The sequence below is a fragment of the Suillus clintonianus genome, assembly GCF_016758775.1.
Source record: "Suillus clintonianus strain FC179 chromosome Unknown DEU56scaffold_7, whole genome shotgun sequence".
NCBI classification, from domain to species: Eukaryota; Fungi; Basidiomycota; class Agaricomycetes; order Boletales; family Suillaceae; genus Suillus; species Suillus clintonianus.
This window is the reverse complement of record NW_024539231.1, coordinates 1-118,016: the sequence shown is the minus strand read 5'-3', so window position 1 is coordinate 118,016 and position 118,016 is coordinate 1. Positions and strand designations below refer to the sequence as shown.

General features: G+C 48.6%; 36 protein-coding genes across 36 annotated transcripts; 21 read left to right on the top strand and 15 right to left on the bottom strand.

Annotated features, from left to right (window-relative positions):
* The first annotated feature begins 1,646 nt into the window (after positions 1 to 1,646).
* DEU56DRAFT_512743 (uncharacterized protein) lies at positions 1,647 to 2,751 on the top strand. The gene is made up of 4 exons (XM_041346584.1): positions 1,647 to 1,851; positions 1,903 to 1,972; positions 2,023 to 2,216; positions 2,267 to 2,751. The coding sequence occupies exons 1-4, from the start codon at positions 1,838 to 1,840 to the stop codon at positions 2,658 to 2,660; spliced, it is 672 nt and encodes a 223-aa protein (XP_041213358.1). The 5' UTR covers positions 1,647 to 1,837; the 3' UTR covers positions 2,661 to 2,751.
* A 1,661-nt stretch (positions 2,752 to 4,412) lies between these two features.
* DEU56DRAFT_775615 (uncharacterized protein) lies at positions 4,413 to 5,962 on the bottom strand. The gene is made up of 3 exons (XM_041351661.1): positions 5,540 to 5,962; positions 5,287 to 5,489; positions 4,413 to 5,226 (listed from the first exon to the last, which is right to left on the bottom strand). Exons 1-3 carry the CDS (start codon positions 5,672 to 5,674, stop codon positions 4,761 to 4,763), a joined length of 804 nt encoding a protein of 267 aa, XP_041213357.1. The 5' UTR covers positions 5,675 to 5,962; the 3' UTR covers positions 4,413 to 4,760.
* Positions 5,963 to 9,738: 3,776 nt separating this feature from the next.
* Positions 9,739 to 10,594, top strand: DEU56DRAFT_512496 (uncharacterized protein). Its single transcript, XM_041346583.1, has 3 exons — positions 9,739 to 9,782; positions 9,837 to 9,909; positions 9,967 to 10,594. The coding sequence occupies exons 1-3, from the start codon at positions 9,766 to 9,768 to the stop codon at positions 10,330 to 10,332; spliced, it is 456 nt and encodes a 151-aa protein (XP_041213356.1). The 5' UTR covers positions 9,739 to 9,765; the 3' UTR covers positions 10,333 to 10,594.
* Positions 10,595 to 12,879: 2,285 nt separating this feature from the next.
* Positions 12,880 to 14,685, top strand: DEU56DRAFT_512477 (mo25 protein). Its single transcript, XM_041346582.1, has 7 exons — positions 12,880 to 13,399; positions 13,466 to 13,528; positions 13,579 to 13,892; positions 13,941 to 14,073; positions 14,128 to 14,337; positions 14,398 to 14,517; positions 14,580 to 14,685. The coding sequence occupies exons 1-7, from the start codon at positions 13,289 to 13,291 to the stop codon at positions 14,619 to 14,621; spliced, it is 993 nt and encodes a 330-aa protein (XP_041213355.1). The 5' UTR covers positions 12,880 to 13,288; the 3' UTR covers positions 14,622 to 14,685.
* A 900-nt stretch (positions 14,686 to 15,585) lies between these two features.
* DEU56DRAFT_775580 (uncharacterized protein) lies at positions 15,586 to 16,691 on the top strand. The gene is made up of 3 exons (XM_041351660.1): positions 15,586 to 15,886; positions 15,941 to 16,510; positions 16,562 to 16,691. The coding sequence occupies exons 2-3, from the start codon at positions 15,986 to 15,988 to the stop codon at positions 16,682 to 16,684; spliced, it is 648 nt and encodes a 215-aa protein (XP_041213354.1). The 5' UTR covers positions 15,586 to 15,886; positions 15,941 to 15,985; the 3' UTR covers positions 16,685 to 16,691.
* A 342-nt stretch (positions 16,692 to 17,033) lies between these two features.
* Positions 17,034 to 21,377, bottom strand: DEU56DRAFT_977121 (Pkinase-domain-containing protein). The gene is made up of 4 exons (XM_041359636.1): positions 21,053 to 21,377; positions 20,514 to 21,002; positions 20,317 to 20,454; positions 17,034 to 20,264 (listed from the first exon to the last, which is right to left on the bottom strand). The coding sequence occupies exons 1-4, from the start codon at positions 21,201 to 21,203 to the stop codon at positions 17,359 to 17,361; spliced, it is 3,684 nt and encodes a 1,227-aa protein (XP_041213353.1). The 5' UTR covers positions 21,204 to 21,377; the 3' UTR covers positions 17,034 to 17,358.
* An 869-nt stretch (positions 21,378 to 22,246) lies between these two features.
* Positions 22,247 to 23,043, bottom strand: DEU56DRAFT_775571 (uncharacterized protein). Its single transcript, XM_041351659.1, has 6 exons — positions 22,978 to 23,043; positions 22,765 to 22,926; positions 22,628 to 22,711; positions 22,500 to 22,570; positions 22,386 to 22,443; positions 22,247 to 22,334 (listed from the first exon to the last, which is right to left on the bottom strand). Exons 1-6 carry the CDS (start codon positions 22,978 to 22,980, stop codon positions 22,257 to 22,259), a joined length of 456 nt encoding a protein of 151 aa, XP_041213352.1. The 5' UTR covers positions 22,981 to 23,043; the 3' UTR covers positions 22,247 to 22,256.
* A 128-nt stretch (positions 23,044 to 23,171) lies between these two features.
* DEU56DRAFT_512383 (uncharacterized protein) lies at positions 23,172 to 24,295 on the top strand. The gene is made up of 2 exons (XM_041346581.1): positions 23,172 to 23,743; positions 23,968 to 24,295. Exons 1-2 carry the CDS (start codon positions 23,362 to 23,364, stop codon positions 24,051 to 24,053), a joined length of 468 nt encoding a protein of 155 aa, XP_041213351.1. The 5' UTR covers positions 23,172 to 23,361; the 3' UTR covers positions 24,054 to 24,295.
* A 2,225-nt stretch (positions 24,296 to 26,520) lies between these two features.
* On the bottom strand, positions 26,521 to 27,265 carry DEU56DRAFT_727632 (uncharacterized protein; the record flags this gene model as incomplete). Its single annotated transcript, XM_041347999.1, has 4 exons — positions 26,521 to 26,653; positions 26,728 to 26,909; positions 26,969 to 27,006; positions 27,067 to 27,265. 4 exons carry the CDS (start codon positions 27,263 to 27,265, stop codon positions 26,521 to 26,523), a joined length of 552 nt encoding a protein of 183 aa, XP_041213350.1.
* Positions 27,266 to 30,426: 3,161 nt separating this feature from the next.
* Positions 30,427 to 32,325, bottom strand: DEU56DRAFT_898329 (uncharacterized protein; the record flags this gene model as incomplete). The annotated part of the gene is made up of 9 exons (XM_041356461.1): positions 30,427 to 30,656; positions 30,717 to 30,777; positions 30,837 to 30,907; positions 30,961 to 31,047; positions 31,101 to 31,260; positions 31,368 to 31,401; positions 31,729 to 32,074; positions 32,117 to 32,175; positions 32,217 to 32,325. 9 exons carry the CDS (start codon positions 32,323 to 32,325, stop codon positions 30,507 to 30,509), a joined length of 1,077 nt encoding a protein of 358 aa, XP_041213349.1. The 3' UTR covers positions 30,427 to 30,506.
* Positions 32,326 to 32,392: 67 nt separating this feature from the next.
* On the top strand, positions 32,393 to 33,226 carry DEU56DRAFT_775540 (uncharacterized protein; the record flags this gene model as incomplete). Its single annotated transcript, XM_041351658.1, has 6 exons — positions 32,393 to 32,395; positions 32,546 to 32,707; positions 32,761 to 32,844; positions 32,902 to 32,972; positions 33,029 to 33,086; positions 33,139 to 33,226. 6 exons carry the CDS (start codon positions 32,393 to 32,395, stop codon positions 33,214 to 33,216), a joined length of 456 nt encoding a protein of 151 aa, XP_041213348.1. The 3' UTR covers positions 33,217 to 33,226.
* A 1,544-nt stretch (positions 33,227 to 34,770) lies between these two features.
* Positions 34,771 to 35,872, top strand: DEU56DRAFT_752026 (uncharacterized protein; the record flags this gene model as incomplete). The annotated part of the gene is made up of 6 exons (XM_041349601.1): positions 34,771 to 34,979; positions 35,230 to 35,359; positions 35,410 to 35,496; positions 35,551 to 35,621; positions 35,678 to 35,741; positions 35,792 to 35,872. 6 exons carry the CDS (start codon positions 34,771 to 34,773, stop codon positions 35,870 to 35,872), a joined length of 642 nt encoding a protein of 213 aa, XP_041213347.1.
* Positions 35,873 to 36,791: 919 nt separating this feature from the next.
* On the top strand, positions 36,792 to 37,982 carry DEU56DRAFT_775527 (uncharacterized protein). The gene is made up of 2 exons (XM_041351657.1): positions 36,792 to 37,581; positions 37,635 to 37,982. Exons 1-2 carry the CDS (start codon positions 36,970 to 36,972, stop codon positions 37,902 to 37,904), a joined length of 882 nt encoding a protein of 293 aa, XP_041213346.1. The 5' UTR covers positions 36,792 to 36,969; the 3' UTR covers positions 37,905 to 37,982.
* A 585-nt stretch (positions 37,983 to 38,567) lies between these two features.
* On the bottom strand, positions 38,568 to 40,209 carry DEU56DRAFT_898325 (uncharacterized protein; the record flags this gene model as incomplete). The annotated part of the gene is made up of 2 exons (XM_041356460.1): positions 39,691 to 40,209; positions 38,568 to 39,611 (listed from the first exon to the last, which is right to left on the bottom strand). The coding sequence occupies exons 1-2, from the start codon at positions 40,120 to 40,122 to the stop codon at positions 38,568 to 38,570; spliced, it is 1,476 nt and encodes a 491-aa protein (XP_041213345.1). The 5' UTR covers positions 40,123 to 40,209.
* A 1,424-nt stretch (positions 40,210 to 41,633) lies between these two features.
* DEU56DRAFT_691997 (uncharacterized protein) lies at positions 41,634 to 42,755 on the bottom strand (the record flags this gene model as incomplete). Its single annotated transcript, XM_041347147.1, has 1 exon — positions 41,634 to 42,755. A coding segment is annotated over one exon (1,122 nt), but the record flags the coding sequence as incomplete, so codon positions are not given.
* Positions 42,756 to 43,221: 466 nt separating this feature from the next.
* Positions 43,222 to 43,845, bottom strand: DEU56DRAFT_907884 (uncharacterized protein; the record flags this gene model as incomplete). The annotated part of the gene is made up of 4 exons (XM_041356940.1): positions 43,222 to 43,416; positions 43,469 to 43,519; positions 43,573 to 43,648; positions 43,700 to 43,845. 4 exons carry the CDS (start codon positions 43,843 to 43,845, stop codon positions 43,222 to 43,224), a joined length of 468 nt encoding a protein of 155 aa, XP_041213343.1.
* Positions 43,846 to 45,091: 1,246 nt separating this feature from the next.
* DEU56DRAFT_720875 (uncharacterized protein) lies at positions 45,092 to 45,244 on the top strand (the record flags this gene model as incomplete). The annotated part of the gene is made up of 1 exon (XM_041347685.1): positions 45,092 to 45,244. A coding segment is annotated over one exon (153 nt), but the record flags the coding sequence as incomplete, so codon positions are not given.
* Positions 45,245 to 46,845: 1,601 nt separating this feature from the next.
* Positions 46,846 to 47,635, top strand: DEU56DRAFT_775500 (uncharacterized protein). Its single transcript, XM_041351656.1, has 6 exons — positions 46,846 to 46,926; positions 46,978 to 47,118; positions 47,172 to 47,255; positions 47,313 to 47,383; positions 47,440 to 47,497; positions 47,548 to 47,635. The coding sequence occupies exons 1-6, from the start codon at positions 46,903 to 46,905 to the stop codon at positions 47,623 to 47,625; spliced, it is 456 nt and encodes a 151-aa protein (XP_041213341.1). The 5' UTR covers positions 46,846 to 46,902; the 3' UTR covers positions 47,626 to 47,635.
* Positions 47,636 to 56,443: 8,808 nt separating this feature from the next.
* Positions 56,444 to 57,204, bottom strand: DEU56DRAFT_752021 (uncharacterized protein; the record flags this gene model as incomplete). The annotated part of the gene is made up of 2 exons (XM_041349600.1): positions 56,444 to 56,992; positions 57,079 to 57,204. The coding sequence occupies 2 exons, from the start codon at positions 57,202 to 57,204 to the stop codon at positions 56,444 to 56,446; spliced, it is 675 nt and encodes a 224-aa protein (XP_041213340.1).
* A 3,257-nt stretch (positions 57,205 to 60,461) lies between these two features.
* Positions 60,462 to 61,622, top strand: DEU56DRAFT_720102 (uncharacterized protein; the record flags this gene model as incomplete). Its single annotated transcript, XM_041347673.1, has 1 exon — positions 60,462 to 61,622. A coding segment is annotated over one exon (1,161 nt), but the record flags the coding sequence as incomplete, so codon positions are not given.
* Positions 61,623 to 63,666: 2,044 nt separating this feature from the next.
* Positions 63,667 to 65,300, top strand: DEU56DRAFT_907878 (uncharacterized protein; the record flags this gene model as incomplete). Its single annotated transcript, XM_041356939.1, has 8 exons — positions 63,667 to 63,887; positions 63,947 to 64,080; positions 64,130 to 64,242; positions 64,290 to 64,480; positions 64,529 to 64,667; positions 64,722 to 64,898; positions 64,966 to 65,092; positions 65,179 to 65,300. The coding sequence occupies 8 exons, from the start codon at positions 63,667 to 63,669 to the stop codon at positions 65,298 to 65,300; spliced, it is 1,224 nt and encodes a 407-aa protein (XP_041213338.1).
* A 10,075-nt stretch (positions 65,301 to 75,375) lies between these two features.
* On the top strand, positions 75,376 to 77,990 carry DEU56DRAFT_727249 (P-loop containing nucleoside triphosphate hydrolase protein; the record flags this gene model as incomplete). The annotated part of the gene is made up of 3 exons (XM_041347971.1): positions 75,376 to 75,696; positions 75,759 to 76,217; positions 77,277 to 77,990. 3 exons carry the CDS (start codon positions 75,376 to 75,378, stop codon positions 77,988 to 77,990), a joined length of 1,494 nt encoding a protein of 497 aa, XP_041213337.1.
* Positions 77,991 to 79,489: 1,499 nt separating this feature from the next.
* DEU56DRAFT_752017 (uncharacterized protein) lies at positions 79,490 to 80,990 on the top strand (the record flags this gene model as incomplete). The annotated part of the gene is made up of 5 exons (XM_041349599.1): positions 79,490 to 79,727; positions 79,782 to 80,077; positions 80,103 to 80,210; positions 80,272 to 80,457; positions 80,511 to 80,990. The coding sequence occupies 5 exons, from the start codon at positions 79,490 to 79,492 to the stop codon at positions 80,988 to 80,990; spliced, it is 1,308 nt and encodes a 435-aa protein (XP_041213336.1).
* Positions 80,991 to 81,537: 547 nt separating this feature from the next.
* On the bottom strand, positions 81,538 to 81,765 carry DEU56DRAFT_692444 (uncharacterized protein; the record flags this gene model as incomplete). The annotated part of the gene is made up of 1 exon (XM_041347160.1): positions 81,538 to 81,765. A coding segment is annotated over one exon (228 nt), but the record flags the coding sequence as incomplete, so codon positions are not given.
* Positions 81,766 to 81,819: 54 nt separating this feature from the next.
* DEU56DRAFT_720131 (uncharacterized protein) lies at positions 81,820 to 82,218 on the bottom strand (the record flags this gene model as incomplete). Its single annotated transcript, XM_041347674.1, has 1 exon — positions 81,820 to 82,218. A coding segment is annotated over one exon (399 nt), but the record flags the coding sequence as incomplete, so codon positions are not given.
* A 1,583-nt stretch (positions 82,219 to 83,801) lies between these two features.
* DEU56DRAFT_727492 (uncharacterized protein) lies at positions 83,802 to 84,965 on the top strand (the record flags this gene model as incomplete). Its single annotated transcript, XM_041347987.1, has 4 exons — positions 83,802 to 84,123; positions 84,180 to 84,341; positions 84,396 to 84,561; positions 84,614 to 84,965. The coding sequence occupies 4 exons, from the start codon at positions 83,802 to 83,804 to the stop codon at positions 84,963 to 84,965; spliced, it is 1,002 nt and encodes a 333-aa protein (XP_041213333.1).
* Positions 84,966 to 87,470: 2,505 nt separating this feature from the next.
* Positions 87,471 to 88,200, bottom strand: DEU56DRAFT_849582 (uncharacterized protein; the record flags this gene model as incomplete). Its single annotated transcript, XM_041355167.1, has 2 exons — positions 87,882 to 88,200; positions 87,471 to 87,830 (listed from the first exon to the last, which is right to left on the bottom strand). Coding segments are annotated over exons 1-2 (492 nt in total), but the record flags the coding sequence as incomplete, so codon positions are not given.
* A 2,187-nt stretch (positions 88,201 to 90,387) lies between these two features.
* Positions 90,388 to 91,184, top strand: DEU56DRAFT_775484 (uncharacterized protein). Its single transcript, XM_041351655.1, has 6 exons — positions 90,388 to 90,468; positions 90,520 to 90,660; positions 90,714 to 90,797; positions 90,855 to 90,925; positions 90,982 to 91,039; positions 91,092 to 91,184. The coding sequence occupies exons 1-6, from the start codon at positions 90,445 to 90,447 to the stop codon at positions 91,167 to 91,169; spliced, it is 456 nt and encodes a 151-aa protein (XP_041213331.1). The 5' UTR covers positions 90,388 to 90,444; the 3' UTR covers positions 91,170 to 91,184.
* Positions 91,185 to 93,799: 2,615 nt separating this feature from the next.
* Positions 93,800 to 95,250, top strand: DEU56DRAFT_511669 (uncharacterized protein). Its single transcript, XM_041346580.1, has 6 exons — positions 93,800 to 93,966; positions 94,022 to 94,059; positions 94,120 to 94,295; positions 94,371 to 94,585; positions 94,646 to 94,683; positions 94,743 to 95,250. Exons 1-6 carry the CDS (start codon positions 93,876 to 93,878, stop codon positions 94,965 to 94,967), a joined length of 783 nt encoding a protein of 260 aa, XP_041213330.1. The 5' UTR covers positions 93,800 to 93,875; the 3' UTR covers positions 94,968 to 95,250.
* A 1,607-nt stretch (positions 95,251 to 96,857) lies between these two features.
* DEU56DRAFT_775462 (uncharacterized protein) lies at positions 96,858 to 98,502 on the top strand. The gene is made up of 9 exons (XM_041351654.1): positions 96,858 to 96,968; positions 97,024 to 97,068; positions 97,118 to 97,385; positions 97,445 to 97,655; positions 97,717 to 97,834; positions 97,897 to 97,980; positions 98,038 to 98,108; positions 98,169 to 98,226; positions 98,279 to 98,502. The coding sequence occupies exons 3-9, from the start codon at positions 97,352 to 97,354 to the stop codon at positions 98,354 to 98,356; spliced, it is 654 nt and encodes a 217-aa protein (XP_041213329.1). The 5' UTR covers positions 96,858 to 96,968; positions 97,024 to 97,068; positions 97,118 to 97,351; the 3' UTR covers positions 98,357 to 98,502.
* A 404-nt stretch (positions 98,503 to 98,906) lies between these two features.
* On the bottom strand, positions 98,907 to 99,469 carry DEU56DRAFT_907864 (uncharacterized protein; the record flags this gene model as incomplete). Its single annotated transcript, XM_041356938.1, has 5 exons — positions 98,907 to 98,966; positions 99,021 to 99,081; positions 99,141 to 99,195; positions 99,253 to 99,352; positions 99,413 to 99,469. The coding sequence occupies 5 exons, from the start codon at positions 99,467 to 99,469 to the stop codon at positions 98,907 to 98,909; spliced, it is 333 nt and encodes a 110-aa protein (XP_041213328.1).
* A 1,175-nt stretch (positions 99,470 to 100,644) lies between these two features.
* DEU56DRAFT_775449 (uncharacterized protein) lies at positions 100,645 to 101,441 on the top strand. The gene is made up of 6 exons (XM_041351653.1): positions 100,645 to 100,725; positions 100,777 to 100,917; positions 100,971 to 101,054; positions 101,112 to 101,182; positions 101,239 to 101,296; positions 101,349 to 101,441. The coding sequence occupies exons 1-6, from the start codon at positions 100,702 to 100,704 to the stop codon at positions 101,424 to 101,426; spliced, it is 456 nt and encodes a 151-aa protein (XP_041213327.1). The 5' UTR covers positions 100,645 to 100,701; the 3' UTR covers positions 101,427 to 101,441.
* A 3,072-nt stretch (positions 101,442 to 104,513) lies between these two features.
* On the bottom strand, positions 104,514 to 108,214 carry DEU56DRAFT_957669 (uncharacterized protein; the record flags this gene model as incomplete). Its single annotated transcript, XM_041359269.1, has 11 exons — positions 104,514 to 105,338; positions 105,488 to 105,597; positions 105,652 to 106,114; positions 106,172 to 106,268; positions 106,328 to 106,503; positions 106,557 to 106,689; positions 106,740 to 106,968; positions 107,018 to 107,219; positions 107,271 to 107,804; positions 107,899 to 107,991; positions 108,032 to 108,214. 11 exons carry the CDS (start codon positions 108,212 to 108,214, stop codon positions 104,718 to 104,720), a joined length of 2,841 nt encoding a protein of 946 aa, XP_041213326.1. The 3' UTR covers positions 104,514 to 104,717.
* A 2,565-nt stretch (positions 108,215 to 110,779) lies between these two features.
* DEU56DRAFT_727716 (uncharacterized protein) lies at positions 110,780 to 111,728 on the top strand (the record flags this gene model as incomplete). Its single annotated transcript, XM_041348004.1, has 3 exons — positions 110,780 to 110,983; positions 111,030 to 111,344; positions 111,393 to 111,728. Coding segments are annotated over 3 exons (855 nt in total), but the record flags the coding sequence as incomplete, so codon positions are not given.
* Positions 111,729 to 112,399: 671 nt separating this feature from the next.
* DEU56DRAFT_727440 (uncharacterized protein) lies at positions 112,400 to 113,348 on the bottom strand (the record flags this gene model as incomplete). The annotated part of the gene is made up of 3 exons (XM_041347984.1): positions 112,400 to 112,735; positions 112,784 to 113,098; positions 113,145 to 113,348. Coding segments are annotated over 3 exons (855 nt in total), but the record flags the coding sequence as incomplete, so codon positions are not given.
* Positions 113,349 to 116,227: 2,879 nt separating this feature from the next.
* DEU56DRAFT_727606 (uncharacterized protein) lies at positions 116,228 to 117,995 on the top strand (the record flags this gene model as incomplete). The annotated part of the gene is made up of 6 exons (XM_041347998.1): positions 116,228 to 116,857; positions 116,909 to 117,110; positions 117,160 to 117,388; positions 117,439 to 117,571; positions 117,625 to 117,800; positions 117,860 to 117,995. 6 exons carry the CDS (start codon positions 116,228 to 116,230, stop codon positions 117,993 to 117,995), a joined length of 1,506 nt encoding a protein of 501 aa, XP_041213323.1.
* Between the last annotated feature and the right edge of the window lie 21 nt (positions 117,996 to 118,016).

Here is a 118,016-nt window from a genome sequence, read left to right as displayed (position 1 = left end):
GCTGCATTGATAATTTAACGTTGTAGAAGATGTACATCATCCTGGAGTATGAGCATGAAATCAGTGCTTTGTGCTGAATCTCTGACCTCCGATACTATCACTAAGGTAGTCCTTAGTGTGTTGCTTCAGCATCGTGTTATTTCTGGCTTACGTTCTCCCTTTTGACGGGTGGTCAGAACGGCCTGCGTGTCAGGGGGCCCACAGTACTGCCATTCAACTTGAAGTTGTAAATAATTATTCTTCGTACCGGCCGGTCACCTGCAAAGTCACATCACGTGATCAAGCAAACGTTTTGAACCTATCTTAGGAAGCCGCGGCGTTCGCGCTTGGTTCGCGCCGTTCTTTCCTCCACTTCCCATCGTTCTGTGAGTAATCCGGGATTTACGTCAAGATATCTTTTTACAGTTCAGTCACCCCTCGACTTAGGCCCGCATTCGGGGCAGAGTCTAACTTCCACTTTTCTTTGGCCTTTGATCATTATAATGTCTGACCTTGGGGACCGACATAGATAGTGGTCGATGTGTTATGGACTGTCAGAATCGTGGAGCTTAAGCTCTATCCTGGAACATCCAGAGATCAGACACAAGCGGTAGGTAAATTGACTAATCGCCGCGCGTGCAAACTATATTTGTACTGTAACAGGAATGCCAAATTCACCGGGGATCCTCAGGATGCGTACAGGAAAATTTGGCAGTGCTGGGATTTCGAAAGCTTATAAGTTCGGTCAATATCACGATTCCCTACTAGTAGGCCCCCACCTTCCCACTCTTCCTGTATAAGCCGCAAAGAAAGTAACGACGTACAAACATAAAGGTGTGTTCCGTTTGTCCACCTGAATACTACGCTTTGATAACGTCGTCATCGAAGCATCGTTGAAAAAAATAACATGTCCCGATGGCCTTGCAAGGCCAAGCCACGGTAATGTCAGGAGAACACAACCCTCAGATTGGCCTTCGGTGTCTGAACACCTCTTGACTGAGGCCTGATATCCCACTATCGGATCTCGTATGATTTGTGGCTGGTTCGGCATCCTTCTTTCGGCCGCTTGCGGTTACGCCCAGAATGGTGTGTAACCCCAGCCGCTGACCCTAGTCACTGCATTTCGGGAAGGTTGCGAATGCGGACTATCTCGGCTCTACGTATTACTTGTGAAGAGCGCTCAATCAAATGATCATGTTTGTTCATTTTCCCTCATCTCTCATGGCACGTTTCATCCCCTGACATTACCATCTTTCCTTCTTCTGTCAGACATCCCACCCTGATGCCGCGCCATTCGGCATGCCCACAGCCAACCAAAATCATAATGTTTTTGTTACTGGCCAGAAGGCCATGGTCCAACTTGCCAATAGCGTGGGAGTCGAGGCCATCGGTGAAGCTAAACTTACCGTCCGACCAGCGTCTTTATTTCGCAACATCGGGGCGCATGGTGAGATGGTTTACAGGCGTCACCAATGAAAGCTGGCCTCAAGCCTCACTCGTGGGTGCAGAGTCTTCGAGTCACAGGTGCTGGTCTCAGATAGTCCAACATGACGTCGATGAAACGAATCTGATTTTGTTGACAGGGCCTGAACTGCCTGGTCGACTGCCAATCTCTAGCCTTTGGCCTTTGGCCTCTGCTTTTGCGAATCGCCTTTTCATTCAGGTGTCCCGATGGATCTCTCCGAATTATTGGTGGGATGGTTCTAACGATTGCTCTCTTTGTCCTAGCTGGCCTCTACATGCCACCAGCCTTCCTGCCTGCAAACAACCTTTGGCCTTTGGCCTTCAGGGTATTATCCCATTTTCGCCCAGTTTATAAGTGCTCTAACATTTCCCTCTCCATTCAGTGTCTTGCAGAATGCCTTACAACTGGTACGTCTGCGCTAATATCACACTTCCTCTCGGTGCTGATCCCTTGTACAGGCGCGAATCAGAGCTATACAAACATGTTGAGGCAGCACAAGCAGGGCAGGCGCAAGCGACCACCGATGATGTACGTTTTGACCGTGCTCGTAAACGGTAGCGCATTAATTTTCACTGTAGGGTCAGCCGACTTCTCAGCCTCAGCAAAACGACCTGCCTTCTGCTCTAGTGGATTCATACGATAATTCTGTATCCGCTGATACTCAGCATCAAATTACGGATTGGGGGCATTCGATCAGCAATGATCAAGCGCTTTCTTCTGCTGGTCAACGTGGTCCGGGCCTATCCCAAATTGATTTGCCCAAAGTTCATAGGTACGAGTTTCTCACAGTCCCTATTCTTCGGAAATTAACTCGTCCAATAGTGCTGTTGGACAGCCTTTGCACAACAGTTGTCCCAGCGATCCCCACCATGCTCCTTCCTACTATCCGTCTGCCAATGATGCGAGCTTTTCTGGCACAACACCACAGTCGCAATCCCGATGCTTGTGGGATCGTGGCCAGTGCAGCTTTACTGCAGATACCGTTAAAAGCGTGATAGAGCATATTGCGTCAGACCATCTCCCGAAGCATGTGCTGCCCGCCCGCAAGGTGAAATCAGACCATCCCCCGAGGCATGTGCTGCCCGTCCGCAGGGTCAAATGTCAAGTTTGCTCACCCCCAAAGACCTTCAGGAGAGACACGATCCTCAGGCACATCCGGGAAGTCCACTACGGAGATTCTCGCTGCAAACACTCTCTTGATGATTCGGCGCTCTAGGAGCCCCTCGTTAAGTGTGTAGAGCGCTCCAACCGATTTTACGCATTCATAACCGTGGTCCACTACTATACTCTCTGTCTAGTGATCACCCTCTCGTTTTCATAGCGCCTTCTATTGATGGTAGTACCTTCCTGCTAATTATGTGTTCGTGATCGGTTCACCTATTACGAAATGAATTTATCTTACAACTTTATCTGGAGCGTCGAGATAGTAAGTAGCCTAGTCACACCGAGATGTGGGTTCCAATGGCTGTAAAAGCCGGATGTTGGACGAATGCAAACATAAGACACCAAACAACATGGGCAAGCTGGTGCCAATTCCTGAAATATTCACGTTTTAGCTGGAGTACATGCGTGCGGAGTAATGGGAGACCAAAGACACCCAAGGACACTCTTAAAATAGCCGGCACGTGCACCTATATTTGGGTGGTTGAGTGCATCTGTCTCAGCCTACAATCAATTCGTCCGTCTCCTATGGAACGAAGCCATTGGACGAAGCAAAGGTCTATACTATAAGAGTGAAAGCGAAGCATAGTCACGAATTTTAAGAAACGGGCATCTGATTGTGTTGGTTTGCTGCACTATTTCTGAAGAGTGTGGTTGACCACGATAATGTAGACCGCCCTGCGTCTCCGAGTTGAGTTAGACCCTACGCAACCGCTCCCTCTCCCTGATCAATTGATTGTATATGCTCTGGACAATCAGATCAGAGACAACATTGCAAAGTGAAATTCACGGTGAGCTCTGCTTACCTTCAGCTGTATGCTTAATTGTGTAGTAGTATCCTTGTGAATCATATACCAGTCGCATACGCTAACACCTAAGCCAGGCATGCCAGGTCCTTAGAGAGTGCTCGGAAGGACACGATGTTGCATCTTCGTCCTATCGCCTTAAGGATAATGATCATCCATCAGGAAATGTGAATGAATGCGCGCTTGGATCGCCGAGTTCAAGTACATGGGCACCCTCATATAGGATCCTTTCTGAAATTTTGCTACACTCATGATCAAATTCGAGACAAAAAAATACCACCTAGCTTCGCGGGGTTAACATTCATGTTATGTGCGGCGCAGCCGGAAACGATGAGTTGAAGGGGATCAAAAGATCGAAGATCGACGGAAGCAGGATGAAGATCTATAGAGATCTAGATGATCGGAGATAGATTCTGATTTGGAGGATCGACAAGCCTGAGGACAAATGGTTATAAAGCATCGTGGTCAAGCCTGGGAGGCGCATCTCAGCAAAATATAAGCACATCTTAGTACGAGTGAGCCAAGGCATGAATGAATATGAAACGATGTTTATATTGAATACATACACGAGAGCTAGAGAAAGCCAATGCAATGACAAGTGTGTCCCCGCAACATGTACTGACTATCTTTACTTAAAGATAGCATGCAGCTGCCGAAAATCGCCCAAGGCTTTCCTGATGTCCGCATACTCGAAGGCCACTTCAATGGTTGCAAACTTGAAGACGAACTTAGAGCGTAGAGTCGTAGACATACAAAACAGAGCTTAACAGGAGAAAAAGAAGTGCGTGTGTGCGCTGGATCCCTTTGCTCGGAGTTGGGGAATGAGCACCCCTGCCCCGAGCACGCCCATGGCATATGGTGTCCAAGATTCAAGCAGATTTGTCAGTATGAGTGGTTCAGCAGAATTGAAGCTCCGCTACGGCAGACTCGGCTTGGTGACAGATTTTTGGCTGTCACACCTCAACAAATCATTTCTTGACCAATTTCAAAGATCCAACTTCGCAATAATGTATTACAAGTGTACAATGATATGTGGTCAAGCAGAATCAGAATATGATTTGAAGTAGAGTTGAGTGAGATATTGTAAAGTGTCCGAACCAGTGTTTGTCCGAAGTTGTGGTAACCGATAGTATGCAACTGGTATTCTACATGCTGGAATAAAAATGTCACGATGAAGAGTTGTATGGAATTTACGAACAAACTTCGAAGAACGGGAAATCATACCAAGACATACGTACTAACCATGAGCAGAGCGATAGCAGGAATGATATAGCGTCGGAAGGCACAATAGAGGGCTGCTTCCTACATTGCGCAACCCAAGTAATCAGTCTTTCAAGTGCAGACGGAAATCATGGTAAGTATTTGCGGCGAAATTTGTCACCGTAGTGTATTTCACGGATGTGCCTGAGAATTGTGTCTCGCCTTATGGTCCTCCGGAGCAGGCAGCCCCTACACCGACATTGCACCTGGCTGTCGTGCTCCTGATGCTCACAGAGATGGTGCGATGATATGTGCTTTAGCACGGTCGTGACCGTATCCGCAGTAAAACCGCACTGGCCTTGGGTGTCATTCCACAGGCATTGGATTTGCGGTTCCGATGCATCAAAATTGTTGGTAGGAAGTTGTTGTCCATGTGATGTATTCCCCCGACGATGATGATGTTGGACATTGTACTGCGATTCCCCATGTACATGCAAGAGCGCAGCAGGGGATTGGTCTGTCGCGTGCCGCATTGTCCTAGGCAATTGTGGTACGATTGCGTACAAATGGTTGGCCGAATCACTGGAACCATTGCACCAAGTCTGCCTAGCCGCACTGCGAAAACGTCCACTCAGTTAAGAACACGTGATCAAACATCACGTCAGGAAATCGTACCTTTGAACATCATGTTGAGCAACAGGTGTCCCAGAACTCGGTGGTGACGAGACACTGCTTGAAAACGAGTCCTTGAAACGCGGGTCACAAGAAGCCGATGCACAGTGAGTAGTCTTCGGCTGGGCACGAGACTGCGAAACACCCGATGCAGTGGCATTGTTGCTGGAATTCGCGGGTACGGGATATATGCAGTTCTGCAGCAGCTACGTGGATGTGGGCATTTCATCGCCTTGCATGCTGCAAACTAACGTACCTCGTGAGTCGTCCCTTGTGGACGTCCAGACGCCTTGACGTGTGCATATAAGTCTGAATCTAGCTTCCTGTCAAAAATATATGTACAGGAGGAGCTTAGGAGGGTGGAGGAAACCCACCAAAAATCGTAGGGCATTCTCCAGTGTTTCGGGAATCAGACAGTTCGCGGGCATCCGATCAGCCAAGAGACTGGGATTATGTAGCCTCATGTGAGACCACACAGAAGCAGGCATGAAGGCGAACGGTCAAAAATGCCCTGGAAATGAATATTGATATGCTGAAGGTAGGCGAAAAGCCATAGATATGAACGCGAATGCCCGGTTAACGTTTGAACACCGGTTGCAGTTGGTTTGCGGTAGCAGGAACCTTTTGCCAGGTCCCCCCGAAGTTAAAGTTCAAGCTACAACTAGGGTTGAGTTCAAAGTGCGCATTACATGATTTTCATTTATTCCCACGACTATGACGATTGCAGTGGGCAAGGAACTCCATCATCTGCCACATCAGGTTACAATGCCGCCGCGGGGTGGGAAGTTTGTAGCTAGGTGCTAACGTTGATCCCATGCGTTTCTGCAACGTTGACGTGTTGACGCTGAACCAATTCTCACTGTATCCTTTAGTGCCGGCGCTCCAGAAGGCTTCCAAGTCAGCGCTCAACTTGGAGATCAAACAGTTCATGTACAATAGTGGCAGTACGTTTTGCCTGTCTCGGGCCTAAGGCACTCACACTCATGCATTCCCTTCCGGCCCGTCTTCATCAAGCTCACTTAATGGCCTGAAACCACCCCAAGCGCGCCAAGATTGATCAGAGCAGGACTTCTTTGCAGCTAATCGCAATTTTGATGTTCATAATCCAGCTTACCAGCACCGCATGGGTGCGACCTCGGCTCGCGGCATTGCTAGAACCAGCTTCTCATCGATTACAGACCGCCCATACTAATGAAGTTTCAGCCTACGGTGAAAACCACTCCGCTGCGAGATTCGGCCTTTTGATCGCCTCCAGGAACATCCACGAGAGCTCGCTCCAAGCCTCGCTCGTAAATGTAAGGGCATGGGTCTCCGAGTCACTCATGTGGTCCAATTCAGATCAAGTAATATGCCGTCGATAGGAAAACTCTGGCTTCGGCGCTATCATTAATCTGACCTCAAGGGTATCCCTACGTTGTATGACGTGTGACTTTTTCCCAGATACCGCGACCTCACCGGAACCTTAGATTGATCCTGCCTTGTCTCCGGCCTATGGCTTCCTTCAATTGGTTTCCTTTACGTTCAGGTTCTCCAACCAGACTCCATATCCCTGTGTACGAGCCCCTAGCGACTGGCAATAATATTTTTAGTCTTCCCTCTTTGCCCTGGACTTAATGGTCGTACGTATCACTGGTTCTAGGGCCGCACATAAATCTTAATAATTGGCTTTCATCTTTGCTTCTGGCGCAATGTTACTCATGCACTTTCAGTTCTTGGGCTGATTAGCCCTATCAATATCCAATTTTATCGTCCCCAACGCATTGCAATATGCCGTACAATTACTGGTGCGTCTGCCCGGCACTACTAGACGTCTTCCTTGTGATTATTCTTTGTGCAAGGAGCGGGATTCTGAGCCACACAGACAAGCCGTAGCATTGCTGGGGGCTACTAGATCGTACTGGCTTAAGCTACTAGAGTTAAAGGCTAGTACAGCCCGTCTCTGAAACGACGAGCTTGGTGCTCCCAGCCAGGTCACATTGCCATTTATATCTGCCGTCCATCCCTTTAGTCCCTAGTCTCTTTGGTTATCTCCATCTCGTCCTCTATGAGGAATTTCCCTCCTCAAGACCAAATCACGAACACCTCCTGATTTTGGTGGCTTGTGAAGTGTGACACTCAAACTCGAATTCAGACCTCCATGTAATGAGACGAGGAAAAAGGTGAGCTTGATTAATGAGCCCACGATCTTCTCTGAACCCACAACTTAACAGGATTGTGGCCACCATGCGGGTGAAGGATTGGCTAGAAACCTCCAGACATTGAGGTATTTTATACAGTGACAGAGGTATGTTGTTCATGTCATACCTACTTGACAAGCTTTTACCAGAACTCATTGCACAATTTCCACAAGAGAATATCGCAAGGTCCTACGTCTTCTACGTCTTTTTCGTTTACTCGATGGTTGTTGCCCTTACGAGTGTCTCCGTATCACTGGTGCATCGTTCTGGCGATAAACTTCGGATATTGTCTTAGCTAGCCCTAGATCCCACTAGCTCTTGGCCTGCGGACAACATTTAGACAGCGACCTTCAGTTTTGCTCTTGGCACGATCCTACTTCTCTTGGATTATTCTCGGTCTCCAGCCACTGCGCCAGGACACTCGGCACTCCCGCGGAGGACCTGCACCAGACCACCCTGGTCCATTGTCTACGTGCGTGTGAACGTTATTGAAGTGCTGTATACACCAGTGGTTTCCCAGCATAAAGGTGCGTATGGTAGAGATTCGGAGACCAGTGGCCGTGCCCCTGCCAGTGTAGTAACTCCTCATGATGACTTACCTGATATAGATCTATTTCAAATTCTGTATCGCCTCCAGCTTAGCTAGGCGATAGTCAAAGGTACGAGATCCTTAAATGGCATTAGTAACCTTGATGGATTGAGCTCCTAGGGAGCCTCTAGCAGTGTCGCTGGATGGCATTTATGCAACGTTTCTTTCACCTGAAGCCCCCCATTATTAGGGCTATGTCCGACATAAAGTCCCCGACCCTGATGGACAATCAATTCTATTTTTTGGCTATCGGATGCAGTATAGTATACTTCTGCCGACACTACATGAACTTTAGCATTTCGCTATGCAGCATAGTACTCAAAGACCAACTGAACTACTTCATCAGTCATGCCTTTGGTTGGACGTTCCGATGCCCTGACGTGATCATATAGCTCGGAATCTATCTTCCTGGAAAGAAATAGTCGCATAGGGATCCAGGGCTTAAGGTAGGAGAAAACAAACAAAAACTGCAAGCGTTCTAAACTCCATCAGGGAATAAGGCGGCTCGTGGGCATCCAATCAGCCCAAAGATAACGTTAAATGTAGCCTGAAAGAACCACTGCGCATAACAAAAGCGGTGACCCGCATCAAACGAAAGTTCAAGTACAAGGACGGTACTTGAGATTGTGGCCGTGCGTGGCATGCCGCGTGGAGACACATCCTTGGTGTGGAGGTGACTTCGAAGTTCGGACACAATTATGCCATGGTTTCAGAAGCCTTCAGACAGCTTCAGACGCCACTGGCAATAAGTCCAAGGAAGATTTGTTGTCGGAGATCCGTTCATGATGCATGAGATAGGCTCGGAAACAATAACTAGTTCACCGTTGCGGTCGGGCGTTGCCGACTGGACCCGAGTCGGTGTTACACCGAGGAAATTGAAAACCAACACTCGAGACACTGCGGGCCCTGGGCATGTAAGTAGTTTTCCTAGCTCAACCCTAGCCATCATCTGAAGTTCTGTGTACCCGAAATTGAATTTATTTGTATGGTAACAATCAGCTACGAGTTGTCGCTCAAAGCATCCATCTGTCCTCATCCAATCAGTTTCCGCCCTCGGGGGCACGTTTCCATCATGCAGGATCAGGCCTGGAGTCAAAAACCCTCTGTGATAGAGAACCGATATTAATCAGAACAGTCTCTGAACTTTTCAAACCTGTAACTGGCCAGAAGGTCAATGTTCAAGGAGTCATGGGAGACAACTCAGGCCTCAACTGTCAAAAGAATTATCGGCATACTGAAAGCACCCACTATACATGTCATTTCATCTCCAAGTCACTGAGGTGATTTGATACACCGACATTCCAGCGACGAAATGAGCTAGTTTCAAAGAGGGTCAACGTGACTTCAAGGGCTCGTTAATTTGCGCGACGTGCGACTTTCTCTCTCAAATCCCGCAACCTCAACGGATTTTGAAGGTGCTTTGAGATATATTTCTGATCAGCTGCCGAGTCTGGCCTTTGGTCTGCATATTTTTGGTTTTGCCATTTGCGGTTTTTACAAAAAAACGCAACGATCGGCAGTCATTTATTTTATTATGTATTTGCCCTATTAACTAGTAGCTGGCCATACGTACTGGCGACCCCGGGCCTGGCATACGAGCTTTCATCATCAATATTCAGGTTCCCGGCATGGCGGCACATCTCTGGGCTTATATATTCTGATTTTTCCTGGGCGGATCAGCCTGACAATCTGCGCCCATGAAACCCTCATTCTAAAATGCCATACAATTACTGGTACACATATGCTTTACACTACTAGGCTTTTCCTTGCGCTTATCCCTTCTGCAGGAACCAGGATTCCGAGTTGTATAAACAAGTCGAGGGATCGCTAGCAGAGTACCTGCAAGGACCCGTCAGCGATGTACGTTTAGTCTGCCCGTGCTTGTAAACGATAGTGAAAGGCTGACTCTTGTTATAGGAAGCATTGTCGACCTCTCAACCTCAGCAAAACCACTGGTACCATGTACCAGAGAAACAGCCTGAACCGCATGCGGCTGACAGTGTGCTTATTTGCGAGTGGAATGCTTGCGGTTATGCCGTGCATGCAAGCGGGATTGCAGAGCATATGTCATCTAAACATCTTGAGGCACCCAAGCACGGTGAAACACTTTTGGCATGTCGATGGAAGGGCTGCCAACTCCAAAGGCCCATACGTAGAGACACGCTCATCCGCCATATCCGTGAGATGCACTTCGGTATGAAGTCTCGTCGCAAGCTCCGGGTGGCTTCTGGTGTTGGATCGCATAAAAACGCACAACCGACGGGGCCTTCAACTGCCATCTAGTATATGTCTCCTGCTCTAGGTTGCATCACTCATAGTGCTTTCTGTGTACCGGGCTGTGATTCATATATATATAAACTGGTATGATTTTTTGTGTGGTCATTGTTTTTTGCCCGCTGAGGCCGTGCATGATCGACATCCACGAAGGTCTACAGTCCAGCAGTTGTAAATGCAATGGAATACACTTCAGACGGGGGTACCCATACATGTGACTAGTATGCTACACACCAGGCGAGAGTACACATTTTATCATGAGAGAGAGAACTCAGAAGGACACGACGATTCTTTCAAATTGTATGGCCCGTGGAGCGGTCATGCATAACGACTGTCGGCGATGTGTGTTTTGTGTGTGGGAGCTCCTGGTTGGTGAGGAATTCAGTGAGAGGGGAGATGAGGGCTGGAGGTACATGGATGTCTGCTGCTGCTGCGCAAATATTTCCGAGGGCTGCACAGTTGAATCAACTTGAATGCAGTCCTACAGAAAACTTCGAGTCGTGTGAGAAACAGCCGCGGCCTCCGAGTCCAGAGAGAGCACTGCTACTATAATTTAAATAAACCTGTCTCTCATTGGGCGCGCTGATTTCACACGAAATGCATAACCGTTTGTACACACTCACGATCGAGGTGTGTTGCTAAGAATCCTTGTCTGACTCAGTACAAATTGTTGAGTGTTTGATAAAGTATTTTTGTGGCGGAAAAATCGCGCTCCACCATAAAATAGATTGAATAAACATACTGATACTGCTAGCTACAGATAGCTACCACTGGCTTCAATTTTCTGGCGGCGGGAACCATGTAGAAACAGCCTGGTGCCTGAACGCGAGAAGGCTGAAGATCGTAGATTACGTTTGTGACTACTGGGGGAATGAGGTATCATTGTGAGTAACCGGGGCTATATTTGGCCGCGCTCACCAATAAAATCAGCCGAGCCGAGGGAATTCATCCCCTAGGTTCGGCGTTTTCTGCAATGATTTTCGTTTCTTGAAGGGCCTCGCGAGCACCCTTTGAACTTAATGTGCATGAGTATTTCAGCCTGGATTTGGCTTATTTTGTGCTTCTGACATTCGTTTAAAATAGGACATTGTTTAAATTTCTTTGACTGAACTTTATTGAAACAGAGAAGATGAACTCTAGAGGGATGTACCTTCTCGACGTCTCTACCAGGGTCTTCGGTCAGTGGGCCGTGGCGCTACATGACTTATTTTTATTTACGATCCACAGCGAATCGGCTGGGACTTGCAATTGATATTCAAGTTTGAGCTGCACCTCCAAGGCATCGTTGCTCCTGACTATGCTAGGTGAATCCGCTGCGCCGGCGGAATGCCTTGTAAATTAACTACCCGCAATTTGCGCAATTACCTTTGGCTTGAAAGTCCGTACGCAGGTTGTGGTCAGATTTGTATCCATGGCAGTGTGTATTGGCAGTAAGAGCATATTCTTATTCAACGAAATCGGAGGCCCCCATAATAAGGAGTCGAACACGGCGGTCATCAAGAGCGTGTCATAATGAGGAATATCCCTGCAACCATTTTCAATCATCTATCGCCATCGATGAGCTCAAAAGCTTTATCAAGAAACCTCTCAATATTTGCATTTCCCTTACGGAAGCCTACGTCACCCCCGTTCTCAGCACTCGCTTCAACTTACAAGACAATTGCCAACACGTCAATAATTCTCAGATCTGGAAACAATTGTATATTGATATCATCCCACGTACGTTCACAGGCCTGTAGATCCGCCCGCTACCTGTAGTGCTTGCTGCGCTTAAACGCCAAATTCAACATATTTCTCCTCGGTTCCATGTTTTCACTGTTCAGATTCGCCATAGCACTGCGTAGATTATTTACATATTTGACTGGAAATGTTTACACTGGCTTTTTTGATCAGACAAAAGTAGTCTGATGCTCGGGGGGGAAGATAATTATTAAGTAAAGGGTAAAAAAGCGGATAAAACATGCGGTCAAGCCAAGAAAATACAGGCAGCTTGCGTACTAGTACTGATGTTGAGATGTTGAGATTGTTGTGACGTACAAGTGAACTTACCAAAAAAAAGGAAGGACATGATGCAAGGTTTTCACGGACTTGCATCAGAGGAACCCACTAGGCTGCAGATACTCAGTACATCCTGAAGCATGAACAACTTGGTGTTCCACATACATGCGCCTTTGAAGTGTGGGAGGTGACCAGAGCCATGACTTCATAGGCAAAGACATCCGACAACTAAATCTGGCCGTCTCGATCAATTCGCGCGAGACCGACAGGGATGAGACATTGGGCGAAGAAAAAGTCTGACAAAGTGGCAGCGACCTGTGGGATGCATGGTCGTTAATCACAAACGATTGTGATGGTGTGTGGTTTGCTGCACATTTTTTGAAGAGCAATTGGGAAAGACAACATCCATCAGCATGCCAGTGTGTCGCCGAGTTTTCTATTCTTGCGCCGCGGCTGATCATGGACATGAAGACATTATTTCCAGGTCATATTCAAGTAAAAATGTAATAGTCTACTTACGATGAGCTGTGACAACTGGAAGCAGGGATACTTGGGTGATCTCCATCATTGTGAATGATGAATACAAGCAATGAATGAGAGAGATCTATTTTGTTTGAACTGGCTCAAAGATACGCATTTAAAATCCAGTACCATCCTTGGACAGGCTGGCCTAGGTCATGAGCTATCCAAGATACTTGCGCCGTGGCAATGGTGTGAGTTAGAGAGAAAGCCAAATTAGGCATGTGCTGTAGAAAGCCATATGCGAAGTTGAGAAAGCACTCTCAATCGCACTGGCTTACGCTACTTTACCAAGGCTAGTACAGCCTGTCTCCGAAACGCTGAGCTCGGCGCTCCCAGCCAGGTCATCACTCATCCAGCGCCATTCATCCTGTCATCCGTCCATCTAGTCCCTCGTCTCATTCTTTATCGTCCGATATCCCAGGAGATTGTTTCAACTGGGTAGACAATGAACTTCTTCAAGACCAAACCACGAACACCTCCTGATATCGTCCGTGGCTTGCGAGATGCGATACCCAAACTCGAATCCGGGCCTCCAGGCAGTGAGACGAGAAGAAAGGTGAGCTTGACGGATGGGCTCGTGATCTTAAATGAACCCACAACTGAATGGGATCGTGGCTACCAGGCGGGTGAAGAAGTATCTAGAAATCTCCAGGCAATAAAGGGCATTCTATACGGTGATGGAGGTGTGTTGATCCTCCGCTGTTCACGTCATACATACTTGACAGCTCCATAGAGCCTTTGCCGGAACTCATTGCGCAACTCGCACAAGAAACGTATTCCACAGACCTACTACTCCTACTCGTACAGAATATTGCAAGGTTCGACTTTGAGGCTCGGAAGGATGTCGTCCAGATATTCAACAATCTCCTCCGGCGTCAAATCGGGGCACGGTTACCAACAGTGGAATATATTTGCGCCAGGCATGAAGATGTAATATTTGCAGCTCTGGAAGGATATAGTAACGAAGAGGTTGCATTGAATACGGGGATGGTTTTAAGGGAGATGTTGCGACACGAACAGTTGGCGAAGATCTTGCTCTATTCTGAACAGTGAGTGCTCTATCATGCATCCCAAACATATCATCAAATGCCGCGCAGGTTCTACATGTTTCCTCATCATATAGAGACGACGTCATTTGGAGTTTCATGTGACGCATTCGCAAATCTCAAAGAGACATTAACACGACACAAACCAATGGTCGCTGAATACCTGGACAAGAACTATGATCGTGTGGGTACCAAATACTAGTAGTTGTGTTCATTGCTTATCGAGCATCCTGTATAGTTTTTCGCCTCTTTCACAACTCTCCTACTTTCAACCAATTATGTTACCAAGCGCCAGTCTCTCAAGCTCCTCGGCGAAATCCTCCTTGATCGTGCCAATTTCAGCGTCATGACCAGATACATCGCTCAGGAATCCAACCTGAAGATGATGATGAACATGCTTCGGGACAAGAGCAAGAATATCCAGTTCGAAGCTTTCCACGTTTTTAAAGTAGGGTTCCATGAACGATTCATTCGTTGCTCATGTTTACTGATTATATCTTATTGCAAGGTATTCGTTGCCAATCCAAAGAAACCACCTCAGATTGAAACGATACTAAGGCGCAACAAAGAGAAATTATTGACTTTCCTGAGGAGCTTTCATAACGACAAGGAAGACGAACAGTTCAGCGTGAGTTTTCGTCGACTGTTTAATATACTTTTACTTCCCACTGATGTTTTCTGACTTTTCAGGACGAGAAGCAATTCCTTATCGTGCAGATACAGAACCTGTGACGCTGGACGTCTTTATAATATCTCTTTTTCCTCTCTGGAGAGCATCTCCTTGTGATGCACGTACCGTGGGTCCCTATCGTTTTAAGTCGGACACTTGTAGCACCCCGTATTTTCCTGCCCCTACAATTCACCCCCTGAGTGATGTTAACCTCTCGTGGATGTTTACGATCTCGCCGCCGACTGCTGCATTATACTGCATAAATCGCTGTTCTTGTGTACATAACTGATTATGCGTCAGTTGTACTTTACCGTCAATGTTATCTAACATGGGTTGCTGTTTGAGGTGCTCAAGACCAATGGATGGATCAGTATGCCAAGTAAGTACTGTGGCAAAGCCGATTCTGGTTCTGACAGGCTCTAACGGTGACCATCACATAGCCCACAAGCACGACAACCTGTAGACATGAGTCGACACGATTTTCTTATACCAACATTCAAGTTAATGGGCTAGAAAAAATGATTCAAGGTATGTTGCTGGTTGGTTGACTTTGAAAACACGTGACTGGCACGTCGCGACTGGGAGGACGAGTCTGAAATGGCCGGTCTGGGTGCAGGTCTGCGCAGACCTGGAGTCTGCGTCTGCGACAAAGTCTGGGTGTACACTTGGCACGGTTTGCGGAGTTTGAAGTCGCCAGCGGTTGAATACCGCCGTATCACTGCCACAACCACCTTCTGCCCGCCGCTTCCCGCCCCTGCCCACACGCTGAGCACGGACCATGGACGTCGGGTCCATCTATCTTTGTAGCCGTGCAGCGGCTAAGGGCGACATTCTACAGCCTCAGCATCACACCATATTTGTCGTGGTTGCCCCTGAAGTCCTACCCCCCTCCATAAACACATCCCACAATCAGCATTCCTTTTGATATCGTGGGCGGCGGGGAGCGGGCAGGCGGGCAACGATGAGGTGGTGGGGGTGATGAGCGCATAGGAGTTTCATAATAACTCCGCTTCGATTTGCCGACGGCACCAAGACTTGCCGAGCGTGCACCCAGACTTTGTCACAGACGCAGACTTAGAGTCTGCGCAGACCTGCACCCAGACCGGCCGTAACTTACACATTCACGCGACTGGTTCGTTCCAGGTTCGTTCATCAAGTTGACAAATATGTACGCCAAATATCCTTGGAGTATCATAGTACTAATCGCTTGTCAAACTTATCCAATATCCTTGGAGTATCATCAATATCATAGTACTACTCGCTCGTCAAACTTATCCCGGAGATATATCTTTCCAGCAAACATTAACATCTAAACTCGACACCGCCAGTATGATTCATGCCACCTTGTCCATCATGACCGCTCAAATTGTTGCCATCACAGGCTGCTTGTCTGCCGTTCTGTTCAAAGCGGACCGTCGCCCGCCATATGAATCACGTCCTATCGAGAGCGGAGATGATGGCAGGCCACCTTCAAGTGGCATCCATGCTCTGCTCATCGACGATCGTTCTCATTCGAGAGATTCTCGACTGCCTGAATAATATCACGGCTGGCGACGCCATTAGCGATATCACTGCTACGAACTACTCAGCTACAGATTACCCAGTATCTCGCCTGCACCATGAACTGTGTCACATGCCTACAAATTCGTTTCTCGATAGTCACGAAGACTCGAAGAGAGAACTCTGCCCAATCTTGCCATTGCACTTGAAGTATTTTACATCGTTTCAGCATTCCACCTCGTCGCCTGAACCAATTTTCGGCAATCCCATTAGATTTTCAACACCTCCTACCCCTTTATATTTACTCAAATTCCACTCGAAACGCTTGTCCATCAGTTCTGACGCTCACGACGACGACTCGATTCAGGTCGGAGTCAAGCACATCCTCTTCGACGATGGCTCGGATATCAAAGACGTCAAGTCGCCTGCTGGCCAACGCACTTTCTACGAGGTACGGTTCATTCTCATGTTTGCCTAATGCTTGATGTTTGTGACCCTGCAGGACGACCATCCTATTGCACTCTGGACCAGGGTGGTCTGGTGCAGGTCCTCCGCAGGAGTGCCGGGGGTCCTGGCGCAGTGGCTGGAGTCCTGGCTCGTAGGTAGTCGCTACTCCATGTTGTAGTCGGTCCTCGATAGATAGAGCCGTCGCCTCCTGCTATAGAGGTTTGGCCTTGGTTTCCCTTGCAGTCCGTACCGGTCCAACTCCTAGCCCACATCAACCCTCGCGATAAACATGAAATCGTCGTCGATGTTCTCAGGCTGTTCCCGGGCACGAACCCTGCTGTCGATGATCGTCATCCCTCTGATTCGCCAAACCTTTGACCAATCAATTCTGGTCAACAACTACCGGAAGATGTTCTGGCCTTCCTTATACTGGACCCGTGGGTTCTAACGTGTTTGCCTGACTTGTAGAATTGTGCCGCCTACTCTGTACATTTTTGCGTAGAATAACAATCTATTTTATTGACAAAGTTCTTAAGTTGGTTGCTTGCGCATTTCTTGTGTTAAATAACATGGTAGTCCACCTATGCAGACACTGGTACGAGCTCGGAGACGAAAAAAAGATACAGTTCGTAGAAGTCAGGGTATCATATAATGATAAGAGTACAAAAAGGGATCAGATTACGACTCATGTTGATGACGATGGCAATAGCGAACCTAATGACATAGAAAAAGGACGAAGCGCACGAGAGCAGTTCTATGAGAGCATCCAAGACAGAAAACCAGCAGCTGGCTTATAAATGAAACAGCATTTACCGATGCATGCAGAGCACGCCAAAGAAAAAAATCCAGGATTTATTCCTCTTCCTCCTCGTCTTCTTCTTGTATTGCATGTTTGAATGCAGGGCCTGACCGGCTTGTGGGTAGTTGACGACGCCCTGCTCTCATCTCTGAAGACTCGAACACGTTCTCCGTCGGGGCAGGTGACGACCTAGCGGGCGAGTTGCCTTGTTTCGCCCTGCTATTGCTGTTCGGAACCAGCGAAGTAGCACGACCCTTCCCCGAGCGTGAGTTATGATTCCGTGCAGGAGGCGACATAGGGATTGGCGACTCGATGGGAAAGCTCGCACTCGTAGAGCTCGACGGCATCTGACCCAACCCACCCGCAAACTCAGGCATATCATCATCCTCATCCACCCAATCGCTTTCATCACCCAAATTGAGACTCTGCCTCCCAGTAAATACATCCCGAATGCTCGCAGGACCCTCTGATCCTGGGGATATTGAAAGCACCTCGACAGGCAGATGCGTAGAACGGGACTGCCAGCCAGGAGGCTCGTGACCCCAAGCTTTTTTCCAGCTCGTTCGTCCGTTGGCTCCGGAGGGACTCATGAAAGGCGTGATCCGCTTCTGGGCCACAAATGTCGCACTGCCTGTTGTCCCACGCCGCGGCGTCTCGTCAAGCGAGCGACGAGATGGGTAGCTCTTGTACGGAGAACTCGTGCGGGTACCTTCTCCTTCCGACGCTTCATAAAACGAGGTCGGCCGGGATGACGCTAGCGAGTGGACGGACGATGTAGCAGAACTAGTTCTATGGTGTACAGGTCGGGGCCCTGCCGACTGATGACGTATGACGCGAGTTGATGAAGAAGACCCGGCTCGCCTGTGGTGATATTTATGCATAGGTGAACTAGTGCGATAGTGCGCCGACCCGTTAGACCCTGTGGATGGCGATTTGCGATGCTTGCCAAGTGTAACACTATGAATGGAGGAGGGGCGCGATGAGTATTCTCCCTTGTCAGAACCCGGTGTATGAGCACCACCATATGATCGCACGCTAGGGATTTGCTCCAATATGTGAGGTGGCTCTAGGGCTAGCAGTTGCCCGGAGTTTCCTGATGATCGATGGGAATTCACACTGCTCGAACGGCGCGACGACGTCGAATGGCGTTTTACACGCCGTCCACGAGTTCCACTGCCTCTTCTCTTGACATTTCCATGACTACCGGGCGACATTGGAGCAGTAGCGGGCATGGCGAGAGAACGGCTGTATGAAAGTCCGCGTCCACTGCCTTGCGCCTGTGCCGCCTCCTTCCGCTTTCCTTTCCTATCTTCCTGGAACCACAATCTAAACGCGGACAACAAACTGGCGCGATTCCTATTAGGTGGCGCAACCTTTCCCTCATCTGAGAAATTCGGAAGGCTCGTCAGCGTATCACCTGGCGAGTTCGCAGGTGTCGGCACGTGCGACTGTGGAGGTGATGTTCGGCCACCAGTGACCACCCACGGCGAACCAGGCAAAGGGGGTAGAACACTTGACTCTGCAGCGGATGGGGTAGTAGGGACAATCAATTGGTCCTTGGGTTTCACAGGTGGCGACTTGGTCAGCTTGGCAGAATTTCCAGAATTTCGAGGCTCGTCCCCGCCTCCACTCCGCTTCTCGTGCTCTCGGGATTTTTCCCGCTCGCGATCCTTTTCCTCCCCTTTTACCGCTTCACTTGATTTCTTCCGCACGAGACCTGCAATTTCGAGGGCATTCGTAGCGCGTTGCATAATGCTCACACTACCAGAGCGTGCCTTGCTATCCCTCCTCCCCTTGTTATCCTTATCCTTGAAGCTTCCGGTAGGCGTCGATGGATTGGACCTGCCAGAGGATTCGGCAGTAGTCGGTGACGGTGACAGAAACGGTGACTTCGCGCGTGGCGGCGTCGTCGGACGTGCGGATGATGGGACGGTAGGCGTCGGAGGCAGCACGGCAAATTCAGGGGCAGGATGTATCAGACCCAGCGATGAAGTACTTGTGGCACCGTCGGTCTGAACACCGATGCCACGCTTGGTCCGCCTCCGAGAACTGGAACGGTCCTCTTTCTCTTCATCTTTCTCTCGCTGCTTGCTATCAGCGCGCTCTGGAAACTCTAAGGGTAATGGTATCTCTCCGGCCAGAACGCGTTTTTCCCGCTTGCGCTTCAGCATCCACCATATAGCACCTGCGGCGTCGCATGCATCGGTGAGAACAGAATGCACAATCTGACCAGTGTCAAATCCGAGTAGACTGAGGCTATTGAGAAGGTCGCGTTCCGCGGGCGTGGAGAAAATGATGGGAGCTGGAGTGCTGAGCAATGATGCAAAATCTTGGGGCGGGAGAGGGGCCAGTGGCTTGTCCAGCGTTGGTGAGCCAGAATCAGAAAGGGTAGAAGACACAGAGCGACGTTTGGTACGTGCAGGTGTGCGTGTTGGATACGGGGGGGCCTTAGGGGTCTGATCGAGGTTTGTAGTCGACCCTGCAGAGGATGGTACAACGTTCTCTGATTCAGGCTCCTCTTCGATGACGGTGTCAGGTTGCCGAGTCATACTATCTTTGCTGAGATGCTGAGAACGCCGAGCAGCGCCCGTAATCGTGGTTTGGCTACCGTTTCCCTGAGTATCGAAAGGGTCCTTAGGAGTGTCATCAGGAGTTGTAGGGACCGATGGAGATAAATGAGATGATGCAGAAACAAAGGATTCAGATGTAGTCGATGTCGCCGGAGAAATAGAAAGTTCGTTCACCTGTGTTTGGGTGTTCACGACAGATTTCACAGGGAGAATAAAGGTATCGCGGGCAGGTGATGGGGATGCAGGAACATTATTGACACCAAGGAGGACTTGGTCACAGGCGGGAGCGGGAGGGGTGGATGTAAACCACGGAGAGGCCAGAATTTGTGGGATCGTCAGACGCTTGGCAGAGTCAACCTCGAGAATGCTGCGGATCAGATCACGGGCGTCTATGTCCACTGTTGGTAAATCACGTCCGAAGAGCGCAAAACTAATAGATACCTGTAGAGAGCCATTCAGGGTCTTCATATTTGCCTTGAATGACCTTGTCTTTCATGACCGCTTCGTCGTCATCATCAAACGGAAGTGTGCCAGTTAGAAGACAGTAGAGAATCACACCCATGGACCAAACGTCAACCTCTAAGATAGCATGGAAATTAAACATTTGCGATAAAAGAAAGCAAGGTAAGCGAGCTCACCTGGGCCGAGGTAACGCTTGCCTTGAAGCATCTCAGGGGCCGCATATCCGGTTGTACCGCAAAAAGTCTCCATATAGACGCCACGATCATACTCGCGAGTAAAGCCAAAGTCGCCAAGTTTGACGCGACAGCGTTCATCAAGTAAGACATTTTCAAGCTTCAGATCTCGGTGGACGATGCCCTTCTCGTGGAGATATGCGACTGCAAGCGCGAGCTGACCGAAAATGACACTGGATTCGCGTTCGGACAAGCGACCTTTCTCAGCAAGATAATCAAACAGCTCGCCACCACAACAGAGTTCTGTGACGATCCAGATGTGAGATTCGGTGGCAATGACTTCATACATCTGAGTGACATGAGGGTGGTGAAGTTGGCGGTGGTGGTGTATTTCGCGGGTGAGGGAAGCGGACATTGCCTTTGGTATTTGCTTTATGGCGACTCTGGTAGAGGTGAGACGGTGAGTGCCCAAGCGAACCTTGCCGTACGCGCCTGGTGTGTGTCAGGAAGAGGAAAACAGGAGTGAGAGCCAGAAGACATACCCTCACCGATGACCTTTCCAAGGGTGTAGTTTCCGACAACCCTGATCTTGCTCGAGGAGAGCTCCTTCCCAAGTTCGTTATAGGCATTAGCAAGTTGTGCTTTGTGGTTCTGGGTCACGGAACCCGTATGTTTGTGGCCGTGTGCAGACATGTACAAGTTGAGATTTAACGTAAAGCAGAAATGAGAGGCGCGGGCACAAAGGCCACAGATCTAGTAGTTCACAGATTGGCAAGAAATTCAGTTAAAGGAGAAGCTTGGCAGAAGCCAGCTGTTTGGTAGGACAAGTTGTTCAATCCAAACTGCTTTCCAAGTGAACCGTTAGACACAGCCAAGAGTTCCCACGCCGTTGTGCAGGCTCACTCAGTTGACTGGGTTCTTCCAACCACTGACCTGAGCCATGAGGTTCTCCTAGACAGTGTCATTGCACTCAAACTCGCAGAGGAGTGTGGTGAAGAATGTGATTGCCGAATTGCATATTCTACCTCATCTCGAACACTTACTAAATAGCTTCCTTCTCATATCACAATCAGGCGAAGAAGAGCAGAATCCGTCCTCGCCTATAATGACTGGAGGCCCGACAGGCAGCTTCCCTGTTCATATGGGTGGTCAGCGCTCAGCCCTCGCATCACTATCGACTCCGGTACTGGAAACTGCAGTCTGGGATTCACACCAGATGCCCAGGACCGTATGCCTGTAAATTTTAATTCCGCAACGTCACTTTTCACATCGCATTTCAAAGACTCAGGCAGGGGTCAACGGCGATTTTATGTTCAAAATCACAAAGCTGTTATGACCCCGAATGCTGTAAAATTTCTGCATGTTAGTCGAAGTGGCTCTTTGACCTTCCTCTATGTTTGCCAGAGTCTTTGATCCCAACAGTTTTCCGCGCCATCCATTACCTCTCTAGCGACACTCACAATCTCGCAGTCGACGGCGTTACTGATTCCGATCGGATATTCATGATCACATGTATGTCATATCGCTTAGTCGACCCATATACTAGTGCAGCATGAGCTCACAATGCACCCGATAGCCTGTTTCTGCGCGCAAAGGGAAAGCTCAATCGCGCGGCACTAGGACATAGCGAAGGGGGTCACAAATATATCTTTCAGGCATCACGACTAAAAGCTAATTTGACAAACATTCTGCGTCAGACGACTTGAATCGACAGCAACTAGGTCTCCTCGCATTCTAAACATCTCACTACTTCGACGCAACGAGCATCCAGTACTGCTTGTTGAAGTCCGCAGCGCCCGCGAGAGGAGCCGGACCATAGGTGACCTGGAGCAACATCAGTCATATGGTCAAAATTGTCACCGATGAAAAACACACCGGGCCTGAGAGTTTATCGAGGAGCAGCCTGTTAATAGTGTCGCCCGCCTTACGGATTCTGCGCATAAAGGGGATGAATGAACTATTACCACTGGAACCGAAGATTATACTCACACATAGCTTCCGTTTCCCTGCAGGTCCAACTGGAGCAGCTGTTCATTTGCGCCGCCTACGACCTGGTTTGCCTATGATTTCGCGCTGTTAGCAATCTCGCATCTGTCAACACCAGATAGACCAATCACTCCATCGATCGTAATATAACTGTTCGCCGCGGCAACATAGAGGTTCGCTGTGGCCTTGACTTTGTCCACCCAAATGATCTGGACCTATGAACATCATTGAGCATAGGAAGCGTGTCGCGATCATGATGCACGCGTACCGTCGAACCTCCGCCAATGTTATTGCCCACGACGTGGCCGGCAGCATTCATCTGGAGAAAGCTGAAGTTATGGTAAAGGTTTTGGACATTCATCTTGTGCTGGTAGTACTTGACAATGAGAGAGGGTTGTTGATGGAAAGTAATGGTAGGATATGTTGTGACCTTTATACCTGTCTGAACGCTCCATTAGGTTCCAGATGCAGAAGTCGGCACCATCCTTCAAGTCTGAGTCTCGGTCTTGAGTCACGACTCACTTGACATCGGACCCATTCTGTGCCCGATTCCACTGGTGCCTTCTTCGTTAAATTTTACCCTTGTTCAAAATTGGGATTTGAACAAGCGAGATTTGACAAGGCCTGGTTCTGTCCACATCACCCCGCCCATGTATTTTGTGTCAGCATCGGACAGGGTCGCAATCACATTTTCATTCGAGTCCGAGGGGAAGCCTCGACAGGGGCAACATCGCGGTTCGAACATTGTTCCGTCGTGGGTTTTTAGTTCTAGACCCATGGAAGCTTGTATGGAAGATGACGGCAAGGAACGACTATCTTATGTATTCCATAGGTCTGTCCGTATCTCCGCCCAGGTCAGTATTACATGTGGATTCAAGTTGAAGTTCCGAGCACTATAGACGGTACAAGAACTACTCCTTTTTTATCAAACGAAATTGGATGGCAAATACACTATGCACACGCGACCTTGTGCGTGGGACTCCGCGTGTATATGCATGTATATGCGTGTGCTAGAGTCACAATGCGAACACCCGGCCTCGGTATCAGCTGCAGCCCCTGCGAGGTACCCGTTGAAGATGGGATTCGGTATTTGGCCTTCCAAGTCGCATTTTGTAATCCCCGTGCGCGTCTCGGTGTCGCTGAGACGCGGGTCGAATCATCATTCGGTGATGGAAGACCTTACTGCACGCCTACGCTACTTAACTCGATTGTACTCAGATCAGAAGTAAGGAGCGGTGGGGAATCAGGTCAGTGACCTGAATGATCAAATCAATGTTGAAAAAACGAAGAGCCATTATAATCCCCGGGCCGCCCAGATGACAAGTCTGGTTAGAATCTAGTGCCTTCAAGGTTCAAAGGCCTTACAAGGCCTCGCGGCACGTCTCAATAATGCCTGTCGATGTCCGTTAAAAGATCGTCGTGCCTCATTTTAGTAATTCAAGCTTACTCATCTACTGACTCGCCTACATAGTGAACTTCTTTCCGACATGTCCGAGTCACCTTCAGGGGGGAGAGTCGGGACTCACGAGTTCTCTTATCAGTGACCTGAATTATTAGGTCAATAACGAATATGCTATCGGCATATGATATGCCCCGAAGCCAAGTGGGTTGCGACGCAAGGAGACCAATAGAGGTTTTCAAGGGAAATTTTCCCTGATGGATCTAAATATTTCCTCAAGTTAGACCAATTGACAACCGAGGCTCTCTGAACAATAGGCAACGAGGGCTCAGAACAGCATGGGCTTGAAGGTTGAAGGGTGAACGTCCTGGGTGGGGTCTGCAAGATCGGGAAAGCTGACCAAAAGACGAGAGCATGCACTGACTGAGAACACTGGCAGGACATTGTCATAGCACATCAACGTCGAGGGTGTTTCAATAGCCTCAGAAGATTCATGCTGAGGGATCCTATGGAAGGGCATCAGTAGAGGTCCCAGAGGCATGCAAGATCACTCGAGTATAGGCTTCAAAGTCCCACCGTCAGTCGCCGCATCTCTCAAAGTAAGATTCCTCACCAGATCTCTTCGGGCTCCGTACCACGCTCTAGATCCTCCTTGATAGCCTGTCAGTGCGTAAGGACTTTCCATAGGTTGAACTAGCCGTACAAGAGAAACACTCCCAAAACACTCCCGAACTCTTGAGTGTTGGATGAATAGCGTACATCAAATTTAAGTAAAGGCTAATACCACCAATGAGACGAGCGCATTGTCTGTATTTTCCAACCCAAGCACTCGATAGAGTGGACGCCAGGGAAAGCCACGGAACGAGCACCGTGCGGAAGATGACTTTGAACTGAGAAAAAGCACGGAGTTGGTGACTAAGTGAGGGCGGCGGGCCGCGCCGCCGGCCAATGCCACTGATGTGGCCTTGTAATTAGTCTATACCTTGGTGCTTAAAACAACAGACTATACACTTGAAATTCGCTAACGCGGGCCAGCAAAATGCAGGAAGGAATACGAGAATTTGCTCGTTTGGTTTAGATTTGGTGCTTGGTGAGTTCTAGATTCGGTTCTCGTTGCGTTGTGAATTCGTCATCCTCATTCTGTTGTGGAATTCAATCCTCGTTTGGTTTGGTTACACCGGCGAGCAAAAGAAAACTGACAAACCAGCACAACCGATGCAGGTGGGAGACTCGTGCACGCGTATAAAGATCTGCAAGAGGTTGCTGGATTGACTGGGCGGTGAGTGCTTTTTATGTTTTCTGGGAACGTTGATTCTCATTCTGGTATCTTAGATCACTCGACAAACCTTTCTACTCCAAAAGACTCTACACCCTTTCAACTCTACATCCTTTGGCTCTGTACTCAGGCCCGTACTTGCACATCCCACTGAGGGCGCACTCACGCGTGCTATAGACGACACAGACGGCCACCCAGGAGTACATCCCACAACGTCCATACCACCACACAGGGTCTTTTTGTCGCAAGTTATATATCTGCAGCCGGTATATGAGTCTAATGCGTCGTTCAAAGCGCTGGAAGAGTTAGACAGCTTGTTATGAGCGGCTCATCTTGGGAATTTGGAGGCTCGGGAGGGTGGGTGGCATATGGTTAACGAGTGGAGGGATCTATTGAGTGGGGGAGAAGCTTTCTTTCTTTGATGTTCTGCGGTTAGAGCGAAATGGAATGGTGCTGATATCCTTGTTAATAGCTAGCGATGGTCCGTCTTTTCTACCATCGTCTACAATTCGCGATTCTAGACGGTGAGTCCCAACCCATTCGTCACTTCTCAATCTCAATATGATCTGAAAAGCGACAGAATGCGCATTGGTCGCAAGATCTGACGTCGAGGGCCAGATGTACGAGCTCGCAAAGGCCTTGGGGATTACTATCTCGTTGTGGTTTTTGTGTGTCGATGTCGATGACGATGACGCACACAGGACCGTCTCTGGCAAAGTATCACGCGCATATATTGATTCTTACTGGCATCTGCTCCGCTTTTCAACCGGGTAATATACTATGAGAGGTAATGGCATGCATTGCTATATTGAGAACCTCGACAATGTCGGCGTGTATGAAGGGCAGATTACGTCGAGGTAACGTAAAACTTGCGCGTGAGTTCGACGATGGGTTGTTCCTCAAGTAAGATACATGGTACGAGGTGCTTATACGCTTGCCCACGTGGGTCGTGCGTTTTCCTTATTGGCTGTGATACTCCACGTGGTGTAAGACTGCCATTGGAGTTTAGCCAACGATGGAGAACACGAGTGTAATTGGAATGGTAGAGATATTCACGAATCAATGATATTCCGATAGGAATAGATTGATTCGAACCCAACTATTCATAAATACTGTGGGTTCAATGTAACTATAGCTAAGAAATGAGAGAACAGTGGAAGGTATTGCGCCCAAATCATTGTGTAGCGATATGACTCGACAGGCTGCTATAGCAAGCGCTCTGATTCCCCTCGTCAAAATGTTTGATTGAGTGCTGAGCTCGCAGATCAGAAAAGTGTGTTCCAGTCAGAAAAAGGGAACTTACATTTTCCTGATGGCCGGCAGCCTGAGAAAGCCTGGTAGCTTGTTGATCAGCGACGCTCAGTAAGTGCCCAAATCTGATGGGCGCTTTTCCAGCTAGAACAAAGAACAATTTGCGTGTTGTCGTATGCATTTCCATAATCAGACAGCTCTACACTGAATTTCGTGCCGTGGGCGAATATTCTGCCGGGTGATAGAAGATAACCGGCCAGAATCAGTCAACGATTATACATATACCACATGAAAGGCATGCACACCTAATGCCTAAGGCGCCTTGAACGTCAGAATCTCTGACATCCCACTTGAAAGGGGACTGATCAGCAACGACCTTCGTGCCATCTTTGGCGCTGTACAGCTCGCCTTCAATCCCAAGATATTTTCCAGTGCGGAAAGACTTAATAAACCAGGTGTTCTGGTCTCCACCGCCCTCGAAGATCCACTGTGAACCGCGCAGCTGGTCAGCATAATCCGCCCGCGACGGGATGTCAAGCGCATTACCGACTGGTTGGGGCCACTGTTGGGAGTCCATCCCGTGACTAGGTTGGCGCAATGTTAGCACTGGTCTGGGATGTCCTTGGAGCACGGATGATGCTTACCGGTGCGGTTATCGGTCTTCGAGAGGTCGATGACAGTGCCCGCCATACAGTTTTTGAGGCCGTAAATGTGCCCGCTCTCAATACAAACACGCTCGGTAACCACCCAGATCTGATGGGTTACCTTCAAGCTGGTCCCAAGCTTAACTTTCGTGCCGACTGTCGCATTTCCATAGTCAGACAGCTCTAAGCTGAGATCCATACCATGGACTGATATCCTGCCAGGTAAAAAAAATCGATGGGAATCAATCCAAGACAGGGTGGGCAATATGAAAGGTATGCACACCTAATGCCTTCGATACCTTGGAGATCAGAACCTTTGACATCCCACTTGAAAGGGGTTGAAATAGCAAAGACCTCGGTGCCATCATGGGGGTCACATTCCACGCCAAGATATGTATTAGAGCTAGAAGACTTGATGCACCAGCCGCTCTCGTCACCGTAATTCTCAAAGATCCACTGTGAACCGCGCAGCTAGTTAGCAAAAACCATCCGCGGCAAGTTAAATAAGTATATTACCTCCTGGTTGGAACCATCGTGGGGAGACCATCCGGTTACTAGGTTGGGGCAATGTTAGCGCTGACTTGGCCTGGAGCAGTTGATGATGCATACTGGAGTAGTTATCATTATTCGAGAGGTCGACAACAGTGTGTCCCTTGCTGTTTATGAGCCTGTAAGTGTGTTGGTTCTGAATATAAGCCATCGTATTGACTGCTTTGAATGCCAATCGTCGCAAGCGTTCAGGTTTTTATCCTACTTCACAGCCGCTGGGGAAGTATTAAACCAACCCTACCGCTGACATAACCGAATATTCAATGTGCCAACACTCGGAGATTAGAAATCTCCAGAATCCAATGTCCTACTTACTAGTCAATTAATCGCGATTTGACACCGGATTTCAGAAAGGGGGTTCGTTTGAAATAAACGCCCCTGGAAGTCCTAGGAAAGTATCTTCCCACTGGCAGGAGTAGGGAGTCCGTGGTTTTACGTCGCGATAATCAGCAAAACTGAGTTATTGGATCTTCAGTATCGTTACGCAATATGAGCGCCAGATTTACCAGATGACGGTCCAGACTCAAGACTCGTTAAGCAATATAAGCCCTGGATTTACTGGACGGTCCAGACCTCGCCGAACACCGAATGGTCAGTGCCTAGGAGGCAATTACGTTTAGATGGGCGCTGATAGAAGTTCGCACGGATACCGAGTTCTCCGGAGCTACATCTTCAATCGAACCTTCAACGAAGAATGAAGCTTTAGGAAGACCCCCATGGAATCCGGATATGCCCTTCGAAGCAAAGTGGGTTGTGATCGGTTGACCCAAGACCTATACTTATACCAAGGGTGATGGTGCTGACATCGGCGTCCGGAACCTATTGAAGCTTCAGACAAGTATAAAGATCGTGGTGTGTCCTACCATTGGTTCATCAACAACCTTCTCTCACTTAATACCACCTACCAGCACACCATGCACACCATGGAAGTCCGGATCGAGAACCTTCACCGTAACTTCAGCTTTATCCAGCTGAACTCTACCAACCAGGTTGTGGCCAATAACATCGGCTCAGGTGATGACGTACGCGTGAATCATTGTACTAGCAACGTGCTTTCTATGCTCATGAGTCACATCAATCCCTATAGGTCCATGTCCAATGGTTGGACCGGCAGGCGGGTCGAGCGAATCTCTGGGTTGCAACGCGGAAGAAGTTTATTACGATCAATTCTGCGAGTGGTCTATCTGGTGTTTGACAGACGTAAGGTTGCTGACAACGTGAAATGATAGGCAAACCAGGTAGTAGGCTCCCCCAATTCCCAGGCGCTCCAGTTGGACGAGCAGGACAACGGAAGCTATGTGTGAGTATGGTCTTTGGTTCCAGTGGTGTTAGGAATTCAGCCGTCCCCTTTGTGCGCAGAATCCACATGGCGGGCGATAACATCAATAGGCTAGTCCTCAACGATCTCGCAGGACCGGTTTGTTTTTCATGGGTGACCGATTTTGACTTGATGACCGACGTCGTTTCAGGTCACGAATGAGAAATCTCCTCTCCCAGGGGCTGACGACTACAACAAGCAGTTCTGGATGCTGATCCCCCCGGCAAGATAAACGGCGTCGGAACGCAAGAAGATCTACTTACTGTTGCTTTAACCTGTGCCACAGAATGTTTGTTAGTTTAGTTTTTGGTTGTGATGTATGCAAGACTTATTCTCGGCTAAATGACGAGACGCCCGGGTAGCACGAGACCACAGAACATCAGAGTCATTATCTGGAGCCGCAGACGGGCTTCGATAGCAGAGGAATTTGCGCCAAGCTGAACCTGCCGCCCTGACGAAGTTTCTGACTACGAAGTGCCTGTCGACGATAATTAGAGCATGTATGGTAGTCATCATTTCCCGGGGAGTCAAACTGTTGGACGACGGGGAAGTCGAGCTGAGAGCACGAGGTTGTCAAAACGGGAAAAGGTGCAGAAAACAGCATGCACAGAGTTTAGGTCCAACAAGAAACATCCTTCGTTATCCATAACACATCGGAAGCATTCCCTCTGCTTCGTGATGTTAGGATTAGAATCACGCCTGGAATATTTGCAAATTCAGCAATAGCTGGTTTTATTTGCCCGAGACGCTAGCATCCTCGAAGGTCTTAGCATTATCGAGGACAACAAGGGCGCTGGGGGGACGGAGAAATGTGGAGATTTGGCGCACATGCTCAGCACCAGCAAGCTCTATGCCGAGGCTCCCGCAAAATGAGTCATGAAAGCTTCGAAAGTAATGGTCCTCCGTGATAAATGGCTCGTTGGGGTGGCCTTGGCAAGAGAGCCCTTTCCTATACCTCCCGGACCGATCAACGCGATGCTCTTCGTTGACGAGATTTGTCAAGTCCGCAACAATATGATCCCAGCAATGAAACATGAAAGGCCGTGATTGAGGAACCGTTGGGCGGTACCTGATTGCATTCAATTGATACAATTTCTCAGGCGAAAAGACAACTTACTGTAGAATAATGACACCATCAGCCTTGTGCTTGAGCTCTTGGAGCTAGTTTCTTCACAATCGTCACATCAATCGCAATGCCAGCGATCGCCTCAGTTTTGAAACATCATTCAGTAGCAGACGTTGTAATGAAGTCGTAAAGGATGTCTGCCAAAAGTTTTCCTCCTTAGATCCTCGAGGCTACTTCACAGTTGTCGCGGTTCAGTAAACTGTATGATGTTGATATCACGATCAGTCACTTCAGCTAAGATGAAACTGGTTTGACTCACATAATAAGCTCAGATACAGGTCGTATTAGGGGAGCGCCTGCAATCGCCCTTTCATGGGCCCTCCTGATAGTGTCGGGCTTGTCAAGAAATCGGACTTATTCTTGATTACCAACTTTTTGCAATTAAAGTTCCGGTGTGTTCTACACAAGTGAATAAATTTGTACATAATAAGTGGAATAAAGGTGGATTTAATTTTCGAAGCAAGCGAGTGCGAAGGAATCGTTGAATTCTCTACCAGCCTGAGTAGAACTACGGGTACGGCCAGCTGCAGTAATAGTGCTCGCCTTTTCGAACTTCCAGTACTTTCTGTCCGAATCGGGAGGCGCCTCAGCAATGATCTGGAGTAACGTCGTGTTGGTCATAAATACAGTCAAAAACGGTCAGCAATGAAAACAAACCTGGCACAAATCTGAGTCGTCTTTGAGAGTCCACACCTTATTGATGTTTTGCCTATGGATCCTGTGGACCAAGGGGACTGATTAATTCTCGATACAACTGGAACCGATGACTATACTCACTCGAATTTATCGCCATCGTCACTGGACAACTGGAGCACCTGCGGTTGGGTGTAGCCTTTGACCTTGTTTGCCTATGATTGAACGCCATTATAATCTCTCATCTGTCAACACCAGGAAGACCGACCTTGCCATCGATCCCAATGTACAAATCTGTCACAGTATCATAGAGAGTCGCAAGATGTCGAACCTTGTCCTTGACTTCGACTTTGATCTATTGGCATTGATGAGCATAGGAAGTACGTTGCTGCAACGACACACACGTACGATGTCACCAACGTCATGGCCGACGAACTCCCAGTCTCCTGACTTGTCTCCTAACATACAGACATACCGTTTGTCATACAAGTCATTTTCGATCCTGTAAGTTCCATCGGTGATCATCGCTGCACTTTGAGGGTAAATATTGGACGAGTTGGCGCGTACGCTGGGAAGCGACAGTCTTTTATTAGCAGTTAAGTTTTTGAGGAAATACCTGCGATAACAACGCTGCTAGTATATTCGTCTGAGTATAGGTCTCTAGTCGCGACCCACTTGGCTTCGGGGCATATCATATGCCGGATTCCAGCTGCAAGGGCATGTTCGTTATTGACCTAATAATTCAGGTCACTGATCAGAGAACTCGTGAGTCCCGACTCTCCCCCCTGAAGGTGACTCGAACATGTCGGAAAGAAGTTCCCTACGTAACCGTGTCAGCAGATGAGTAAGCTTGAATTGCTAAAATGAGGCACGACGATCTTTTAACGACAGGCATTATTGAGACGTGCCGCGAGGCCTTGTAAGGTCTTTGAACCTTGATGGCGCTAGATTCTAACCAGACTTGTCATCTGGCGGCCCGGGGATTATAATGGCTCTTCGTTTTTTCAACATTGATTTGATCATTCAGGTCACTGACCTGATTCCCCACCGCTCCTTACTTCTGATCTGAGTACAATCGAGTTAAGTAGCGTAGGCGTGCAGTAAGGTCTTCCATCACCGAATGATGATTCGACCCGCGTCTCAGCGACACCGAGACGCGCACGGGGACTACAAAATGCGACTTGGAAGGTCAAATACCGAATCCCATCTTCAACGGGTACCTCGTAGGCTGCAGCTGATACCGAGGCCGGGTGTTCGCATTGTGACTCTAGCACACGCATATACATGCATATACACGCGGAGTCCCACGCGCAAGGTCGCGTGTGCATAGTGTATTTGCCATCCAATTTCGTTTGATAAAAAAGGAGTAGTTCTTGTACCGTCTATGGTTCCCGGAACAACTTGAAACCACATGTAATACTGACCTGGGCGGAGATACGGACAGACCTATGGAATACAGAAGATAGTCGTTCCTTGCCGTCATCTTCCATAGGAATTTCCATGGGTCTAGAGCTAAAGACTCACGACGGAACAATGCTGGAACCGCGATGTTGTCCCTGTCGCGACTCCCCTCGGACTTGGATGGAGATATGATTGCGACCCTGTCCAACTCGGTTGCTGACACAAAATACATGGGCGGGGTGATGTGGGGAAAACCAGGCCTTGTCAAATCTCGCTTGTTCACATCACAATTTCGAACAATGGTAAAATTTACCGAAGAAGGCACCAGTGGAATCGGTCATAGAATGTGCCCGATGCCAAGTGAGTCGTGACTCAAGACCGAGACTCAGACTTGAAGGGTGGTGCTGACTTCTGCATCTGGAACTTAATGGAGCGTTCAGACAGGTATAAAGGTCACAACATATCTTACCATTACTTTCCATCAACAACCCCCTCTCATTGTCAAGTACTACCAGCACAAGATGAATGTCCAAAACCTTTACCATAATTTCAGCTTTCTCCAGGTGAATGCTGCCGGCCACGTCGTGGGCAATAACATTGGCGGAGGTTCGAAGGTACGCGTGCATCATGATAGCGACGCGCTTCCTATGCTCATTGATGTTCATAGGTCCAGGTCATTTGGGTGGACGCAGTCAAGGGCACAGCGAACCTCTGGGTTGAGGCGGCGAAGAGTTATATTACGATCGATGGAGTGATTGGTCTATCTGGTGTTGACAGATGCGAGATTGCTAACAGCGCGAAATCATAGGCAAACCAGGTCATAGGCGGCGCAAATGAACAGCTGCTCCAGTTGGACCTGCAGGGAAACGGAAGCTATGTGTGAGTATAATCTTCGGTTCCAGTGGTAATAATTCATTCATCCCCTTTATGCGCAGAATCCGTAAGGCGGGCGACACTATTAACAGGCTGCTCCTCGATAAACTCTCAGGACCGGTTTGTTTTTCATCGGTGACAATTTTTGGCCATATGACTGATGTTGCTCCAGGTCACCTATGGCCCGGCTCCCCTCGCGGGCGCTGCGGACTTCAACAAGCAGTACTGGATGCTCGTTGCGGCGAAGTAGTGAGATGTTTAGAATATTGCGAGGAGACCTAGTTGCTGTCGATTCAAGTCGTCTGACGCAGAATGTTTGTCAAATTAGCTTTTAGTCGTGATGTCTGGAAGATATGTTTGTGACCCCCTTCGCTAGTCTGCAGCTGTCCTAGTACCGTGGGATTAAGTTTTATCACGTTTTCTTTTTGCCCGCTTCGGGGTGTCTCTCGCTGGCTACCTTCGTGCATAATGAGCTCATGCTGCAGGTCGATAATACATACATGCGAACATAGGTATCATTGGAATTAGCAACGCCGCCGACTGCGAGATTGTGGGTGTCGCTAGAGGCCATGTATGGCGTGGAAAGCAGTTGAGATCGAAAACTGTGGAAACGAACTTCGGTCAGGGAGTCTCATTGACTGATAAAAACATAAATTTACCCCGTTAAGGAGGTCGCAACTGTAAGGAAGCCTACAGCTTTCACGCTGGACGCTCACTAGTGAGAGGCATACGACACTTGTATACGACACGAACTTTGCATGAATGACTACCCAAAGCAGCACGACCGGCCCATCTGCCAAATTTCAAACTCCTCTGCCAAATGGCTCCGAGTCCGACCAGTCTGACTACGTCAAAAAATTCTCACCATCTCAAATTGTTGTCTTGCAGAAGACGGAAGGGAAGATGAACTTGACCCGGAACGCTTGGAACCTTCCGGGGTAGCTGGTGGCGTAGGCGGGGCGCCAGAAGAACCGGCCAGATAAAGACCAAGGTGCTCGTGCATGACTGAGAGGTAAAGTAGAATTTCAGCAAAAAACGAGAGGAATAACGAGTGAGGATGCGCGAGCTATGCCGAACTCGGTGTCGATGTCAGGTGAAAGAGACGGACGAGAGAAGGCCAATTGCACTCCCGCTCAGCGCAGGGAGAAAAACACCCTAAAAGAGATGCAGCGCGCCTTAGCACTGGCACAGATTGCGAATAGAAGAATGGGGGATACAACACCATGCGTGTTGCGCTTGGTCTTCACTTGCAGTAGTGATACGTTCTACCCACGAGCAGTCACTGGCACTCTGAGCTCTGGGGAAACACACGTCAAGTATGAGCGCACAATCCTATCATAAAACTCCAGGCCTAATGCGATCGGTATACGACTGCCAGTGACTGACCTTGTCTCCATTGAGTAGATGCGTCCCAGAACTCTTTCGTTGTTCGGTACGCTACCGTACTATTCCCTCTCCTACTATCTGGTATTCACTATTTTGTCCCAAGGTCACTCACAATATCGATATCAGCTGTGCCATCACGCAGTCTCTTTATTAGATGCAAGTAATGGACTCATGCTCACAGGTCATACTTATTACTTACCAGGTCAGGTATCCATGGCACATGCTGCATTCAGTTCATTACTCTGGTCACGTTGGATCTATTTTTCCCCTCTTTCCCCGCCAAACTCTGGATGTCTGATATGAATACCACTCCGACGCTCCGTAAGTTGCGGACCCATCTTCCAAGCTGGCTGTCACAAATCTAGGGCTCTCGATGAAAAGATTGTTTGAAGCGTAATGTTGCGTCCAACTTTGTACGATGGCGCGAGGGTTACAATTGGAACCATTTGCAAATCGCGTCACTGAACGGGGTCATGCGGCCAACGCCCCTTTTCATCTTAAACAACGGGTCATGACAGCCTCGATGGAAGATGTCATCACCTCTGATAGGCTGTCTGCGCTCATCCGCGCTCTAACCCTATGGAGATGGTGGGGACCGTGGGGTAAGAAGGGCGATCAAGAATCATGGTCCGTAGGCGACGCAATGAAAGATTAGGTTAGTGGTGAACGCGCCCTGGGGCTAATGATTTGATCAAGAAGGCCCAGAATCTGGCGGATATTCTCGAAGTCAAGTAAGTCGTCATTCAAGAGCAAGACTCGGATGAAGGGTAATGCTGACTACAGGCCCATCTAGAATATAATGGAGCTTTCAGCCAGGTAGTATAAAGGTTGCAGCGTATCTTTCGTTTATTTCAATCAACAACTATCTCCCACTCAGTACTCAACTACTAGCATATATCACAATGTTGCACTCAGGCGATTACAAGATCCAGAATTTTTTGCATAACACCAGTTTCGTCCACATGAAAGAAGACAACACGGTCGTGGGCTTCGACGAGGCTGATGTTGTACGTGTTGCATCATCGACGTGCAATCCTATGCTCATTAATGTCTGTAGGTCGAGCTCGTTGTCAAGGACGCGGTTCTAGGTCTTGCGACTCTCTTTGATAAATTGAGGGAAAAGTACATTGAGATCGATAGAAAGGTCGGTCTACCTGGTGTTGACCGATGCGAGATTACTAATGGCGTGAAATGATAGACAGGCCACGTCATGGGCAGCGTGGAGCCCCAGATACTCCAGTTCTCCACCGAGGGTGACGGAAAGTATACGTGAGTATTGTCTTTGTTGTTGGTAGCGAGAACTCATTCGTCCCTTTTATTTGCAGGATCCATAAAAAGGACATCAACGAAGTGTGGGTCCTCAATAAAGACAAAGCCCGGTGGACCCCGGTTTGTTATTTTGTGACCTTTTTGTGGCTTTATGACCGACGTCACTCCAGATCGTTACTGCTCCAGCTCCTCCCCCGAGTGTTCATGACTTCGAAAAGAAGTACTGGCTGTTTATCAGGATGTTTGAATAAGCTGTTTCGGAATGCAAGGAGACTGAATGATGTTGCTGTAACTCATCTATCGGAGAATGTTTGTACAATTAGCCATCGGTCGTGATGTATGAAAGAAAATTTCGCGACGCTTTTAGCGGGACGGTGAGGTATACGGGTAACAGGAGACCAGCAAACATTCTAATCCTATCCCGTCCGGAATTTCAGCAGTTCGGGCCCGCCTTACCCATAAATTGGACATGAGTGGTTGCTCACATGCTAGCTGCAGAGCATTTGTCTAGCAGCTTGACGAGTAAAGAATTTATTTCAGCGGCGAATAGCGGGTCTGTCCACCTGACCGTAGTATCTTTCCCCGAGGAAATAGATGACACCATGGTCAAATATGGGCAGAACCTACATGTCACCATGCCGCAAGTCGAACATGTGCATTCGACAGCCAGGCTTCTATGGCAGGGAAAATTGCACCAGCTAGAGCATTTTCCTGGCAGCTTGACGAGGAAAGCCTTGCGTGATTGATATTCCACTGGCAGCGGGTGAACATTATGGTGTGTCTGTCAAGTGTCCACGTTTGGCATGATATTCAGGTATGACGGTGTAATTATAACTTCACTTTTTTGTGTCGATTGCGCTGCGCTGTAGTGGGTTGCCTGTCAAGAGTAACAGGGAAAATGAGCCTCCGCGAAGGTTGGTAACCACCGTACTGGCAGTAAACGACAGGGTACGTCGCAGAGCATTAATCATCTGACATGTTGTGCATGTTGTGTAGCTCAGGTTCTGCCGCAAGGGCAATTGTGGTGTCCTCGGGCTTGGTGTTGACTTAAGAAATGTCAGGTGTACAGTGGTTGGTTGTAGACAACTTGTAGTAACGAAGCTAGTACTAGGTTACTGTCGTAACCTGTGACAGGGTCGATGTTCCTGTCACCTTTTACAATTCCGACGCGATTAATCGGATACCCTACATACAATGGCCCCCAGTCTGCTTTGCAATCACCATCCACACGGCTGACGACGGTCATCAACTTGGACTGAAGTGCTTTACTACTTAACAAAAAGCTAGCGAGCGCCGAGCAGGTCGTCTCCTTCATCATTTACACTTTCACACTTCGACACTTCAATCAATGGCGTCTACGCAGGTTTCCACTTCGAATTCATTATCTTCCTTCCCAGAAGAGCTTCTTGCTCGTATACTTGCGGACTGCGTGACTCCTCCCCAAGTACTCCCCATTCGTCCACCATGGCATACCCAGCCGTTCTTTCCATGTCCCTCACTCTTAGCCCGCCCACCACCCCACACCAGCACACGTGCCCGATTGTCGCCGTTACTTGTTTCGCGACAGTTCCTCCGTATCGGTGCTCCCATATATTATCAGACCCTCCACCTTCCAACGGCAACCCACGCTGCCCGCGTACTCGAGACACTCGTCGCCCAGCCAGTCCTTGCTAGTGCCGTTCGTCGTGTTGTGCTGGGCTGCGTATCGCTGGAGGGCGCCTATGTACTCCGGGCGTGTGAGAGGATCGAAGATGTGGATATCTGTATGGATGTTTATGAAGGCAATCCTCAGGGAGATGCAGCGGAAGATCTGGATGCCCAAGCTCTATGCGATGCACTCGACCGAATAGATTTGAAGCATCTTACTATTCGCAGGACCTCGAATGCATACCTCACACTTACGCGCCCAAAATACCTTTTAAGGCGCATTGCAAAGGCCGTGCCAGCTTGGCCTAACCTTGTGCGATCCCTCATTTGTAGCATTAGTCACTTACTGATATGTGATGTTCCCAGGAGTCCGTTCACTACGCACTTAAAATCAGTTCAACACCAGTCACTAGGCCTTTGGCTGAGGCTCTGCGCCATGCCCCCAAATTACGCAGTCTTAAAGCGCAACTGCCGGCGATTTGGAGCGACTTGTTCCTTACCATCTCCCAAAACCCGACTCTCGAACAAATCGCATTGTATGCAGATGGCGTAGATGGGATCTTGCATACAACTATGTACATGATGGAGGCTAAGAAGCACACGCGCTTGAGCGAACTGATTAAGGCTGGAACGTGAGTGCTCTCACACTTGCGAGTCTCGTCCTGTACCCAGTTAAAACCTTTATCTGCAGGTCCTTCATCCGAACGAGGGCTCATACAACTGCTGCTGCAGTGCCGAGTCCACCGTCAACCAGGCCCTCGACTCCACTGAGCGCCAGCAGAGTGAAGGAGGTGGCTGCTGAGCTTATGACACCTGGGCTGAGCCAGAACGTGCCCCTGCCTGTGGCGGGAAGCTCGTATGCATATTAATCGCTCCCTACCGCATCTTTCGCATCGGGTATCATTTCTCACATGCATCCTCCTCCATCTTACGAAGGCGCGGGTGACTCCCATCACAGCATATGTTCCCCGCGCATCTATGACAATCATGATTTTTGTAACGACCTCGCACCTAGATAACCAAATTTTGCTTTTCTTTCCATGCATTTTGTCGTCATGTTCTGTCCTCTTTTCCTTGACATTCACAACGGCCACGTCAAGGCAACGTGGCTTATTGTCGTGCGGGCGTACTTAGTCTGCTACATCTGCGCTTGCATCCTCGTTCCTGTTCTTGTTGTTTTGTCCGGATATCATGATCATAGGCTATGTCTATGGACAATCATCTACATACACTCGCGTTGTCATTGCGTAACAATAGTAGATGACGACTAATAAGAGAACTTTCTATTCGAAAGGCTTTTCATCCGCGGACTGAAAAGTGCAAAAAAAGCCAGTCGTCATCAATTTTGAGGGGAGTGTACATCCTCTCTGATGATATATTTGTCCACTCCGAGTCCATTCCAACATCCACCTTATTAAAAATGTCGGCTCGCACAGCGGAAAAACATGCAGTATGCAGAGAGCGGTGTCCCTTCCGCAAATACTTGGGTTTCTTTGGAACAGAGACCAGGCGATAGCCAAAGAGGTGGGGATAGCGGAGTAGCACCAACGCTGCTTCCTGGCATAGTTTTGAGACCAATCCGAAGGTGATGAGATCAAAACGGGGGAGATAACGGGCGATCGCTAGCCAAAGCTCAAGAGGAAGCGGTGGATAGATGATGTTGGGTGGCGCATCATGGCTGCCATCAGCTCCCTGTGCGGGCAATGTCTCCTTTTTTTGACGGCTCAAGTGCCGCAAGTGATTGGTGACCTCCAAAACACGCTTGAAGAGTGCGGGTTCAATGCGGTGGCCAAGACGGGCGAGAGCAGTGATGCCCGGCGTAGAAGGCTTTTTTGCGCAGAATGATGGTAAAAATTGGAGGGCGTCCGTATGGCTGAATGTCATCGTGTGTGGATCTTTGACGACTTTGACGACTACACAATGGAAGACGGAAAACGCGATTCCAAAGTAAGAACCAGGATTATCCTTCTGCTCCGAGATCGCATTGATCAGGCGTGACACAGAGGCCTGTAGGCATCTCTCGTCGTCCAAATGTGTTGCGATGCAAACAACAGTGTCTTCGCGAACCCATTTGAACTCCTTTCTTTTCGGCTCGCGGTGGCGAACGCACAGGGTTTCGTCAAACATCTGGGGAACAAATGTAATGCTGGCCATGAAGTATGCGATTGACCATTGATTGTCCGTGAGTTGCTTGTGGTCGTTGACAAGCTCAATCTTGTATATTTCTCTTCCAATCTCCCAGTTACGCATGCACTGCCCGACCATGACCTCTAGCAATCTGACGCGAACGCGCACATTTTGAGACAGGACGTCACTGATGGCGAGCAGGTCGCTCAAAGCCACCTGAGAACCAGTGCACCTCAAAGACTGGTACCTCACGAGTTCAGAATTGTCGACGGTCGGTGGTGCTGGTTTCTTGTACTGGTTTCTTGTACTTGTGCTCGGGGGGGCACTTTAATGCGCAAGCTGTGTGACCGTAATGATCGATGGAAACGGATTTGATAAAAGTCTCATCGTCTGGAAGGCATTCCAAGGAGAAAACCGGAGCCCTGTCTATGTGGAAGATATTGAGATCAAGATCGATCTCGTAAGTCCAGATCAAACTGTCTGACGGCCGCTCCCGGGAGGGGGGCTCAAATTCGTCGCCATTTTCTATCCATAATAGACAATCCCAAGGGCTCTTCGACCCGTCCAGTATCTCTCCAAACTCCTGCTGATAGATCGCAATGCCATTGGGCTGTCTGATTAACCGGAGCACCTGTAAGCCAAGGCCTTTTGGATAGCCATCAGAACCGTGGTGTGATTCGAAATACATGTTCCGATAGCGGATCACGTAGAGTCCGTCCGTTCCCATGCCTGCAGGTACACCAAAGAGACCTGGACGATGCTGTCAAGCGTCAACTCAAGTTGGTGGTCGGTGTACCTGAATAAAATTTGGGCTTGCCATGAACGATTTTCAAGTCAAGTGTAAGTCCGACACGCCGCTGAGTGAAAATTATCACTATAGTATCGAGTCCCCACAAATACAACATCTATATCTACATATTGTAAGGACGGAGTGATTTACAATATGGTGTTAACGCCATGTGCACGCTCCACCTGAGCTCCTTTCATTTTCCACTCTGACTGTGTTTGCGCTCCAATCCAACCGCGCGCTTTCATATTCTCCTGTCTGTGCATGCTCCACACCGACCCCTTTCATGTTTCACTGTGACTCATGCACGTTCAACCGTCGTTCGTGCTTGGCACTCCACTACAGCATTTCGGACGTTGTGGTCACCCAGTAATGAAGAGAGAGACTCTGAGAGAGACAGCAAATGTGGTTTATTCATCGTTGTTACTGTAGACAGCGTATCTTAAGACAGAAGTCACAGAACCGTCCGCAGGAGAGCAGATTGCTTGTAAATTATATACAAATGCAGTGGTAGAGAGCGAATTCGAATCTATCTTTTTCCCCAATGGCCGATACCTCGGATCCCTTGATGTCCCGTCCAAGTCCTGTCTGACATTCTTGCTCCTTTAGAAGACGATGGCTCCCCTGCTTGCTCCTCTCCAGGGCATTCACCCTTTGACTCTATTCTGTCTGTTGCGGGTTCTGAGCTTGACCTGTCCGTGATCGCTGCTGCCACCGAAAACGCTGGCGCTAGTACTTCCAGTGTTTTCCTTACTTGTCCCTCTGACGAACAGAACCCTCACGAGTCTCCTGCTCTTCTGACTCCAGAGAGACCTGCTCGCCTCTGCGCCCAAAAATTATGCAGTCTTAAAGCGCAACTGCTGGCGATTTGGAGCGACTTGTTCCTTACCGTCTCCCAAAACCCGACTCTCAAACAAATCGCATTGTATGCAGATGGCGTGGATGGGATCTTGCATACAACTATGTACATGATGGAGGCTAAGAAGCACACACGCTTGAGTGAACCGTCATGTCCTGTCCTCTTTTCATTGATATTCACAATCGCCACGTCAAGGCAAAGTGGCTTATTATCGCGCGGGCGTACTTGGTCTGCTACTTCTGCGCTTGCATTCCCGTTCCTGTTCTTGTTGTTTTGTCCAGACATCATGTTCATAGGCTATGTCTATGGACAATCATCTACATACACTCGCGTTGTCATTGTGTAACAATCGTAGATGGCGAGAACTTTCTATTCGAAAGGCTTTTCATCCGTGGCGTCATTGATCGATTGAAACGCACACAGTAAGCCAGTGACCACCAACTTTGAAGTCGATCGTCCCTGATGGTATATTTTCCCACTTCACTCCAACATCCATATCATAAAAAATCTCGTCTTCTACAGCGGAAAAACATGCAGCACGCAGAGAGAGGTGTCCCTTCCGCCAATACTGGGGTATCTGTGGAACAGCGACCAGGCGATAGCCAAAGACATGGGGGTAACGGAGTAGCACCAACGCTGCTTCTCGGCATAGTTTTGAGACCAATCCGAAGGTGATGAGATCAAAGCGGGGGAGATAACGGGCGATCTCTAGCCAGAGCTCAAGAGGAAGCGGTGGATAGATGATGTTGGGTGGCACATCATCACTGCCATCAGCTCCCCGAGCGGGCAATGTCTTTGTTTTCAGATAACTCAAGTGTCGCCAATGCTTGCTAACTTCTAGGATACGCTTGAAGAGTGCGGGTTCAATGCGATGGCCAAGACGGGCGAGAGCAGTGATGCCCGGCGTAGAAGGCGTTTCTGCGTAGAATGATGGTAAAAATTGGAGGGCGTCCGTATGGCTGAATGACATCGTGTGTGCGTCTTTGACGACATTGACGACTACACAATGAAAGACGGAAAACGCGATTCCAAAGTAAGAACCAGGATTATTCTTCTGCTCCGAGATCGCGTTGATCAGGCGTGACACAGAGGCCTGTAGGCATCTCTTGTCGTCCAAATGTGTTGCGATGAAAACAACAGTGTCTTCGCGAACCCATGTGAACTCCTTTCTTTTCGGCATGTGGTGGCAAACGAACATCATATCGTCAAACATCTGGGGAACAAATGTAATGCTGGCCATGAAGCATGCAATTGACCATTGATTGTCCGTGAGTTGCTTGCGGTCATTGAGAATCCCGATTTCGTATATTTCTCTTCCCATCTCTGAGTTCCACATGCACTGCCCGACCATGACCTCTAGCAATGAGACCCGAACATGCTCGTTTTGACACAGGATGTCACTGATGGCGAGCAGGTCGCTCAAAGCCACATGAGACCCAGTGCACCTCGAAGACTGGTACGCCACGAGCTCAGAATCGTCGACGGTCGGTGGTGCTGGCTTCTTGTACTTGTGCTCGGGGGGGCACTCTAATGCGCAAGCTGGATTACCGTAATGATCTTTGGAAAAGGATTCGTCATAATTCTCGTCTGGAAGGCATCCGGTAACGGATTGGACAAAAACTTCATCGTCTGGAAGGCATTCCAAGGTAAAATACGGAAACCCACCCACGTGGAAGATATTGCGATCAAGATCGATCTCGTAACTGTAGAGCCACTGGTCTGACGGCCGCTTCCGGGAGGGGCGGGCGAATTTGTCACCGGTTGCTAACCATAATAGACAATCCGAAGGGCTCTTCAACCCGTCCAGCATCTCTCCAAACTCCTGTTGATAGATCGCGATGCCATTGGGCTGTCGTATTAACTGAAGTATCCGTACGCCAAGCCATTCTGGTAAACCAGAATTGCCGTGGTGTGATTCGAAATACATGTTCCGATAGCGGATCACGTAGAGCCCGTTAGTTCCCATCCTGCAGGTACACCAAAGAGACCTGGACGATGCTCTCAAGCGTCAACTTAAGTGGGTGGTCGGTGTACGGAAATAAAATTTGAGCTTACCATGAACGATTTTAAAGTCAAGTTATAGGATTATGTAAGTCCGACACGCCGCTGAGTGAAGATCATAGCGTATCAAGTCCCCTCAAAAACAACATAAATTACAAATGCAGTGGTAAAGAGCGAATCTATCTTACAGATATACAGCTCAAAGCAAATGACCAGAGGGGAATGCTGAACATCATGGCAAAGCGTGTAGCCCCAGGGAAGATTGTGAGGCGATCGCCTTCGTCATCCTTGAAGTCTTGCGCGTAAAGCGTAGTTGCGAAAGCTGTCGAGCCAAGTGCGACTGCCAGCCTCATCGATGTACGAGTTGCGAGGACCTGTACACTTGGTGAGCAAAATGATGGATTATCTGCAACGGGATATATTTACCGGCAGTAACAGTTCCTCTGACCTCCAGACACCCATACCCATTGAAGATGGCTGTGAGAACGTTCTTCGACAATCCTATTTTGTCACCATTTATTAAGTTGTACCGGATTGTCAACGCTTTGAAACCGATGCTGGCCAGTAGAGCCCAAGTGCCGTACCACAGCGATAGCAGCGAGCACACTGAGACCACCAACCAGGGCATATCAGCTACGCTGTCTACAGAAATGCGACCAGCAGGTATCGGGCGGGGAGGCCTTGTTCTTGCGGTCCTCCTCTGGATCCTGGATCTGGTATGCACCGTTGAACTGCAATAAGTGGAACAACCTGTTGGATATTGCGAACATAGTCTGCAACTCGTCGGCGCCGTCGTCGCTCATCGTCATTCTTTAACATGCGTTTCTAACCAACCGTATAGTGTCCCGGACATTCCTGACACGCTCCCTTCGCGAGCACACATTCGCTGACACCTTCTCTCAGTCATGTATCCGAGACCGAGGGTACACCTGTCCATCCTTAGCTTCAATACTCGAACCAACGAACCTATGCATTCGTGAGAATAACTCTCGGAGTAACATCTGAATGGTCACAGCTGAGACAAGGTTTTGAAGGAATCAGCTTATACGGGCAATACATACCACCCGGCATATACGTGAAAATTGGGAGCGCTCGCCGCGTGGTGTTTGACCCGCAGTGCGCTCGCATTGACATCCTATAGCTAATGTTGGTCAACGATTGGTGACATTATATCGTGGTAGTAATGCACTCACTATCCAGAGAAGGTCTCTGCGGAGCTTGAAGTACAATCAGACCACCACAATGTAGCACACCCGAAGACTGCAGATATCGAGGATTGATGCAGCTGTAGTCTTCGGTTGAGCAGATGCTCGAGACGTCTTATGGTCAACGATTTCCATGGTCAGAGATAGTATGAGATGAGATGAGACTTAAATCACCTTTAGGCGCATGTTTACTGCAACCAAATCACAACCTACACATTATCAAAACTCGATGTGAGCGCTCAGTTTGGACAGTGCTGGCTTGAGTGGACATGACTTACGGATGGATAGTCACAGAAAGAACGATGGTGGGTTGACTGTGGCTCCCTACTTCGTGGCGACACTTTCGCGGAACTGTGCAGTATGAAGCGCTACCTGGGCCAAAATCGTCAATATCGACCTGGATCAGCGCAAGTTCGTGCGTGTTCTTTTGCACTACGTGATCGATGAGAATTATGATAAATAACTGATAAGAGAATACGCACCACAGAATGCCCTTGCCTCTGATTCAGAGGAAACGATCCACCGTAGGTTGTCGTCCTAGATTTCCTTTAGCTAGTAGCGCACACAATCAAAGTGGTCGTGACAAAAAATGGTAGAGTCCAAGTGATCAGCCTGGCTACGAGGCGATACATGCAATCGTAACAGACTGGATCATCTCCAGTCCAGTCAAACAATCAATTGACACGATGAGAAACGACTGAAGGAGCAAATGGAGATGGAGGATGCGCTGTCGCTCTCACGCAAATTAATGGTCCGTGCACGCTCAGGCCAGTATAAAAGATGGCTGGATAAGATTAGAATTCCTCATACTTACCTTGATGGCACAGGCCTCTTCACGTCTCAGGTTCGTGGGCCGTGGAGACCTTTCATAGCACGGCGACCTTGTCCTCAGAGGGTGTCTGCGGTTTGTGTGAGCTCCGGCTCATGCACCGTCTCAATATTTTCCAGTCCCACCACGGCCACTCTGGCTGGGTGGGCCGTTATTTTTTGCTATTTCGCTATCCTAACCCTAACCCTAGTGTATATTATCCGAAAAGGAATTTTATTTTATGAAAAACTTGCTGTTTGACGTCAATTAAGATTCTCGAAGGCATGTACGATAGACGAGTCGGCGTCATTTATGCTCTCCGGGTTTCTCACCCTCCACCAGTGATGATCACCCCACATTCACTGATAGGTGAGGCCTGAGGCCTGAGGCCCGCCAGGGGGTGAAACGACATTGAAGAAACCGAATGTAGGAGTCGCATATATAAGAGTTGCTTGTGTATTTGACTCTAGCGCAAGATGCACCCAATGCTAAGTAAATCCTCGTCCGAAACCAGGAGACTCACTGGCAAAGTCAAGACGTCAATGTGATCCCACTGCTGAGTGTCACTAAAGCAGCTATCAGCTCTGCGAGAGACAAGGTTCCTATCGGATGCGACTGCGGACATTCCTAAATACGACCTGCGAAGTTGGTTGCGAAGCACTATCTCAGGTTGATCTGTGGGTCAAACCAGTTTTACCTTGGCTGAAGACTGATATCGACCCATCATACAGTTCATTGAACAGCGACAATAATAGTGGGGTAGCCTTGAAGAGGGAGCAAACCTTTTGCCAGAGGCTCGTTTCCATCATGATTGATCCCAATTAGATTGCTGGATGGGAAAAGGACTTGGTCTCAGCCTCGCAGTATTCGATGTACGTCTTCTGGAACTTCATGTCAACTTTTGCTACTGAATGGTGTTTCAAGACCGAAGCGATCGCTGGCATCGCACTGCATTCAAAGATTGCGAAGACACTAGCGTCAGAGCTTCAAGCACAAGGCTCTCACGCGTAGATTCCGTTTCCCAGCACGTCCAACTTGGACAATTAGCGGAACCTACGGCCTGGTTTGCCTATCATTTCACGCTGTTAGCAATCTTGTATGTGTCAACACCAGATGGTCTACTCACTGCATTGGTCGTAATCAACACGCCAGGCCTGGCACGTCACTAGCACGAATTATGATTGGGCTAGCGTCTGAGTGAGACCCACGGGGATCAAAAAAAGAGACTTAGAAGGTCACATATCGAATGCCATCTTGAACCGGTACTTCGCAGGCTGCAGCTAATACCGAGGCCGAGTGTACGCATTGTGACTCCAGCACACACATCCGCGCGGAGTCCCACGTACCAAGTTGGGTGTGCGTTGTGCATGTACCTTTTGATTTTGGTACGATAATAAAATGAGTAGTTCTCGTACCAAGTCTCTGGATGGAGACAGGATGTGACAACCTGACTGCCTGATCAGTGATCTGAGAGTCCTGGTAGTCTGCCCTGGCCAGGTACGGTCAGACCTAAGGAATACAGCAGAAGATAGTCGTTCCTTGCCGTCATCTCCAGACTTCCCTCGGTCTAGAACTAAGACCCGCGACGGAAGAGTATTCGAGCCGTGATGTTGCCCCTGTCGCAGCTCCCCCTCGGACTCGGATGGAGATACGATTGCGACCCTGGCTGATGTAACACAAAATGCATGGGCGGGGTGATGTGGAGTGGACCAGGCCTTGTCAAATCTCGCTTGTTCACATCACATTTTCGAACAATGGTAAATTTTACCGAAGAAGGCACCAGTGGAATCGGGCTTAGAATGGGTCCGATGTCAAGTGAGTCGTGCCCCAAGACTCAGACTTGAAGGATGGTGCTGACTTCGGCATCTGGAACCTAATGGAGCGTTCAGACAGGTATAAAGGTCACAACATATCCTACCATTACTTTCCATCAACAACCCTCTCTCATTGTCAAGTACTACCAGCACAAGATGAATGTCCAAAACCTTTACCGTAATTTCAGCTTTCTCCAGGTGAATGCTGCCGGCCACGTCGTGGGCAATAACATTGGCGGAGGTTCGAAGGTACGCGTGGATCATGATAGCGACGCGCTTCCTATGCTCATTGATGTTCATAGGTCCAGGTCATGTGGGTGGACGCAGTCAAGGGCACAGCGAACCTCTGGGTTGAGGCGGCGAAGAGTTATATTACGATCGATGGAGTGATTGGTCTATCTGGTGTTGACAGATGCGAGATTGCTAACAGCGCGAAATCATAGGCAAACCAGGTCGTAGGCAGCGTAAATGAACAGCTGCTCCAGTTGGACCTGCAGGGAAACGGAAGCTATGTGTGAGTATAATCTTCGGTTCCAGTGGTAATAATTCATTCATCCCCTTTATGCGCAGAATCCGTAAGGCGGGCGACACTATTAACAGGCTGCTCCTCGATAAACTCTCAGGACCGGTTTGTTTTTCATCGGTGACAATTTTTGGCCATGACTGATGTTGCTCCAGGTCACCTATGGTCCGGCTCCTCTCGCGGGCGCTGCGGACTTCAACAAGCAGTACTGGATGCTCGTTGCGTCGAAGTAGTGAGATGTTTAGAATGCGAGGAGACCTAGTTGCTGTCGATTTAAGTCGTCCGACGCAGAATGTTTATCAAATTAGCTTTTAGTCATGATGTCTGGAAGATACGTTTGTGACCCCCTTTGCTATGTCCTAGTACCGTGCGATCAAGCTTTCTCTTTGCGCCCAGAAACAGGCTATCGGGTGCATTGTGAGCTCATGCTGCACTAGTATATGGGTCGACTAAGCGATATGACATACATTTGATCATGAATATCCGTTCGGAATCAGTAACGCCGTCGAGTCGGCGTCGACTGCGAGATCGTGAGTGTCGTAATGTATGGCGCGGAAAACTGTTGGAATCGAAGACTCTGGCAAACATAGAGGAAGGTCAAAGAGCCACTTCGACCAATACACACACATGAACTGGGAAGCTGCCTGCCAGGCCTAAAGTCATTTTGGGTGGGAACCATCAGTGAACGTGTGACTCCTTGACATTGTGGCTGTGGCAACTATAGAAGGATTTAATCATGCTCCCACCAAACATGACCATGTATACTACGAGAAATTTGATTTGCTCATACATAGCCATAGACTGTTGTTAATGTAAATAAGCATGAGGAGTTGACGACAAAATTGTGAGATGCCGCCATCGCAACTAGCATGGAACGGGAGCGCGCTTGTATTGATGTTGTCGAGTGTTCTCACTTACCACAATTTCTGTTTCAGGGTTGCAATATCATTCGAGGTATTTCGAGGGACAGTAACTTTGGCACGAGTCAACAGATATATATTCGCCTGACATTTCGAGACAAAATTGTGAGATGCCGCCATCGCAGCTAGCAAGGAACGGGAGCGCGCTTGTACTGATATTGTCGAGTGTTTTCACTTACCACAATTTATGTTTCGAGTTACAATATCATTCAAGGTATTTCGAGGGACAGCAACTTTGGCACGAGTCAACAGATATATATTCGCCTGACATTTCGAGACAAAATTGTGAGATGCCGCCATCACAGCTAGCAAGGAACGGGAGCGCGCTTGTATTGATGTTGTCGAGTGTTCTCACTTACCACAAATTCTGTTTCAGGTTGCAATATCATTCAAGGTATTTCAAAGGACAGTAATTGTGGCACAAGTCAACAGATATACATTCGCCTGACATTTTGAGACAGAATTGTGACACCCCGCCATCGCAGCTGGTGAGGGACAGGAGCGCACACGAATCACTATTGCAGATCATTCTCACTTACAATTGTCTGTGTTTCAGATCACAAGATTCTTCAACCCATTCTGTAGAACAGTCGCATTAGAAAGGGTCAACATACTTAGGTTCGGGACAAATTGTAATACGCTGCCATCACAGCTGGCAAGGGACTCGGACAGGAGCGCACATGTACGTTCACCTGGAACATGCCATGGTTGACATATGTGCATCATGATTGTGGTATCTTACACCGAACACCGGTTATGCAAGCTTATATATTGTAAATAACAGATGCTTCTACTACTACTAGTACAGCGTCGCGGCAGTAAACGCCGCGATACTTGCTGTTGTATTCTCTTCAAGTTCCTCTACCATTATCCCAAATCGTATAGTAGTGTATACTACTACTAGTAGTTATCCGTACGCGACGGAATACTGCAAAATGGCTGACTCCGAGTCAGTGGCACAAGCGGTTTCGCAATCGTGACTAGTATCAGTAGGCGCGACTCGGAAGATGCGAAGACGCAGAGGTGTGGAGGGGAGCACGTTCGAGTAGAAGAGACTCACCGTACTATGAGCTTATTTCTCAACTGACAAAACAAAGCACACCGTAACCGCCAGTGCTGGCCACATCCGCTCGCATGAGCCTGAGAGACGGACAGTGCCACTCACAACATGTGTGATTGATCGCATGCGTGATATTGTGAGCGCAGAATCCGAGTCAGTGGGCATGAGTAAACACGATGCGGGCCTTCAACAAATGGGCATACTAGTACTAGTGTACAGCTTTCTCGCAGCTGATGCAAAATCAGTGTTCGTGGCAGTGGTTTCATTTAACGCCAAGGAGCTCAGAGACTTTATGAATGAAGGACCCTGCTTCTTCATCAGCTTGCTGAGCTGGATTAGCGGATAAGTTGAGGAGCAATGTTCTCGCCCTGTCGGAAGCATTTACTGCGACCTGAGATGAAATGTGCCTATGCCTACTATGCCTCGGTCGTGTGGAAGGGCGGGTTATTGTGGAATATAAGAGGTGCTTGCAGGTATTTTGCAACCTGTACATACCTGAGATCGATATCAGCAAAGCAATTTCGAACTCACTTGCGGTATTCTGATGACGTACCTGAGGAGATGTGTTGATATGGTCCCAAGCACTATGATTGAAAAGGGACTGGCAGTAGGTGAGTTACCCTGAGAGCAACTCCGACGCAAGGGCACACCAGCACATGAGCGGCACAGCAGAAAGCCCGGCGCCCAAAAGGAATGACCGCAGGGTTTGAAGTGCGCTATGTTGTTTGAATCACTGTAAATAAACAGGATCAATGACAGTCCATCAGGATGAATCTATAAGAAAATATTCATGCACACCCAGGGTGACGGTTCAGCCAGTGGTACTAGCAGTAGTACCCAGGCGTGCACCGTGACTGACACGAGAACCAGACTTCTCCGTGACAAGCCAGATGATGATCTCAAACTAAAATGACAGAACAGAGCGGTCACGAAATGATAGACATAGAGTGCGGCAATGTGAGAGCAGCCCCACTGAGAGGCCAGCTGGGCTGGGATGGGTGGGGGACAGCTGGAGAACAGTGTCGCCAACTGGTGAGCAAGAGCAAGAGCAATGGATGAGGGAACCCCTGCTGGAACAATATTTCAAATCCAGAACATCAAACACCAACAAAAATGATTGAGGTAGAGTAGAATCGAGGTAGGTCGCTTCGGTTTAATAGTACTGCATATGTCACAGGTAGCACAGCTTCGAAATAAGAACACAATATTGGTAATAGCTAGATAGTTTGTACATCCATAAACCGTATTCAGCGAACAACTCTGTATCAAGAAGCAAAAAAAAGTCCAACCGGCAACGGAGAGCGAAAACCTAATGACTGATGACACCCCTAGGCCAAACACTGACGCCAACCACGTAGGCTTGTAGTCAGGCACGATATGGCCAGCCTTCTCAATCTTGACAGCCCAATCATCTGCCTCTCATTGATAAATTTTGGCAAGTTGAGTGTACTGGCGCACTTGGTGTCGCGCCGCGGCATAACTTGCAAAAACTGCGTCAACAGTATACCGAGCGAACATCTCGGTTTGTTCTTCATCCCCTTGGATATCGATTTCGTCTAGTGTCATCTTTGACATCCTGGTCAGCACTTGTGCCTTGCACCTTACTAGGTAAAGCGATGTAACTACATACCAAATATGATTGCATCTCTCGAGGGTCCTTTGGGAAGATGAATGGTTTAACCACAGCATCTATAAGAGTGTATTCGGAAGACTCTGAGGGAGGCGGCGATGGTGTTGGTTTTGACATTGTTCAAAATTTGAGTATGAGTCGTTCAAATGGAGTCTATCAATATTAGTAGACCTATACTAGATATTCAATCGGAGCTACAGGGTTTTCAAATGTTCCAGAATAGGTAATTTCCTTTTTAGTATAGTATGGCGTGCGAGTCCAGTGAGTCTGTTCACCGCAGATTCCACTCAGGCTATACTCAGGCTAGTTCAACGAATGCGTCACGGTATCTCTCGACCTGACCTGGGTCTGTCTGTGTCTTGTTTTGATCCTCGTCATGATCCTACGCTGCAGCAATACAGAAACAGGTTGCTCATGGGCAAAAGATACAGATTCTCGTGGACTTTCCAGACATCGCGCTGCTTGCAAGCACTACCAGAAGGCAAGTACATTAGCTGGAAATAGAAGGCGGGAGCGTGCAAAAGATTCGGTCAGATCATCATGCAAATTGAGTCCACACCGCGACCGGCCGCAGCCTCAGGCTACTACTAGTAGTCACGGTAATATTATTGTAAGTATTTTACATATGGCGCTTTAGAACTGCGGCCATGTAGACTGACGTATCAGACCCCGCCGCTTGAACCGATAAGGTTCATCAACGACCGCCAGTTCAAGACCTATAGCTAGTTGCAAACCTTACGAGTTCACTGGCAAGCCTGACTCCGAGTCAGAGGGCCAGCCTGAGCTACCTGCTAAGGTGATCAATCCTGACGCTCATAAGGCTCATATCGGTTCATCAGCTCCTACTATATCACAGGACTTGGACTCTTCAATGGGGGAGGATATGATCGTCGAAGGACACCATGATGATATTCCAGGTATGCGGCGCTTTCACAATTTTTGTCGATTGATTTATGCTCATGAATCACCAGCAGCCCCATATCAACATCCATTGCGACGCACATTCATACCAAGGAATTTCGACGATCTTCTCCCTGAAGACGAAGACATCAATCCTTCGAATGTTCCTGGGGTTATTCCTTCTCTTGTTCCACCGCATCGCAGAATCCGAAGAGTCCTATTGACGCTACGTGACACGCTCCAAACAGCATTTAACATGTTCGGACTCTCTCGACAGTATCCTCGGCGCCCATCGTTTGAGCCTGATAACTTCGTTCCCTCTTCGCTGCTAGCACAATCCTCACCCAGACCTATTGAAATCCACGATACTCAAGGATCTGATCCATCTTGCGGGGTCTCTAAACCACCGCCGCACCCCTTCCCAAACATGACCATCTATCGTCTCATGACGTGGATGACCTCTGGCAGTCATCGAAAGTCGCAGACGGAAGTAATGCGTCTCGTTCAAGATGTGATTCAAGTCGAGGATTTCAATCCGAAGGACCTGGACGGGTTTTCTGTTAGGAGGTGTCTACACGCACTGGATGGTCATACTACAGGCAGGGAGCCTGCTTCTTTTCCCGACGATTGGGTAGAGACAGATGTCAATATTGACATCCCTACGAAGTTGAAGGACGATCAGTCTCAAACATTCAGTGTTTCGGGATTTCATTACCGGCCGCTCGTAGCAGTCATCCGTTCTGCATTCGCCGATATACAGGCCAATGCTTTCCACCTTTTCCCTTTCAAACACTTGTGGAAGGATCCCCTCGACAACCAAGAACAGCGCGTGTTCGACGAGCTCTATACATCCGACTCTTGGTTACAAGCTCAGGATGACCTACAACGGCAGCCAAAAGAACCTGGCTGCTCACTTGAACGCGTTATCGTGGGGCTCATGTTTTTTTCAGATGCAACACACCTTGCGAACTTCGGAACGGCTAAGGCCTGGCCTCTTTACCTGTACTTCAGAAATCTGAGCAAGTATGCGCGCTCATCCCCCACATCTGGTGCGTGTCATATTGTAGGATTTTTACCTTCGGTATGCCAATAACCTCCCGCGCCGTGTGACCCCATTTGATGTTTATTTGGTTCAGCTTCCGAATTGCATCAAGGATGTTTTGAACAGCCTACCTCGCATGTCAAAAACCGGCATCATGGCCCTACAGACACATTGTCGACGAGAGTTGTTCCAGGGATGTTGGAACATTTTGCTGGATGCTGAGTTTATTCGCGCATATTGCCACAGACTTGTGCTCCGGTGCCCGGATGGGATATTAAGGAGGGTCTTTCCACGAATATTCACTTATTCGGCAGATTACCCAGAAAAGTGCGCTTTTTCTCTTCATCTTCGTACTTAGTTGAAATATTATATTAATCACTATCTCAGGGTTTTGATCGCGACAATCAAAGACATGGGCTCTTGCCCGTGTCCACACTGTCTCGTTCCGAAAGTATCATTTGATCTCTTAGGCCTCTTCAGGGATATGCGAGATCGTGTGGAAAGCCTTAGAGCTTACCCTCTTGCGAAGGTGAACGAAGCCCGCGATTTCATATACAGATGGGGAAATACTGTCGACGGCTCGAAAGTGTAGGCGACACTTGGGCAAGGGTCATGGGTGCCGACCATGGTAAGTCTGACTTCGTAATGCATTATATCGATCACTACCTAATTCTCGACAAGAACACATTTGTAGACAAGCTTGGCCCACTAGGATTCGACTCTTTTCGCATGCTCGTCATCGATTTCATGCATGAATGCGAGCTAGGCACATGGAAGGCACTATTCATGCACCTCGTCCGTCTACTTTACGCACTTCCTGGGGGTGATGGCCTGGTTTCACGTCTCGATGAAAGGTTCGTTATACACTATTTTCCTTCCTTGTATCAAATTGATGGTGTTCGACTTAGATTTCGCCTTGTTCCACCATACGACAACGGTGTTATTCGCAGATTTGCGAATAACACATCGGAAATGAAAAAACTTGCCGCACGAGACTTCGAGGACATTCTGCAGGTTCATCTTGTTGCTTTATGTATTGTAGTACGACATTGACTCATGTCTATTCTAAGTGTGCTATACCGGTCTTCGAAGGACTTTTCCCAGAAGGCCATGATGAGATTGTACAGTCACTGCTGTATAGGTTTGCGCACTGGCACGCTCTTGCGAAACTCAGGGTGCATACTGAAAGTACATTATCGGCTCTAGATAAGACATTTAAGAGGCTCTCCCGTCAGTTGCAGCAAGTTCCGTGATTTCACATGTGCTGCTTTCACCACAGCAGAGCTACCGAAAGAAAGAGCTGCGCGCGAGCGCAAGGCTGCGCGTGAACGCTCATGTCCCCACAATCCAGGACAGTGGGGGTAGCAGCCGAAAGGCTAAGAAATTCAATATGAATACCTATAAATTCCATGCTATGGGGGACTACTGTGCTGAACAATCCGGCTCTTTGGGACTACAGACTCCTTTACCACTCAAATTGTATGTAAATCTCTGTCATGTTTTTATTCAACTCGATTTGATTTTGTACCAGGGAGAGTTGGCGCATAAAGCGTTGAAAGCATTCTATCCTTTAACTAACAAGCGAGACATCCCGACTCAACTCGCTACGCATGAACGTCGTCAACGTGTCCTTCGGCGCGTAGCAGAATCCGGACAAAGTTCATGCGCTAGCAAGGATGTAGCGATCGACGTCCCTGTTGAATTCAATCTGAAACGTCATCACTATATACCAACGCTTAGCCGCAACCATCCAGTGGATATTTTTAGTTTTCTTCGCCAGCACGATAATGATCCAGCTGTATCAGTAGGTGCTTTTCTCATCGAGGTTAGCCTTACTCACGATAACTTATAGGGATTTATACCCAAACTCAAAGACCATATACTATATCGCCTCCGAGAGTTAGACGTCAGTTATTGTGACCACATGTTCACAGATGACGAACACAATTCGGTCGTCATCGCAGACAACAAGATGTACTCGGTTCAAACAATGCAGGTACGTTGCGTATATTATCAGCTTTGCTAGGATGTGATTCTCGAATCTCACAGGTACATTACACAACTTACGACCTTCGACGAGAGTATAACATCATCAATCCTCGAACCCATCCTGATATTATGGTCCTATCAGGGGAAACAAAACCCCAACATCCATTCTGGTATGCCCGCGTCCTGGGCATCTACTATATGGATGTATTGTTCAACACTGAAGGTTCGATGAAGATGCGCCAAGTCGAAGTTCTCTACGTTCGATGGCTGGCGCCCTTAATCGGCCATAAGTCAGGGATGAACTGCACTCAACTTCCGAAGGTTGCCTTCGTTGACGAGGCTGATCGTGACGCGTTTGGGTTCCTAAATCCTAGCCAGGTCATCCGAAGCGCACATTTAATTCTGGCCTTTGTTTCTGGGCGCGGAACGATGTCCCTTCGCCATGGTAAGTCCTTCGCTCGTCAAAGTGGCGAATTAGATGACTGGGAAGCGCATTACGTTGGCATGTAAGTTCAATCTCCTGTCTCATTTTTTTTACTTCAGCTGATGATCACTCAGATTCGCCGATCAGGACATGTTTCTTCGTTACACTCAATATGGAATTGGCCATCCTACTGTCCTGCGGGAAATGACAGAGATTCTATCAATGCAGAGTTAGCAGACAGCCCGGACTCGGACTCGGACTCGGACTCGGACTCGGAGGACTGCGAGAATGTTGAAAACATGGACTGCGAGAGCGATGGTAAGGAGGGTGCAAGTGGAATTGATGAAGACGAAGACGACCGGGGGATGGAAGACGAGGAGGAAGACGAGAAGAAGGAGGAGGAGGAGGAGGAGGAGGAGGAGGAGGAGGAGGAGGAGGAGGAACATTTTTTCTTTCTGAATATGCTACCAGTCCTCTTGATGGTTTATTTCTGTGCCTTGTTATTGTTCTTTACCATTTTCTCTTAGGCGTGCTCCCTTACTTTCATTCTATGACTCGCTGACTGTTTAGCAGGTACTTGGATTCACTTGAGACTACTTAATGATATATTTTCGGACTGTATCAATGTACTAAAGCGCAATGTTCTCATGTGTACTAGTAGTACGGGGGCAAGGTCATTCTTCCCTTCGATCCAAGAATTGCTGTGAAGATCAGCTTTAATGCGTCATCAGCGAGACGACAGGGCCACCGGAATGGAATGGGAATATTTGGGCGTTCGCGATTGTACTTTTGGACGTTTTAAAGCAGGGAAAATGTCATGATGAGCTATATTTTTGGCTAGCACAGATATCCAATATTGATCGCATCGCAACTTCAGCGGTGAATGCGACATCTTTACGGTTTAGGTTCAAGAAGCGACGGTTGTGCTGGGTAAGCAGACTAACCTGATAAGGTACTTACCATAAAAAGCCATGGAAGTTACAGAGCGTGATTGCCACTAGGTCACGTTTGTGCATAATTTGAACGCGATCCATACGACGAGCCTGCCAGTGGCTACTAGGAAGTAGTTACAATAACGATCTTAAACTACTCTGAGTCTTCATTGGGCCAATCTATGTAACCATCCATCACGGCGGCCCTTAGTACTGCTGACTCGGAGTCTGAGTTAGATTCCGCTGCGAGCTCAACTTGGGAAGCCGCCGCCGCCGCCGCGATAACAACCTGCGAGACATTGTACCAATTGACATCCGTAAAACTCAGCGACAACTCCGACTCCGGGCCATTGACCGTTTCATCAACTTCGTCTGGGAAGACCTCCATGCCATTTACCTCGATGAAGGGAGTTCCTGGGCGGGAGTTTCCCTGCGCCATAGCCTCAAGGGCTATATCCAAGTCCGATGGCGAGAGTCTGCCTGCGTCATACACGGATTCATGAGGTACAGTTATAACCTCGGACTGTTCCACAGAGTTGTAGTGAGTCTGAGTCGTATTGTCTGACGAGGTAGTCGTGATGGAGTACGGGGGCAGGTTGGGGGACTCGGACAGCTCAGCGTTGTCAGAGATTGTGCTAGCAAGGTCACTGCCACGGTGGACTGGACCTGTCACGGTGGTGTGGTCCATCTCGAGGCTGTCAGCCTGAGGCTCATCGTAGACTGTAAACGATCACGGTGGCGGCGACTAGTAAGCTTTGGCTCGCTAGAAATAAAAACCATCGCACTTACATCCACTGCGACCACGACTGCCAGTGACTGACTCGGTCCCAGCGGGATTTGGAAACCGGTGGTGAACATACCGTCCCACCCTGACAAGCGCCTGGACTCGTCCTCGGGGAAGTCGTGGTTTGACATAAAACTGAAATTTACACTCAGTTGGCTTCTCTATGAGGTCAAAAGGTGGATATCATGGTCAATCAGTGTTATACTGCCATTAAAAAAAGAAAAAATGCCTACTCATCGTGATTTGGCTTCACTGGCAAGTACAACGAGTCCAACGAGTGGAGGTTTGACTCGAGTCGAGCATGAAGCTTCATGACTAAATTTCTGCGGTAACAGCCGCACCGCGAGCCATGAGGATGATGATATGATCATCGTGTCACGGTGACTTTAACAACTGAGTACGGCGTGAGTCACGTAGCACCCTGTCACCGTGACACGAGTTTAACTTGAAGTCTGGCAGGGGTCAGCGCATTGGACTCGTAGTGCTTACTTACTCAGGCTAGACAGAGTCACAGTACGGCCACCGTAGCAGCCTGACTGTCATTTGAGTTCAGTCACATGATGATGGCCGCAGCGTGTTCGGAAGTGATACTAAAGTACTTGGAATCAGGCGATTGCCGCATGTTGGATCTTGCGACGGTTAACAGTCACGGTAAACTCGGAGGTACTACTAGTACTAGTAGTAAGTTTAAGCCTTCAAGCTTGTCCTTCTTCCGAGTCCGCGCTTGTGACATTTGTTTGTGACAAGACTCCGTGAATTTGAAATTAAACTTTGTCGCTACCTTCTCTACCGTGACGAGGCACGCAAGACATTCTAGTAGTACTAATCTGATTATATACTAACCTACCCACTGGCAAGCTTTCGACAAATTCAACGAAAGTTCAATAGTCGGGCCCATTTTAACCCAAGAGTCACGGTCACGGTAATCACTGATCTTCGCAGTGGGCGTCCCCCCTAGCCAATACCCGACTCGGACCCTGCGGAAGTCCATACTACGCGCTCAGCCTTGAATATTCCGAATCGGCACAACACCGTGACTATACACTGTGGTCCCCGACTCGCCAGAGGCTTTGGCAAGCCTGAGGTCACGGTCTAGGTTCGTAAATCTCCCAAATCAGCACGAACTAAATACGCGATATTACAGCAAACTACTTATCATGAATCATAGCCAATTCGCAAACTCAAGTTGAACTGTTCATGTTCAACTTGAAGTTGCTCAAGTTCAGAAGTTTCACCCCTAACATTATTAAACAACTAACCCTAAATCAAGAGTCTACTTTGGGAACCCCAGCAATGGCATTTCCCGCATGACTGATCACTTCTTATCACAGAACATCTATCTCGATTCTGACGTGACCTTTGAGCAAACCTTTGCCACACACCCAGCTCCATCGCACAGCCATGTCTACTATTACTGTGGCTAGCACTGACTCTACACCCGAGCTCTACAAACGATATCAAACCAGAAACAACTCCACTCTACAAGCAACACCTCGAACACCTCCTGTGAAGGCCACTGGGAATGTTCAAAAGTCTTTGACTCTGAAACCACTCACACCAGTTTTACAACTGAGTCAAACTGAGTGTGCAGCAAGCCCAAAGACATCTGAAACCCCTCTCCAAGAGCCCCACCTGAAATCAGTCGAGTTACAGGCCTCTGTCCCGCTGGATGTCGCCACAAATCCCAATCCCAATCCTTTGTATGATGGTCATGATGGTCTCCAACAGATACTTCAATATCATCTTGCCTCAAGTAGGTTCCATGAGAAGTAAAGGAATTAACTTATTCTAATCAATATTTGAAGATGGGCAAAACATTTTGAAAGAATTAACTAAACTGCCTGCAGGGACGGGCCGTATCATGGTGTGTACTGCACTTGAGAATCAATTGAATGGAAGATTCCATGCTTACCAAATATTCAGGAATTTCATGGTGTTCGTGCGCGGGAATTTGGAGCAATAGAAGAATTGTTAGGACAAACGGGCCGGGCATCCAAGCCCAGGTGTGTTAAACGAACTTCCTTCCGCTTTAGTAAATATACTAATGGGGTCAGGCTGAGTTACGATTATGACAAGCTCTCCCTCCTTGTCGAGATGCCAAGTGCCATACATGAAGCACCATTCGACTGTTTGAAGCTCTCCCTGGGACACCAAATCGCATCACTTCCTTACGATCACGATCTCATTTTTCCAATGGTTCACATGAACACATCGTTGAGCGTCGACTGCACATCAGTCACGCCGGACATGTGTATCACGGTCACAGCGGCAGAGGGACCTACCTCAGTCATGTTAGTTCCATTCATCGGGGAGTGCGCGTGCTCCGAGGACAAGGACCATGCCATCGGCAAACTCAAAAAAACCATCGCCGCTCATCCTCACGCCCAGATGGTCGCCCTGTGGCTAATCAACGAAGCACAACCATACAGCAGTCCAGAGGAGGGTTCTTTTGCATCGGATACCTTAAGCAAACACAAAGAAGCGCTTCCGCTCCACCAGTTCATCACTCAACGCCTTCCATCATGCCTGTCTATCAGTGTCGCCACTCACAACTGGTGCCACATCAGTTCAGTTGAGTTTTTCGTTTGGGTTCGAGGGGACGATGAAGCCGTTATCGACCTCGATAACGAAGATCCTGAACATATGGCACATGGGGTAAGTTTGTACATTCTCAAACAAAGTTTCCGCTTAAGTCTCTGATCTTGATTAAGACGTTGTTGCCCCACATCGAGATGGACGCTGTCCAAGCTATGTTGACGCGGGGATTGGGAAAGATCAGAGATAGCTTCGTCACATTCTCCAAAGAGCTCGACTGCGACACTGACTGTACCGAACTCCAAGAAGCCGTCATCACGTTTCCTGTTAGGTGGAAGGACTACGTCACAGCGTTTAGAAACGCTGTAGATCTTACCGCCTGGCGGAGATACAAGGCTTGGTACGAAGACGTCATCAGCGACCTCAAGAAGGATCCATCATACGTACCCTCAAATGCAGGAGAAGCGTCGGGCAGCTCTCGTGGACGCTCCAAGCGCAAGCGCACAAGCGCGTCTCTTCCCCCTCCCCCTCGCAAGTCGAAACGTGCCTTGTAGTGGTAGGTTTTGCACTGGTTTCTGCGCTAGATTCAGTGACATTTCTCGCATTTCCGTGCATCGCATCACATGAATTTACATCTTTTCACTTACGTAGGGTTCATGTTTCTTACGATTCACAATTCGTTTTCGCTACTCATTCAAAGCTTTCTACTACGTACCATTCCAACCACATCGTAGTCCGTATCTAGTTCATATCACATAGCCGTTGATGCATGCAGTCGTAATAGCAAGAACAACAACGTTTGCCGTAAATTTATGTGTGACTGCGATGAAAACGCCCAAGCGGCATTGATAGTTTACCACTCACCGTCTTACGTCGCATTATATCACAGTGCCTCGTGTCTCGTATTCGCCCACTTCTCACCTTTCAGCCAGTGACTAGGGCACAAGCACAACAACTTGATCATATGATTGCACGACATGTGCATGACTACTACCGCTTCCCATTCCATTTCAATTCGACACTCCTCTCCTTGCCCATTGACCTATTTGGCATGGGTTTTCCATCCATCTCTCGTCTAAATGACACACTCGCACTCCAGGGTATGCTACGCGACCTTAATCATCACATCCCGGCCTTCCGTACCATGGCAGCAATTACATTGTCCGACTGGATGTGTAGCCTGAACCACTGCATCTACCCTTTGGATGGGCCTTCTCTCCGTCGCAGTTTCAAACGGCTAAAACATGCTTTGCCACTGACTTGGATTATCGCACACGAGACATTGCGAAACTCCGAGCTCAGTGTACCCACTACAGATCAGTCATTCCTCCTTGGAGATGTCGCTCTACGCCATTTATCACGCGCATGTCCATCCTCTTTGTTTCCACTCTCCCCATCTGTCATTTCAATTCTCGAGACTGAAGGGTACTCGCGGCTTGGTGACCTTCTTGTTGCTCAACCTGCGGACCTTCCTGGTCTTCGTCTTCGACTTTCTTCTGCGACAATTGGCATGCTCGGCGGATGGCTGCAATCTCTCAATCCGAGTGCAATGTCCAATATCTATCTGGGCATTCAACCAAGTGCCATACCTTTGCCTGACCGAGTCTCGCTTCTTATTCCTCGTGCTGTCAGGCAGCATTATGCAGAATTGGCCCTACTTGGTGCTGTACATGTCTCCCCAACAGTCCCACGTCCGCTTCTGCCAGATTCCCTTATCGCGTGCGATGGCTCTATGGTGCCAGCCCACGTTAACTTCGACTGCGTGCGTTCCGTAACATTCGCAGTAACTGCTGTGTCAGGCGAGCTTGTCGGATCTCTCGATAATTATGCTAACGGCGCGACCATTCTTCATGGGGAATTGTACGGTCTTATCGTATCGGCCTTGTTGGCTCGTTCGGGCGTGCCAAACTCCACAATCCATAGCGATCATCTAAACGCCGTACGCGTCATAAACTCAAGCCTCGTCTCCCCCGTTCTACCCCACTCCTGGTCTATACTACCTGCGCGTTCACTATATCGCTGGTTATCCTCCATTGTATCATCCTCTCCCACTTCTCCCTCTTTCTCTCACATAAAAGCTCATACGACTTCATCCTCTCTTCCCGCGCAAGCTAACACAATCGTCGATGCCCTTGCTCGCGACTCTCATACTCGGCTAATTCGCCCTTACGCTGTTCCGTCTGGGAACTGTACCTGCAATCAAACCGCCGTGCCAAGTTTCAACACCATTGGGAACCAAAATTGCGCACACGTGGCATATTGCGAGCATTCGTTTGGCAGCGCAGATCTGGGGAACTTATAGGCGTATTGTCAATCCATCGGTCGATAAAGCTCAGCGCGTATTTCATTTACCTATACACTTACAACACCTCCATCCACGTTCATGATTGTTTTTGTTTTGCATTCTGTCTTATCAATGAGCTGGCGAGGTACATACTATATGTGGTGCCTGAGTTACATCTGTAGCGTAGTCAGCCAATGAAAATCGTTTATCGTTTATCGCCAAGTCCCCGCACACTTTCAGCAGCAAAATATTCACATCAATATTTGCGCCAGGCGTCAATTGCAAGCCTCGAGGAGATGAAACGATGGGGCTTCGAACAAAAGCGAAAACAGTTGGCAAAGGCTGGAAAGGTGATGGGACCGGAGGACGATAAGCTCATGAGTTTTTTGCCCTCTTCTTTGCCTCACTTTTGAGACAGCGACCAGTCAAACACATCTTACACATTAATGTCTGGTGCGAGCAAGCTCTGGGCTCTTGCGCTTACTTATCCATACCAAGTTATTCGCTCTCAAATACAGGTGAGACGATTCTTGTTTCCTGCATCATGTCTTAATCCCCAGTCCCAGAACAATGCTACCACTCACTTATACCCCGACATACCGACCACTATCAAACGCACTTGGCAAGGCGAAGGGGTTCGTGGGTTATATCGCGAATGGGAGCGACTAGTTCAGGAGAAGAAGTCACTAACTCACAAGCATGGATACCGAAAGGTACTCTAGGCATTTTGATAAGATTCTGCACCGCGGTCACGGTGATGAGGTCCCGTCATGGTCCACTGTCCCAAGAACAGGCTGAACGTCCGAGTCGGTTACGGTTTGGTCCAGCGATTGCGAGGATAAGTGAGTGCCTACCATCCTCTGTTCTTGACGAACATGTATGATGTCCTTCGCGCAAGATGTTTATCATAAATTTGATCAGTGGTACGCCCATTTACTACTTCCTCTCGATCTCCTTGCCTGATCCGCTCCACGCCATCATGATATCTCACCAAACGCCGCCTGCTGAAACTCCTGAAAGCTGCTCTCGACATGGAAATGTCACCTTACCGTGACTATCGGAGCAGGCCCGTGCGGCTATCACGATAGTACTAGTAGTACGGCTGAGTAATGACGATGAACTTGAAGACAGCGGCCACCACGACGAAACTGTTTTTTGGTCATTACTACAAGATGGCAGCGACAGGTCTTCAGAGGTCACCGCAGATTCTGATCAAAAAGAAGGTGTAGTATCTCTCATAAGGTCCGAATTTTACCAGGTGACAAAACAATCAGCGGCATCATGATGATGATGCGAACTTGTAAGTTTCCAATTGATGATTCAGGTTCGATGGTTAATCTTCTTTACACTAAGCTAGTCATTGCTCTCAGCTGATTTTGATGGGGACTGGTGCATATATCGATTTGAAGTTCCAAGGTCAACGCCAAACTAGACTGGTGGCGAACGAACTTGAATATCCACATCTCCAGGCGGGCCCTGACTCCGATTTCAAGTTGAAGTCGAGCCGCTGCTTACTCGTGCTTTCGGGCTCCGAAAACTTGTTTGCGACTGCTTCTCGCAATGACAATTATGGTAATCACTTTTTTAGGAAGTGCTTGGGAACCTCGATATTTAAAGGCGGACGTTCTGTAAGTCACTATCAATTCGCTCTTTTCTCCCTGGCTCACTTTGTCCTCGCTCTTTCGCTCCACCTTCCTTTACCTTTCCTCTCACCTCACCTCTCCCCTTCGCCCGCCAGGCCCTTCCTTTACTACCCCTTCCACTCTACCCTGGGATGACATCCGTCACCTCTAGTACTAATAACAGCTTTTCCGAGCCAGCGTCCGGGGCGTCGTCTGATGATGAGGCGGATGATCCAAGAGTTCAATCTTTAGCGAACCTAGATCCGGCGTCTCAAGCCATACCCACCTCTTCCAAAGCACGGGCTAAACGACGCATTGCTGCCTTAGAAGACGAGCTCGCGACGATGCGGCAAGAGAGAGGAGGAAAGCAGAGGTAGTATGATATGTTGCTCACCACGCTTGCACTAATATTTAATTGTTATCATTTTGCAGAAAGACAACCTTCTATGTCGCGCAGGGTAGGGCAATTCGTCGACTCAGTTGTTCTTTACCACACCATGGAAAACTTGATCGCAGAGAACGATCGCAGAAACTGAGTTCCACTCGTCGGTGGAAGCAACCACGGAGTAAGTCAGTTGGATTTGTTTATACGATCTTTCTAATTCCATGACGCAGGCAAAATCGCTCACAGCGTGGCTATGTTGAATTGTCGCGGGTGCTACCAGTGGTTACATGATAAGCTCGGTGAGCTTGACCAAGAAGATTCGGAATGTTATGTTGAAGAAGGCGTGTGGTTTCGAAGACATTCACATGCTGCATGCTAATTATCTTATAGCTCAAGAAAGGAGCGGATGCAGCTTGCGGCGATGACACCTCCAGCCTCAAGGAGCTTGTCGCCGTCTGGGTTAATCAAGAGTTCCGTCCGTCTCCTCTTATCAAGCCAAATGACAAGTATTTGCGCGGCTTCACGAATGATATCTGCGGGAAATTACTCTGCCCTGCTGAGTGGGACTGGGATAAAACAAGGTGAGCGCCAACCCTTCTCGACTATCACAAATATTGATGCTGGTCCAGTGTCAAGACCGGCATTCGCGACAGAACATCGGAATATATTGTCTCCGAAAACTCTTGGCCGTTGTTCGTCTATGAGAAATATCAATATAACAGTGACGACATCGAGGAAGGTTTCTTGAAGTCGAAGCTTCTAGTTCTTGTTAGCGGTTTGGTCACAGCATAGCCGTATATATTTTTACTCATGACATTCTAGGCTTTCAAAGCTGTTTTTACATCACCTTCATCTGCGAGGGAAGCTGACGGGGACGGCGACGGAGCTGACATTCTTGAGAATAACAGGCGCGCCCACCGGAAATCTGAACTGACGAAGGTCAAGACATGTGTCGCCTCGATCATCAACATGAAGAAAGTCACGCCTCGTGCTATTGCAGTATGTTGTCTGTCAAGTGAGAAAATCTTATCGTCTTCATGTCCAGAATCTAACACTTAAGTTGCAGGTTCGTTTTGCGCTATCAAGCGTCTCATCTTGGCGCACCGTGGACGGCGACTTCGACTATGAAGTGTTTTGGAACAACATCGTGGATTACTTCGAAGTTCTCCCTGGCCCTGTCGCGAAACTGCAAGGTGGACAAACTTCTCGAATGGTGGAACAGGTAAATACATTAGCGCAGTCTTCAGATGATGATTAGATAACTGACATTGTTGTGTAGGAAAATATTTGGAACAAATCATCAGCGAGGACCTGACACCAGAGGTTGTGTCCCACATGTCCGTCAATGCGCTGGCTGAACAGAGGAAGAGATTGGAGGATGCTGTTTTTGACTCTGACTGATAAATTGATCTTCCCCTCCTCGCTGTTGTCCCTTGTCTGTTACCGCTATTCCATTTGCCCATTAATTCATTACAATCTACTCCACAACACTAATCTAATAGTTTATATTCATGTCTACAAAGCATAGTTGCAAATATCACGAGTTACACCATTGAATTGCTGTTTGAAATTGCAAGTGAACCTAAGGGACAATTGTCAGTTGTATTTCATGTTGTCACGCATGCTAATCGCTACTGAATTTTGCGTAATGTGCGATGCTGCCAACTGACGAGGAATTTTCCCAATTATCCCACCATAGCGAAGACTGGGCCAACGGGAAAATGCTATGTGACCTCACAATCGGTCAAGAAAAGGTCTCTAACTATAATGCCCTTCGTCGAGGAGGTCATCCGCAGTCTCTGACTGGATAGACTCAGGTTGGCAGTCTAAAATCCCGTAACATTCAACATGCCCGCTATTATGGAATTTATCATAATGTACATTGCTGCCCAAGCGACAAGGAGATTTACTAACTATCCGACCGTAGTGATGACTGCGCAAACGAAAATATACTATATGTCTTCGCGATCGACCATCAGAAGTTTTTGAACTACGATTATCTTCATCAAGGAGGTCGTTTGTGGTCTCAGACTGGAGGGGGTCAATCGACAGTCCGAAATCTAATGTCACAATATGCTGACTGTTACTAGACTTATTGCAATGTAAAATATTGCCCGAGCGACAAGGAAATTCTCACTTTATATGACCGTAGTACAAATCGCGCTGAAAAAGATATGTTGCGTGCCTGTGCGATCAAACCGTGAAAGTCATCTAAATGTAATGCCCTCAGCCGAGGAGGTCAATAGCATCCTGGAACTAAATAAGTTTAGGTGACATACACAAAGAAGAGAGGCACATCGGGTGGATGAAGAAACTGTGGCAAACATTGGAATGTGAAAATACAGTTCAGTAGATAGCGGAATCGGCGCAAAAAATTCCAGACCTGGTATTACCTGTTCTCGTGATCGGCATCTGTAACTGGTCCAAAATGTCACGTGTCTGAGCAACAACCCAATGTGAGTGCTAAATTTGAAAATAAGACATACTTCGTGATCTGCCTGAAACTCTGTGATCCCGCTCTTCAGTGTTCACGCCATGAAACATTGTGTGCCCGCCAATTCGTTCGATTTGGAACGCCAGTGGCACGTATTATTTGTCTTTGCTAAAGTTGATCAGGATGCTCGGACTTGATCCGCAAAAGCAATTTGTGAATCAAGTATGATTATGTTAATTCCCAGAGGCTTTGCTGGTAGAAGAATTTTACCGTAGTGTGTAGAGTCTGACACTGAGTTGAAAGTCCTAGACAGCATCGCAATATCTCATTCAATATAGCGCTTGAGACTATCAGTTTTTGAAGGTCAAGCTGTGCTGTGAATGGGAGAATCAGACATCACAGGCCAGGCGATTTAAAACTTCAAGTGTCATATTAAAGCTGCACTCGGTCATGCAAGACAAGATTTTATGGTTTTCAGCATTGCGCAAGTGAATCACACCCATGTGAGTGGGGACCTTGGTACTTTGTCTTGATAATTATGATCTAAATTTCACTTCATTGGCTTGTGTCGCATCTTCCATTCGTAGACCAGTGCACACATAAACCAGCGCATCGAGGGTAAAACAGCATGGCTGGTTGACTTTAAAATTCATGTGACCTTCACAAAGTAAAGTAAACCCCCCCACCAGATTTACGGAAATTATTGTGATTGTTAGCTATATATAATCAATTATGACATTCCATTTTGTTCATCTGTTCACTGATGACAAAGTCTTCTCTTCTTCAGTTCTTCACCGCACACTTCTCTGTGAGTTCAACCGAGTTTGGCAGTATTTCGCATGATGTGGGTCTGAGTGTAGATCAGTGATCTGAATCGTTTCCATGAAGCATTCAATATTAGTGGTACTCAGAATAAATCTTGAAACTCCTTGAAAACTCGCCTAAAGCTCGGCTACATCAACAAAACACAGCATGAGCATGTGCCGCAATTGAAAGTCAGGCCGGCATCGCACATCGGAGTTCGAAAAACATGCCTGTCGTTCGCCAACGTGCTCGCCGGTCTGCACGACTTAGAGCCAACACTCATCCACGCGCGAGGGCGATGGACCATCCGCCATCCACCTCACAAGCTCATCCCACTCCTGCAAGTGATTCTGGACCCAGGTTGACAGTTCAGTGGGGCAAAGAAGATGCTCTCACCGATATCCTGGTGGATCATATCACCTCCCACCCCGCCGACAGCCGTATATTGTTCTACTCCGAGGGCAAAAATATGATCCCTGAAACTGATGACCAGCCCTCGGGGAAGGACAAATCTGATATCTACGGTGTTCTCGCCCGTCTCATATTCGCCAACCACCTCAAATATGGCAACGCATACCGCCAGAATCCAAAGAAATTTTGTGACTCAGTTGCCAACCACATCGTGAGGTGAGTAGTCTCCTATTCGCACTTAGATACACTGATAAAACTCCTAAAATTTGTACAGTCTCAAAAATAGGTACAAGAAGCTCAAGACCAGCCTTACTTCAACTGGCGCTGGTGTACTGCCTGGTGATGGGTATGCAAATTTATTAGGTGAGTGCTTCGCCCCGATTTTTCATTCTGATCTGATTGCACTTTTAGCCAAAATCAACAGTGAATGGAAGTGGTTTTCCGACCTCGATGCAATTTGGCACTCAAACCCCGCGTTCGCAGCCCCAACACACTCATCGAGGCCAGGTGTCGATCACGCTGGTCAGATGTTCTCACTCACGCAAGTGCCGCATAGTAGGGCTAGTGCTTCCTCAAAGCGTTTGGAGGGTGCCACTCAGCCTCAGCCTCAGCCTCCCTCATCTAGTGAAGATGCTCCTCTGCCCCCTGTTAAGACCGTGCTCAAAGGGCAGATCCAAAGGGCTTGGCTTCAGCTCGTGCGCTGCGCCCCTTACCTGAGTACGTGCCCTTAATTTCCGAAGGCTAGAAACAAAGTCCGAGGGAGGATGATGAATCCCGGTGGACTTCAAGGGGACAAGTCTGGTAGGCTTTTTGAGGAAGAGTCAGGCCGATGTTCAGGGGGTTAGTCCGGTCGACGTAAGGAGGGTTCGTCGGCCGACGTAAGGAGGGTTAGTCCGGCCGATCATAGGGTTAGTCCGGCTGATATAAGAGGATTAGTCCGGCCGACATAAAGGGGGTTCGTCGGCCGACATAAGGAGGGTTAGTCCGGCCGACATAAGAGGATTAGTCCGCCGGACAATAGGGGCTTAGTACACCCGGAGAATAGGGGCTTTAGTCCGGCGGACGTGGGGGACAGAACAGACAGGTGTAAGGACAGAAAGACAGGAAGTCCGAGGGGACAGAAGGACAGGATGTCCGAAAGGACAGAAGCTAGAGGTAGGACTACACTAGACAATGTCCAGAGTAGAAACTGACAGAGGTGGACTACCCGAAGGTAGAGGCGGAGTATAGCCCGAGGAATCAATCCCAGGACACAGAGGTTGGACAGGGAAGTGGACCCGGGCCCATGGAAATGGATCCGGGTCCGAGGAAACAGGAATGAGGATAATCTAAGGTGATATTCGAACTCTGGAAACTACTACGAGTTTACAAGGTATTATATACTATGGACATGTGCGACGGGGACGGAGTCAGCGGAGATCCGGGTCAACGCGAGGAACATATGGAAAGGTTAAACCGACAGGCGCAAGGAAAATAATACAGGAACAGAGACAGAGATGAAGTATCAAATGGATCTGGGCATAGGAGGTATGATTGAGAATGAAGTCGGATATTAACTGTCAAACAGATCCGGGCATATAGGGGTTAGGACAAGGGGACTATACAAATGGGGTAACAGAATAGGAGCAGGACCGGAAATGAACTGTCAAGCGGATCATGGGAAATGGGGACGGAGATGAACTGTGAAGTGGATCCGATGTTTTTAGGGGTTAAGTGGACCTGGGTCCAAAGCTCAGGATCTGAGTAGGTCTGATGTTTAGGGTCCGATGCTTAGGGGTTAAGTGGACCCGAGCGGGTCCGACGTATAGGATGTCCGACGAATACAGGAGGAGTGGACAAGTGGACAAGTGGACGAGCGGACGAGTGAACAAGCGGACGGGTGGACGAGCGGACGAGTGAACAAGCGGATGAGTGGACGAGTGGACGACATGAGTGGGATCCGACAAATAGGACGTCCAACAAATAGGACGTCCGACGAAAAGGAGATCCGAGGTATACAGGAGGAGGACCGATGAATAGGACGTCCGACGTATAGGACATCCGATGTATATGGGAAACAGGGCAGATCCTGCTGAGGGGTATGTCTGGTGGAGACTGGGATGCGGAGTTATCCTGCCGAGGGGTAGGGATAGGGTTAAGGCATAGCTTGGCTACATTTCGGAGGTCCGGACATTGTTTGTTGGGAGAGATGGGATATGATTCAGGGGCTCAGTGTACGGTATATGACACCCCCCCCCTCGTAACGATCCTCCCATCGACCCACGTCTACTTCAACCTGCTCCTCAGCCCCCCCCTCGTAATGATCCTCCCATCGACCCATGTCTACTCCAACCCGCTCCGTCTCTTGCCCCCGTTTTTCATAACGGCCAACCTGGTCTTCCCCCTGCTCCCCCCCCCTGGATTTCCCCCCTCTCTCCCCCCTGGATTGCCTCCGGTGCCCCCCCTGGTTTTCCCCCCCACTCCCCCCCCTGGTTTTACCCCCGCTCCCCCCCAGGTCCACCTTCATGGCCTCCCTAACGTTGACGACGATATAATACCTGACGACGACTATTCCGCCGGTGCATTTTCTGCCCCCCAAGCGCAGGACCACCAGCAGGATGATGACGACATGCTCCTCAATAGCCCGCCGAAAGTTGCGGGGAAGAAACGACGCAACATAGTGTCGCCCTCGCCCTCACCCCCTCCTGAACCCCCTCACCCTTTCTCAATGCCAGAGAAGTCCCCTGCCTCTTTCTACGACAGTCGTTCGGCGTTCGGCGCGCAGCGGCCTTCCAGTCACAGGGGGCACTGCAAAGCTTCGTCGATGTCGCGCAGTATCTCAACCCCCTCATCCACAACCCACAACACGACATCATCCGACTTCCAATCATCTCCGACCCCACAGACATCATTGTCGGCCCAACCAAATGGTGGCGCGAAGAAGAAGAAAGCCAAGTCGAGCGGCATGCAGGATCAGGTGGACACCTTGACCGATGAAATTGGGAACATCCAGTCTGATGTTATGTCCCTCCGCGACTCCAAAGACCGGCGGTTCATGGCGAAACTCGAGGCAAAGAGCGAAAATCACCGCGACATGAGGAAGTACACCTGGCTTCGTGACGCTCGCGAACATGAGGCATCTCAAGCCATTGTCCAACATCAGCGGGAGCAGGAGAATAGAGATGCCGAAATTCGCCTTCGAGAAGTCGACATTCAAGTGCACCAGGCACATTCCACGGTTCTCGACAAGGAGGCAGAGAATTTGCGTTTGTGTTAAGACCATGTTCAACGGGTCGGACCGGAGGGGCTTAGCTTCAGCTCGTGCACTGCGCTCTTTACCCGAGTACGTGCCCCTAATTTACAGGGGGTAGATATCGTCGGCCGAGGTATATGGATGGGCCGGACGAAATAGGGGAGACTACCCGAGACTTCGTCTGGGTAGAAACTAACAGGGTACGGGCTACCCGAAGGTAGAAGCGGAGGGATTTAGCCTTAGGGATATAATCCCGAGGCTCGGAGGGTCGGACTAGGATGACAATCCCAAGAGCCGAGGGAAACGAGGAATGAACTGAGTCTAAGATGATATTCAAACTAAGGATATACTACGGGTTACAAGGGATTTATATACTATAAGGTATCCGACGGACGTCCGGCCGAAGCGCAGTCCTCGGAACGAATTCTAGAACGGACCCGAGAAATTGGGTGGACCGGACCGGATGAGAAGCCTCATGTATGGGATATGACAGTTTGCGCATTCAGTATCACCAACTAAAACAGGGTGGTAGCAGTGGTTCCTGAGTCTCGTCATCATCTCATCGCCGTCATCTCGTCGCCATCATCATCTCGTCGCCGTCATCATCTCATCGCCGTCATCATCTCGTCACCGTCGCCATCTCATCGTCATCATTGTCTCTTTGTTGTCGTTGTCTCATTGTTGTCTCATCATCTCGTCATCGTTGTTTCATCATCATCATCTCATTGCTGTTGTTGCTATTTCTGTTGCCATCCTGTTGTGATTTTGTATGTGTGTTGTAGTTGATTGATTTACATATGTTACATACATGTTACTTGTACAAGTGTACTACTGGTAGTACACATCTTGGTCAATTGTGAGCATGGTTCACCCTTCCCTATGCTGTGCATTTGAGTGAGGACTGTTGAAGAGCTGATCCATCAGCCTCGCACGAGCAACCTGACCTGGAGTTCCCTCATAAGACCTGTCACCAACTACATCATTTCCTTCTGGACCCTCAACATCTTGAGGGGTGAAATCTTGACCCTCTACACGAGCCCACTTCAGAGTACTCTCATATGTTCCATCCTGCTTGTGGCGATGGGTTTCAAAGCGAATGATCATGTTGTGGAGGATGATACAACACTTGATCCACTGCACGGCAAAATGCAGGTCTTTCTCACTCTGAATGTTGAACCGGAGCTCTCGGAGAGACTGAAACCGCCCCTTCAAAACAGCAAATACGTGTTCAACACATACACGAATCTACCAAAAAAAATTAATTCATTGAAAAACTGTCAGAATAAAAAAAACCTTAGACAGGTGGTAATTGAATGTCTTCTGGTCTTTTGTCAACCGTCCATTGCGGGGTTTCTTGAAAGGGGCAATACACCATGGCTCCAATGGATATGCACTATCTGCCCAAACACAGTGACCATCAGGAAGAAGGGTATCATGCTCTTCATAGAGGTGAGTGGATCGAAAAGTGAATGTGTCGTGGACACTCCCAGGATGTCCAAGAGAATAATCCACAATCAAGAGGTTGTGGGGCATAATGACCGCCTAGAATTAAATTAAATTATTTGTGAATGAAAAGAAAGAATAGCACATTACTTGACAGCCAAGGGAATAGTTGGATTTCCTGTCAAAAAAAAAACTCGCCAAAATACCCAGGTTTGGCAAAAAGTTCAATAGTTGAGCCATCAATGGCTAGGTAGCCACCTCTCCACTCTGGACAAGTTTTCAGCTCAGCCCACTTCCTAGCGAGGTGAGCATCCTCAGAATTATCTTCTGGGAAGCAGATAAACTTATCATGCTCTTCGAGTAGTGCAACCATCACACGATTAGTGCAATTGACCACTGACCCGACACTCACACCTGCCCATTGAGCGACATCCTCGAGCGTGATGGCATTGCCATAGTGGCCAGCACGATTCAGAAAGATGGCGAGCTGGATGGAGACGGGGAGCTGAGGATTATTGGAGTGGTTGCGGAAGATAGGGTGATCGGAGATCTGATCAAGGATATCGTCAAAGATTTCTGGGTTAACACGAAGTTTCTGCCGGAATAAGTCAGGGCGATGTTCCTCGTGGTGAACCAGCATATGAAGCTGGGGTGCTCGTGGTGGAGGCTCATCAGGCTTGTGGATTACACGTGCCCTCTCAACCTCGTCACGAAAAGCAGTGATAGTGTGTTGAAGCCTGTCGTAATGGGCAGCAACATCGTCCGATTCATCACCGGAAGAAATAGAAGAGATGAGGGATGGTGGGGTTGGAGAGCTGTAAGTCATATTGGTGCCTTCATCATCAGTAGCAACCGAGTCCATGTCAGAATCAGAGTCAGAGTCGGAATAGTCGTCTAGGAGTTCATTCTGGTACTGTAATTTGGCTAGTGCAAGTGCAGCCTTATCAACAGCATTGAGGAGGTCTTTACGTGTGGATGGACGAGGCATGGTTGGGGCTAAGGTGGGTGCGAGATCAAAACTCCTATCTGTTGGGTGCATATGTGACGCAGTTTTCAGCGGAGTTTGAAATTTCGGAAAGTTCCGAGGCTTCGTCTTGCACTGAGCACGCCGTTGTCGTTGTCGACCTCACCCTTGAACCTCGATGCCCATCCACAGCGCCGAGAAGGCCACCATCCAATTTTCGGGTGCCATCCACCCAAGGTAAGTCATTTTTGTGTGTAGTTAACTAACATTTACTTTTATTTTATAGGAAATCTATTATAATCCGGATCCCACACGCATCCCACCTGACCAGCGGTGCCTCGCCCTTACCGGCAAACGGCCTATCCACCTTCCGCCTCCTTATCTGTCTCCACGGAGGCACCCTCACGTTGGAGATGGAGTCATCGGACACCATCAACAATGTGAAGGCGAAGATCCAGGACAAGGAGGGCATCCCAACTGACCAGCAGCGTCTCACCTTCGCTGGAAAGCAGCTCGAAGATGGCCGTACTCTCAGTGACTACAACATCCAGAAGGAGTCCACCCTCCACTTGATCTTGCGTCTTCGCGGAGGCATGCAAATCTTCCTCCCGACAATTTCCATCCCCCCCCCAGCTGCTCAGCGTCCCCCCATCCTCCCCTCGGCGCTTATTTTGGTCCCTCCCGCACTCCCTACCTACAGCTGATTTCATTCCTGCGGGCCTTGTTTTTTTTACAATTTTTATTAATGCTTTCATTTGAAATACAAGTATGTTTGACCGCTACTCTACCACTTTCCCCTATGTACATAGCACGCTTTGAAAATAACAAGTGTCGTTTTAAAGTCTGACTACATGCCGACGTGTGCCAAGCACATTTCTCTCGGACTTGCACGAGTTCTTTCAAACTTTAAGCGGGGAGTTGAAGGGAGTTGAACGCAGTTTAGCGAGTTTTCAAGAGTTTCAAAATTTATTTTGAGTACCACTAATAACTGTTGGGCCCTCGTCTTTGAGCCACTTCAAGTTGAAAGTAGTTGATGTTTGATCTTGCATGCATGGAAACTTGTCACATGAAAGAGAGTCAACCCCGCAGCGTGGGAAATTTTGGTGACCCTTACAGTTCACGGGAGCATGCTTTTTCGAAAAATGCCTCTTGCCTGGCAGCCCGGCCCCCAGCCAGTGATAGGTCGCGGTAATGGAAGAGCTCGTGCAGTCCCTGCAGTACCACTTGCGGGTCCGATATTTCCTATCCAAACTGCCACTGGCAGATGACACTTGCACTGCTGTGCTACTACCAGTGGCGCCGCCTTCTGTAGTATCCGTACACTAGTGTGGCACCAGTACTGGAACCTCCTCATACACACAATACTGTCTCACCTACTCCCGTCAAGCTTGAAGCTTCGTGCCTGATGATTCGGTCAAATTGCAAAGCATCTTATGATACAATATGAACATCTGATGTATCCCAGCAAGTACTCAGTAAGTTGTTCTTGAACGCTTTAGAACCACTTTAGGACATCAACTCGCACAAGCTGATTCAGCCCGAGGTACTCCCAGTGGCTTCTTCGTCTTCAAACAGCTTGAAATTCATACTCTGCGGAAACGCATCCAGAACGCAGTCCAAGGAATTCCTCCTACACGTGCACGAGTCTCCCACCTGCATCGGTTGTGCTGGTTTGTCAGTTTTCTTTTGCTTGCCGGTGTAACGAAACCAAACGAGGATTGAATTCCACAACAGAATGAGGACGACGAATTCACAACGCAACGAGAACCGAATCTAGAACTCACCAAGCACCAAATCTAAACCAAACGAGCAAATTCTCATATTCCTTCCTGCATTTTGCTGGCCCACGTTAGCAAATTTCAAGTGTATAGTCTGTTGTTTTAAGCACCAAGGTATAGACTAATTACAAGGCCACATCAGTGGCATTAGTCACCAACTCCGTGCTTTTTCTCAGTTCAAAGTCATCTTCCGCACGGTGCTCATTCTGTGGCTTTCCCTGGCGTCCACTAGTCTGCATCTGTTGGCACCATCGATACCGTAGTACACTCGATTTCCTTTTTTAGACACTGTCGCTTCGCAAATGTCAAACAAATCAAACTCAGTACGACCATGCCGAGCAGCCGAAACATGTCAGATAGCCTGTAGATTTGAACATAGTGTAAGACTTGATCTATTCTATGACCGTAATATGGGGGCATTTGTCTTCTGTTCAGATGAAGGACGTGCGCTCTGTCGGAAATTACTCCAAGAGACCATGCCATTTGACACTCATGACTACCAGCTCGAAGTCATAACACACATGCTGGATGGCGATGATGTCCTATGCACAATGGCTACAGGATCCGGGAAGACAGATGCCTTTATTCGACTCATGCACGTCATTATAGCGCTGTCCAAAAACCCGTCACTCGCACCTGGCAAAAACTTTCCCCCTGATCCTGCAATGCTTGCAATATGCCCGACAAAAGCACTTGAATATGACTTGGTACATTTCTGCACAGCGATTCATGTTCGTCGAGAATCAATGTTAATGTGATCAACAGGCGGAAAAAAATGACCCAAGCTAAACAGTCTAAACTCACGAACACCGTCATTAACCAAGACACTGTCGCTGCAGCGCGCAAAGCAAGCAACGATAATTCCAGCCTATTCAAAAAGGTCTGTGAAGGGACTGCGATTATTCTGCTGTCTCCAGAGCAGCTCGAATCATCGGGTTTCTGTTCTGTTGTGGATAACAAGGCATTTGCAGCACACTTATGTGTCATGGTTGTTGACGAGGCTCACCTTATTGACCTCTGGGGTTTATCTATCCGGCCATCATACAAAAAGATAGGCTGGATGTGCTCTCGTGCAGGACGTCATGTTCCAGTGCTTGCTGTAACTGCCACGCTGCAAAAAAAATCAGAGGCAGAGGTCCTTGGATTCTTGGGCTTTCGTAGGGGACATGACCATGTCGTACGGCGGTCAAATTTGAGGAGTGATGTACGCATTATCTTCCGCATAGCCAAGTCGGGCATCAGTGGAACTAGTGTTTTAAAGTCCGGTCCAGTCCGGTCTTTTTGCCTTTTTTGGAGGCAACCGGACCAGACCAGTCTTTTCATTCCCACAATATCATCAAGACTGGACTGGACCTGTAAAGACCGATGTTTTCGGTCTTTTGCAGTCCTACAACCGGTCTTAGACTGGTTGCAACCGAGACCAGTCCTGTGGGAGTGTAGCACTCCTTCCCACGATTCTAACGGTGGTTTATTTGTATTAAACGGTTAAGATCTGAGCAAGATACGAGCATTATAAAAAAGGGTTCCCAAACTCCGCCCTGCATGTGAGTCAAATATGAAATGTCATTACCATGCTTAGGCTTCTTGATGAAATATGTGCTGCTAGTCAAGGCGATACTATAGCTAGTCTTATCTTGTCAATAGGGTAAGATATAAGCAAGATATAAGCTTGACAAAAAATCCTTATCGGGCTTGTCTTTGAAAAATAAAAGTGGTCGTAAGGCTTAGGTGTCTTAATGTTAATTGTAGTCCTAGTCTAGGCAAGTCTATAGCTCATATCTTGTTGGACACTCAAGGTTTGGGTAAGTTATGAGCCAATCGGTGATTTTGACTGATTTTGACTTGCTGTATATGAAATGTCACAAAATCAAAGTTGTTACTATAAGGCTTAGGTGTGTCAACATTACTTGTAACCTTAGTATAGACGAGTCTATAGCTGGTCTTACCTTGTCAATTGATTATGGTCTGGTCTAGATAAAAGCTAAGATACAAGACATCCCGTGAATTTGCAGCTTTTTCTTGTAATGCTCATAACTTTGTCAAATCTTAGCCGTTTTACATGATCGGACCACCGTTAGAACCGCGCTGACGAGTACTACATGTACATATAAACTGGTTGCGGTCTAAACCGATTTTAACCGGTTTAGACCGGTTTATTTATTTTTCGCAAACTTCAGGCAACTGGACTGGACTGATCTTGCAACTGGAAAAGACTGCAACCAGTCCTTCTTAGGACCCGGTCTGGTCCGGTCTGGTTGCTGGTCTTTTTGCGGTCCTGCAACTGGATTTTAAAACACTAAGTGGAACTCAGTTTCCAGAGCTCCGGTGGATCCTCGATTGCACCAATAACTCTCTCATCTTTGTACCTACTGTCCATATGGCATTCCATGTGCACGCCTACCTGCTTGAACAGGCTGCAGAGACACCAGGCAGGCACGAGTGTATCTGTCTGTACAACTCAGCCAACTTCACCAACCATAACAACAAAACATTGGATGACTTACGTGACGACTCATCCACAACCCCCCGCATCATTGTTTCGACTGCAGCCCTAACCAACAGAGTCGACCCTCCAAATATCGGATGTGTCGTTGTCTTCCCTCAACCTGCTACAAGTGACGAGTTGCTTCAGAACTTTGGGCAGGCCAATCAAAAACGAAACCTCGCAGATGCACAAGGCATTGTTTATGTGTCGAAGGATGTTGTTCAGACAGCAAAACAAATAGTCAGCCAAGGCAACACCACTGAAACAACAAAAGAGACCATGCAGATCTCAATGGCCCGGCTCATTCTCTCACAATGCAAGGTCAACAAGATTGATGCCCTGTACAACAACCCACCATTTGACATGTCCTGCACCTGCGCTACGTGCCTGACTACTCCCCCACCGCCATCACGTGCCCAGGATTGTAATTGCAGTGGGTGTCAGCCAGAGGAGAGTGAGGAGACGGTTGCACCCGCTGACATGGTGTTACCAGATAACGGCTGTGACTTCGTTCCTTCAATTATCGGTATCATTGTCTAGTACTGTGCATGAGTGGACTTTCCTGACGATTTCGATATTGACTTGTATTGACAGGGCGGGCATCAAGAAGATGCAGAAGAATTCCTAGGATTCTACCTCGACATGCTCGAAGAAGAGCTTCTAACACTCTCCTCATCACTCACCAACCCCAACCAGGCTCCAACTCAGCAGAACAACAACACCCCAGCAAACAACGTGCAAGAAGAGGGCTGGCTCGAGGTGGGCAAGCGTAACCGCACCGTCCTGTGCAAGTCACCTCCGTAACACGCCCAGGGGCAACCCTCGACACAACCCAACAAGTCCACATTGACTCCCTCCCTCCGATCCTCATCCTCGTGCTCGTGCTGCTGCCGACGGCAACCATGTACCATCACATGGACACTTTGCATTGGGTAAGCATTTCTGATGCTTACAGCGAGTGACGTGCAGGACTAACTTTGTTCATTTGTAGAATGAATACATCCAATGAGCCGTCTTCCTCGCCCCTTCAACCCATATTGTCTCCTCCTCACACATCACAGGTTCCTCAGCCCACGCATGACCTACACCTCTGGCGTCATCTTAGACGCTAACAAAGACACCTCCCTCGAGAACTCCAAGGTAACAAACTCCATCCTGTTTGCTCAAAATCTTGCTGACATCTAGCGCTGCTGCAGGATACGAGTCGTTACTATACCATCGCTGCTACCCTAGTACAGTAGATTTCCATCATCATCATCCGCCCCACTGTTTTCTGCCCACATACCCACCCCTTCCCCCCTAGTATGTTTGGCTAGCCCCTGACTTTTTATTTCCAGGAGTCTCCTTAATTTATGCTTATTTTACTTTCTTGTATGCCGGGGCCCTTTTCAATGACATGCTTGTGCTGCTTTTTCTGCTTTTTTAAGTGAAATAAGTGTGAAAAAAGCGAAAATTCAGAAATGGAGTGGGCTTAATTAAGTGGCTCACACTTTTTCACTCAAATGACTTAGTTGTCCTTTTCATGTAATTAAGTGATTAATAAAGTGAGAAAAGTGACCGGTTGTTTTCCTGATGGAGTATAGGCGAGCTTGCTGCCATTGGTTTCGGGGACATTGCCAGTGGTTGCATCTGTCCGTGCTTTCTTTGCACTCGATGAGTGGAGAACGAATTGAGGAATGGAATTTTCGTCTGATGGAAAAGATCTTTTGAGAGGGGTGGGTGTCTGTGGTGCGGCAACACGTGAAGGGGAAGGGAAGTGGTAGGAATTGGCTGGTGCAGACCTGGGGTATGATTCAGGTGTAGAGGGTATTAGAAATTGAAGTGAACTAGACTCTTGGTTGATGTGAGCACTATTCTTAAGTGGAGTGGTACAGCCGGCCATGATAAAACAGACCTTGTTGCAGATTCAACGATAATTAGTATTACAGCGCTTTGCATAAAGGATGGCAGTGGCGTGAATTTTCGTTCAATTAGGAAATGTGGGACTTAGTAGAATTTTGCTCATCGTACACTCACATTCCCTGTAATTCGTTATCACTATGCTGTTTATAACTATTCCTGCCTCTAAAAAACACAAGAGCCTGCTAGAGCATGACAGTGACCTTGATTCCAATAGCTCCGATGAGCACGATACTCGAATCGAAGAACTTTCGGAGGAAGAAGAACCTGACTCAGATAATGACGACGAAGATAACGAGCCTGAGCAGTCCCAGCCTACGAAGATCCTTACACCACCTCCGACCACGTCCAAAAAGCGAAAGCGCGGAACTAAACTATGTGACTAATGATCCCTACTACATGAAACTGTGGCTTGATTACTTATTTTTACAGCACCGTCTGACCCTGACCCTCCGGCAGGTGTAAAAGAGGTCACCTTTATCACGAGCATCACCTCTGCAGCTGAGATGAAGAAACCTGCGAGCAAACGTACCTCGAGGAATCAAACCTTCGCACTCAATCTTGACGAGCCTTGGGACACCATGAAAGCTCAAGTTCTCGTCAAAATCTCAGATGCACTCAACCCTGGACTGCTCCGCTACGAGGATTACGAGGTCTCCTGGTTCATTCCGCGTGTCCTTCCCAAACCTGGCTTATCCCTCCTCGACGAGAAAGATTTCGATGTTTTGGTGAAACGAGCAGCAAATCTGAAAGGCAATGATCCAACCCATCAACGTGACAATTATTCAGAAGGAGAACCACGAACTCAAGGAGAACGAAGCTGCAATTGAGCCGACTGTGAACGAGAAAGCTAAAAAACGAGTACAGGCAATTTTCTGAGTGTTTTATGTGCTAATTTTCACGCATATACTCTACTATTTAGAAGGAAGCAGCTGCCATTCTTCCCGGAAATCAACACAAGATTACGAACATACAGAGCATCTGTGAGCATTGGATTTGCAAGAAATCAGATGCCGCATGTCCATCAACGCATTGCTATGTTGATTCGAGCACGGACGAACATCTGCATCTCAATGCCGAACGGTTCGATTGCTGGGCATCTGCAATGGTAAGTCATTTATCAAAGAGCTGCCTGTTGCTAACAAGTGTTGATTCATAAAGCTCAAAGACGACGGGACAGCAACACTGGAGAAGCCACCTCACCATAAGCTCTTCGATGTTCGAAAGATCAGTCCTGTACTTCAGCGACGACTGGACTCGCAAAACACTAAAGTGTCATCACCTTCTGCACCAGTCTTCAACTTCACTATCGGAAATGAGGTTCTCGACATTTTTCGCCCATGGCTGCCCGCTGCCGCTGTCGCACCAGCATTATCCTCCACGTCGCACTCGTCTGACTCTGCTTGTACTACACTCTTACATCCATCTCGTGCTCAAGGGAGGGGTATACCACTTGACGAATTCTGCACGGAATATGACTTAGGCAACAATATCCATGCGAAATTCGCCGAGAATGCATACAAGGAAGCTCGGTTCTTACGCTTCGTTACGATTTCCGAGTTGAAAGAGATGGGCTTCCAATTGGGTGAAATTGCTGCGCTACGTGATGCTGTTGAACGGTGGTCTGTCCCTCGTGTTTGATACTTGAAATTGTAACTTTACAGGACTTGGCATCGGATTGGACTTCTTCGAAAATGGACTTCTATAATCAATTGTGCTAATGACCTGCATGTATACTATACAATTTTAGACCTTTCATTGCTCTCGCTCGTCTTTTGGACTTTCTATTGCTCTCGCTTGTCTAGAAGTACCCTGCATGAATAAAATACCCATGTGCATCATCCGGAGTGACAATCTCGAGAACCTCGTACATATCAAACATGATCCCATCACCTGTAGTGGCCAGATAGTAGTCTTGATGACGACGGAGCCAGTGTTTGATTTTTGAGAAGGCTTCCTCGATAGGGTTGAGGTCGGGTGAATATGGTGGGAGAAACTCGATACGTACACCTGCAGACACAAAATATAGTGAATGCACGTACCGAAACGATCAACAAGCTCGAGAACATCAGCACCGTGATGTATTTTTGCATTGTCCATTACGAGGACGCTAAGGGGGCCAGGATAGGCCGAACACTTTGGGAGCTGACAATTTGTTTTGTTAGTACATCGAGATTCAACAATACATATTCATGACGAGACTCACGACAATGTTCTCAAGCCATTCTAGGAACAACTCCTGGGTCATAGAGCCTTCGACAACAGTTGCAGCAACAATGCCATCCAGTGTGAGGAGAGCTTCTGTGGATGTCCGTCGTCCACGTACAAACACCTGCTTTTTCTCTGCACGTGTGCCCGTCCTCGATCGTCCGTAGCATCTACCAGGTGTTCGCTCATCTTTTGACGTCTCGTCAATAAATCCCAACTCTGATGGGTCATACTGAGCCATGCGGGCGATGAATGCAGCACGCAGAGTCTCGTTGCGTTCCTTGGCAATGCGCTTGAGTTTCTTGTAGCTCACATCAGCACGTTCGAGCTCGCGGAAGATTGTCGTGAAATGGACAGATATGAATTGGTTTGTTGCGAGGAGGTGCATGAGCTCGTCCAAAAAATAGTCGGGATTTTGCCTTACAAGACGAAGCAGGCAATCAATATCTTCACAATCGAGAGCACACAGACGACCACGCATTACTGCGCTAGGCTGACGGTTCACGACATCGCCAGTTTCGCGCCAGAGCCTCAAAATCCGAAACCAGGTGCGTTCGGAAAATCCGCAGGAATCTAAGATGTCCGGAAGGCTCAGAAGGTTCCGTTCATGGAGTCGAATTGCTGTGAGCTTCACGTCACGGCTGATCTTGCGAAATCCCATGTTTCGAGGATGATAATAAGGGTACTACAAGGCTACAGGAGCAAAATTTCACAAAGTCCCATGTTTCCTAATTGAACGAAATTTTCATGCCACTGCCATCCTTTACGCAAAGAGCTGTAATCTTGAGACGCGATGCGACGCAACTGGGACACACTGAAGGCAATTTGCAATATAATCAATCTCCACTCAGATAGTCGTTGCCGAACATTGCGGCAAGAATTTTTCATTCCAAATAAGGCAACCAAAGTGTACAACGGTATTGATGGCGCCAACGAAAGCAGACCATAATCAAGAAGGAACGACTGTCTTCCTTCTATATGGTCTGGCTAGGGGAGACTAGGCGTCCACTCTATCGAGTGCTTGGGTTGGAAAATAGACAATGTGCTCGTCTCATTGGGGGTATTACTAGATAGTCCCACGAGTCCGTGTGTCCCAAGAGTCCGCGCATTGACTCTAGCACATGCAATTCTGCACGGAATCCTTATGTATGTTGGATCTAGGTTTTACCCAACATAATACATAGTGCTATGTTTTTTGTTTGAAGAAAATCGAAGTGGATCTCGTGCGATGGCCAACTCATTGGTGGTAAACACTATTTTTGTGCATAGAAAGCTCACTCTGAAGGTCAGATCATCACATAAAATTCTGGAATGCGGCATAATGATTATACACAATGAGATAATACGAAAACAATTTTCTCCGGGGCCACATGCTTGTTAGGATCATTCGCAATAAAAGAAATATACCTCAGACGTGACAATCTATCCAAAGCGTTACATCGAGCTGTGTAAATCAAAACTCCGCAATGCCGAAATGACTGTGGAGTGTGAAAAGGCATTGCGGCAGACGTGTGACATAGTGTGACCAAGTGCGCGAATTCTAGGGAAAATGCACTTTTCTGCGCGGTAACTCTCCGCTGGACTCAATACGTCGAGTTTCGAAAAAAAAACTAGCAGATGTTATACTTTCGATGTCAGGCTATCGAACTGTCAAAGAATTATTTTTTTATGTTTGTGCGATGTGGAGTAATAGATGTTTTCCCAAAAATGCGCGGACTCTAGTGGACATCTAGTAGCCTTTACATAAATTTGATGTACGCTATTCATCCAACACTCAAGAGTTCGGGAGTGTTTTGGGAGTGTTTCTCTTGTACGGCTAGTTCAACCTATGGAAAGTCCTTACGCACTGACAGGCTATCAAGGAGGATCTAGAGCGTGGTACGGAGCCCGAAGAGATCTGGTGAGGAATCTTACTTTGAGAGATGCGGCGACTGACGGTGGGACTTTGAAGCCTATACTCGAGTGATCTTGCATGCCTCTGGGACCTCTACTGATGCCCTTCCATAGGATCCCTCAGCATGAATCTTCTGAGGCTATTGAAACACCCTCGACGTTGATGTGCTATGACAATGTCCTGCCAGTGTTCTCGAGGGCACCTGATTTCTCGAAAGTCCGGTCCGTCCGTCTGTCCGTCCGTCTGTCCGGTCCGTCTGCCTATTCCGGCCGACCACAAATAGCACCAAACATAGTATTTTTTTTCGTCACTAGTAGTGCGGCGGCTCGTAGTATTAATTGGTTGCTACAATGGTCGAGCTCGTATGTTTAGGCCAAGCACTCTCAAATATTCATGGACTCTCACTCGAGACTATTCTGACCTTTGTTACCTTGGCCTCTGCTGTCAAGGAAGACATGATATTAGCCCAGCCTGCAACATATGATGTATCTACACCTCCGGACTTCATGCCTCCTAGCGTGTCTTTGTTTTTGGGCTCCGCATGCTCCCTGACACAAGACTCAGTGCGAATCTGCTGGTCCACCTTAAAACACGATATCTGGAAAGACAGATTCACGCTGCACCACAACACCCACTCACTGTTCGAACAATTCGGTTATCCTCATGGCCTGAGTCAGTGCCGGTGTGAATTTGACTCAAGTCGTTACTGACGGAGGACTGTATACTAGCCTACAAGACATTCTACCCTCCGTTCAAGATGTGCACAGAAGCAACTTGTGAACGACGAGCAAACGGGTTGCTTTTGAACAAGGTTGAACAAGTCCGAGTTGTGTATGTGAGTCTCGAACATGGGACGATGCCTGCATATGATGTTGCAATGCGATGCGAACGTGCGTGTTATGTCCGTCTCATTGTAGCCGAAGTCAATGTTGAATGGGTGCCAGGCTGCAAAATCACTTATCACCACAATTACAAAGTCAGTCACGGTGATAAGGACCGTATCTACTACGACTACACGGAAGGACTGCCTGATGCCATTCAAGTTGGTACGCACCACTATGTTGATATTGGGGTGGGTCAGCTCTGGAAGACCATGATGCACGTCGCTTGGTGTGTTTACATTGCCGCACTGTCTAAGTCGGGTAACTGACCATATCTCAAGCACGTCGGGAACTAACTGTGCCCGAATCTACAACTCTTCTGTCAGCCGTCAAAACGAGTTTCCTCTTCAGTGGCCTTCGCCTGAGGTCACACTGGACCATGTTTGGGATACCTTCATAATTATCTCTCTTCTCGAGGACTGCCGTCATCGCAAGCGCTCCCTCATCGTCAAACAGACCGGGACTCAATCAGAGCGGTTCAATGATGCCATGGCACATCGCAACCAGCGTATGCGTTCCTTCGGGCAGCCTGATGCTCGCCGTCACAAATGCACAAAGTGTTGCCGTGTATATGAGGCTTCTACTGATGCAGGTCTATCCGTCAATAAATTACACTGTCGACAATCTCATTGACGTATTTTTTGTCTCTACAGCTGCACAGTTTGTTCGCGTTGTTGTTGTTGATGGGGTCACAGTCAGCAGACCATGCTGCTCGGTTCCTTACTGCTTTGAGTCTCTGCGGTCAGTAAATGACCGCTTTTGTCATTTGCATATGGCCGAGCATGGGAACCAGTGCGCAATCATCAGCTGCACCAACAGTATTACCCCAGGCAGCAAGACATGTCAAGACCCAGACCACAAGGCTGTTGAGGCGCTGCATGCCTTGCGTGGTCAATCACATTTCCAGCTTCGCGAACGACTTGAGCGGTCTCGTGCCATCGTGGATAATCCCGCTCGTGTGATTCCTAAGAGCGCCGTACCTGACGGCGATATGTCAGACGAAGGCCTGCAAGAATTTGAGGTGGATCCGAAGAAGAAAAAGAAACTTCGAGCGCAGTTTGGACGCAACCGCACACACTGCGAGGTGTTGATTGTTGCTCCGTGCGGAATTATACATGACCGACGAACATTTTACCGTGCTGAAGGTGTCGGCAGTGTTGCGGTATGTTCTCTTCTACGTCGTCGCACTGCAGCTAATCGAACTGTGTGTAGGCGTTCATCAAAGAAGCCTTTCCAGATCCACTGACAAGACCATCGCATATTTTTTATGATAACAACTGCCATCTCGCTCAGCACGTAAAAGATGACCCATTCTTCAACGACATTGGCCTATCCGTCGACGTCTTTCATTTCAATTGCAAGCACTCCGAGAATGACCTCTTTTGTCAAGAAAATTGCAACCCCATGGCCTTCCCGGAGCTTACGGTTGATAGTGATGGGAAGTGGTACTTCAACTCGTCCGTGTGTGAGCAGACAAACTCATGGTTTGGGAAGTTCAACTCAATCACTCGAGGGATGAAGCCCGTTAAGTTTGACTTCTACTTAGATGAGGTCATCCTGTGCAGGAACCGCCTTACATTAGAGAAGTTGAAGAGGGAGCACCGGAGGCCGTCGCAGTGGGAGTCCATTGAATCATCAGAACATCTACATATTGTAAGGACAGAGTGATTTAATTCAATCACTGGCGTCTGCGTCATCCTGCGCCTGTGAAATGGAATGGCTCGCAGGATATTGTTAGGGATACACATAACGTCTGAAAATCTATGCGCGAAAAGTACAGCACCTTGAACTCGCGCCTCACTTTTGGGACGTTCTTCTGGAGAGCAACAGCGAGTTGCCAGTCCTTATATGCCCTTTGGACATGGGCCTCTGGGCCTCTATGACACGTAAGTTGTCTCGCAGAATCTCCAAACCAGTGTGCGAAGCTTGCGTTGCCCTGCGAGACGCAGACATGTAAGGGGAAGTGAGGTCCTGGTCCTCCGTATTGGTAGAAGAATTGCGGAGGTCGGAGTATTGCTTGAGGAAGTTGTCGCGGAGGTGATGGCCCTAAGTACTTGGCTCGCTGAGTAGCTTTGTGGGAGATCAACGTTCAACTCCAATGGTGTATCATATTAGGCATAAAGGCTCGTTACAAATCAATAACTGGTATGATACAAAACGAATCAATGAAGATACTGGCGTCTAGACTGTACTAAGCTCCCATGCGCGATACTTAGCCAAGAATACAGGCCATAGCGCAGGCTTTGCACCACTCCGCGTGTATTTGTCACGAAGTGTCTGAGGTGCACGGAACCACCTTGCACGGTTGTCGTGGAAGGTGGATTTCTTGAAGGGTATGTGGAAATGCGCTTCGAACGCGACTTTGACCGTGGATTTCTTTGACCGTTTGGCAAGTTCACAGACCCCAAACCCTTCGACAACTTCAACAACGGAGAAATCAGTGGGCCAAGCCTTGATCTCATCAACATTGATAGCATCTGAAGGTGTGTCACCGTGCTCCTCCCATGAAAGCGACTCGACAGAGACTTGGCGTGTGCGTTGGCGATGACGACGATGACGACGTAGTACAGGAGTGTCTCCGAGTGACTCAGAGACTTGGCGCTGGCGTGAGGGTCCCGCATGTTGAATTTGGTGCTGGCGTCGAGGTGGGAGTTCTGGAGAGGATGTAGGTGAGTGTGTGCCTGCACGCAAGCGTTGACGAAAGGTCAACGGAGCTGGAGAATGTTCGAAAGGTTGCTGTAGGGGAGAAGGTCGCAGTGGGGAAGAGCCTGGTACAACCGTCGGAGAAGAGAAGATGTGCTGGATACGTTTCCGTGGAGGTGACGGTGAGATCAGAGGTGTGGATGAACGTCGATGAGCTGGACGCTTGCGGTGAGTCGTGATGATGACAGGTTGGTCGCTTGCAGGTTCTTCATCAAGGGCATCAGTGCTGGCGCTATGTTGACGGCTGTGGATGCCGCCAGTGCGTGGCCTCCGGATGGGTGAGGGTGAGTTAGTACCATAGAGCATTTGATCGACCTCAAGTTCACTTGATGACGGAACTAGTGAGGTACGATGTGGTGGAAGCTGCAACCAGGAAGGGAGAGTTGGAGGGGATGGTTCGAGTCCAGCTGGTTGTTGGCTCTCTCGGTTGGCAGCACGAACATGCGCACGGTCAGCGGCAAGGTGAGTGCGCATGTTCGGCTGAGTACTACTCGCATCGCGTGGCGACAAAGTCAGAAGGAGCTCGTCTAGCTCATGGCAGTCTGTGACGTGGGCATGCTTCAAGAACAACACGTCACCCTCACGTACAACAACCATATGGTCCTGGCGGATGCCCTGCCAACGGCGTGTTGATGTGTTGAGGAGCTGGAGTAAAGATGGCCTCACGGCGAGCTCATCTACTTCACTGTGATGGACAGCGGGCAGCCCGAGTTCTGCAAGGACCTCGTACGAGCAGTAGAAATGCGGGAAATGGAAGCCGCCTTGAAAAACAAAGCATGTGGCAGGGGAACCATCCTACAATGATCTTGGTGAGAAAAATAAGATAATGATATAAAGAAAACATACCTCTAAGAAGCCGTAAACGGTGACACTATACTTCGCACGTCGTGCACTCTCTATCCGCGCAGCGTCACGACGGCGGTCTTCCTCCTCTAGCGACTGCTCACGGGCGATTTGTTGAGTGAACTGGGGTGGCATCTGTCGTGCAAATCGTGGTTTGAGGGTACGCGATCCAGATGTGCCGGCGTCCTGGACAGGAGGAGGATCTGAAGATATCAGTTGATCAATCTCGTCATCTTCAGACACCGCACGGCCCTTGCCCTTGTCAGCAGAGGTTGCGGCGGGAGCTGATGGTGGGGGTGCAGGCGCAAGATCGTGTAGGTCGAGCAGTTCGTCGTTGTGTGGTTCGTCATCCAACACGAGGTTTTCTGTTGATGGGCCATGCATATCAATGTGATCTGCGACCCCTTGACAGCCACCTAAGGCACGACAGTGCTTGCGGCAAACACGCCGCGAGCAAGCCGCATTGACTCTGTGGGAATTGCAGCCAATGACGAAGCACTTCACTTTGGGCCTCAATTTTCGAGGCGGCGATTTGCGACGCCGAGAATCTGTGGCTTTGGGAGATGATGATGGGCTGCCCTTTCGACGGTAAGCAAAGCGGAAAAACTGGCAGCGCTTCATGGTTTTGCTGCGCGTGTTCTTGCCACCATCAGGTTTTGTACACTGGATGATGATCGGTTAGGGAACAGAACACCGAGGGTGAAAGAAATAAACTTGCCTTGACCATCCACCGTCCTTGGTTTCCATTTTCATAGCTACGACATATAAACCACTTGAGCTCGTCACCACATGTATCACATACTACCACCCAATCCGGCAGAGGACCATCACCCGAGTCACTTGAAGTTGACATGACTAGAAAGACATGGTGGACCGGGGGTGGGTAATGATTAGTTACGACAAAAATCTGTATAGGTTACTGGGCGTGCATCGAAGATGAAAAGACAAATGACATACTTGGAAAACTATACAGGCAAACATACTGTTGTGGGTCGTGAAGACCAGGTAATAATGTTGATGAAGAGTGGGGCGGAAAGGCCGGCGGGCACCTCGCTGGTGAGGATGATGGTGGTTGGAGTAAGAAGGCAGCGTCTACCCTTATCTCAGTATCTAATCGTGTTATTTGGTTGTGTTGTGTCAAATTGCGAACTCAGCTGGACGGACGGACGGACGGACCCCCCTGGCGGACAGGCGGACGGACAGGCGGACCTGGCGGACTTTCGAGAATTCCGGTTTCTTGGTGTTCTCAGTCAGTGCATGCTCTCGTCTTTTGGTCAGCTTTCCCGATCTTGCAGACCCCACCCAGGACGTTCACCCTTCAACCTTCAAGCCCATGCTGTTCTGAGCCCTCGTTGCCTATTGTTCAGAGAGCCTCGGTTGTCAATTGGTCTAACTTGAGGAAATATTTAGATCCATCAGGGAAAATTTCCCTTGAAAACCTCTATTGGTCTCCTTGCGTCGCAACCCACTTGGCTTCGGGGCATATCATATGCCGATAGCATATTCGTTATTGACCTAATAATTCATGTCACTGATAAGAGAACTCGTGAGTCCCGACTCTCCCCCCTGAAGGTGACTCGGACATGTCGGAAAGAAGTTCACTATGTAAGCGAGTCAGCAGATGAGTAAGCTTGAATTGCTAAAATGAGGCACGACGATCTTTTAACAGGCATTATTGAGACGTGCCGCGAGGCCTTGCAAGGCCTTTGAACCTTGAAGGCGCTAGATTCTAACCAGACTTGTCATCCGGCGGCCCGGGGATTATAATGGCTCTTCGATTTTTTCGACATTGATATTCAGGTCACTGACCTGATTCCCCACCGCTCCTTACTTCAGATCTGAGTACAATCAAGTTAAGTAGCGTAGGCGTGCAGTAAGGTCTTCCATCACCGAATGATGATTCGACCCGCGTCTCAGCGACACCGAGACGCGCACGGGGATTACAAAATGCGACTTGGAAGGCCAAATACCGAATCCCATCTTCAACGGGTACCTCGCCGGGGCTGCAGCTGATACCGAGGCCGGGTGTTCGCATTGTGACTCTAGCACACGCATATACATGCATATACACGCGGAGTCCCACGCGCAAGGTCGCGTGTGCATAGTGTATTTGCCATCCAATTTCGTTTGATAAAAAAGGAGTAGTTCTTGTACCGTCTATAGTGCTCGGAACTTCAACTTGAATCCACATGTAATACTGACCTGGGCGGAGATATGGACAGACCTATGGAATACATAAGATAGTCGTTCCTTGCCGTCATCTTCCATACAAGCTTCCATGGGTCTAGAACTAAAAACCCACGACGGAACAATGTTCGAACCGCGATGTTGCCCCTGTCGAGGCTTCCCCTCGGACTCGAATGAAAATGTGATTGCGACCCTGTCCGATGCTGACACAAAATACATGGGCGGGGTGATGTGGACAGAACCAGGCCTTGTCAAATCTCGCTTGTTGAAATCCCAATTTTGAACAAGGGTAAAATTTAACGAAGAAGGCACCAGTGGAATCGGGCTTAGAATGGGTCCGATGTCAAGGGAGTCGTGCCCCAAGACTCAGACTTGAAGGATGGTGCTGACTTCGGCATCTGGAACCTAATGGAGCGTTCAGACAGGTATAAAGGTCACAACATATCCTACCATTACTTTCCATCAACAACCCTCTCTCATTGTCAAGTACTACCAGCACAAGATGAATGTCCAAAACCTTTACCGTAATTTCAGCTTTCTCCAGATGAATGCTGCCGACCACGTCGTGGGCAATAACATTGGCGGAGGTTCGACGGTACGCGTGCATCATGATAGCGACGCGCTTCCTATGCTCATTGATGTTCATAGGTCCAGATCATTTATGTGGACGCAGTCAAGGGCACAGCGAACCTCTGGGTTGAGGCGGCGAAGAAGTATATTACGATCGATGGAGTGATTGTTCTATCTGGTGTTGACAGATGCGAGATTGCTAACAGCGCGAAATCATAGGCAAACCAGGTCGTAGGCGGCGCAAATGAGCAGCTGCTCCAGTTGGACCTGCAGGGAAACGGAAGCTATGTGTGAGTATAATCTTCGGTTCCAGTAGTAATAATTCATTCATCCCCTTTATGCGCAGAATTCGTAAGGCGGGCGACCCTATCAACAGGCTGCTCCTCGATAATCTCTCAGGCCCGGTTTGTTTTTCATCGGTGACAATTTTTGGCCATATGACTGATGTTGCTCCAGGTCACCTATGGTCCGGCTCCTCTCGCGGGCGCTGCGGACTTCAACAAGCAGTACTGGATGCTCGTTGCGGCGAAGTAGTGAGATGTTTCAGAATGCGAGGAGACCTAGCTGCTGTCGATTTAAGTCGTCCGACGCAGAATTTTTGTCAAATTAGCTTTTAGTCGTGATGTCTGGAAGATACGTTTGTGACCCCCTTCGCTAGGCTACAGCTGTCCTAGTACCGCGCGATTAAGCTTTCTCTTTGCGCGCAGAAACAGGCTATCGGGTGCATTGTGAGCTCATGCTGCACTAGTATATCGGTCGACTAAGCAATAGCAATATGACATACATGTGATCATGAATATCCGATCGGAATCAGTAACGCCGTCGACTGCGAGATCGTGAGTGTCGCTAGAGAGGTAATATATGGCGCGGAAAACTGTTGGGATCGAACGCTCTGGCAAACATAGAGGAAGGTCAAAGAGCCACTTCGATTTACAGCATTCGGGGTCCCCTGCCTGAGTCTTTGAAATGTGATGTGAAAAGTGACGTTGCGGAATTAAAATTTACAGGCATACGGTCATGGGCATCTGGTGTGAATCCCAGACTGCAGTTTCCAATACCGGAGTCGATAGTGATGCGAGGGCTGAGCGCTGACCACCCATATGAACAGGGAAGCTGCCTGTCGGGCCTCCAGCCATTATAGGCGAGGACGGATTCTGCTCTTCTTCGCCTGATTGTGATACGAGAAGGAAGCCATTTGGAAAAGTGTTCGAGATGAGGTAGAATATGCAATTCTTCACCACACTCCTCTGCGAGTTTGAGTGCAATGCTGTCTAGGAGAACCTCATGGCTCAGGTCAGTGGTTACTAAGAAGAACCTATTCAACTGAGTGAGCCTGCACAACGGCGTGGGAACTCTTGGCTGTGTCCTAACGGTTCACTTGGAATTTCGAAAGCAGTTTGGATTGAACAACTTGTCCTACCAAACAGCTGGCCTATGCTAAGCTTCTCCTTTAACCGAATCTCTTGCCAATATGGGAACTGGGAGCCGGTGGATTGTCGAGTCTCGTGCGGATACCACTACTGAAAATGTAAATATTCCAGGCGTGATTCCAATCCTAACATCACGAAGGAGAAGGAGTGCTCCCGATGTGCCACGTACGACCAGTTCGCCGTCGGATCTAAACTCTGCGCAAGCTATTTCTGCACCCTTTCGCCGCTTTGACGACCTCGTACTCTCAGCTCGACTTCCGTGTTGTCAGACAGTTCGACTTTCATGGAAATGATGACTATCACCCGTGCTCTGATCAACATAATGTCGTCGATGGGCACTTCATAGTTAGTCGGGGTGGCAGGTTCAGCCTGGCGCAAACTTCTCTGCCATCGAAGTCCGTCTGCAGCTCCAGACAACGACTCAGGTGTTCTGTGGCCTCGGGCTACCCAGACAACCTCATTGTTTAGCTGAGAATATGTCTTGCATGCATCATGACTAAAAGCTAATTTTACAAACATTTTTAGGCGGACGGGTCAAAGCAACAGCCAGCAGAGCTTCTTGTATTCCGACACTGCTTATTACGGCGGCGCGACCAGCATCCAGAATTGCTTATTGTAGTCCTCAGCGCCCGGGCGAGGAGATGGGTCATTTGTGACCTGAAACGACGTCGGTCATCAAGTCAACATCGGTCACCCATGAAAAACGAACCGGGCCTGCAAGATCGTTGAGGACCAGCCTATTGATGTTATCGCCTGCCATATGTATTCTGCGGACAAAGTTGACGACTGAATTCTTATCAATACTGGAATCGAAGACCATACTCACACATAGCTTCCGTTGTCCTGCACATCCAACTGGAGCATCTGGGAATTGGCGGAGCCTAATACCTGATTTGTCTATCATTCACGTTATCAGCAATCTCACATCTGTCAAATACCAGATAGACCACTCGCAGCATTGATCGTAATAAACATGCGCTTCGCCGCAACCCAGAGATTCGCTCGACCTGCCTGCTGGTCCAACCATTGGACCTGGACCTATGGACATTGGTATGACTCGTGAGCATGGGAAGCACGTTGCTGCAATGATGCACGCGTACGACATCACCTTGGCTGATGTTATTGCCCAAGACGTGGTTGGCAGGGCTCAGCTGGATAAAGCTGAAGTTACGGTGAAGATTCTGGATTCGACCTTGCATGGTGTGCTGGTAGGTGGTATTGAGTGAGAGAAGGTTAATGGTAGGACACGCTGCAACCTTTATACTTGTCTGAGTCTTCAATAGGTTCCGGACGCCGATGTCAGCACCATCACCCTTTGTCTGAGTATTGGTCTAGGGTCAACTGGTTACGACTCACTTTACTTCGAAGGGCATATCCGGATTCCGTAGGGGCCTTCCTCAGGCTTCATTCTTCGTGGAGGTTCGATTGAGGATGTAGCTCCGGAAAACTTGGTATCCGTGTGAACTTCTACTAGTATCAGCGCTCATCTCAACGTAATCGCCTCCTAGGCACTGATCCGTTCGGCGAGATCAAATAACCGAAGGTTAAGTGTGGTCACTGTCAACATTTGCCTAGGCCTTCGATAGCGAAATGTTATTGACGATCGCGGCGTAAAAGCACGGACTCCCAACTCCGATATACCCTTCCTAGGACTTCCAGGGGTGTTTATTCCAAAATGAACGCTCATTCACAAATTCCGTATCAAATCGGGACCAATTGATTGTCGAGTTGGACAGAAGATCTTCGTGATTTCTGACCCCTCCGAATGTCTAGTAGTATAAATACTTGAACATTCCAAGTACGCAATACGATGGCTTGGATTCAGAATCAACAGACCTACAGGCTCATAAACAGTCAGGGATGCACTGCTGTTGACCTCTCGAATGATGATAACTACACCAGTATGCATCATCAACTGCTCCAGGCCAAGTCAGCACTAACATTTCCCCAACCTAGTAACCGGATGGTCTCCCAACGATGGTTCCAACCAAGCGGTAATACACTTATTTAACCCGTCGCGGATGGTTTTTGCTGACTGGCTGCGCGGTTCACAGTGGATTTTTGAGAATTACGGTGACGAGAGCGGCTGGCACATCAAGTCTGCTCGCTCTGGAACATATCTTGGAGTTGAATGTGACCCCCATGATGGCACCGAGGTCTTCGCTATTTCAACCACTTCAACCAAGTGGGATATCAAAGATTCTGATCTCCAAGGTATCAAAGGCATTAGGTGTGCACACCTTTCATATGGTTCATCACCTGTTGTGGATTGATTCTCGTCGATTGCTTTTTTTGCCGTTTGCAGGATATCAGTCCATGGTATGGATCTCAGCTTAGAGCTGTCTAACGATGAAAATGCAGCGGACGGCACGAAAGTCCAGCTTGCGACCAGCTGGAACGCCGCCCATCAGATCTGGGCGGTTACCAAATGGGTTTGTATTGAGAACCAGCACATTTATGGCCTCAAAAACTGTAAGGCGGGTACTGCCATCGACCTCTCGGCTACCGATGACTGCTCCAGTAAGGGTCATCTTTGCTCCAAGGACATCCCAGACCAATGCTAACATTGCGTCAACCTAGTCACGGGATGGTCTCCCCACAAAGGGTCTAACCAGTCGGTAATGCGCTTGACATCCCGTCGTGGACGGGTTGTGCTGACCGACTGTGTGGTTCGCAGTGGATCTTCGAGAGCGGTGGAGACCACAACACCTGGTTCATCAAGTCTCCTCGCTCTGGAAAATATCTTGGGATTGAAGGCGAGATCTGCAGCGCCAATAATGGCACCAAGGTCGTCGCTGTTTCATCCCCTTTCAAGTGGGATGTTGAAGATACTGACGTTCCAGGTGCCCTAGGCATTAGGTGTGCATGCCTTTCATATGGTGTATATCTGGTCGTCGACTAGTTCTGCCCGGTTGTCTTCTACCACCCGACAGAATATTGGCCCATGGTACGAAATTCAGTATAGAGCTGTCTGATCCAGCAGACGGTACGCAAGTTCTGCTTTGTACCGGCTGGAAAAGCGCCCATCAGATTTGGGCACTTACCGAGCGTCGCTGATCAACAAACTACTAGGCTTCGGGCATGAGCTTGTCGAGTCATAACACCACACAATGCCCTAGGTGTAATACCATCTGTTCTCTCGTTTCTCAGCTATAGTTCCTCACAGTACCCACACTTACGCAGTTGGTTTTGAATCACACTCTATTCCTATCAGAATATCATGCGTGAATGTCTCTACTACTCCAAATAGACTCGTGTTCTCCAACTGAGCTCCAATGGAAGGTTTTACGTCGCGCACAGGAATCATTTATCGTCGAACTTGCGCGCAAATTCTGCCTCGACGCTATCGCCCTTCAAACACGCCGACATTGTCGAAGCTATCGATGCAGCAGTGCATGATATTACCTCTCTCTATTACCCGGTTGGAAAGCGGCCAGATGCCCGTAAGAGTCAATACATGCGCGTGATACTGAGAACGTCTGCGTCCGTCATCATCATCAGCATCGACACACAAAAACCGCTCAAAAACATGAACCGCAACGAGATAGTAATCAAAGTAATCCCCAGTGCGCATACATCTGGCCTTCGACGTCAGATCTCACAGCCCATGTGCAGTCTGTCGCGTTTCAAATCATATTGAAATTGAGAAGTGACAAATGGTCGTGACACACCGTTTTGAATCGCGAGTTTGGGATGATGTAGAGAGGACGAGCCACCGCTAGCTATTGACAAGGATATCAACACCATTCGATCTCGCAACACCCCTCAAACAAAACAAAAAACGTTCAACATCACGAAGAAAGAAAGAACATGCGACACCAAGAAAGAAACACAACTCACCCTCTACTTCTCCCCCTGTTCAACACATCCCTCTACTCCTTAACCGTATTCCATCTTCCGCTCTTCCAGCACTTTGAACGACGTACTGAGCTCAGATACCGATTGTGAACATATGACTTTTGAGATAGAAGGGACCCTAGGAGGTAGTATAGACGTTGTGAGATGATGAATACTCCTGGGCGGTCGTCTGCATCATCTGTAGGCTCTCGGTAAATAGCACGACAGCTGTTTTCTCAGCCCCGTAAGATCATGTTATGATGAGGTGCATGTCTAGTCGGAGGGTGAGTGTGAGTGCGTGGACGAGGGTGGTTATGGCCGCAAAGGGATTTCGTATTTAGGTTTGGGTCTGGAGAGGTGAGGGTGGTTGGTTCTGATCCTGAATTTGGGATGCGTTCGGCGTTCCCTTTGCCCGAGGGGTTGGTAGTGAGGGAATGAGAAGGTTTAGGTGATAGAGAGTCGAGTTGTGGTTGGGCAGAGGCGAACGAATACCATGGAACACATATGTCCACATCCTTCAGCGCGAATGTATCACCATCCCCTGGGAGCGTAGGGGGAAGTGGGAGGAGGTTGTGTAGAGTTGAAAGGAGGTATAGAGCTTTCCGAGGTAGGTGGGTTCACCGATGTAGGCTGTGCTGGTTCGTCAGTTTTGTTTTGCTCGCTGGTGTATACGAAACCGAACGAGGATTGAATCACACAACAGAATGATGACAAGGGATATCAAATCCACAACGAAATGAGAGCCAAACCCCAGAACACGCAACCACTCACTTTCCTTCCTAGTACAACCTCAATTTTACCGATGAGCCTCAGAATTCTGCTAGCCCGCGCTCCCGTTAGCGAATAGTCTGTTGTGTATATGTCCCATGGCAATGAAAATATGCAGTTTTGAGTGTAATGGACGCGGCTACAATACTGGAAACCAGTAGTGCTTGCCATATATAGGCTCCGTGCCCTTTTCCTGATTCAGTGGCAGTCGGCGGCCTTCTTCCGCACCCTGCTCGTTCCTTGGCGTTTCCCTGGTGCCGCTTTGTCAAGTGCTTGGGTTGGAAAATATATATGATGAGTTCGTCTCATATTGGTGCTATCCTCAGGCTACACTCAACTATAAGTTTTCATAGAGATGGCATAAACTACTATTAGTAGTAGTATTCAAAGACTCAAGAGTTTGTCAGTGTTTCTCGTGTGCGGCTAGTTCGTTGAACCTATGGAAAGGGCTTCGACATGATATCGAGGAGGGGAATGTACAGCGTGCTACGGAGGCCAACGAGAGTGGCGAGAAATTAAACTTCAACAGATGCGGCGACATACCATACTCGACTCTCGAGCAACACCATCTTGCATACCTCTGACCTCTACTGATGCCCATTGCCCTATCATAGTAGGCTTTTTCAACATGATTCTTCTGAGGATATGGACTGAGTAAAAATACCCCGACATTGATGTGCTATGGCAATGTCCTGCAGTGTTTTCAATCAGATCAGTGCGTGTTCTCGTCTTTTGACAAGCTCACCAGGTCTCGTAGCTTGATGCAGAGTCCAGACCCCACTCTTAGGACGTTCATTTTTCAAGCTTCCAGGGCATCTCGTTCCTATCCCTTATCGCCGCTTGTGCAAACAACCATACCCGGGTCCTCGCTTGCCATCTGTTCAACGTCAGGAATATCTATATCCATCGGGGAAAACCTCCCCCGAAAACCTCCCCCGGGAATTACGGCACATGTCAATGTTTTATCAAATGGAGTTTTAGGCAGGTATAAAGGTCGCGGCATGTCCCACCGTATGCAGTTCTATCAACAACCCTCTCTCACTCAGTACCAGCTACCAGTGCACCATGCAAGTCCGAATCCAGAATTTTCACCGTAGCTTCAGCTTTATGCAGGTGAACCCTGCCAACCTGGTCGTGGGCAATACCACGGGCTCAGGTGATGTCGTACGCGTGCATCATTGCAGCAACGTGCTTCCTATGCTCACGAGTCACACCAATGACCATAGGTCCACATCCAATGGGTGGACGTGGGGGCGGGTCGAGCGCGTCTCTGGGTTCCGACAAAGCAAACGTTTATTACAATCAATGCTGCGAGTGGTTTTTCTGGTGTTGACAAATACGAGATTGCTAATGGCGTGAAACGGTAGGCAAATCAAGTCGTAGGCGCCCCTGATGCCTATGAACTCCAATTAGACCTGCAGGGCAACGGAAGCTATGTGTGAGTATGGTCTTCGGTTCCAGTAATATCGAGAATCATTCGTCCCTTTTACATCCGCAGAATCCGTCTGGTGAACAACAATATTTATAGGCTGGTCCTCAGCGATCTTTCAGGCCCGGTTTGTTGTCCATGAGTGACCGATTTTGACTATCAGACTGAAGTCGTTTCAGGTCACGAATGAGCCCGCTCCTCTTGCGGGCTCTGCGGACTACAACAAGCAGTTCTGGATGTTCGTTCCGCTGGATTAGTTGCTTTGACTCAATTGGTTGTTTCAGAATGCAAGGAGATTTCGTCCGCTGCAGAATGTCGGTAGAGATTAGCTATATTTCCGTTGTGATGTATGGAATACATTCGACCACACAACAACCGGGTCATTAACAGTCTGAAGCTGTGGCGTACGAATATTCAGATGCTTCATGTCTGTTCAGCCGAGTGCGTCATATTACGCCCTGAGGACCCCCTCACCCCCGGAGTACATGTGCGCCCTGCAGTGACACACAGCTCAGCATACCACGACGCACGGCACTAGCAAGGACACATTATCAAGCGAGCCTTGCCGGAGCTCCTTGAACTTGATTTTTTGTAGGCACCTGCTGAGGCGAATGAGGGGAGGATAGTTGGAATGGTGGCGAACACGGAGGCCAAATAATTATAGAGGCATCTCCGACAGGTGAACATCGCTCGAGCATCTCACCGTCCAATCACGGAAATTTAGTCACGCGTTGCGCACTGATTATTCTCTGGCAGACAAGTTACACGTAGGCAACGGCAATTGGTACTTTGGTCTTCTTACAGCTATTACACCCTTTGGAACTCCCAGTATTTCGTGTCCGAATCGGGAGGTGCCTCAGTAACGATCTGGAGTGACGTTGGTCATAAATACAGTTAAAAATGGTCAACGATGAAACAAACCCAGGACCAGTTTGAGTTGTCTTTGAGAATCCACACGCTGTTGATATTCTGCTTATGGATCCTGCGGATCAAGGGGACTGATCAATTCTCGGTGCAACTAGAACCGACGACTATACTCACTCAAATTTCTCGCCGTCATCACTGGACAACTGGAGCACCTGTGGTTCGGTGTAGCCTTTGACCTTGTTTTCCTATGATTTAACGCCATTAGGAGTCTCCCATCTGATAGTACCAGAAAGACCAGCCTTTCTATCAATCCCAATGTACAAATCTGTCCCAATATCATAGAGAGTCGCGAGATGCTGAACCTTGTCCTTGACTTCGACTTCGATCTGTGGGCATTGGTGACTCATGAACATAGGAGGCACCTTGCTGCAACGATGGACACGTACGATGTCACCAACGTCATGGCCGACGAACTCCCTGTTTCCTGACTTGTCTCCTGACATGCAGACATATCGTTTGCGATACAAAACGTTTTCGATCCTGTAAGTTCCATCGGTGATCATCGCTGTAGTTTGAGGAAAATATTGGACGAGTGGTGCGTATGTTGAGGAAATTTCAATATTTTGACGACAGTTAAGTTGTGCAGAAATCACTGCGACAATATTAGTCTCGCGTCGCGACTCACTTGGCTTCGGAGCATATCATATTCCGGATTCCAGCATCAAGGGCGTGACCTAATAATTCAGGTCACTCAGAGTACCCGCGAGTCTCGACTGTCCCCTCGGAAAAACGACCGCTACAATACCTTTTAATATATTTATGGGCGCGATAATCTTTTAATTTTAAAGGATTCTTTTGACGTGCCATAATGCCTTGTAAGGCCCGACATCCAGATTTGTCATCACGCGGTTCGGGGATTATACTTTTGTTGTGCGCGACATTGATCTAATCATTCAGGTCCCTGGCTTGATTCCCCACCGCTCTGGTTTGAGAGCACAATTGAGTAAAGTAGCTGAGGGATGTAGTAGCTGATCTTCCACGCACGAATCATGATTTGGCCAGCATCCGGATGACACGGAGACGAGCAAGGGAATCACACAAAGCGACTTGGAAGGTCAAATACCAATACCGAATTCCATCTTTGCCGGGTACCTTGCAGGTTGCAGCGATTCCGAAACCAGGTGTTCGCATTGTGACTCTAGCCCACGCATATCCGTGCGGAGTCCCACATACTAAGTTGCGTGTGCGTAGTGCATTTACCGTTTGAGTTTTGTTTGATAATGAAAAGAGTAGTTCTCGTACCAAGTCTGTGATGTTCGGAACAACTTTAAATCGCGCGCAATATTGACCTGGATGGAGTCAGAGTATGCTTGACTGTCTGATCAGTGACATGGTAGTCTCCCCCAGCCAGATACGGGTTCCTTGCTGTCACCTTCCATGCAGGCTTCTGTTGGTCTAGAACCAAAGGCCCACGACGGAGAAATGTTCGAACCGTGATGGCTGCCCCTGTCGCCGCTTCCCCTCGGAATCGAGTGGAGATACGATTGCGACCCTGTATTATGTGAGACTAGATACATGGGTGGTGATGTAGACAGAACCAGGCCTTGTCAGATCTCGCTTGTTCAAATCCCAATTTTGAACAAGGGTAAAATTTAACGAAGAAGGCACCAGTGGAATCGGGCTTAGAATGGGTCCGATGTCAAGTGAGTCGTGCCCCAAGACTCAGACTTGAAGGATGGTGCTGACTTCGGCATCTGGAACCTAATGGAGCGTTCAGACAGGTATAAAGGTCACAACATATCCTACCATTACTTTCCATCAACAACCCTCTCTCATTGTCAAGTACTACCAGCACAAGATGAATGTCCAAAACCTTTACCGTAATTTCAGCTTTCTCCAGATGAATGCTGCCGACCACGTCGTGGGCAATAACATTGGCGGAGGTTCGACGGTACGCGTGCATCATGATAGCGACGCGCTTCCTATGCTCATTGATGTTCATAGGTCCAGATCATTTATGTGGACAAAGTCAAGGGCACAGCGAACCTCTGGGTTGAGGCGGCGAAGAAGTATATTACGATCGATGGAGTGATTGGTCTATCTGGTGTTGACAGATGCGAGATTGCTAACAGCGCGAAATCGTAGGCAAACCAGGTCGTAGGCGGCGCAAATGAACAGCTGCTCCAGTTAGACCTGCAGGGAAACGGAAGCTATGTGTGAGTATAATCTTCAGTTCCAGTGGTAAAAATTCATTCATTCCCTTTATGCGCAGAATCCGTAAGGCGGGCGACCCTATCAACAGGCTGCTCCTCGATAATCTCTCAGGCCCGGTTTGTTTTTCATCGGTGACAATTTTTGGCCATATGACTGATGTTGCTCCAGGTCACCTATGGTCCGGCTCCTCTCGCGGGCGCTGCGGACTTCAACAAGCAGTACTGGATGCTCGTTGCGGCGAAGTAGTGAGATTTTTCAGAATGCGAGGAGACCTAGTTGCTGTCGATTCAAGTCGCCTGACGCAGAATTTTTGTCAAATTAGCTTTTAGTCGTGATGTCTGGAAGATATGTTTGTGACCCCCTTCGCTAGGCTGCAGCTGTCCTAGTACCGCGCGATTAAGCTTTCTCTTTGCGCGCAGAAACAGGCTATCGGGTGCATTGTGAGCTCATGCTGCACTAGTATGTGGGTCGACTAAGTGATATGACATACATGTGATCATGAATATCCGATCGGAATCAGTGACGTCGTCGACTGCGAGATTGTGAGTGTCGCTAGAGAGGTAATGTATGGCGCGGAAAACTGTTGGGATCGAGAATGTGCCCAATGTCACATGAGTCATGACCCAAGACTCAGATTCAGACTCGAAGCGTGTCCTAATTTTGAGCAAGGGTAAAATATTATGAGAAGATGAGGAAGGCACTGGAATTGGGCATAGAATGTGCCCGATACCAGTCGGTCATGATCCAAGACTAAGACTCATACTTGCAGGGTGGTGCTGACTTCGGCATCTGGAATCTAATCGAGCGTTCAGGCAGGTAAAAAGGTCACAACATATCCTACCGTTAGTTTCCATCAACAACCCTTCTCTCACTGTCAAGGACTACCAGCACAAGATGAATGTCCTAATCCAGAAGCTTTTCCACAACTTCTGCTGCTTTCAGTTGAATGCTGACAACCAGGTCGTGGGCAGTAACATTGGCCGAAATGATTTGGTACGCGTGCATCATGATAGCGACGCGCTTCCCATGCTCATTGACGTTTATAGGTCCAGTTGCAATGGGTGGACGCCGCTAATGGTACAGCAAATCTCTATCCTGTAAAGGAGGGCATGTTTATTACGGTCAATGGAGTGATTGGTCTATCCGGCATTAACATATGCAAAATGGCCAACGGCGCGAAACGATAGGCAGACGAGGTTGCAGGCTCCGCCAATGCCCAGCTGTTCCAGTTGCTCGTGCAGGAAAACGGAAGCTATTTGTGAGTATAATATTCAATTCCAGTGGAATTGATAAGTGATTTGTCCCCTTTATGCGCAGAATCCATGTGGTGGGCGACACCACTAGAAGGCTGGTCCTTGATAAGGTCTCAGGCCCGGTGTGTTTTTCATCAGCGACCATGTCTGGCTTTATAACTGACATTACTGCAGATCACCAATGGCCCGACTCCTCCCGCGGGCGCTGCGGACTTCGACAAGCAGTGCTGGATGCTTGTTGCGAACGCGAAAAGACCTGGTTGCTGTTGATTACGTCGTCCGTCGTAGCATGTTTGTCGCATCAGCTTTTAGTTGTAATGCATGAAAGACAAGTTTGTGACTTTCCTTGGCTGGATGAAGAGGTTTCCGACGGTAGCACGAGACCACGAACAAGCCACGAAACATATTGAGTCCGCTACTGGTATGCTCTGTAGTAGCGAGCGCGTTCGTGGCACATATAAGAACCTGGCTGGACATTCAAACTATTTGATGAAGCTGAACAGGAGCTGAGAGCAGGAAATCGTGAATGGACACACACATGCGCTGCGGAATATCTGGTTCAACACACTGGATATAGCGCCCATGACAACTTTATTCGCCCTTTGTGAGTTTGTGATGAGAAATTGCTGATGGCATCCTAGCGATCACTTGCAAATTAATGATGAAAGATTGGCATGGAGGTGGTGACGGAGAAATGGTAGTAATAGTATGAAGACTTGAATCGTTACCTCAAGTTCCCACGGATGGCATAACCGTCCGTCCTTGCTAACGCTGCCAGTGCGTTGTGTTGTGATGCGGCTGCGTGTCGCTGGATCAGAGAGAGCATGTGTACCGTATCCGGGCGTGTGAGAGCATTGACGATGTGGATATCTGTATGGATGTTGATGGGGGCGTTCCTCAGGGGGGGCGATGCAGCCTTGAAGCATCTTACTATTCGCTCAGAACATCGGCCGCCCTCGGATGCGTACATGCGCCCGAACTTCGTACCTTCTTGAACTCATTGCAAAAGCTGTGCCTGGTTGGCCTAACCTTGTACGATCCTTCATCTTTCGTAGAATCGGTCACTTGCTGATTTGTGATATCATGTTCTCACTGCCAGTGGGAGTCCGTTCACCACACACTCAAAATCGGTTCAACACCAACCAGCGCACCAGGCCTTTACTTTGGCTGACTCGGAGGCTCTATGGTTGCTGAGCTTACAACCCCTGGCCTGAGCCAGAACGTGCCCCTTCCTGTGACAATAAGCTCGTATGTATTGTAATCGCTCCCTACAGCATCTTTTGCATCGGGTATCATTTCTCACATGCATCTCCTACATCTTACGAAGGCGCGGGTGACTCCCATCACAGCATACATTCCCCGCGCATCTATGACAATCATGATTTTTGTAACGACCTCGCGCCTAGAAGACCAAAATTTCCTATCCTTTCCATGAATTTTGTTGTCATGTCCTGTCCTCTTTTCACTGATATTCACAACGGCCGGCTCAAGGCAAAGTGGCTTATTATCGCGCGGGCGTGGCCGCTACTTCTGCGCTTGCATCATCAGCAAAATCCCGGATCTCTTCACACGCCTTTTTTGGCTTTTTCAATGGTCTCAAGTGAAAAAAAGAGCGAGGGCACCACAAGACGCGCCAAGGCCACGCGTCTTCTTGTAGCGGCTTAATCACACTTGAATCCACTTATTATGTATGATGTAAGGCACAAAAACTCGACACAAGTCCATTGCAAGTCACTGTAAAATGCGTGATAAAACCACCAAAAAGGGTGCGAAAGGGAACATAAGCGGAAAATGGGTGATAGGCACAGAATCATGAACAACATTAAAGGGGATCTAAGAAGCATTAGGAGACAATCAAGAGCGGCTGAAAGAGTGATGAAGGCATGGAAATATGACAAAAGACCAGTGAAAAAGAGCAAAACGAGTGACGCAGGCATGGAAACACGTTAAAACACGTTAAAAGACGAGTGAGGAAGAGCAAAACGAATGAGCGGTTCCAAACGGTGAAAATTGCAAGCGCAAAGCACGAAATAATATATCCAAATGTCCTAACGAGAAGACATCGACCAGAGGCGCATCAGCAAAACCCAGGATCCCTTTTTTGACTTTCAGCGGCTTTTTTGCGCTTGAGTTTTCACGCAACTTTGCAAATGTGCACAAAGGTGTGACAAGGCGACCAAAGACTTACTTGGTTCAAGCCGTTCAAGTCACACAAGAGGAAAAAAACAATCAAGGCTTGAAAACGTAGTTAATTAGATACAATGTGTAAAACCGACGAAAATGACTATGATGCGAGCTCAAAAGAGTGATGATCAGCATATTTATTCACGTAGAAAGTCCGAAATGTGTCGTATGAATTGTGTAGGGTAATATCGCGGCGAAGAAAACGTCTGCCGTAGACAGGAATAAGGTGAGCTGCACGGTAGATTGTATCCACGTGTATGATATTGTAGATAGCTGCATTGTTAGCACCGCAGGCTGGACGCACCATCCACATGCCCGTATCTTCGTCGGGCGAGTCTCCAATGATATCGAACCAGCGCAAAACGGCGCACGGGTATGTCGTTCCTCCGTAATTGAACGAGAAGAAGGCACGAATCCTCGCAACTTCAAGTCCTCGAATGCCCACATCTTCCGACCCAACGTTAACGAAAACGCAGTCATAACGAGGGGCCTCGTTCCGCCACATGGGGCAAGCACGAATATGCTCAATCCCCATGCCACCGATCCCACTTAAGTCGCTCGGGGCATAGAACCGTGAGCATGCAGAGTTGAAAACTGATATTTTGCCCTCATATCGAGGGCATCCTGCGACGGGAATTTCGGATGCATCTCGCGGGTCATCCGGGCGTGTCTGCTGGAAGAGAAAGCGGCGGATCATCTCAGGCAGACGGGGAATATTCAGCTCTTCAGCTCGAGCCAATACATTACGTGCACGTTTTGTCTCTGTGCGAAATCAAATCAGACGTCTGGATTCAAAGACAACGAAATATACTTGCGAATTGTTTGCGCCAATCGTGTATGTGCTTGCAGAATTGTCGGGCCATGGTCTACTCCGTCAATGCCATCTTCGGGAACAGACACGCCGAGGTTTCCGTCGTGAGAGTCGTCAACTGCATCTTCGGTGGCAGGAAGTGCGGGGTCCCTCGGTTCATCTTGTTGCACTTGCGGGATTCAACATTAGCTTTCAAGCAGCTGAAGATATGCTCTGAACTTACAAACTTGAAGGGCTTCGAGGGCTGCTGAAAGGCAAGTCCCATTCAACATCCCACGGCTGGTAAAATCGACTCGTGCGGCAGCCAGTTTATCGAGTCGTTGATTGGTGACGAGCATTTGACCGAGCGCGTTGAATTTGTTTGATCGTCGCCATGGACCTTTAACAGCCTTGATATGCTTATTCTCTGTAATAGACGAGCACAGTCCATTTGGAGCGCCAAAGAGCTGGATGAGTTCCACGTAATGAGCGACAGCGTGTTGTCGTGGTAGCGAGAATGTGGGTATGGTGCCGCTCGTCAGAAAAATGTCACGATACTTATGGAAGCTGGAAACGGCGTCTCGAACTTGCTCTAGCGTGCGCTCCGTAATGGTATTCCGTCGTACCATGTAACAGAATTCAAGAAATGCACGGAAAGTGCGCACAATGTCCACGGGGACGTGTCCCTCGATGGCTGCTATATAAACCTGGTTTGTAAAGACCCCGTTAAGCAAAGTAATTGTTAAACATAACGGGACACTTACCTTCATAAGCGCTTTTGAATCATCGCCGGTCCACTGTTTGAAGCCACGTCCTTGCGGAAAACGACGGAGGCCAGCGAAGGAAGCGACAGCGGCGATTCTAGTACGATAAAGCCAGAATGAGTCCTTAGAGTTGGCACGCGAAGGCAGGACACTTACCTATGATCAATATCATCCAAGATTCGTTGTGCCTCGCGTGTTCCATGCGTACGTAGTAGATATTTATGAACCCAGTCCACGAGGTGGTCTTTGAACGTCCCTTTGATGATCTGATGTAAGAGGTCCGGTGCAATCAATTGGCAGATATCGGCGCGGGGAAAATCGTTCGTGAACGGCTGCAGGTAAAATCGTAGTGAGAACAATTAAGTACATAGATATGAAAACATACAATGAGATCCGCCACAACCCCGAACTCGTCCCACAGCTCCAAATATGTCCCCACCTGAACAAGTTCTTCTATGTACCTTTGACATCGAGCGTGTGCGCCAGCTGCATCAAGATCATCATTCGGTGCCATGCATCTTGAGCGTCGTGAGTCAGGAACGTCTAGAGTCGAAAAACAATCACTTACCGTGCACACCAGAAACGCACCATACACGCCAGCAGAACCTGTTCTTCGTAGTCAGCAATATATGGCCCGAGGCCGTAGACCACACGACGGAAATGCCCATCGCCAAACTTCGCAACCTCGGGTACTTTCATTCCAGGCCGAAGTCGTTCGAGAATCTTCGAAAGCGAAGAATGGAATAGCTGACGGCGAAATTTTCGAAAGTTCGCGCGTTTCGCATGCTCCTTCGTAGCTATTAGATTGTCAGCAAGTTGTATAGGACAGGAAGTTATGTCACTCACTCTTTGGCATTGCAAGAAAGCCAATGACGGAGACTGCGTTCCGGTGTGCACGCCGGACGTTGTTGTGGACGTTCCCGATGGACAGATAGAGCGGGTAATACTCGTTGTTACCCGTTCCAACAGAAACGGTTGTTTTGTCGCTTCCGAGGATGATGGGAACGAAGGTTGCGCCAATGGTATCTGGATCCTTGGAAATTTCGTCCTAGTACATCACATGAGTTCCCCAGAGACTTCGCAACTGACATGTACATACCGCTTGATCCCACGCCCAGTTAGCAGACATAAAATCTCTATACTGGCGCTCCTCTCCTTCAGTCGAATACTCTCGATACGGCCGAAAGTCCATCTCATGTGCGAATTCGGGGTTTGCAAGCATGTTGTGAACCACTTGACGTGGATCTCGATACCACACATCAAAGGTGCTATCCATCCAGGGTGGGTAATCACCCTCAGGCTTCTCGCCTGAATACGAGCACGCGAAACTCTCCCACTTAACCTCTCCCAATGGTATTGAGTCGATCGTTTCGTAGAGATCTCGATGGTCTGCAAACGGTGGCACATCACCGTGTTTGAGTAGTGTTGATGCCCATAATGCAAGGTGCGCATCAATTTTATGGGCAGGTGTTGGGTTCTGAACATAGAATAAATCCGCAGTTTCGAATTCAGTGCGGTTACGGAATGGGGTCCAGTCGTTGGGAGATTGAGGTTCACGAGGTGGTGGCGGCGCGTCGTCCTCGAGAAAATGACCATGTTCATCACATGGACGGCCTGAAAGCGATGTCAGAAACTGAATTGATCGAGGAACACGACAGCAAACCGTTGAGTTGAGTATGATAATTCCGAAAGAAATGGTTCCCGCGGCCAAAAAACTCTGTATCAACATCAGGTGGGGGGGAAGACCTCAATGCATCAGCGCCATGATCATGACCGTGCCCAAAAACACCCCCTTCATCATCGGGCGGGGGGGGAATATCCTGGCCATTGTCAGGGCCCTTCGAGTTCTTCATCTGGGACATTAATGTCCATTTCTTGATGCTCTGGCGGCGGGGAAGATATCATGGGATGGGCAGATAGTATGTGTTTCGTGCGCCCACCACCCGTCTTGAAAAACCGGTTGCATCCTGCATGTCCGCATGGAAGTTGCAAGGCGCTGAAATCCCTGCGGTGAATCTGAGTGCGAGGGATGGTATTGGGCATGTCGAGTGGATTCTTGGCCGTTGAGTGGAAGGGTTGCTGTAGTGAATTCCTGGTGTTGGTAGGATTGCCGTAGTGAATTCCTGGTGTTGAGAGGATTTCCGTAGTGAATTCCTGGCGTTGGGAGGGAGGATCTATGTAGTGAATTCCTGGCGTTGGGAGGGAGGATCTCTGTAGTGAATTCCTGGCGTTGGTAGGATTGCCGTAGTGAATTCCTGGCGTTGAGAGGATTTCCGTAGTGAATTCCTGGCGTTGGGAGGGAGGATCTATGTAGTGAATTCCTGGCGTTGGTAGGGAGGATTTACGTAGTGAATTCCTGGCGTTGGGAGGGAGGATTTCCGTAGCGAATTCCAGGCGCTGGGAGGGAGGGTTTCCGTAGTGAATTCCTGGCGTTGGGAGGGAGGATCTCTGTAGCGGATTCTTGGCCGTTGGGCGGGAGGATTTCTGCAGTGGATTCTTGGTGTTTGACTAAGTTTCTGACCGTAAGCTTTGACGAAGTATTCCTGCACCCGTTGTGAGAAAAGCTGTTACAAGTGTGATTCATATCGAAACCTACTTTAATTGTAGTGTCTCGAACTGATAGTTGCCAGAATTGGGCGGGAGGATTTCCGTAGTAGATTCTTGGTGTTGGGGGGAGGACCTCCGTAGTGGATTCTTGGGCGTTCAGCGGGAGGATTTCCGTAGTGGATTCTGGGGGTTGGGCAGGAGGATTTCCGTAGTGGATTCTTGGTGTTGGGGAGAGGATCTCCGTAGCGGATTGCTGGCGTTGGGAGAGAGGCGAACACGCTGGCAGATTGAAGCCGCGCCGAGAGAGGTTTGAGGACTAAGATTCAAAGTTTGAATAAGCGCTTAGCGCCAAGGGTTACAAAAGGGTGCTAAAAGTCAGCCACTTACAAATTTCAAGTTGCATTCAATTCGTGTGGTCGTCTTCCTCTCTACCGCTCACCCACACTGCTCACTCAGTGCTTCCTATCCTCGTTTTTGCCGGGTCACAGCTTGACATGCCTCCTCGTCGCACACGTGCTCAAAATGCTACCACCCATCCGGGTCAGATCGTTCTAGACGCACAACCGAAACGACGCACGAAAGCACAAAAACAGGCAGATGATGCCCGCTTGAAAGCGGCCGAGGCGGAAAAGGAAGCAGATGCCCTAGCAGGGCTTACCAGGCTGGCAGAACTGCAAGTCCAGATGGAAGGTACCCAGGCCCAAGCCCAGGCTAACAAGCCCAAGGCAGTTAAACCGCGACCGGTACCAAAGGGTCGCAGGGCAGCTACTGATCAATCAGCCGAACCTTTTTCCATGGCAGGTCGTCATTATGCTCAGGATACAGACGCATCAGGTCCTGGTGAGGTGTTGAGCTTGAAGGATCAGATTTTTGAGGAAGACGCATTGCTGGATGGCGATGATCTTGAGGTCCCAAATAGTACGAAGCAGAAGTCCAAGAAACGCTCTCTGAAGGTGGCTATCTCAAATGTTCGGGAAAATATTGATGCAGACGATAACAACCTGATCGATAACGATGCATGTGCAAACAACGAGAAAGGCAACTCCTTACGGTGCGTGTTTGCCTTGCACTATCATGTTGATGCTTACTGAATCTACGCTATATTTTCTGAATTTCTGGGCGTCCAGAACAGAACCTGGTCTAGGTCCGACTCTAGGTGGTCGTATCCTAAACTGGAGGTCACAAGTCGGGCCCCAGAAATCTGGTGCAAGTTCCCAGCATGAGTCACTTACAACCGCCACTCAACCACCGCCTTCTATTTTTTCAAAATCTGAGCTGTCGAAGAGGACCTCAGTCAGTTCCTACAGTCATGCACCTCCCCCTCCTACCAGCAAAGCGGATGATCCTGAATGCCTCGTTGGAGCATTTGGAGATGAAGATTTAGATGAGTCTTATGAACGGGAGGCGGCGGCGTCAATGACAAAGAGTCAGGGTAAACGGCCGGCGGTGAGTGTATTTTCACTATGATTTTCAAGTTTGCGCTACTGACTTAAGCTTGGATCTACTAGTCTACCGTCAGTATCTCGTCTGGTGCAGATCTTGACCTCGTACCACCACCGAGCACTCAACCCGGTCTGAAGAGGGATCGCAACTTGATGCCACCACCCAGTACTCAACCTGGCCTGAAGAATGGCCGTCACTTGATGCCACCACCTTCCACACAACCTCGAGTTGTATCTGGCACGAAGAGGAAGCAGCTGGATGAGTTGGAGTTCTCCGACAGTGAGATTTCAGAGTTTCTAACGGATGATGACATTATGGAGGTCGACGGCCCGGACGATGAATTGGACGTAGATATCAAGCCAGAGCCAGGTTTGAACGGTAAGGCTGCACGCACTACAGCCTCGGTATATCCCTCACTTCATTTCATTTTGCTACCACTGACTTCAGTATCAGACTTCTGTGACCACCACTGCTCGCGAGGCTCCAGCTCCTCCATCGAAGAAGGCAAAACATGAGAAGAACATCAAACTCGAGGGGAATATCAAATCCGAAGGGGCATCTACTGTGCCACCTGGCACCTGGGTAGAGCCGGTGTTGAAGGCACGTTCGTCTTATTTGAACACGGACCTCCCACCAGGCTGTCATGAGGACGGAAAATGGGCTCGAGTATTCATACCAACGATCTTGCTGTGGCTTGGCGCACAAGAGGAACTCTGGACTATTGCTGACATTAAGCTGCTTGATGCATGCAAAGAAATTTTCAAGGTCGTCTACGGGGATATTTGCTACAATCTTACCATATCTGGGTCCGTTTTTGGTGTTGTCAGTGTCGTCGTTTTATTTGGGAGAAGCTACTAATATGTTGTAGGTCACACAACGTGTTGGCGAATGGCGTAGCAACTTCGGGTCTACAGCACTTGCCCTCGCGGTTCATTTCTGTGTCGTCAATCAAGATTCAGCACCAAGGGAACTTTCGACTCTCCTCCTGCACAAATATGCATTTTTATACCCTAACCCTGAAAAGATTGACAAGGATGAGACTTTCCGTTCTCCGTTTGTCCAAGAGCTTCTTGCTACTGCGCATCTCGCTAAAATCTTGGGACACGCTGACGTTCCTGTTCTCCGCACTGACAGCTTGGTTAAAAATGGTTTCATTGGGGCCCTGGGCTTGTGTGCGGTCTCGGTCAGTCAATCTTGTATTGATGGTTGCTTATTAATTTTATGCCCGCAGCTCGAACGTGCTTTCACTCTTCTCGCTGATAGCACTGTCACTCTTGACAGCGAGGAGAACTCGGAGCTGCCGATCAATGTGCGGAAAGCTCGCCTCAAGACGCCCAAGACCTTCAACAAAGCTACTGGAAAGGAGACGACTTCCGAACACGCATTCTCAGTTGCTAAATGGAGCTCCAAGACTGCTGCATTTGTATGCGGGGCGAAAAAGAAGGGCACGGCGGCAACAGAGCTCACTGTCTCGATGGCGTGGAAGGTTCTGAAAAAGCCTGGTTTCGAGAAATACACTGGCAATGACATGTCCGACGAGGATGACGATCGCGCAGACATTTGGTAAGTTGCAGCTCTCACAATCCCCGGGTTTTAATAATGTTTGCACTACTACCTGCAGATATGCGAGCCTCACGCATCAGCAAAATCCCGGATCTCTTCACACGCCTTTTTTGGCTTTTTCAATGGTCTCAAGTGAAAAAAAGAGCGAGGGCACCACAAGACGCGCCAAGGCCACGCGTCTTCTTGTAGCGGCTTAATCACACTTGAATCCACTTATTATGTATGATGTAAGGCACAAAAACTCGACACAAGTCCATTGCAAGTCACTGTAAAATGCGTGATAAAACCACCAAAAAGGGTGCGAAAGGGAACATAAGCGGAAAATGGGTGATAGGCACAGAATCATGAACAACATTAAAGGGGATCTAAGAAGCATTAGGAGACAATCAAGAGCGGCTGAAAGAGTGATGAAGGCATGGAAATATGACAAAAGACCAGTGAAAAAGAGCAAAACGAGTGACGCAGGCATGGAAACACGTTAAAACACGTTAAAAGACGAGTGAGGAAGAGCAAAACGAATGAGCGGTTCCAAACGGTGAAAATTGCAAGCGCAAAGCACGAAATAATATATCCAAATGTCCTAACGAGAAGACATCGACCAGAGGCGTGAGGCTCGCATATCTGCAGGTAGTAGTGCAAACATTATTAAAACCCGGGGATTGTGAGAGCTGCAACTTACCAAATGTCTGCGCGATCGTCATCCTCGTCGGACATGTCATTGCCAGTGTATTTCTCGAAACCAGGCTTTTTCAGAACCTTCCACGCCATCGAGACAGTGAGCTCTGTTGCCGCCGTGCCCTTCTTTTTCGCCCCGCATACAAATGCAGCAGTCTTGGAGCTCCATTTAGCAACTGAGAATGCGTGTTCGGAAGTCGTCTCCTTTCCAGTAGCTTTGTTGAAGGTCTTGGGCGTCTTGAGGCGAGCTTTCCGCACATTGATCGGCAGCTCCGAGTTCTCCTCGCTGTCAAGAGTGACAGTGCTATCAGCGAGAAGAGTGAAAGCACGTTCGAGCTGCGGGCATAAAATTAATAAGCAACCATCAATACAAGATTGACTGACCGAGACCGCACACAAGCCCAGGGCCCCAATGAAACCATTTTTAACCAAGCTGTCAGTGCGGAGAACAGGAACGTCAGCGTGTCCCAAGATTTTAGCGAGATGCGCAGTAGCAAGAAGCTCTTGGACAAACGGAGAACGGAAAGTCTCATCCTTGTCAATCTTTTCAGGGTTAGGGTATAAAAATGCATATTTGTGCAGGAGGAGAGTCGAAAGTTCCCTTGGTGCTGAATCTTGATTGACGACACAGAAATGAACCGCGAGGGCAAGTGCTGTAGACCCGAAGTTGCTACGCCATTCGCCAACACGTTGTGTGACCTACAACATATTAGTAGCTTCTCCCAAATAAAACGACGACACTGACAACACCAAAAACGGACCCAGATATGGTAAGATTGTAGCAAATATCCCCGTAGACGACCTTGAAAATTTCTTTGCATGCATCAAGCAGCTTAATGTCAGCAATAGTCCAGAGTTCCTCTTGTGCGCCAAGCCACAGCAAGATCGTTGGTATGAATACTCGAGCCCATTTTCCGTCCTCATGACAGCCTGGTGGGAGGTCCGTGTTCAAATAAGACGAACGTGCCTTCAACACCGGCTCTACCCAGGTGCCAGGTGGCACAGTAGATGCCCCTTCGGATTTGATATTCCCCTCGAGTTTGATGTTCTTCTCATGTTTTGCCTTCTTCGATGGAGGAGCTGGAGCCTCGCGAGCAGTGGTGGTCACAGAAGTCTGATACTGAAGTCAGTGGTAGCAAAATGAAATGAAGTGAGGGATATACCGAGGCTGTAGTGCGTGCAGCCTTACCGTTCAAACCTGGCTCTGGCTTGATATCTACGTCCAATTCATCGTCCGGGCCGTCGACCTCCATAACGTCATCATCCGTTAGAAACTCTGAAATCTCACTGTCGGAGAACTCCAACTCATCCAGCTGCTTCCTCTTCGTGCCAGATACAACTCGAGGTTGTGTGGAAGGTGGTGGCATCAAGTGACGGCCATTCTTCAGGCCAGGTTGAGTACTGGGTGGTGGCATCAAGTTGCGATCCCTCTTCAGACCGGGTTGAGTGCTCGGTGGTGGTACGAGGTCAAGATCTGCACCAGACGAGATACTGACGGTAGACTAGTAGATCCAAGCTTAAGTCAGTAGCGCAAACTTGAAAATCATAGTGAAAATACACTCACCGCCGGCCGTTTACCCTGACTCTTTGTCATTGACGCCGCCGCCTCCCGTTCATAAGACTCATCTAAATCTTCATCTCCAAATGCTCCAACGAGGCATTCAGGATCATCCGCTTTGCTGGTAGGAGGGGGAGGTGCATGACTGTAGGAACTGACTGAGGTCCTCTTCGACAGCTCAGATTTTGAAAAAATAGAAGGCGGTGGTTGAGTGGCGGTTGTAAGTGACTCATGCTGGGAACTTGCACCAGATTTCTGGGGCCCGACTTGTGACCTCCAGTTTAGGATACGACCACCTAGAGTCGGACCTAGACCAGGTTCTGTTCTGGACGCCCAGAAATTCAGAAAATATAGCGTAGATTCAGTAAGCATCAACATGATAGTGCAAGGCAAACACGCACCGTAAGGAGTTGCCTTTCTCGTTGTTTGCACATGCATCGTTATCGATCAGGTTGTTATCGTCTGCATCAATATTTTCCCGAACATTTGAGATAGCCACCTTCAGAGAGCGTTTCTTGGACTTCTGCTTCGTACTATTTGGGACCTCAAGATCATCGCCATCCAGCAATGCGTCTTCCTCAAAAATCTGATCCTTCAAGCTCAACACCTCACCAGGACCTGATGCGTCTGTATCCTGAGCATAATGACGACCTGCCATGGAAAAAGGTTCGGCTGATTGATCAGTAGCTGCCCTGCGACCCTTTGGTACCGGTCGCGGTTTAACTGCCTTGGGCTTGTTAGCCTGGGCTTGGGCCTGGGTACCTTCCATCTGGACTTGCAGTTCTGCCAGCCTGGTAAGCCCTGCTAGGGCATCTGCTTCCTTTTCCGCCTCGGCCGCTTTCAAGCGGGCATCATCTGCCTGTTTTTGTGCTTTCGTGCGTCGTTTCGGTTGTGCGTCTAGAACGATCTGACCCGGATGGGTGGTAGCATTTTGAGCACGTGTGCGACGAGGAGGCATGTCAAGCTGTGACCCGGCAAAAACGAGGATAGGAAGCACTGAGTGAGCAGTGTGGGTGAGCGGTAGAGAGGAAGACGACCACACGAATTGAATGCAACTTGAAATTTGTAAGTGGCTGACTTTTAGCACCCTTTTGTAACCCTTGGCGCTAAGCGCTTATTCAAACTTTGAATCTTAGTCCTCAAACCTCTCTCGGCGCGGCTTCAATCTGCCAGCGTGTTCGCCTCTCTCCCAACGCCAGCAATCCGCTACGGAGATCCTCTCCCCAACACCAAGAATCCACTACGGAAATCCTCCTGCCCAACCCCCAGAATCCACTACGGAAATCCTCCCGCTGAACGCCCAAGAATCCACTACGGAGGTCCTCCCCCCAACACCAAGAATCTACTACGGAAATCCTCCCGCCCAATTCTGGCAACTATCAGTTCGAGACACTACAATTAAAGTAGGTTTCGATATGAATCACACTTGTAACAGCTTTTCTCACAACGGGTGCAGGAATACTTCGTCAAAGCTTACGGTCAGAAACTTAGTCAAACACCAAGAATCCACTGCAGAAATCCTCCCGCCCAACGGCCAAGAATCCGCTACAGAGATCCTCCCTCCCAACGCCAGGAATTCACTACGGAAACCCTCCCTCCCAGCGCCTGGAATTCGCTACGGAAATCCTCCCTCCCAACGCCAGGAATTCACTACGTAAATCCTCCCTACCAACGCCAGGAATTCACTACATAGATCCTCCCTCCCAACGCCAGGAATTCACTACGGAAATCCTCTCAACGCCAGGAATTCACTACGGCAATCCTACCAACGCCAGGAATTCACTACAGAGATCCTCCCTCCCAACGCCAGGAATTCACTACATAGATCCTCCCTCCCAACGCCAGGAATTCACTACGGAAATCCTCTCAACACCAGGAATTCACTACGGCAATCCTACCAACACCAGGAATTCACTACAGCAACCCTTCCACTCAACGGCCAAGAATCCACTCGACATGCCCAATACCATCCCTCGCACTCAGATTCACCGCAGGGATTTCAGCGCCTTGCAACTTCCATGCGGACATGCAGGATGCAACCGGTTTTTCAAGACGGGTGGTGGGCGCACGAAACACATACTATCTGCCCATCCCATGATATCTTCCCCGCCGCCAGAGCATCAAGAAATGGACATTAATGTCCCAGATGAAGAACTCGAAGGGCCCTGACAATGGCCAGGATATTCCCCCCCCGCCCGATGATGAAGGGGGTGTTTTTGGGCACGGTCATGATCATGGCGCTGATGCATTGAGGTCTTCCCCCCCACCTGATGTTGATACAGAGTTTTTTGGCCGCGGGAACCATTTCTTTCGGAATTATCATACTCAACTCAACGGTTTGCTGTCGTGTTCCTCGATCAATTCAGTTTCTGACATCGCTTTCAGGCCGTCCATGTGATGAACATGGTCATTTTCTCGAGGACGACGCGCCGCCACCACCTCGTGAACCTCAATCTCCCAACGACTGGACCCCATTCCGTAACCGCACTGAATTCGAAACTGCGGATTTATTCTATGTTCAGAACCCAACACCTGCCCATAAAATTGATGCGCACCTTGCATTATGGGCATCAACACTACTCAAACACGGTGATGTGCCACCGTTTGCAGACCATCGAGATCTCTACGAAACGATCGACTCAATACCATTGGGAGAGGTTAAGTGGGAGAGTTTCGCGTGCTCGTATTCAGGCGAGAAGCCTGAGGGTGATTACCCACCCTGGATGGATAGCACCTTTGATGTGTGGTATCGAGATCCACGTCAAGTGGTTCACAACATGCTTGCAAACCCCGAATTCGCACATGAGATGGACTTTCGGCCGTATCGAGAGTATTCGACTGAAGGAGAGGAGCGCCAGTATAGAGATTTTATGTCTGCTAACTGGGCGTGGGATCAAGCGGTATGTACATGTCAGTTGCGAAGTCTCTGGGGAACTCATGTGATGTACTAGGACGAAATTTCCAAGGATCCAGATACCATTGGCGCAACCTTCGTTCCCATCATCCTCGGAAGCGACAAAACAACCGTTTCTGTTGGAACGGGTAACAACGAGTATTACCCGCTCTATCTGTCCATCGGGAACGTCCACAACAACGTCCGGCGTGCACACCGGAACGCAGTCTCCGTCATTGGCTTTCTTGCAATGCCAAAGAGTGAGTGACATAACTTCCTGTCCTATACAACTTGCTGACAATCTAATAGCTACGAAGGAGCATGCGAAACGCGCGAACTTTCGAAAATTTCGCCGTCAGCTATTCCATTCTTCGCTTTCGAAGATTCTCGAACGACTTCGGCCTGGAATGAAAGTACCCGAGGTTGCGAAGTTTGGCGATGGGCATTTCCGTCGTGTGGTCTACGGCCTCGGGCCATATATTGCTGACTACGAAGAACAGGTTCTGCTGGCGTGTATGGTGCGTTTCTGGTGTGCACGGTAAGTGATTGTTTTTCGACTCTAGACGTTCCTGACTCACGACGCTCAAGATGCATGGCACCGAATGATGATCTTGATGCAGCTGGCGCACACGCTCGATGTCAAAGGTACATAGAAGAACTTGTTCAGGTGGGGACATATTTGGAGCTGTGGGACGAGTTCGGGGTTGTGGCGGATCTCATTGTATGTTTTCATATCTATGTACTTAATTGTTCTCACTACGATTTTACCTGCAGCCGTTCACGAACGATTTTCCCCGCGCCGATATCTGCCAATTGATTGCACCGGACCTCTTACATCAGATCATCAAAGGGACGTTCAAAGACCACCTCGTGGACTGGGTTCATAAATATCTACTACGTACGCATGGAACACGCGAGGCACAACGAATCTTGGATGATATTGATCATAGGTAAGTGTCCTGCCTTCGCGTGCCAACTCTAAGGACTCATTCTGGCTTTATCGTACTAGAATCGCCGCTGTCGCTTCCTTCGCTGGCCTCCGTCGTTTTCCGCAAGGACGTGGCTTCAAACAGTGGACCGGCGATGATTCAAAAGCGCTTATGAAGGTAAGTGTCCCGTTATGTTTAACAATTACTCTTGCTTAACGGGGGTCTTTACAAACCAGG

Coding starts and splice junctions, on each gene's coding strand:
- DEU56DRAFT_512743 (XM_041346584.1), top strand. Junction 1,973..2,022: donor CGCAAGCGACCACCGATGAT/GTACGTTTTGAC, acceptor TTTTCACTGTAG/GGTCAGCCGACTTCTCAGCC. Junction 2,217..2,266: donor GATTTGCCCAAAGTTCATAG/GTACGAGTTTCT, acceptor CTCGTCCAATAG/TGCTGTTGGACAGCCTTTGC.
- DEU56DRAFT_775615 (XM_041351661.1), bottom strand. CDS start 5,674: ATGCCCTACGATTTTTGGTGGGTTTCCTCCACCCTCCTAAGCTCCTCC. Junction 5,490..5,539: donor CACAAGGGACGACTCACGAG/GTACGTTAGTTT, acceptor ACATCCACGTAG/CTGCTGCAGAACTGCATATA. Junction 5,227..5,286: donor GCTCAACATGATGTTCAAAG/GTACGATTTCCT, acceptor ACGTTTTCGCAG/TGCGGCTAGGCAGACTTGGT.
- DEU56DRAFT_512496 (XM_041346583.1), top strand. Junction 9,910..9,966: donor TGCAAGGACCCGTCAGCGAT/GTACGTTTAGTC, acceptor CTCTTGTTATAG/GAAGCATTGTCGACCTCTCA.
- DEU56DRAFT_512477 (XM_041346582.1), top strand. CDS start 13,289: ATGAACTTCTTCAAGACCAAACCACGAACACCTCCTGATATCGTCCGT. Junction 13,893..13,940: donor ATCTTGCTCTATTCTGAACA/GTGAGTGCTCTA, acceptor AATGCCGCGCAG/GTTCTACATGTTTCCTCATC. Junction 14,074..14,127: donor TGGACAAGAACTATGATCGT/GTGGGTACCAAA, acceptor CATCCTGTATAG/TTTTTCGCCTCTTTCACAAC.
- DEU56DRAFT_775580 (XM_041351660.1), top strand. CDS start 15,986: ATGAATCACGTCCTATCGAGAGCGGAGATGATGGCAGGCCACCTTCAA. Junction 16,511..16,561: donor GCCAACGCACTTTCTACGAG/GTACGGTTCATT, acceptor GTGACCCTGCAG/GACGACCATCCTATTGCACT.
- DEU56DRAFT_977121 (XM_041359636.1), bottom strand. CDS start 21,203: ATGTCTGCACACGGCCACAAACATACGGGTTCCGTGACCCAGAACCAC. Junction 21,003..21,052: donor TGGAAAGGTCATCGGTGAGG/GTATGTCTTCTG, acceptor GACACACACCAG/GCGCGTACGGCAAGGTTCGC. Junction 20,265..20,316: donor CCCTGAATGGCTCTCTACAG/GTATCTATTAGT, acceptor CAGTGGACATAG/ACGCCCGTGATCTGATCCGC.
- DEU56DRAFT_775571 (XM_041351659.1), bottom strand. Junction 22,712..22,764: donor ACATTGGCGGAGGTTCGACG/GTACGCGTGCAT, acceptor TGATGTTCATAG/GTCCAGATCATTTGGGTGGA. Junction 22,571..22,627: donor GTTATATTACGATCGATGGA/GTGATTGGTCTA, acceptor GCGAAATCATAG/GCAAACCAGGTCGTAGGCGG.
- DEU56DRAFT_512383 (XM_041346581.1), top strand. CDS start 23,362: ATGTGGATTCAAGTTGAAGTTCCGAGCACTATAGACGGTACAAGAACT. Junction 23,744..23,967: donor AAGGAGCGGTGGGGAATCAG/GTCAGTGACCTG, acceptor TCGCCTACATAG/TGAACTTCTTTCCGACATGT.
- DEU56DRAFT_775527 (XM_041351657.1), top strand. CDS start 36,970: ATGGCGTCTACGCAGGTTTCCACTTCGAATTCATTATCTTCCTTCCCA. Junction 37,582..37,634: donor TGCCAGCTTGGCCTAACCTT/GTGCGATCCCTC, acceptor TGATGTTCCCAG/GAGTCCGTTCACTACGCACT.
- DEU56DRAFT_775500 (XM_041351656.1), top strand. CDS start 46,903: ATGGTGCTGACTTCGGCATCTGGA. Junction 46,927..46,977: donor TGCTGACTTCGGCATCTGGA/ACCTAATGGAGC, acceptor TATCCTACCATT/ACTTTCCATCAACAACCCTC. Junction 47,384..47,439: donor CAGGGAAACGGAAGCTATGT/GTGAGTATAATC, acceptor CTTTATGCGCAG/AATCCGTAAGGCGGGCGACA.
- DEU56DRAFT_775484 (XM_041351655.1), top strand. CDS start 90,445: ATGGTGCTGACTTCGGCATCTGGA. Junction 90,469..90,519: donor TGCTGACTTCGGCATCTGGA/ACCTAATGGAGC, acceptor TATCCTACCATT/ACTTTCCATCAACAACCCTC. Junction 91,040..91,091: donor TCGATAATCTCTCAGGCCCG/GTTTGTTTTTCA, acceptor ATGTTGCTCCAG/GTCACCTATGGTCCGGCTCC.
- DEU56DRAFT_511669 (XM_041346580.1), top strand. CDS start 93,876: ATGGCTTGGATTCAGAATCAACAGACCTACAGGCTCATAAACAGTCAG. Junction 93,967..94,021: donor GAATGATGATAACTACACCA/GTATGCATCATC, acceptor TCCCCAACCTAG/TAACCGGATGGTCTCCCAAC. Junction 94,060..94,119: donor ACGATGGTTCCAACCAAGCG/GTAATACACTTA, acceptor CGCGGTTCACAG/TGGATTTTTGAGAATTACGG.
- DEU56DRAFT_775462 (XM_041351654.1), top strand. CDS start 97,352: ATGGCAATGTCCTGCAGTGTTTTCAATCAGATCA. Junction 97,386..97,444: donor CAGTGTTTTCAATCAGATCA/GTGCGTGTTCTC, acceptor TGCAGAGTCCAG/ACCCCACTCTTAGGACGTTC. Junction 97,981..98,037: donor CGTTTATTACAATCAATGCT/GCGAGTGGTTTT, acceptor GTGAAACGGTAG/GCAAATCAAGTCGTAGGCGC.
- DEU56DRAFT_775449 (XM_041351653.1), top strand. CDS start 100,702: ATGGTGCTGACTTCGGCATCTGGA. Junction 101,055..101,111: donor AGTATATTACGATCGATGGA/GTGATTGGTCTA, acceptor GCGAAATCGTAG/GCAAACCAGGTCGTAGGCGG. Junction 101,183..101,238: donor CAGGGAAACGGAAGCTATGT/GTGAGTATAATC, acceptor CTTTATGCGCAG/AATCCGTAAGGCGGGCGACC.